Raw genomic sequence first — 141,280 nt, 5'->3', positions numbered from 1 at the left:
TTGGGAAGCTAGAGCATTGCCTTCCTTTTTCCTCAGATCACAATGCTGCTGGGTGGGACCTAGGGGGTAATGGGGCGGGAGCAAGGTAGGTCATAACCGGAATATCTTCTCTCTGACTGAGTTTATTTTTAACTAGGACATCCTGAGACTTCAGTGAAATGTGCTGATGGGAAAGGAAGAGAATGAGTTTCGGTGCAGAAAGGCATCTGAGGTAGGTATTGCCATTTCCTAGCTGTGTATCATTGCACAAGTTACTTAACTTTGCTGAGGCTTTTTTTCCATACCTGCAAAATGGAGATGATAATAATTCCTCCCTCTCCCTCAAAGGGCTGTTGTATTAAAAGGGGTGAGGATGTAAAATACCCAGCATTCACATATAATAAATAGTGCTTTAGTGTTAGCTATTTTGTTATAACTCAATTAAATTTTGTTAAGCATGTACTATCAGCACAAGAAAAGAAAACTGGAAATTGGAAAAATGCTAGTGTAGCTACAAAAGAAAAATGCTAATATAACTGGAGCCAGTTGAGACACATCCGATTTCCCTCCTCTCTTTGTCAAAGAACCTTTCAGCTCATGCTCTGGAGGTAATGAAAAGCTCATTATTATTTTCTCTTCTGGTTTGCAACTCTTCCTTTCAGGGGTTTGGCAAAGGGGGAAAGCACAAGTTGCCTTATCTAAAACAGTGTAATAATCGATTGTCTTAGTGGTATTTCATGTTTTATTTTCCCAAGGGGATGGTTACTGGAGCAGATGGACTGTCTGGGCCCCACAGGAAGCCTCTGGGCCTTCTTACAGGAATGCATTTAACCTACACTCGTAATATACACACATTCACACAGTGTACCTATGCAAAATAAAGCTGCCAAGCTGCAAGTGCCTCTGTGCAATTAAAAAAAGGTGATTAAAAAAATAAAGCAAAACAAACTCTCTATGCAAGGACTTCAATTCGTTATGATTGTAAGCCTCCAGTCTCACTCTCAGCTAAAGGAGATTGCACATTATTGATCTCTGAAAACCACTTCAGCGATCTCTTTCCGAGCTGGCTGTTTTTTTTTTTTTTCTTTTTTCAGTTGCAGAGATGCTTTCTTTCTTTCTAAAAGATGGCCACTTCCTTTCATTCAGTGTTTGTGCTTCTTCACGTATCAATACAAGAGAAAAAAATATTTTAAATGTTATGTGTCTGAAAATGAGTCCGTGGCTGGCTGCTTTTTATTTACTTGCTGGTTCCAAGGTGCTTTTGTGGACTTTGAGCTCCACCCAGTGGCAATGTGTAGCCAAAAATCTCAAAAAAAAAAAAAAAAAAAAAAAAAAAGAGACATGATTTGGAGATGAAAGAAAATATCAGAAGCAATTAATTAGTTTCCTTTTAAATGATCTAGAGAACCTGGTGTTTCAAAAGCAAGGATATGACCAGGTCATTGCAATCCAATCAACATCACTGTAATGCTGACCTTTTCTTCTTTCTTGCTTTTTGTTCCTTTGGTTCTTTTGTGCAGTTTTATTATTATGGTTGCTGCCATGTGTTTTAAAAAAAAAAATGAGTTTTTGCGATGGTTTGTAATGCCTATTCCCTGAGGCTGTTAGAAATAGACACGTTAGTAGTTTAAAATTGGATTGATAGCAATCTAATTCAAGTCCGCATGTTCCCACCACCACTCCATAGGGGTCTCTGAGACGTGTGATGCTACTCTATTGAGGAGAGAGCTGCCTTGTTTGCTTATTGTAACTGGGGCTGGCCACATAATTCTTCTGTTTTTAAATTCAGGGTACTGCTAACCTTGTCAGGCAAACTAAATTCACATGTGTTATAGACACTCACACACTGTTAGCTCACACCAAACTCACAAACAAGAGGGTCCTTTAGATGCTATAATTGCTTGTCCTGTGCCAAGTGCAATGTCAGGGAAATCCAACGCAGGTCCTTCCTTTTACTCACATCAAATTTCATCTGTTGGTTTTGGTCCCAGTGTTGTTGGGGACCACTGAAGTGTTTTAGTCATTTGGTCTAGTGTTATATCATCTAGAAATTTAATAATCATTTAGGCTATGTTTCAAGCGATTGATAAACATTTGAATAAGACAGGGCTAATAAGTGCCATGGCAGCATACCGGCATTCTCTGTCAGCTGTTAATCAACATTTTGGGGGTTGGTTTCAGGAGTTTAGCTGGCTACTGTGAAGTTAATAAAATAATCACAACTATGACAATTTTTTTTTTTTTGAGATGGAGTCAGGCTGGAGTACAGTGGTGTGATCTTGGTTCACTGCAACCTCTGCCTCCCAGGTTCAAGCAATTCTCCCTGCCTCAGCCTCCTGAGTAGCTGGGATTACAGGCGCCTGCCACCACACCTGGCTAATTTTTGTATTTTTTAGTTTCGCCATGTTGGCCAGGCTGGTCTTAAACTCCTGACCTCAGGTGATCTTCCCACCTTGGCCCCCCAAAGTGGTGGGATAACAGGTGTGAGCCACCGCGCCTGGCCAACTATGACCATTTTTGATCATCTTTTATACCCAGGCTTTGAGCTAGGTCCTTGACATGTAGTATTTCAAGGACTCACATTTCTGCAGAGTACGCATTATTATCCTCATTTTGTAAGATGTCAAATAGAAGACTGGAGAGATTAATTGATACACTCAAGGTCACACCTAGCTTGGAAGTGATGGAGCTAAATTTGAACATACACCTTATTGACTTCAAGGTCTACAGACTTTTCATTAGACCAGATTGCCTCATTGTTCCATCTTCTGGAGGCGTGACTCTCTGAAAGGTGACCCATGATCAAAAGAAGGAGAGAAATAGAATTAAAATTCCACACAAGTTTAGCTGGAAACAAGTAGCATTGTTGGAATAATTAATTAATTCATTATTATTATTATTTTTGAGACGGAGTCTTGCTCTGTTGCCAAGGCTGGAGTGCAGTGGCATGATCTCAGCTCACTGCAACCTTGGTCTCCCAGGTTAAAGTGATTCTCCTGCCTCAGCCTCCCGAGTAGTTGGTATTATAGGTGCTTGCCACCCCGCCCGGCTAATTTTTGTATTTTTAGTAGAGATGGGGTTTCACCATGTTGGCCTGCCTTGGCCTTCCAAAGTGCTGGGATTAATTAATTCATTATTAATGCAAGTCAGGACTGCATATGTATAATTGTTTCTGGGAATATCACAAAGCTACATTGTGATGAGAATGTCAGTCTACCTTATGTCAGTGTGATAAATGGAGTAAGTACCAACTACTCATTAGTGAGTTAAATGTATTCAAATTCGTTAGAAATATATGCCTACCATTTAGGATGAAGACTAGTAACAACAGTGCATCCTTGCTCTTCTCCTGACCCTAGTAGGGATGCTTTTCATGTTCTGCTCTTAGGTGTGATGCTTGCTGTAGGTTTCCATTTAGTAGCCGTGGTTTGAATGAAGATTTCTTCTATATCTAGCTTGCTAAAGGTATTTTAAAAAATCAAATACTTTTTATGTGTCTAATTAAACAGTCATATTATACATTTTATTGTAAAAGACATCATATACAGAAAAGGTCTATAAGACACTATGTATGGTCCAAAGAACAATATTAAAATGAACACCTTGTATGAGATATTTCTGCTGAATGTTATCAGTTTCTTAGAAGCCTTCTGTGATTCCCCTTTCTTCTTCCCAGAAGTAACTATAATTCTTATATTTGTGTTAATGGTTTGCTTTTCTTTATGGTTTCACCACCTGTGTACATATCATTAAGGATGTATAATTTAATTTTGCCTGTATTTGAACTTGATCAATGGAACTATACAGTATTCTCCTGTACTTACTTTTTCTGGCCCCAACATTGTTTGTTTTAGATTCATCCACATATATGCACCATACTGTAGTTCATTCATTGCCCAATAGGACTCCATTGTATGCTGATGCCACTATGCATTTATTTATCATCCTGTTGATGGACATCTGAGTTTGTTTCCAGTTTGGGGTTATTATAAACATTGCACTATAAATATTCCTGTACATACCTCTCAGAACACAAATGCCCTTTCTTCTCTGTGGTGGCCATGGAGGTGCTGCACTCAGATGTTCTTCAGGAGAATTAGCTTTGAGAAGCATGGCTGATTGACAGCCTCCCACTGCCATACCTTTGGATCTAAGGTGGGTCTAAAACTGCTTCCCTGTCCCACCCCAACTGGTAGCCAAGATAGTAGGACAAAAACCATATCACACTCCAGGAATTGGTGCCACTATTAAATAAATAATGCAGGAATGGTGGTCTCTATCTTTTCTCCATTTAATTTGTTGGTGGGCTTTTAAGTGGGTGCAAGCTGAAAATAGCAGCTGCATTGGGGATGGCCTTGAAAAGTCTCAGTGGGCTGAAGGCTTATTTATTTTGCATCTTAGGTCTTCCATCTGAGGTTTCCTTCAGAATACAGTATACTCTTTTGAGTTTTTAAAAATAAGGATCTGTCAGTAGTTGTTTCTCTGTTTTTGTTTGTCTAAAATGTCTTATTTTAGCTCTTATTTCTGAAAGTCTTTTCCTCCTTCTGCCCTCCATCTCCCTTATCACTCTATGATATGGTTTGGCTGTGTTCCCACCCAAAGGCTCATCTTGAATTGTAATCCTCATAATCCCCACATGCCAAGGGAGAGACCAGGTTGAGGTAATTGAATCATGGGGACAGTTTCCCCCATGCTGTTATCATGATAGTAAGTGAGTCACAAGATCTGATGGTTTTATAAGTGTTTGATTGTTCCTCCCGCGTTCATTCTCCTTCCTGCCACCTTGTGAAGATGGTGCCTTGCTTCCCCTTTGCCTTCCATCATGATTGTAAGTTTCCTGAGGCCTCCCCAGCCATGCGAAACTGTGAGTCACTTAAACCTCTTTCCTTTATAAATCACCCAGTCTCAGGCAGTTCTTTACAGCAGTGTGAAAATGGACTAATATACTCCCCTCCCTCCCTCCCTCCCTGCCTGCCTGCCTCCCACCCTCCCTTCCTTCCTTCCTTCCTTCCTTCCTTCCTTCCTTCCTTCCTTCCTCCTTCCTTCCTTCCTTCCTTCCTTCCTTCCTTCCTTCCTTCCTTCCTTCCTTCCTTCTGTCCTTCCTTTTGATGGGATATAGAATTAGAGATCAGTAGTCATTTTCCCTCCATACATTTGAAGATATCGTTTCACTGGGTTTTGGCTTCCATTGTCTCAAAGTTGAGGTCAGCTTTCCATCTTGCTGCTTTCCTTAGGCTGCTTTTAAGCTTTGTAGTTTCAGTATGGTATGTCTGGTGTAGGGTTTTTTTTTTTTTTTTTTAATTCTTGGGATTTGTTGGTTTCTTGAGTCTAAAGGTTGTTGCATTCCATCAGTTCTGAAAACTTCTCACGTCAGGTGTAGTGGCTCATGCCTGTAATCCTATCACTTTGAGAGGCTGAGGTGGGAGGATCACTTGAATCCAGGAATTTGAGACCAGCCTGGGTAACATAGTAGATCCTGTCTCTATAAAAAATTTAAAAAAATTAGCCAGTATGGTGATGCATGCCTGTAGTTCCAGCTATGCAGGAAAGCTGCTGTGGGAGGATGGCTTGAGCCTGGGAGATTGAGGCTGCAGTGAGCCAGGATTGCACCACTGCACTCCAGCCTGGGCAACAGATCAACACCCTGTCTCACAAAAAAAAAAAAAAAAGCCTGCAGAAAACCCAAAATAAAAAACTTCTCAGCCATTAGCTCTTAAAATATTTTTCTCCACTATGTGTTTCCTCTTGAAAATATGGAGGCATAAATCAGCATAGATAACAAAAGTGTTCAGATTTGAGAGAATTAACTATCTAAGAAATATTTATTTTGATGGAAATATTTATAAATTATAAAATATATCTTCCTATTTTTTTTTGAGACAGAGTCTTACTCTGTTGCCCCAGGCTGGAGTGCAGTGGCACAATCAATGGCTCACTGCAACCTTGAACTCCTCAGCTCAAGTGATCCTCTTGCCTCAGTCCCAGCTACCCGCTAACTTTTTTGAGAAATGAGGTTGCATCATGTTGCCCAGGCTGATCTCAAACTCCTGGGCTCAAGCAATCCGCCCACCTTGGCCTCCCAAAGTGCTGGGATTACAGGTGTGAGCCACCGTGCTGGGCCTCCCTATTTTTTATACAAGGATATGATCAACTATGTAATCATTTATTGCAGTGGGAAGCAGGAGCTGGCTCCTACAGATTGAGGAGAGCCGTTGTTAAATATTCAGGAATTTTGCCAGCTGGTCATTACTATTAGCAGCTTGAAATTGGCCATTGGTGTTGGTATTCATACCTGAAATCAGCAAATGCTACAAATTAGAAGTTTTGCTTTGTTTTGGGGTTTTCTGGAAAGCCTGTTTACCAGGATCCCAATAGTTCTCATGCTTCAATCTATTCTCCACATGAAGTAATCTTTCTATAGTGCAAATCTGTTGGGTTGTTTTCCTTCCACAACCCCCTTTATCCTTGGGTGTGGTCTAATGTTCTAGCGTGAAGTTGTAGCATCAGGAGTGGCTTTTGGCAGGAATTTAACTCTTCTAGAATGTCATTAGTTTTTCTCCATAATTTGATCCTGAAAATTGATATTTTCTCAATGATATACAAAGCCCCTCTTCTCCCCATGCAACCACATTGCCAGATGGTCTTTCCTGCCTCCAGTCTCTCCCTCCTCCTTCTCACCTTCCACAGATACAATACATTGTAGCTTCCTCTAATTCTGAACTTCCATGTCACACTAGCTAACTTATGCCATCACAAGGCCAGCTACATAATCTGCAGGACTCAGTACAAAATAAAAATGCAGGGCTCCCTTTCCAAATAGCAGGGAAAAAATATAAAGCCTTTTCCTTTCTTAAGTAGTCTCTCTCTCCAGTGGTTTTTATTTGCTACTTAATGTCATTGTAAGTACAGAAAAATTAAAAATTTAAATCCTTTTCATGAATTTTACCATTCATCTTCATATTGTTTTTTAATATAAGAACACTTAGCTCCTATTTTGAATCACTGAAATTACCCAATTTGTATTTTGTAGCTGGTACATGTATGTATATGTCTTTGGTTCTCTTCAATGGAGTGGCAACGCTTCCTGCAACTACCTCAACTGCCTCAACTGGTTTTTTTCTCCAGATATTTATTTTTTTTGAGACAGAGTCTCACTCTGACACCCAGGCTGGAGTGCACAGGTCAGATCTCAGCTCACTGCATTCTCTGCCTCCTGGGTTCAAGCAATTCTCCTGCCTCAGCCTCCCAAGTAGCTGGGACTACAAATGCTTGCCACCATGCCTGGCTAATTTTTATAGTTTTAGTAGAGATGGGGTTTCGTCATGTTGGCCAGGCTGGTCCTGAACTCCTGACCTCAGGTGATCTGCCCACCTTGGCCTCCCAAAGTGCTGGGATTGCAGATGTGAGCCACTGCGCTCAGCCTTTTTCCAGTTTTTAACACATGCATGTCCTACCAACACTCCTACCTTTTATTTAGTGATGAGTTAAGGAAGAATTGAAATGAGAAAGAATTATGAGTTACTCCTGCCCCCCACCCCCACTTTTTCTCTAAGTCATTGTTTTCAGAAAGGATATAATAGATATTCTTCATCAGTGATGTTTCTTAGAGCACCATTGCCTTCTTTCTTCATTGAAAGCAACTTTTGATTGGAATAGAAAATGTAGCCTCTTGCGCTATTGAGCGGTGACAGTGCGCTGGCAGCCCTCGCAGCCCTCGCTGGCTCTCGGTGCCTCCTCGGCCTTGGCTCCCACTCTGGCTGTGCTTGAGGAGCCCTTCAGCCCGCCACTGCACTGTGGGAGCCCCTCTCTGGGCTGGCCAAGGCTGGAGCCGGCTCCCTCTGCTTGCAGGGAGGTGTGGAGGGAGAGGCACGGTGGCAACCAGGGCTGCCCAAGGTGCTTACCGGCCAGTGTGAGTTCCGGGTGGGCATGGGATCCATGCGCCCTGCACTAGGAGCCGCAGGCTGCCATGGCCAGCCCTGGGCAGTGAGGGGCTTAGCACCCGGACCAGCAGCTGTGGAGGGTGTGCCAGGTCCCCTAGCAGTGCCGGCCTGCAGGCACTACGCTGGAATTCTCCCCAGGCCTCAGCTGTCTCCCTGCGGGGCAGGGCTTGGGATCTGCAGCCCACCATGCCCGAGCCTCCTTGGCCTCCCCTGCCTCCCCCACCTCCCCCTCCCCCCACCCGAACATTCTGGTGGGGACCCTTTTGGGACCAATCCCATGGAAAACACAGCCTCCTTACCTTGCTCCTCCTGTTCCTGCGTCTTTTCCTTCCCTTCTCTTTTAAGCAGCAGGGGTTCTTGTGAGTTTTGAATCTAATTTAAGACAATACAACACAAGCCAGGACTATAGGCCCTGTGTCCCATGTCAGTCATTCCTTTCTGTTTTCCACCTTCCATGCTTTCTCTTACCAATTAGCAGCCATGCTTCCCATCCAGTAGCTCAGCCCCTAAACCAGGCTTCTTGTGCTGTACTCAGGCATGATTAGCTACCTGAACAACCATCCTTATTAGTGAAGATTAACCAAGTCTTGACCTTCTGGGTCAAAAAATACATCCTGGGTCTGTGTTAAAAAATACATATTCCCATTGGCTTTTGGAGACATGGTTCTAGTATTTTCCAAATCCTGCCTCTTTGATAGAGAAGTTTAGGGTGTTATTTCTGAACACTTAACTTGGAACCTGATTCTCCAGCCCTCCTATGATTCTTTGAACTACCCCAATCCTTTTATATAAAAATTCCTGGCTGGGCATGGTGGCTCATGCCTGTAGTCCCAGCACTTTGGGAGGCCAAGGCAGGGGGATCACCTGAGGTCAGGAGTTCGAGACCAGACTGGCCAACATGGTGAAACCCTGTCTCTACTAAAAATACAAAAATTAGCTGGGTGTAGTGGCTGGCGCCTGTAATCCCAGCTCCTGGGGAGGATGAGGCAGGAGAATCGCTTGAACCTGGAAAGCGGAGGTTGCAGTCAGCCACTGCACTCCAGCCTGTTCAACAAGAGCAAGACTCTATCTAAAAAAAAAAAAAATTCCTTTCCTTTCTTAATCAGTCAGCAATAGAAGTTTGTAAGTGATAACCTAGACTACAGAGAAAGATCTTCAGCTTCCCGTTTTTTCTCTATTTCTCTTTGCTTTTTTAGGACTTTACCTCAATTCTTCCTTCTCCTTGCACACAGAGCATCATAAGAAACTACATCCATTGAGAGAACTTCTCAATGGGACCTGTTGCCTCTGCTGACTTCATTTCCTGTTTCTGAGCATGCTCATTCCTTCCCTATATCAGCACTTGTCTCAGATCAAATTTCTCAACATGAATTCACCATTAGATTCCCAGTGCATATCCAGGGTGCCGCTCATCTTTCCTTCTTGCTCCACATGCAAGATTCATTCTCGTCTTCTGAATTTTTGGGTCTGAATTCTAGAGTTGTCATAAACAAAGCTAGTTTGTCTACTGGTGTTTTCTTATTCAATAGAGAATATTTAACATATATTTACTGATATATACTCTGTAACAGACACTTTTCTAGGGACTGGGATTTCAGCAGTGAACAAAGCATACAAATTTCCTGCCCTATTATACCTTATATTTTAGTTAACATGTATGTTAGTTATATATTTAGTTTATATATAATACATGTTAATTATATTATATATTTATTATATATAATTTATTGCATATATAATATATAATTTATATAATTTATATATGCATTTTGTGAAAAACAAGTAAATATATAGTGTGGCAGATGGAGATGAGGGCTATGGAGAAAAACAAGCAGGAGAGAGGGTCACAGGAGGGTATAGGAATAGATTTGTGTTTTACACAGGGACTGGCAATATGATGTTTGAGCAAAGACATGAAGAAAATGATCATCTGTATGGAGAAAAATATTTCATGTACAGAGAACAGTAAAAACAAAAACTCTGAGACAGGAATGTGTGCTTGATGAGATGACAACTTTGTCCCATAAATCATTTAGAATGTTTCTCAATCTGCAAATGTTTCTAAAACATTATGTGGCAGAATTTCTAATTAAAAAGTATAATCATCTCTTTCTATGGTTTGAATGTGTCTCCCCAAAAGCAAGTATTGGAAACAATTTCCTATGCAGCAGTGTTGGGAGGTGGAGCCTAATGGGAGGTGATTAGGCCATGAGGGCTCTGGAGGGGATAATGCCATTTTTGTGGAAGTGGGTTTATTATTATAGGAGTGGGATCTTATAAAAAGATGAGTTTGGCCCCCTTTTCTCTTTCTCTCTCTTGTCCTTTTTTGCCCTTCTGCAATGGATGACACAGCAAGAACACCCTTACCAGATGCAGCTCCTTGACCCTGGACTTCCCAGACTCCAGAATCATAAGCCAATACATTTCTGTTTATTATAAATTACCCAGTCTGTGGTATTATGTTGTAGTGGCACAAAACAGACTAAGACATTTCTCTTTTACATTCAGTCTAACTAGAGGCAGAACTAATGTGTTCTGCCTGGGTTTTAGAAGCTGTTGTGCTTGGGCTTAGGGAGTTAAATGCCTCTTTGTTTTCTATGTCACCCTGTCATCATGATACTTGAAGATACATTTCTGGGATTCCAAATTTAGGTAGTCTTAATTTCTTCCCCTAGTGGAGTGGGGTTTGGGCAATTATATATTTAATGAGCCAGGTTTGGAAACCCCTGGGATATTGGGAGGAGGACAGGGTTAGGAGTTGAGTATTGATTCTCTTCTAGATGGCCATGATGACCGAGGAAGGCAGTATGGTACTCTGCCAAAAGTCAGGGTGCCAAACATGGACTGCTGGGTTCTGCCATTTATAGCCACCTAGTTGTGTTCCTGATGCAATCCCAAGGAAGCTGGGCAAAGACAAACATACTGCGTGTAAACCACATAAAAGTTACATTTCGCTGAGATAAACCCAAAAGACACATTTTAAGTAAAGGACACTAGTGAACATCAGTCTGGGGCCTATTCAGTGAGTCTTTTTAGTCAGAGTTGGTAGAAAACATATTTAACATGGCAAGGGCACAGACACCAGCCCATCAGTGGTGTCTCCTAGAGGCCCCTTACTGTGCCACGTGTTAATTCTTCAGTTATTGAATTTTGAGGAGATGAGACAGGGACCAGGGGAAGGGCTAGGGCAGTGTTCATTTACAAAACAAGGTTATTATCTCTTTTTAAAATTACTTCAATAAGAAAATCATCATATTCATCGTACCAAGGATTACATAGGCTGTCTCTGTGAGAGGGCGGGATGCAGCATCTTGAGGACCACACTACTAGACTTGTTTTGAGGATTAAATGTGTAATAATGTATGTAAAGTACTTAGAACTGTCCCTAGAGCAAAGTGAGTATAAAATAAATGTTACCTACTATTGTTATTATTGTTATTAAGTCATTAATTTCTTTGAGCCTTAGTTTTCTCATCCATGAACTGGAGATAAAAATAGTGAAGATATTATAAGAATTAAATGCAGCAATGTAGGTGAATACACTTTTATAGTTGTAAAAGGTAATGCAAATGTTAATTGTATTAATCATTATGCAGGGAGGAGAATGGGCAGAGGGGAAGAGACAAGGTCTTCAAGGACTTCAAGGGGAACCAATGTTTCTGGACAGTATGAGCCTAACTTGCACTGAGTGGGCCGGGGGCAGCAGTAGGGGGTGCAGGGAGGGTTGGAAATGCCCTACCTCGCTTTTGAATCTACTGAGTGCCATGTGCTAAAATTCAAAAGGATGATTCCTGTACCCTGAGTACAAGGGTATGGGAACTAAATTCTATTTGAAAACTACTCAGAGCCAGGTACTGGGTTAATAATAAGTATAATAATTATTATGGTAATAACAGTATTGAAAAATAGGCTGGGTGCAGTGGGTCATGCCTGTAATCCTAGCACTTTGGGATGCCAAGGTGGGAGGATTGCTCAAGACCAGGAGTTCAAGACCAGCATGGGCAACATAGTGAGACTGCCTCTACAAAAAATAAAATAGAAAAAAATTAGCCGGGCGTGTTGGTGAGTGCCTGTAGTCCCAGCTACTTGGGAGGCTAAGCTGGGAGAATCACTTGAATCTAGGGGGTCAAGGCTGCCGTGAGCTACAATTGTGCCACTACCCTTCAGTCTGGGTGACAGAGTGAGACCCTGTCTCGGAAAAAGAAAAAAAAAGTAAAAGAAAAAAAGGAAAACGGAGAAAAACTTACATTGAGTGCTTAGTTTGTGGCAGGTGTTTCATCTATGCCATGCATTATAATTCTCTCAAAATCCCTGTGGAGGAAATAGAAAACCCCATTTTGCTGAAGAGGAAACTAAAACTAAAATAGTTCCTTTTCATTTTGTTTTTGTGTTTAGTGCTTCTTACCCTCAACATACAGTCAGACTGACAAACCCAACCCCAGAAGTTCACAAAACCTTTGTTCTGTCGTTTCTTTTGGTTTAAAAAATTTAGAAGTTGTAAACAAGCTGATGCACCCCAGCTTGCAGTTGGTAGTAACTGCAGTTTTCTCTGCACAATGTTTTCACTTCACCTAAACAGAAGAATTGATGCAAGTTTTTTTAAACTGCTAAAACCTTGATAAATTTATTGGCATTAATAGGAATCATAAATTAAAAAACTCAAAAGATAGTTATATATTGAAACATGTGCAATATTCTGATATCTCAGAGTAAAAATTCCAACTGTCTTCAAAGACCTTCAAAGAGATCAAGGCTAGAAGCATTGGAAACGTGAATTACATTAAGACTGACTGCTAGCTATGAAAATAGCTTGAAATAGCAAGACAATAGAACCAGCATGAACAATCATGTCCAGCAAGGCCAGAATGCTGCCTGCCACTTTTCTTGGGCTTACTGAAAATTTTTGGTAAGATAGATCTGGACATTTCTTTCCAATGGTGGATCTTTGATAAGCAGCCTGGTATCATGAACAGACAGTATTCATTAACCTTCCATTCAGTCCATTTTAGGAAAACTCACTTTGTTCATTTTTATTTATAAAATAGTTCTTTTAGGATAATACATTGTGAATGAAGTAGATGAATTAGATTTCAAACAATATATGAATGCTGTCTTTCCTATCTGAAAATGACCTGAGTGTCTCAGCATCAATTGCTCTGTGTTAGCATCTCGATTGTGATGACAGCTTTCCCGTGATTGAACAGCATTCTCATTTTTTTGCCTATGATCTCCATTCATATGCTTGTGAAAGATGCCTGGCTGGCAGTGGGGCACATGGTGATGAAAAAAAGATCAGAGACATAAAAACGTATAGCTGGAAAACATTCTAGACATTATCCAGTGTTTCTCAGACTGGAGTAAAATATGGACCTCTTTTAAGGGCAAATTTCTAGGGCCCTTTGTATTGACCTACATTATTTATAATATTTAAATATTTACATATAAAACCAAGGTTAAGACTAATTATTTAAGATGACATAATATTTTGCTAAGAATTTATAATATTGAATTTAATTCAAAAATATAAAAAATGTTTGGGCTTTATATGTCATTTGAAGATCTGATTCTTTTGATCTTGAACATAGTGGACCATCATCTGAGTCCTTATTATTATTGATATTATCTTGCCTTTAAAAAATAAATTTCTATTAAACCATTAATCTATTAAATGGACTTATAAAGGTATATTTCAATATTGAAGATTTAAAATGTTTTTCTGTCTCCTAGACTGGGATGCAGTGGCATGATTTTGGCTCCCTGCAACCTCTGCCTCCTGGGCTCAAGCCGTCCTCCCACCTCAGCCTCCCTAGTAGCTGAGACTGCAGGTGCATGCCACCATGCCTGGCTAATGTTTTTGTATTTTTGGTAGAGACGGAGGTCTCACCATGTTGCCTAGGCTGGTCTCAAACTTTTGGGCTCAAGCAGTCCACCCTCCTCAGCCTCCCAAAGTGCTGGGATTACAAGCATGAGCCACCATGCCCAGCTTAAAAAGTTTCTTTCAACCAATAAAACAGGTAGGTACTGGGTGCCACATTTATCCTAATGAACTGTTTCAGTTGGTGTGTATAAGCAGTGTGTTGGCTAGCAGAGTGAATATGATTCTGATTGTCACAATGTTGTTGTTTCTGTCAGCATTTTCAATGTGCTTTATGATACTTGAATTCTACCACCTTTATTCTCTATTCAAACACTCTGAACCCTTCATTTAACAGTGCCTCTGTGATACCATGTAACTTACCTTGTTATAAATTTAATCGTTTATTTATTACATTTATATTTTCCTGTTTCTCATTAGCCTGTGAGATGGAGCACATTATTCTGTTTCACTATATTGGATTGGAGATAATTGAGTAAAACATGTAGAACAATGCCTGGCACCTAGTAAGCATTCAATAAATATTACTCTTATGATCCTTTACAGAGTCTGAAACCTAAATTTATCTAAAAGATGCAAAGAAGCAGCAATTACACCCTTAGTATGAGAGACAGATACAGCATCCCTATTGCCAAGCTTTGTTTTGGAATGAGGTGGATCACACATTTAATGGATACATATGTTTAGGAAATGGAAATTCTTACAGAGATGTTTATTGAAGTAGCCATCATATTTATTTTGATGTAATGATGTCCCCCTCCCCATTTTTCTTAGATTCTTTGGCGACAGTGTGGGGAACTTGGCACTTCTCTGGTAAATAGTAACCCCAATTCTAATTCAATTCTAATTCTGGGATAGGGTTCAGTCAGGTCTGTTTTTGTTTTTATTCTTTTAATGAGCCAGGGTCGAGAACTACTGAGTTACATAATATGTGCATTCAGCCAATTATTAGCAAAAATGACATAATCTTTCTCCACCTCAGTTTTTTCATATATAACGTGAAGATTGGGTGAAGTACTTTTTAATTAATTTTTTTAGTTCAGGTACCACAAGTTTGGCTAGCAACTGTTCTTCTGCGCATAAACATTTCAACAAACTTAACTCTCAAAAATTATACAAGTAATTCAGTTTCATTGTAGAAAAACTGGAATAAAGATAGGCAGAAAGGGAAAAATAAAAGCCATTTATTGACATTTTATAATCTTTCCATACTTTCAGAGTGGGTATATTGTATGTGTGTGTTAAACTTATTACTATTATTATGAGTGTTTGAGTTTTTTTTAACAATATCTGTCTGATATGTTAGCTGAAAAACTGAGCAGAATAACATATATATCAGTAGTTTCTCTTGTTGCTTTTAAAATTTAATTATTATTATACTTTAAGTTTTAGGGTACATGTGCACAACGTGTAGGTTTGTTACATATGTATCCATGTGCCATGTTGGTGTGCTGCACCCATTAACTCGTCATTTAGCATTAGGTGTATCTCCTAATGCTGTCCCTCCCACCTCCCCCCACCCCACAACAGTCCCGGGTGTGTGATGTTCCCCTTCCTGTGTCCATGTGTTCTCATTGTTCAGTTCCCACCTATGAGTGAGAACATGCGGTGTTTGGTTTTTGCCCTGTGATAGTTTGCTGAGAATGATGGTTTCCAGTTTCATCCATGACCCTACAAAGGACATGAACTCATCATTTTTATGGCTGCATAGTATTCCATGGTGTATATGTGCCACATTTTCTTAATCCAGTCTATTGTTGTTGGACATTTAGGTTGGTTCCAAGTGTTTGCTATTGTGAATAGTACCGCTATAAACATACGTGTGCATGTGTCTTTATAGCAGCATGACTTATAATCCTTTGGGCATATACCCAGTAAAGAGATGGCTGGGTCAAATGGTATTTCTAGTTCTAGATCCCTGAGAAATCGCCACATTAACTTCCACAATGGTTGAACTAGTTTATAGTCCCACCAACAGTGGGACTGTAAAAGTGTTCCTATTTCTCCACATCCTCTCCAGCACCTGTTGTTTGCTGACTTTTTAGTGATTGCCATTCTAACTGGTGTGAGATGGTATCTCATTCTGATTTTGATTTGCATTTCTCTGATGGCCAGTGATGATGAGCATTTTTTCATGTGTTTTTTGGCTGCATAAATGTCTTCTTTTGAGAAGTGTCTGTTCATATCCTTCACCCACTTTTTGATGGGGTTGTTTGTTTTTTTCTTGTAAATTTGTTTGAGTTCATTGTAGATTCTGGATATTAGCCCTTTGTCAGATGAGTAGATTGCAAAATTTTTCTCCCATTCTGTAGGTTGCATGTTCACTCTGATGGTAGTTTCTTTTGCTGTGCAGAAGCTCTTTAGTTTAATTAGATCCCATTTGTCAATTTTGGCTTTTGTTGCCATTGCTTTTGGTGTTTTAGACATGAAGTCCTTGCCCATGCCTATGTCCTGAATGGCATTGCCTAGGTTTTCTTCTAGGGTTTTTATGGTTTTAGGTCTAACATGTAAGTCTTTAATCCATCTTGAATTAATTTTTGTATAAGGTGTAAGGAAGGGATCCAGTTTCAGCTTTCTACATATGGCTAGCCAGTTTTCCCAGCACCATTTATTAAATAGGGAATCCTTTCCCCATTTCTTGTTTTTGTCCGGTTTGTCAAAGATCAGATAGTTGTAGATATGTGGCATTATTTCTGAGGGCTCTGTTCTGTTCCATTGATCTATGTCTCTGTTGTGGTACCAGTACCATGCTGTTTTGGTTACTGTAGCCTTGTCGTATAGTTTGAAGTCAGGTAGCATGATGCCTCCAGCTTTGTTCTTTTGGCTTAGGATTGACTTGGTGATGCGGGCTCTTTTTTGGTTCCATATGAACTTTAAAGTAGTTTTTTCCAACTCTGTGAAGAAAGTCATTTGTAGCTTGATGGGGATGGCATTGAATCTATAAATTACCTTGGGCAGTATGGCCATTTTCATGATATTGATTCTTCCTATCCATGAGCATGGAATATTCTTCCATTTGTGTGTATCCTCTTTTATTTCATTGAGCAGTAGTTTGTAGCTCTCCTTGAAGAAGTCCTTCACATCCCTTGTAAGTTGGATTCCTAGGTATTTTATTCTCTTTGAAGTGATTGTGAATGGGAGTTCACTCATGATTTGGCTCTCTGTTTGTCTGTTATTGGTGTTTAAGAATGCTTGTGATTTTTGCACATTGATTTTGTATCCTGAGACTTTGCTGAAGTTGCTTATCAGCTTGAGGAGATTTTGGGCTGAGATGATGGGGTTTTCTAGATATACAATCATGTCATCTGCAAACAGGGACAATTTGACTTCCTCTTTTCCTAATTGAATATCCTTTATTTCCTTCTCCTGCCTGATTGCCCTGGCCAGACCTTCCAACACTATGTTGAATAGGAGTGGTGAGAGAGGGCATACCTGTCTTGTGCCAGTTTTCAAAGAGAATGCTTCCAGTTTTTGCCCATTCAGTATGATATTCGCTGTGGGTTTGTCATAGATAGCTCTTATTATTTTGAGATACATCCCATCAATACCTAATTTATTGAGAGTTTTAGCATGAAGGTTGTTGAATTTTGTCAAAGGCCTTTTCTGCATCTATTGAGATAATTATGTGGTTTTTGTCTTTGGTTCTGTTTATATGCTGGATTACATTTATTGATTTGTGTATGTTGAACCAGCCTTGCATCCCAGGGATGAAGCCCACTTGATCATGGTGGATAAGCTTTTTAATGTGCTACTGGATTCTGTTTGCCAGTATTTTATTGAGGATTTTTGCATCGATGTTCATTGAGGATATTGGTCTAAAATTCTCTTTTTTTGTTGTATCTCTGCCAGGCTTTGATATCAGGATGATGCTGGCTTCATAAAATGAGTTAGGCAGGATTCCCTCTTTTTCTATTGATTGGTGTAGTTTCAGAAGGAATGGTACCAGCTCCTCTTTGTACGTCTGATAGAATTCAGCTGTGAATCCATCTGGTCCTGGACTTTTTTTGGTTGGTGAGCTATTGATTATTGCCTCAATTGCAGATCCTGTTATTGGTCTATTCAGAGATTCAACTTCTTCCTGGTTTAGTCTTGGGAGGGTGTATGTGTCGAGGAATTTATCCACTTCTTCTAGATTTTCTAGTTTATTTGCATAGAGGTGTTTGTAGTATTCTCTGATGGTAGTTTGTATTTCTGTGGGATCAGTGGTGAGATCCCCTTTATCATTTTTTATTGCGTTTATTTGATTCTTCTCTCTTTTCTTCTTTATTAGTCTTGCTAGCAGTCTGTCAATTTTGTTGATCTTTTCGAAAAACCAGCTCCTGGATTCATTACTTTTTTGAAGGGTTTTTTGTGTCTCTATTTCCTTCAGTTCTGCTCTGATTGTACTTAATTCTTGCCTTCTGCTAGCTTTTGAATGTGTTTGCTCTTGTGTTTCTAGTTCTTTTAATTGTGATGTTAGGGTGTCAATTTTAGATCTTTCCTGCTTTCTCTTGTGGGCATTTAGTGCTATAAATTTCCCTCTACACACTGCTTTGAACGTGTCCCAGAGATTCTGGTATGTTGTGTCTTTGTTCTCATTGGTTTCAAAGGACATCTTTATTTCTCCCTTCATTTCATTATTTACCCAGTAGTCATTCAGGAGCAGGTTGTTCAGTTTCCATGTAGTTGAGCAGTTTTGAGTTTCTTAATCCTGAGTTCTAGTTTGATTGCACTGTGGTCTGAGAGACAGTTTGTTATAATTTCTGATCTTTTACATTTGCTGAGGAGTGCTTCCAACTATGTGGTCAATTTTGGAGTAGGTGTGGTGTGGTGCTGGAAAGAATGTATATTCTGTTGATTTGGGGTGGAGAGTTCCAGATGTCTATTAGGTCCGCTTGGTGCAGAGCTGAATTCAATTCCTGGATATCCTTGTTAACTTTCTGTCTCGTTGATCTGTCTAATGTTGACAGTGGGGTGTTAAAATCTCCCATTATTATTGTGTGGGAGTCTAAGTCTCTTTGTAGGTCACTAAGGACTTGCTTTATGAATCTGGGTGCTCCTGTATTGGGTGCACATATATTTAGGGTAGTTAGCTCTTCTTGTTGAATTGATCCCTTTACTATTATGTAATGGCCTTCTTTGTCTCTTTTGATCTTTGTTGGATTAAAGTCTGTTTTATCAGAGACTAGGATTGCAACCCCTGCCTTTTTTTTGTTTTCCATTTGCTTGGTAGATCTTCCTCCATCCCTTTATTTTGAGCCTATGTGTGTCTCTGCATGTGAGATGGGTTTCCTGAATACAGCACACTGATGGGTCTTGACTCTTTATCCAATTTGCCAGTCTGTGTCTTTTAATTGGAGCATTTAGCCCATTTACATTTAAAGTTAATATTGTTATGTGTGAATCTGATCCTGTCATTATGATGTTAGTTGGTTATTTTGCTCATTAGTTGATGCAGCTTCTTCCTAGACTTGATGGTCTTTACAATTTGTCATGTTTTTGCAGTGGTTGGTACCAGTTGTTCCTTTCCATGTTTAGTGCTTCCTTCAGGAGTTCTTGTAGGGCAGGCCTGGTGGTGACAAAATCTCTCAGCATTCGCTTGTCTGTAAAGGATTTTATTTCTCCTTCACTTATGAAACTTAGTTTGGCTGGATATGAAATTCTGGGTTGAAAATTCTTTTCAAGAATGTTGAATATAGGTCCCCACTCTCTTCTGGCTTGTAGAGTTTCTGCTGAGAGATCAGCTGTTAGTCTGATGGGCTTCCCTTTGTGGGTAACCCGATCTTTCTCTCCGGCTGCCCTTAACATTTTATCCTTGTTTCAACTTTGGTGAATCTGACAACTATGTGTCTTGGAGTTGCTCTTCTCAAGGAGTATCTTTGTGGCATTCCCTGTATTTCCTGAATTTGAATGTTGTCATGCCTTGCTAGATCGGGGAAGTTCTCCTGGATAATATCCTAAAGAGTGTTTTCCTACTTGGTTCCATTCTCCCTGTCACTTTCTTGGTCTTTTCACATAGTCCCATATTTCTTGGAGGCTTTGTTCATTTCTTTTTATTCTTTTTTCTTTAAAGTTCTCTTCTTGCTTCATTTCATTCATTTTGTCTTTCATCACTGATACCCTTTCTTCCAGTTGATTGCATTGGCTACTGAGGCTTCTGCATTCGTCATGTAGCTCTTGTACCTTGGTTTTCAGCTCTGTCAGGTCCTTTAAGGACTTCTCTGTGTTGGTTATTCTAGTTATCCATTCGTCTAATTTTTTTTCAAAGCTTTTAACTTCTTTGCCATTGGTTCAAATTTCCTCCTGTAGCTCGGAGTAGTTTGACCTTCTGAAGCCTTCTTCTCTCAACTCGTCAAAGTCTTTCTCCATCCAGCTTTGTTCCATTGCTGGTGAGGAGCTGCGTTCCTTTGGAGGAGGAGAGATGCTCTGATTTGTCGAGTTTCCAGTTTTTCTGCTCTGTTTTTTTCCCATCTTTGTGTTTTTATCTACCTTTGGTCTTTGATGATGGTGACGTACAGATGGGTTTTTGGTGTGGATGTCCTTTCTGTTTGTTAGTTTTCCTTCTAACAGACAGGACCCTCAGCTGCAAGTCTGTTGGAGTTTGCTAGAGGTCCCCTCCAGAACCTGTTTGCCTGGGTACCAGCAGTGGTGGCTGCAGGGCAGCGGATATTGATGAACCGCAAATGCTGCTGCCTGATCCTTCTTCTGGAAGTTTTGTCTCAGAGGAGTACCCAGCCATGTGAGGTGTCAGTCCACCCCTACTGTGGGGTGCCTCCCAGTTAGACTACTTGGGGGTCAGGGAGCCACTTGAGGAGGCAGTCTGCCCATTCTCAGATCTCCACCTGCGTGCTGGAAGAACCACTACTCTCTTCAAAGCTGTCAGACAGGGACATTTAAGTCTGCAGAAGTTACTGCTGTCTTTTTGTTTGTCTGTGCCCTGCCCCCAGAGGTGGAGCCTACAGAGGCAGGCATGCATCCTTGAGCTGTGGTGGGCTCCACCCAGTTCAAGCTTCCTGGCCGCTTTGTTTACCTAATCAAACAACTAACTAGGCAATGGCAGGCGCCCCTCCCCCTGCCTCGCTGCCGCCTTGCAGTTTAATCTCAGACTGCTGTGCTAGCAATCAGCAAGACTCCATGGGCGTAGGACCCTCCGAGCCAGCTGCGGGATATAATCTCCTGGTGTGCCATTTTTTAAGCCAGTTGGAAAAACGCAGTATTAGGGTGGGAGTGACCTGATTTTCCAGGTGCCATCTGTCACCCTTTTCTTTGACTAGGAAAGGGAATTCCCTGACCCCTTGAGCTTCCTGGGGCAGGTGATGCCTCACCCTGCTTTGGCTTGTGCCTGGTGCGCTGCACCTACTGTCCTGCACCTACTTTCTGGCACTCCCCAGTGAGATGAACCCGGTACCTCAGTTGGAAATGCAGAAATCATCTGTCGTCTCCATCGCTCATGCTGGGAGCTGTACACTGGAGCTGTTCCTATTCGGCCATCTTCTCTCTTGTTGTTTTTAATGTCAAATAATCGTTCTCTGAAGATTCAAGGACATTCAATGCCTATATAACAGTAGTGTATGTTTTTAATTATTTGGTTTACAACAAATAATTCACAGCTTTATAAATGATAAACTTCTTTTTACCCTCATTTATCACACTCCGTTTCCTCAAGGATTAAGGTAGCACCTTGATTGGATTCTGCATCTTCGTCATTAGAATTTTCTCTCATCATACTCCATTTACTATGTGAGTTTCTAGCTAATATGTTGCATGTTAGATTTTATTTTCCAATTTTTTATTTTGGAGATAGGGTCTTACTCCGTCACCCAGGCTGCAGTGCAGAGGTACGATCATAGCTCACTAACCTCAAACTCCTGGGCTTAAAAGATCCTTTTGCCTCAGCCTCCTGAGTAGTTAGGACTAAGGCATGTGCCACAATGCCCAGCTAATTTTTTAATTTTTTTTTTTTAGAGATGGGGTCTCACTATGTTGTCCAGGCTGGTCTCAACTCCTGGCCTCAAGCAATCCTGCTTGTCTTGGCCTCCTAAAGTGCTGGGATTACAGGTGTGAGCCACTGCACCTGGCCCTGATGTACTTTTTAAACTATGTGGGTGAGAATGTTTACTCTGAATTTTGGGGTTAAAAAAGGAACTATGCATGAGGCAAAATGGGTGCAACTTTGAGAAATTTAGTTTAATTCCACTTTTCGAAAAAAAGTATTGTATACCTTTCATAATGGCTTGAGGCATGAAACTTTTCAAGGGAATTCTCAATTGTATCTTTATTCACAAAACCCACTGGAGTGAAACTATAAACATTATCTCTTACAATATTTTCTTCCACTTCTTCTTCTTTTGTGTTTGATCTCTATCTAGTATGCAATCTGACATGAAGACACTTTTTACCTGGAATATTTGGATTGCATTATTTCCCTGCTACTGCTCTTTTTTATATGTAGATCAATTTTGAAAACTGGATTTTAAGGGGCTGATAGTTCTTTGATAAAAATATTATATATTAGTGCTATCTGTCATGCATGACGCATTTTTTCTCTCTCATTGCCTAACTAGAAACTTGCAAACATTATTTAAGTTGGAGATAGGGCTCTGGACTAGAATTTGTGTTTTTTTACTTTGCCATTTGGCACAGTTATCATTTGAGAGCTTGGAGGTACCACTGTAAAATATAATAGTTTATTAGTTTAAGGAAGACCATGGGCCTTCCTGGCCCCTGACATTATGTTAGCATGTTAATTCAATGAGGCTGCTAGAAAGTGTTAGAATATGAAATTTGTAACTACTTATACAATAACCACCTAGTGAGAAAAAATGAGTGTTTAATATGAGATGAAGATGTATTTTATTACTTGCTAATTGACCATTTAAAAATGGATACAAAGAACTAAAATTATAGTTAATAATGCAAGTGTAAATGTAGGTCCAACATTAATAAATGTATCACTTCCTTTTTCAGATGCTGCCCAAGTCTGGGCTATTTATATTTTTAAACCTTCTCTTTTACCGTTCACATTACCAAAGCTTCTCTTGTTGAGGTCACCAGTGACCTTTATGTTGCTAATCCCCTGGTCAATTCTAAGTTTTCATCATCTTATCAGCAGTATTTGGCAGAGCTGATCATTCCTTCATCCTGGAAACACTTTCTTCATTTGGCTTCCGGAACCCCACTAGCCACTTTTTCTCCATTTTCTTTTGCTGGCTGCTCTTGTCTTCCCAATCTTTTAAGTTTGGTATTTCCCAGGGTAAAATCTTCATTATTTTTACTCACTTCATTGACAATTTTACACAGTTATATACTTCCAAATATCAATCATATTCTAACAACACCTAAATTTATCTCTCTAGTCTGGACCTCCCTTCTCAATACCAATCAGGTATATAACCAAGCATCATCTCAGCATATCTATTTGTAAGTCTAGTAGAAGTCCAAAATCAAACTGCCCCCTCTCTGATCTTGTTCCTTTCATGATTTTCTCTGTTTCAGTTAATGGAATTCAGTTCTTCTAGTTGCTCAGGCAAAAATCCTTAGGGTTATTCTTGACCTCTTTTTTTCTTCACACACCCCACATCTAATCCCTCACTAAACCTCATTGGCTCTACTGTCTTGAAAAATATGTTCTTTATTGACCACTTTTCACCACTAGTCCCCTGGACCATATGACTATTATCTCTTGTCTAGATTATTGCAATAGCTTCCTAACTCATCTTGTCTCCCTATACTGTACTCTTTAACACAGCCATCAGACTGATCATTCTGTTAAACATTAAGTCAGATCATGGTTCTCTTTCTAAGAACTGTCCAATGGCTTCCTCATTTCCCTTAGAGTGAAGTTGAAGTCCTTATATTATGCAGCAAGGCCCTATTTGATCTGATTCCCATAATCCCTAAAACCTCATCTCTCACTATTCTAACTGTTCTGACACCCCCCGATGCTGCCCTCTATTCCATGTCAGTCACACTTCACACTTCTTCTTGTTTCTGAATAGGTTGGGCATGATCCCACCTCAGTGCCTTCTTACTCGTTATCCCTCTGCCTGGATTGCTCTTCGTTAGCCATCTATATGGCTCTCTCCATTATCTCTTTCAAGTCTTTTCTCTAACACTACATTCTCCTTCAGGCCTTCCAAGATTACGCTATTTAACATTTTAATGCACACTTCAGTCAGTGCTCAAGGCTGTAGCATTCCATCCTATTTCTATGCTTTGGTTTTCTCTATTGCATTTATCACTTTCTAACATAGCATGTAATTTACTCATTTATTTTGTCTAGCATCTGTCTCCCCATACTAGGACATAAACTCTATAAAAGCAGAGATTTTTCCCTCAGTGCCTCAAACTATGCAGAGCATGTGGTAGACTCTCAGTAAATGTTTGGTAAGTGACTAAATGATTATGGTAAGGTAAGTGCTGATAATGCTCTAAAAATTAAAAAATACTTAATATTTTAGAAAAATTCATTTTTTTCAAGATATCACCTAGAATTGGGGATGTCATAGAGGAGGGGGAGAGAAAGGAAAAACCTTTAAAAGTATTTTAAAGGTTTTATTTTATTGGCAGAGGTTAGAGATTAGGGAGTTAAATAAGATGCAAACAAATGGAAATTAACATTTTCTTATTGAATTGAAGGACAATATTATAAAATGTCAATTCTCACAAAACTAATAAATGAATTTAATGCAATTCTGTATTAGTCCACTTTCACATTGTTATAAAGAACTTCCCTGAGACTGAGTAATTCATAAAGGAAAGAGGTTTAATTGACTCACAGTTCTGCGTGGCTAGGGAGGTCTCAGGAAACTTGCAATCATGGCAGAAGGGGAAGCAGGCACCTTCTTCACATGGCAACAGGAGAGAGAAGTGCAAAGGAGAAACTTCCAAACACTTATAAAATCATCAGATCTCATGAAAACTCACTATCATGAGAACAGCACTGGGGAAACTGCCCCCATGGTCCAATTGCCTCCCTCCATGCGCAGATAAAATTTAGGTTTCTTTAGTTAATGAAGTTATAAGCTATGATTATTAAAAGCAATAGCATATTAAAAATTATCCTGGGAAATGTTCTGTAGATAGGATTTTTGTCTTATTAGAATAAGCTTGGTAGAATGCCAAGTCCAGGATTGGCAAAAATTCTGCCTCACTGCAATTTCTTTCAAGTCCCTGTTTTCTTTTTGTGTTTCACATTATGTTAGCTTTAAAACCAGGAGAATTAAGTTATTCTGAGCAGTTACCAGGTGAGTACAGATGGTTTTGTATGGTTGCGGGGTGGAAAGCTCTGTGGCACAAATTTATAGTCATAAGTCGGGTATGCCAAAAGAGGGGAGGATATTCACTTCTTTATGTGAGCTCTGTTTCACCAACCTGTTTTTCTTTTCTCCCACTCACTCATCTGCAGGAAAGCAGCTGAGTGAACTCTTATGTATCATGATCAATAATCTCTCACTTGCTCCTACAAACAACATATTGTTTCTCCTGTTTGTTCCTGGGTACTTTTCATAAGCAAAAACCCCAGATGACATATGGTTCCACTGATTAAGAGTGTCAAAGCTTAGTGACCAAGGGCACATAGGAAAATACCTCTAGGGGTCAGATCTAATATATTGCATGGGTTTATTTGTGGTGCCAGTCAACTGTTACTGGTTTCTCTTTATGGATCAAATAAACTAGCTAAATATGAGTTACAGCTACAAAGTTAAGGGTCTTCTAGTTTGGTCTGTTCATCTTGAGAATGTGAATTCTGTTGTTATTTTATGAAACTTCTAGGTTTCACAAAATCCAAATAAATAGCTGGCTTATAGTCAGAAATCTACCACATCTAAGCGACCTGTCTACCAGACATGTGCATTTTAAAGGTGGCATTTCTTACTTGAGATCATTTTGGCATTACATGAGCAGTTTCTGAAACTCTGGTGGAAATGCATTCTTCAGAGAAGATGTCCAGTATCTCACATAAGACTCCACTGAGACTACCAAGCTCTTTTATCTTTCAATTTCCTCCAAGCATAAAAATGGCAAAAGAGTTAATTCTGAAAATGCTACAAGGATTTTCTGTCGCATATTTGTTTGAGATTAATCTCTACTTAAGTTGTCAGTTTTTGCATCCTGATTGGCTGATGAGAAAAATATTTCAGTATAAGTTTTGATATAAAGGTGGATTTCACCTGTTTGAAATTTTTGGAAAAATATATTTAAATGTCCTTAAAGCTAAGCAAAACTGTGACCAAATATGCAAAATTCAAAAATATTATATTGTTTGATAGGAGACAAAAAATAAATGCCATAATTATTAAACTGTAATAGCATTAAAATATAATTTTCATCAGTGACATAAATGAATGATTTATTTTGCATGTGTTACACTTAGTTTTATGGTTCCTCCTTGGTTCAATTTTGAAATCTATTATGCAAGAACTAGAGATATTTGGGGACTTGAGTTCATGATTAACCCAAATAACTGTCCAACATATTTCTGTTGAGATGGATTGAGATTTGAATACTCTTTTTGTGGCTATAGCATGCTGCATGTTTGGTGTATTTAAAAAACCAAAGAAAACTTCTTGTTCTGCTTGGAAATCTTTCACTGTTTCACTAGATTTCAAGTAACTTTGGAAGTAAGAGATGCTGGACTTTGGTGCCTGTATTGCGGCCATTTGAAATACATTATAGAGCTAGGACAGCAGAAAACTAGTAAAACTGAGCTGGTGAAAACTAATTACATTCCCATGCTTCCATTTTATGAGACAATCTCTTAAGTTTTGGAATATTTCTGGATTGCCATCCCATAATCCTCCTGCACTTAGAAAAAATGTAAGCTCTATAAATGACCAATTTAAACAAGGGATCCTAGGAATTAAAGTCAAGGGACTAGGGGAATGATAGGCTATTATTTGGATTCACACGGCATGTCATTTAGCTTTTATTGAATAAGAAACCACCCCAAAATGTAGTAGTTTTAAACAACAGCCATTTATTTAGCTCACAATTCTTTATATCAGCAGTTTGGACTGAGATGCATGCTGGGTGATTCTTCTGGTTTCAGCTGGCACCTGTAGTAAGCTATTGGTCAGCTCTGCTTCCAGGGGTTGGTTAGCTCTAAGTTTGGGTGGCAGGGCTGACCACATGTCTTTCATATCCCTTAGGCTAGTTGGGCTTCTTCACATAGTAGTGCTGGTGGCAGGGGTCCTAACAATAGCAAGAAGGGATGTCCTAATACACAAGTACTTTTGAAGTCTCTGCCTGCATCATGTTTGCTAGCATCCCATTGGTTAAAATATGACACATGACCAAGCTGAGAGTCAAGTTTGAAGGCATTGAAACTTACATGATGAGGAGGATGATGGATACAGGGAGAGGAAGCATGTGTGACTATTTTTCCAGCTTACTGCATATGGTTTATTAAGACCAACTATTGAATTAAGTGGGGGAATCCTGGTCGTATAATTTTGACACAACCCAAAAGATGTTACTTTTTTTTAAATATTAGAGATGTTTCAAAGATAAGCTTAGTGGCAAATAACAGGTATGTTCAGCTAAAATTAACACTTTACATAAAAACTTTTGGGAATGCTATTTGGATTATCAGGCTTTATGGAGTTCAGAGGGAGTCATGAGCCCTCTGTGCTTAAAGTTTCTATGGTCCGCATTAGAAAGTCCTGACAACCTTTGCTTAGGTTCTAACATGGTTACTTTAGACAAATCAGTGAAATCCACCCAATCCTTATGTGGCTATAGTTTTAGTAAAATTATGTATTTTTAGCTAATATGTATTAATATATATATAATTATATCATGGACGACTTTTACTGGAATGGTAGTTGTAAAGGCAAGTTGGAATAAGCTACTGCATTCTAAAAGGTTGAGAACTGTTGATTCACAGTGCTGAAAGAGGCAATTTTTTATCACTGCCTAATATTAGCGTGAGGACAAAAGTGATAGGATTCACCTGTAAAAAAAATACAATCACCCCACCTCCTGTCCTACTCAGTCTGTTCTACTAAAGCTTAGCTTTGGTATTTCAGAAAATTCAAGACACAATAATATTTAGTTTTAAGAAAATCACCTAATTTTTTTCTTATCTAAATAATTAGCACCACTTTATATAAACTAAAGTCAAATTGTTTTCCTACTTAATATTTCAAGTAAGAACTTTCTGTTTTGTTAAAACTTTTCTAAGGACTCTCTCTTAGACTACTGCTTAGTGATTCTTTCTATCTCTTTTAAGGAAATTGCTAATTTTCAGACTCCTTTTATGTTTCTTTCTTGCGATAGATGCAGGATATTTTCTTGATCCCTTTGTTGGACTCAGGACAGGGATGTTTCGTTTGCTCAGCCTGCCCCTGTCTACCCCTAGGAGGAGGGAGTGTGTGAGCAAATGAGTGCAGGAACTGTAGTGAGCGAGTGCAGGAACCAGCCAACCACTTTTGGGTGGCAGCAGGTGGAAACTCTGTGCAGGCCCCATGGCGGCATCCAGGTGGGGGTGCCTGTGATCCCTGAAGCCCCAGAGGGCATGTTACAGTGCTGTTTCAGCTCTGCCATTCATGGACGGCTTAAGTGTTAACAGCTCAGTGGGCCCTTTGCCTTGTCACATGGGGCAGTTGCCCTCCGCTGGTTAGGGTAAAGGGCCAGTGTAACAACCTCTTTTTTTTTTGGGTACTCACACTCATGGCTCCTGAGTTCTTGTCTGATGTCCAGGAAAAATGAGGTCACACAAATGAATTGAAGGATGGTAAATGTGGAGGATTTTATTGAATGCTGAAAGTGGCTCTCAATGGGAAAGGGAGCTGGAAATGGGATGGGATGGGCAGGTAACCTTCCTCTCAAGTCTGGCTGTCTGCAGCCAGGCTCTTCCCCAAAGTCAAGCCATCAAGCCATTCCTCTGAAGTCAAATCACTTCTTTCCAATGTCCACCTGCTTCACCCCTTCTCTCTGACCGAGTCTGGGGTCTTTATAGGCACAAGATAGGGGGCAGGGTAGGCCATGAGTAGTTTAGGAAAAGGCAACATTTGAGCAGGAAAACAGGCATAGAAGTTCTCACTTTGGGCTGTGGGTTTTAGGCTTTTTGGTTTGAAGGTGGGGTTTTGTCAGGGACCTGCCCGTCTGCCTAAAATTTCTCTGCCTCCTGTTGCTATCACTATCACATACTTGTTGCTCCAGAATTGACTGTGATGTCAAGCTTAAATAATTTTCCAGATGCAGACCAGCTTCAGTAATTAATATTATTTGAGAAGGTTGATTTGAAGGAGAACATTATTTGGGAAGGTTGATTTGATTTGAATTCAAGTCATTTTCATGAGAAAAATATTTATTGAATTATGGTTCCACAAAGTGTTGAGCTCTTTTGATGTTTAAAAGTCAATAGTACCTCCGTTGTAGGAATTTATAATTCATTTTAAGACCTGCTTATGAAAAAGAACTAGAAATAAGAGCTGTACTGCATAGCCAGAGTGGGTAGCATGGATCTTGAAATTAAAGAAGAGTAATTCCACAAAAATGGCTAAGAAATAAGAGTTCTTCAAGGAGGTGGGACTTGAGGTGAAACAAGAAGTGGGAACTCTTGAAATGGAAGTCACTAAGGAATTGAGACTCTAAATCATAGATAGAGTCCTAAGCATGGAAGAGTTTCTAATTTCTAGATTCTGCTTTGTTAAAATTCATTCCAAAGTGCAAGGTCTGAGGTACCAAGAACAAAAGGAGCAATCCAGGAATCAAACTTTCATGGGATGCCCAGAGCTGAAAGAAGAGTGACCAGGGGATCATACTAGGGAGTAATGGGAACCAGTGCCAGGTTCTTAAATAAAGATGGATTAAGGAGGGCCTTGGCTATCCAAATGAAGATCTTGTTTTTTTTTTTTAAAAACATTTATTTATTTATTTTTATTGACATGTAACAATTGTATATATTTATGGGGTACATGGTGACATTTTGATGCAATGTGTAATGATGAAATCAAGATAATTAGCATATCCATTTCAAACATTTATCAGTCTTTGTGTTGGAAGCATTCAATATCCCCTCTTCTAGCTCTTAGAAAATACACAACACATTATTGTTAAGTTATCCTACAGTGCTATAGAAAACTAAAACTTATTGGTCCTATCTAGCTGTAATTTTGTATCCTTTAACAAATCTTTTCTTATCCGTCCCTACCCTCTACCCTTCCCAACCTCTAGTAGCCTCAGTTCTACTCTTTATTTCTATAAAGAAACTTGGATTTGACTTGCGCACATCAGGGACCCAGAAATGTTCAAAAAGAATTTTTGTTTTTTTAAATTTGAGGACTGAACACTATTTGTTCAGTTATTTGGTTAAAGATGAATGGTGCCTGAAGGAAGAGCCTGCCAAGCTGCTCTTATGGTCAGATCAGGATAATTGGAAACCAGCTTATTACTTATATACCATTAGTGGCAGTTGATTTATTTTCTTTCTTTCTTTCTTTCTTTTTTTTTTTTTTTTTTTTGAGATGGAGTCTCGCTCTTGTTGCCCAGGCTGGAGTGCAATGGTGTAATCTCAGCTCACTGCAATCCCCGCCTCCTGGATTCAAGCAATTCTCCTGCCTCAGCCTCCCAAGTAGCTGGGATTACAGGTGTCTGCCACCATGCTCAGCTAATTTTTTTTTGTATTTTTAGTAGAGATGAGGTTTCACTATGTTGGCCAGGCTGGTCTTGAACTCCTGACCTCAGGTAATCCGACCACCTCAGCCTCCCAAAGTGCTGGGATTACAGACATGAGCCACCATACCTGGCCAAAATTTATTTCCTTTTGGTACTTGAATTCCACTGCACTCATGGTAATGCTTGCAATTATTCCTTTTGGGTGTATGGTACAGATGGAAGGTTCAGATTCTCCAGTTGGGATAACACCAATATCGAATTAATGGCATCTGAATAAATGATACATTATTTTGAAGAAAGGTGTCTTAGAACTCAGAGAATTTAGAAGAACTTAGAGCTAGAGAAGAGAATTAAGCTCTGTATTTTTATTCTGGCCATTCTTACACTAATCAGCGTTCTGTTATTCTATAAAAGTTAGTATTATGGACTAAAATATGATCCTTTCAAATCATAGTCAAAACCCTAAGCCCCAATGTGACGGCATTTAGGAGATGGGGATTTTAGGGAGGTAATTAAGGTTAAATGAGGTTATAATCGTGAGGCTCTAATCCAACAGGAGTGATGTCCTTATAAGAAGGGAAGGAGACACCAGAAAGCTCTCCCCCTCCACCCAAGCACAAAGGAAAGGTTGTGTGAGGACTTAGGAGGTGGCCGTCTACAAGCCAGAAAGAGAGACCTCACCAGAAACAGAATTTGCCACTACCTAGATCTTGAACTTCTAGCCTCCAGAACTATGAGAAAATAAATTTCTGTAGTTTAAGCCAGGCTGTCTGTGGTATTTTGCAATGGCAACCTGAGCAGACTCATTCAGATAGTAACCTTCAAAATGAAAGACATTAGGTCATTTGGGCTGTAGCTTAGAGCTGCCTAATTTGCCTTGTTGTCTATAACTAAGTTCTACGCATGGGAAGTATCTAGGGTTTTCTAATAAAATTGCTAAGAAAATTACTTCAGAATTTCTGATAAAATTTTAATAATAACTTTAAAATTTATAATAAAATTACTTTTAAAAGTATGAGGTCTCAGATCTTGACTTTTGTCATTGTGGTGTACATGCCGTTCTCAAATTTTAGGGAAGAGTTTCTTGGCAATACTTTGGCAAGGAGTATTATAAATTGTGGTCATGGATGAGAAATTTGGGAGACAATTTCCTAAAGAAATCTACACTGTTGTGCTGATAAGAGTAGTCGTGTTTCTTAATACAGAGCATCGATTCATGAACTCTAATTGAAGTTTGTGAGTGACCAAACTCTTCACAATAGCAGGGACTGACACATGTATTTGTGTAGTGAGTAGATTGTCATTTGGTTGCTGAGCATTATTTAGCACTATGCCAACAAGCTCTTTCTCCTGAATAATCCTGTGTTGCAATGTGCATTTTTATAATAGTTGGTTTCCAGGCAGAATCAATACAATTTTGACTTAGGTTTTCTAGGACTCTTTTAGGTTTTGCATTCTCTTAAATATCAATTAGTGTGACTCTAAAATTAAAGCTGGTCTGCCAGACACTATTTTTTGCCACAGGATGTGCAATAATAACAATAATATTTCTTTCCTTCCTCCCTCCCTTTCTTACAAAATGCTACCTGTTTCTAACCTTGTTGTCATAGAAAAAAAATCTATCAATTCAAACAGAACCCATTAAGATGTTTTGTTTTCAGGTTAAAAATATCTTTTAGTAGGATAGTTGCTGTAGTTTCAACATCAGTTTTGGTCATGGCTAGCAGAAGCAATTCTGCATTGGCTGGTAAGCTTGTAATCTGGAATTGGTGCTCTCTGTGCTGATGCCTAAATGCTGTTTCTTTCTCTCATGGAGCATTTTATGGACTTTTAAGAAACACCAGCTTCCTTTCCCTTACCAAAGCCTTCAACATTTCCCTGAAGTTGGTGATGCATTCCCTGGCTAATGGCTTCTGATGTCCCTGCTAGTCTACACTATGCAGTCTCTTTCTGCTGGGCTCACTATATCTCTCCAGGTAGTCCTCTAGGGTAAGGGCCCTTAGAGGTCACACAAGCCTGACTACCTGCTGCCATACTCACCACAGGCCTTTGGAAACATTATTCCTCTGATGGGTGCAAGTGCAGCTTTCTCACATCCCAGGTTTATCTCCTGGCTCCTAAAGCCATTCCAGACAGCTTCTCATTTTAAGAATTTCTAGATAAAAGGTAGGCCCCAGTACCTACTCTCCAATTCTGGAGGATGCAGGTTAAACTTTCTCTCATGGCTGTGCCAGGACAGAGTACCATAAGCCTGCAGCTCAGTACATGTTCAGTTGGGGGTTCCCTTCCTCATTGTTCACCTTTTATCCTCCTAGAAAACACCACCTTTCTCTCTGAGCATTCCTCTGAAAGCCCTGTCCTTGAGCTAGTGGTAGGGGAAGGCACTACCACTAAACTCAGAGTGGAGTTTGGGGTTGGAATGCCTGACACTCTGACAATGCTGTTTGAAGGACTCACCAATAACTTTAAGTCATTCTTAGCTTTCTTTCCTATATCCTGGTGATGTGCTAAGGGTTGTAATCTTGATTTTTTGGATGCTTTTTAGCCAGTCCTATATTTGACGCCTCTCTAAAATGTGGAGATACCTGTTATCTGTTAGTTTCTGCTGAAACTAGATTAGATTAGGAAATGTCCCATTTAATATTCAATTGTAAGAAGAATAATTGGAATTGCGAAGAGGAAAGAAATCTCATAGAATTAATAAAAATGAAATGTAAATATGTCATCAATAACTTACAATCAAGGTAGAAAAGCATAACAGGAAAATATGTTTTATAATTGTGAGCATTGCAATGTGAGATACTGCAGACAGTTAAGCACAGATAATAAACACACTGAATGCTATCTTAGACATCTATTTTATTATATGAGCTCTTTATAGGGTATGCATATGAAATGACAAACTACAGGAAACATATTAGAGAGTATAACTTAGCAAAGTGTTCACATCAATAGTACAGCACTTGGGGGGCAGTTCCAAGATGGCCCAATAGGAACAGCTCCAGTCTACAGCTCCCAGCGTGAGCAACGCAGAGGACGAGTGATTTCTGCATTTCCAACTGAGGTACCGGGTTCATCTCCCTGGGGCTCATCGGACAGTGGGGACAGGACAGTGGGTGCAGCCCACTGAGTGTGACCCGAAGCAGAGTGAGGCATTGCCTCACCCAGGAAGCACAAGGGGTCAGGGAATTCCCTTTCCTAGCCAAGGGCAGTGGTGACAGATGGTACCTGGAAAATCGGGTTGCTCCCACCCTAATACTGCCCTTCTCCAACGGTCTCAGCAAACGGCACACCAGGAGATTATATCATGCCTGACTTGGGGGGGGGTCCCATGCCCACAGAGCCTCGCTCATTGCTAGTACAGCAGTCTGAGATCGAATTGCAAGGCTGCAGCGAGGCTGGGGGAGGGGCGCCCGCCATTGCTGAGGCTTGAGTAGGTAAACAAAGCAACCGGGAAGCTTGAACTGAGTGGAGCCCACCACAGCTCAAGGATGCCTGCATGCCTCTGTAGACTCCACCTCTGGGGGCAGGGCATAGCTGAATAAAAGGTAGCAGAAACCTCTGCAGACTTAAATGTCCCTGTCTGACAGCTTTGAAGAGAGTAGTGGTTCTCCCAGCAGGGTGTTTGAGATCTGAGAATGGACAGACTGCCTCCTCAAGTGGGTCCCTGAATCCTGAGTACCCTAACTGGGAGGCACCCCCCAGTAGGGGCAGACTGACACCTCACATGGCTGGGTACCCCTCTGAGATGAAGCTCCCAGAGGAACGATCAGGCAGCAACATTTGCTGTTCTGCATCCTCTGCTGCTGATACCCAGGCAAACAGGGTCTGGAGGGGACCTCCGGCAAACTCCAACAGACCTGCAGCTGAGGGTCCTGACTTTTACAAGGAAAACTAACAAAGAGAAAGTACATCTACACCAAAACCCCATCTGTACGTCACCATCATCAAAGACCAAAAGTAGATAAAACCAAAAGATGGGGAAAGAACAGAGCAGAAGAGCTGAAAATTCTAAAAATCAGAGCACCTCTCCATCTCCAAAGGAATGCAGCTCCTCACCAGCAATGGAACAAAGCTGGACAGAGAATGACTTTGACGTGTTGAGAGAAGAAGGCTTCAGATGATCAAACTAATCTGAGCTAAAGGAGGAAGTTTGAACCCAATGCAAAGAAGCTAAAAACCTTGAAAAAAGATTAGATGAATGGCTAACTAGAATAACCAGTGTAGAGAAGTCCTTAAATGACCTGATGGAGCTGAAAACCATGGCACGAGAACTACGTGACAAATGCACAAGCTTCAGTAGCCAATTCGATCAACTGGAAGAAAGGGTATCAGTGATTGAAGATCAAATGAATGAAATGTAGAAGAGAAGTTTAGAGAAAAAAGAGTATGAAGAAACAAACAAAGCTTCCAAGAAATATGGAGCTATGTGAAAAGACCAAATCTACGTCTGATTGGTGTAACTGAAAGTGATGGGGAGATTGGAACCAAGTTGGAAAATACTCTGCAGGATATTATCCAGGAGAACTTCCCCAACCTAGCAAGGCAGGCCAATATTCAAATTCAGGAAATACAGAATCGCCACAACGATACTCCTCAAGAAGAGTAACTCCAAGACACATATGTATCAGATTCACCAAAGTTGAAATGAAGGAAAAAATGTTAAGGGCAGCCAGAGAGAAAGGTTGGGTTACCCACAAAGGGAAGCCCATCAGACTAACAGTGGATCTCTCAGCAGAAACTCTACAAGACAGAAGAGAGTGGGGGCCAATATTTAACATTCTTAAAGAAAAGAATTTTCAACCCAGTATTTCATATCCAGTGAAACTAAGTTTCATAAGTGAAGGAGAAATAAAATCCTTTACAGACAAGCGAATGCTGAGAGATTTGTCACCACCAGGCCTGCCCTAAAAGAGCTCCTGAAGGAAGCACTAAACATGGAAAGGAACAACTGGTACCAGCCACTGCAAAAATATGACAAATTGTAAAGAGCATCGATGCTAGGAAGAAACTGCATCAACTAACGAGCAAAATAACCAGCTAATATCATAATGACAGGATCAAATTCACACATAATGATATTAACTTTAAATGTAAATGGGCTAAATCCTCCAATTAAAAGACACAGACTGGCAAATTGGATAAAGAGTCAAGACCCATCAGTGTGCGGTATTCTGGAGACCCATCTCACATGCAGAGACGCACATAGGCTCAAAATTAAGGGATGGAGGAAGATCTACCAAGCAAATGGAAAACAAAAAATGGCACAGGTTGCAATCCTAGTCTCTGATAAAACAGACTTTAAAACAACAAAGATCGAAAGAGACAAAGAAAGCCATTGCATAATAGTAAAGGGATCAATTCAGCAAGAAGAGCTAACTATCTTAAATATATATGCACCCAATACAGGAGCACCCAGATTCATAAAGCAAGTCCTTAGAGATCTACAAAGAGACTTAGACGCCCACACAATAATAATGGGAGACTTTAACACCCCACTGTCAACATTAGACAGATCAATGAGACAGAAAGTTAACAAGGATATCCAGGAATGGAACTGAGCTCTGCACCAAGCAGACCTAATAGACATCTACAGAACTCTCCACCCCAAATCAACAGAATATACATTCTTCACAGCACCACATCACACTTATTCCAAAACTGACCACATAGTTGGAAGTAAAGCACTCCTCAGCAAATGTAAAAGATCAGAAATTATAACAAACTCTCTCAGACGACAGTGCATTCAAACTAGAACTCAGGATTAAGAAACTCACTCAAAGCCACTCAGCTATATGGAAACTGAACAACCTGCTCCTGAACGACTACTGGGTACATAATGAAATGAAGGCAGAAATAAAGATGTTCTTTGAAAACAACGAGAACAAAGACAACATACCAGAATCTCTGGGACACATTTAAAGCAGTGTGTAGAGGGAAATTTATAGCACTAAATGCCCACAAGAGAAAGCAGGAAAGATCTAAAATTGACACCCTAACATCACAATTAAAAGAACTAGAGAAGCAAGAGCAAATACATTCAAAAGCTAGCAGAAGGCAAGAAATAACTAAGATCAGAGAAGAACTGAAGGAGATAGAGACACAAGAAACCCTTCAAAAAATCAATTAATCCAGAAGCTGGTTTTTTGAAAAGATCAGCAAAATTGATAGACTGCTAGCAAGACTAATAAAGAAGAAAAGAGAGAAGAATCAAATAGGTGCAATAAAAAATGATAAAGGGGATATCACCATCAATCCCACAGAAATACAAACTACCATCAGAGAATACTATAAACATCACTACACAAATAAACTAGAAAATCTAGAAGAAATGGGTAAATTCCTGAACACATACACCCTCCCAAGACTAAACCAGGAAGAAGTTGAATCCCTGAATAGACCAATAACAGGCTCTGCAATTGTGGCAATAATTAATAGCCTACCAACCAAAAAAAGTCCAGGACCAGACAGATTCACAGCCAAATTCTACCAGAGGTACAAGGAGGAGCTGGCACCATTCCTTCTGAAACTATTCCAATCAATAGAAAAAGAGGGGTTCCTCCCTAACTCATTTTATGAGGCCAGCATCATCCTGATACCAAAGCCTGGCAGAGACACAACAAAAAAAGAGAATTTCGGACCAATATCGCTGATGAACATCGATGCAAAAATCCTCAATAAGAGACTGCCAAACCGAATCCAGCAGCACACCAAAAAGCTTATCCACGTGATCAAGTGGGCTTCATCCCTGGGATGCAAGGCTGGTTCAACATACGCAAATCAATAAACGTAATCTGGCATATAAACAGAACCAACGACAAAAGCCACATGATTATCTCAATAGATGCAGAAAAGGCCTTTGACAAAATTCAACAGCTTTCATGCTAAAAACCCTCAATAAATAATAAGAGCTATTTATGACAAACCCACAGCCAATATCATACTGAATGGGCAAAAACTGGAAGCATTCCCTTTGAGAACTGGCACAAGACAGGGATGCTCTCTCTCACCACTCCTATTCAACATAGTGTTGGAAGTTCTGGCCAGGGCAATCAGGCAGGAGAAAGAAATAAACGGAATTCAATTAGGAAAAGAGGAAGTCAAATTGTCCCTGTTTGCAGATGACATGATTGTATATTGAGAATACTCCATCGTCTCAGCCCAAAATCTCCTTAAGCTGATAAGCAACTTCAGCAAAGTCTCAGGGTACAAAATCAATGTGCAAAAATCACAAGCATTCTTATACACCAATAACAGACAAATGGAGAGCCAAATCATGAGTGAATTCCCATTCACAATTGTTTCAAAGAGAATAAAATACCTAGGAATCCAACTTACAAAGGATATGAAGGACCTCTTCAAGGAGAACTACAAACCACTGCTCAATGAAATAAAAGAGGATACAAACAAATGGAAGAACATTCCATGCTCATGGGTAGGAAGAATCAAAATCGTGAAAATGGCCATACTGCCCAAGGTGGTTTATAGATTCAATGCCATCCCCATCAAACTACCAATGACTTTCTTCACAGAACTGTAAAAAACTACTCTAAAGTTCATATGGAACGAAAAAAGAGCCCGCATTGCCAAGACAATCCTCAGCCAAAAGAACAAAGTTGGAGGCATCGTGCTACCTGACTTCAAACTATACTACAAGGCTACAGTAACCAAAACAGCATGGTACTGGTACCAAAACAATGGAACAGAACAGAGCCCTCAGAAATAATACCACACATCTGCAACCATCTGATCTTTGACAAACCTGACAAAAACAAGAAATGGAGAAAGGATTCCCTATTTAATAAATGGTGCTGGGAAAACTGGCTAACCATATGTAGAAAGCTGAAACTGGATCCCTTCCTTACACCTTACACAAAATTTAATTCAAGATGGATTGAAGACTTACATGTTAGACCTAAAGCCACAAAAACCCTAGAAGAAAACCTAGGCAATACCATTCAGGATATAGGCATGGGCAAGGACTTCATGTCTAAAACACCAAAAGCAATGGCAACAAAAGCCAAAATTTCCTCCCTTTCTGCATTGTACTTTTTGGAAGAAAGTCATTTTTCACAGCCCACACTAAAGAAGCAGGAGCCTTCTTGAAGGGGCAGTATCTACACTATTTGGATAACTTGATGGGAGATTTTTCTATTTACCCCATTTATTTATTTAATCATTTATTTATATAATTATGGACTCATGATAGTTATTTTATACTTTGGGCTATAATCCAATACTATGTTATTTTCTTTATTGCTTAAACTGGTCTAGGTTTGGCCATTGGCAGCTCCAGTATCCCACTGACATACACCTATCATTGTGTTTTTTTGGCACATTTTGTTTTCTGGAACTACAAGATGCTTCAGACTCTTTTTATATATTCCCTGCCCCAGCCCTAGAACCAGCCATTTCTTAAAGGCACCCCCATTCCTTTTATTGGAGGATGGTGTTAGGAACCAAGATCTGAGCACTGAGTGTGCTGTTACTGGTGACTAGTTGTATTTTTAAACTTTGGAATTTCTATACTATCAGGAAAGAAGTAAACAGTAACAATTGTGGGTTGTGTAGTTGCATCTGTCTGTGTGGGCCAGAGATTAATGAAGAAATTTCCAAAAACTAATACCTGTAAAGCACAATCTGAGAGAGGTTTTAAGTTTCAAAGGCTGAGGACTTTCAAGTCAATGAGGATAGATTTTTCTGGATGAAGGGTGGAGACTTTTGCCTTGAGGAAAAGTGGCATGTATTCTAACCTTCAGGCTTTGAATTTCCCGAGACAGAGGGTATAGAGATGATTGTTTTAATGAGTGTTAGAGTCTTGTGTCCTCCTTGTGGGTAGCACCCTAGTAGGGACAGGAGCTTTGGGATACCTGGGTGCGTACTCTATTAAGTGTAGGGGACTAGGTCCCTCAGGAGAATTCTCCACAGCAGAATTTGGCATCAGGGAAATACAGAGACAGCCAATCAAGACATCTTTAAATTATCCGTATAGTCTGAAAAATGAGAATGGTCTGAGGATAAGGGCTCTCTTCCATGTTTTTCTGGAGTGCATTTGCCCTGAGTCCATTTATGCTTTCTGTGTGTTCATTCCAAAAAAAATATTTTATTTATTGCTTTTTAAAAAGTAAAAACAATCAACCTAAATTTTCAGAAATGTGTCTATGTACTTCTGTTTCAGTTTCATGAATTTTTTGTTTTCTATGTGCCTTTGTTGGAAACTGATCTAACAAACATCCAAAGCACAGTTGGATATGATTGTTAGGGTTCCCCGGTGTTTAGGATACTGGGACAAAGTCAGGAGCTTAGGGTAACAAGAAAAATAAATATTTGGTGGGGGAATACTCTGATTACTATTGCTGTGTAAGAAATTACTCCAAAATGTACTGGCTCACAACCACCATTTATTTGCCCACAAAATTGTTAGCAATCAAGAAGAGTTTGGGTAGGCAGTTTTTGCTTAGGATGCCTCACACATTTGCTTTCAGATGTCAGTTAGGTCTGCAGTCCTCTGAAGGCTCACTTTGGCTTAGAGGATGGATTATTCCCATGGAAGTAGATGCTGGCTGTCAGCTGGGAACTCACTTGGGACTGTCAATCAGAGCATTTACACCTGGGCTCTCCAGGATGGTGGTCTCAGGGTAGGTCAACTTACATGGTGGTGGCTTCTTCCAGAGCAAGCATTCAAAGACCAGATAGAAAATTGATTGTCTTTTCTGACCTAGCCTCAGATGTCAAAGTATAATTTTGTTTTATTTTATTGGTCTAGTCAATCATAAACTCATCTAGATTCAAAGAAAAGAGACATAGCTCTCACCTCAAGATGGCAGTAGTATCATATAGTTTAGAGCTATGTTTTAAAACTGCCAAAGCAATAAAATGCTTTCAATCTTAAATATATCTCTTACCCAGTCTATGTAAGTGTGCCTGTCTAGCACTTGAGTTTTGATTTTGAATGTCATAGAACAATTTTTACTTGTCCCGTATCTTTGAAGCATGAGCTAATATTCAAGATTGAGTCCTAAGGAGACAAGGCACCAGATGGCTTGGCTGCTGCAACTCTGGGGATGTGCACAAGGCATGGCAGTGCATGAGGCATGGTGAAGAGAACCAGCTCTGCCATTTACTGGCTACAGGACCATGAGCAAGCTACTTAGTTTCTATGAGTCTATATATCCTCAACTATAAAATAAGCACAATGATAGCATTCATTCATTAATTTCTTCATACAATTATTGATCATCTATTATGCATAGAATTTACAGGATTATAGTGAGGATTATGCATGAGAAGTGCTTGTAAAAGTGTCTGGGACGTGGTTAGAACTCAATAAAGGTTTTATCACTGTTATTATAATTAGTGGTAATATTTTGTCAACATGGTGTAGGTGAGGTAGATGAACCTGTGATTCAGCCTGAGACACATCCAGTAGACCAGAGGAATGGACATATTTAATGGTCAACATTAACTGTGGGGACATTTTCCAGGCTGAAAAGATTCTGCATTTGGGGAAGGAGAAACTTTGAATACAGCCAAGCAACAATCAGAATGTCAGCTTTCAGCCAGGCCTGGTGGCTCATGCCTGTAATTCTGGCACGTTGGGAGCCTAAGACGGGAGGATCATTTGATGCCAGGAATTTGGACCAGTCTGAGCAATATAGCGAGACTCTGTCTCTAGAAAAAGAAAAAATTAGCCAGGCGAGGTGGTGTGTGCCTGTAGTCCCAGCTACACAGGGGGCTGAGGTGGGAAGATAACCTGAGTCTAGGTGTTTGAGACTACAGTAAGCTATGATCATGCCACTGCACTCCAGCATGGGTGACAGAGCGAGACCTTGTCTCTAAAACCAACCAACCAACCAACCAACCAACCAACCAACCAACCAACCTCAGCTTTCATCCCAGATAGGAGGCACTCACTCTATGGGCAGGGCAGTGGGGAAGGGGCTCCACACTTACCACATGGACACGAGGTTCTACACCATGAGGCCTGCTATTAGGTGTCCATTGGTATTATGAGCTACGTTGTGGCCCCCGCATCTCCAAATTCATGTGTTAAAACCATAAGGCCTCACACCTCAGAAAGTGACTGAATTTGGAGAAAAGGCCTTTAAAGAGGTGATTAAATTAAATGAGGCTGGTAGGGTGGGCCCTATCTGATCTGATTGGTGTCCCTACAGGAAGAGGAAATTTGGACACACAGGGAGACCAGAGTTGTGTGTGCACAGAGGAAAGACCATATGAAGATGCAGTGAGACAGAAGCCATCTGTAAGCCACGGAGAAAGGCCTTGGGAGGAACCAAACCTGCTGACATCCTGATCTTGAACTTCTGGTCTCCAGGATTGTGAGGAAATACATTTCCATCATTTAAGCCACCAGACCATGGCATTTTGTTATGGTAGCCCTAGAAATGAATACAGCCATTGGGCTGGGATGTGAGGGACAGGTAGAAAAAGGGTGGAGGGTGCAGAAATCAAAAGAGAACTCTGGGACTAGGATCCGCGGTCCTCAGGGGTAGGAAGAGGTGGATATAGGGAGCATAAGGTCTCAGATCTGACTGGCAGCAAAGATGGCTCAGGAATCAACACAGACGCCCTTTAGGGTGTTCAACATGAGTAGATGGTGGGTCTCAAAAGTGGTTGTTTGGAAAGTAGGGCCTGGTGGGTCTTCATATTGGGAATGTTTTGATAAACTTGTCTATGAGAGGCTGGGAAACACAGGGGCTCCAGAGATGATGTGTTGTTGGTAGTGGGAGTCAGTCATGGAGGGCTATCAGGGATTTAATTGGTTATAGCATTAGGCTAACCATAATTTGGTTTATTGTAGGGGTCGTGATTTTTCTTTGGGTCAAAAGTATGATATTTATGCCATGCAGGGTGTTCAGGGTGTGTGCATGAGTACATATGTGTATAAAATTGTATGGGAACTAGGAATGTATTTTAGTTAAGTTCACTTGGGTCTTAAAGTTATCTGACTGGTTAAGGCATTTACTCATATTTTTGTGTTGCCTGCACTTCTCAATAGACCATTCTTTTTTTTTTTTTTTTTTTAATTTCTTAAGTTTATTTAAAAGTCAGAGAAAAAAAACCTGAGGGGATAAAAACAAGCACAAAGTAAAGAAAGAAACCAATAATTTTGCCATTATACTTTCTCCTGGATAACTGCAGATATTTCTTGTCATTTCCATTCTGTTTCAACACTGCAGAACAATACACTGGTGGCCCAATGGCAAAGCAATGTGCACAGGAGTGACAAAACATGGGAATCGGAAAAGGAATATAAATGTAAATCAAACTTTTAAATCCCAGTAATGCAACAGCTTCTTTCCTTATTTATTGGATTAATGTCCCTTCCACATGAACTCACATTTTGGTTCCAGGAGGCCATGCACCATAAGCCGTAATAACAAAGACCACTATTTGTAGTGCCTGTGGCCAGTATCTACTGGTGGCAAACTTGCAAAAATCTTCTGGAAGACTCATACAATTATGTTCTATTTGTTTTCTGGATTCAGGGGACCATGGAAATAGAGAAAGATAGAAACAAGGCATGCTTTTGAGGTTTCTTGGGCTGGGTAGTAGAAAAATAGGTGTTTTCCTTTGGGGATTTTTGCAGCTGAGAATACTTTGTCATTTTCCTCAGTCTTTAAGGGAGTGGTAGGCTTTGGCCGTCCGGCTGTTGACAAAATCTGTCTTCTTAAACTGAGCCTTCTTGCAGGCATGATGCAGTTCCGTGTGTGCCAACAGAGAATACAGGAGGACGGAAGCAGCTTTACTTGCTTTGTTGGAGACAGAGGCATCGCCTGCACTAATGGCCATAATTTTCTGGATGCCCCCTGTGTTTAGAAGGTCCTGTGCATTCTGGTAACTGTTTTGGATTACGTTGTTCAATGTGTAACAGGCAGAGGCTGTAGTTTCAATGAGAAGGTCAGTACTTGGGACTGTATCAGGAATGATGGAAACCAAATCAGGGAGAGTTTCTTTGGCAATTTCATTCTGCAGAGAAAGATTCCGGGACAGATTCCTCAGCAGCGAGATGGCTGTCTTTTTCACACTTGGGTCACCGACATGCAGCATCTCAGAGGATGCTTCAAGGACCTTTCTTCCACGGACTTCTGGGAGCTGTACTGTGCTGTTCCTCTTCCCCAGCGACCTTCATAAGTGGCAGATGTGCCAGCCTGTAGCATGTCATAGGTTTTAGGAACAGGGGAACGGCCTCCAACAAAATCATTTTCAACCAAGTGTAGGTTGTAGACATACTCAGGAACACTGCTGGTTCGGTGAAGATTTCCGTTGCCCACGGAGCTGCGGCCCTTCCGGGCGAGGGTCTGCTGCACCTGCTTCTGGATCCGCAGGCTCTTGACGGTCTGGCCGCCGCGGCCGCTGCTCCCCGCCAGCTTCAGCTTGGCCTCGGAGGGCAGTGCCAGGCTGGAGCTGTCCAGTTGTCCCAGGATCGGCTGGCCCAGGACGGTCCGGATGTAGCCGTACTCAGCTGGGGCGCCGGGGCCTGCCATGGGGCCGGTGGGGGTGACCGAGCCGCTCGCCTGCCTCTGGACTCGCGGGCGAAACCGCCGCGGAGCTGGGGACGCTGGCGCGAGCCCCGCCCCGCTCGGGTCCGGCCCCGCCCCTGGCCCGCCCCCCGCGCCGGTGGGTGAGAGGCCCGGGCCAGGGGGAGCTCGGCCTCGTGGGCCGGAAGGCCGGCCTTCCCTGAGGAGGGGGCCAGACCTTTCTTATAGAGTCTGATGCAATCGGAAAATTTAAAAATAAGAACAAAATTCACTTAATAATTATTATATTTCGTAAATTAAATATTAAGTGAAACTGGTTTACCTAGTAATGATTTGAAAATTTACCCAGTAATGATTTGTTTTGGGTTTATATTATTGGCTTAATGTTTTTGATGCATTTTAGTATTTTGTGTAGCCCTTTATTTACTCATTTTATTCCCCAAGTCAGCCTTCCTAGTGTTCAGGCATATTATGAAGCAGATTAGAAGGTCATGCAGAAAGAATTCATATTGTACACTGGATGATAATGTTATGGCCAGTAGAGGGCATCAAGGAATTGTCATAAGTACATGCTTTGATTAAAAAATACTTGCATTTTAATTGCCAAAGCATCTGTTCTAAAATAATTCCAAGATGTAAATGTATATTTAAAGCATCATGTTTACATTACTGAGTGATAATTTGGTCCCAATCAGTATAGATACACCTTAATTATACATTTTAAATAAGAGTGGATCTTATTTATATCAAAATGGTAATTGCTGAATTTTGACAGTCAGGAAAAATATAAAGGGTGAAATTTCAAAATAAATAGTATGATTTTGGCTTCTGAAATACTGTTTGTATGTATAGCCCCTTGGTGCCTCTGTTTCCTCATCTAATAAATGTGGGAATTGAATAGGTCTAGTTTCAGTATAATATGACAATAATTTTTTATTTGTTTTTCTGGGAACACCACTGAAAACATTAGGATTTAGATGCATCGTGTATCAAACACTGGAGGGCTCTGAGATCAAATCAGAACTTGGATTAAAAGTGCTGGGCAGTTTCCGGATAGACATCAAATGTCTGACTTCTTAGCATTATTTATCAAATTAGAATCCTTTTAATATCATTGCATTATCTTACGCAATTTTAAAGATTTTCTGACTTTAATTCCCATCCCCTTCAATCTCTTTTTCTGTCTATTTTACTCTTTGGCTTTATAGTTAACGAAAGCACTTTTTGAGTATTATATTATTTAACTCTCACAACAATTGGGAAGTATTTTTACCCGTATTTTATAGATGAAGAAACTTTCCTGATACCATTCAGCTAATAATTTTGGAATTGAAATTTAAACATAGGTTGTCTTACAGCAGATTCAGTATTCTTTTCAGTCTACCAGAGTAAGTCTCAAGTTAATTTCAAATATATTACTTGAGAGAAGTAACCTAGTAAACTATGATTGTTATTGCATATATTTTCAAGAATCATAAGAGTTAGTGGTGGAATTAACTGTTCTGATTTCTCATTAGCAAAAATGCTATGGCTTCCTCTGTATCTCTAACTCTGATTTTATCTTCTGTCTCTGTGTTGGTCTCAGCTTTGGTGCCTTCAAATAGAGAATATGGCCACTGGCAGCTCTGGGCTCCCATTTTAATAATTCTTAGGCACCATCCATAATCCCAGGAAAGGACCCGGATTGACCAGACCTTGGTCCCGTGCCCACTCCTTGCTGGGAGTGGCATTCTGTGATGGAAAGCCTCCTTGGAGCCATATGAAATGGGGATGGGGGGAAATTTCCTAAGCTGTTGTCGGAGCTGTTTCCAAAGGAAGAAAATGTTTTCTGAGCATGGGCTATTGGTCCAGGGTAGGTGCTACAGAGGTCTGTGGGCAGCTGGGAGCAACAGGAGGACCCTGGTGTCTGATGGTTATCAGAAGAGTAAGGAGCACAGAAAACAAATTTCACCTATTTAATTCCTTTACTGGCATCCAGTCCTGGCTGAATGCAAGCAAGAACAAGTGTAGGAAAGGCCCAAAGAGTATAACAGTGTTAAGGGTTGAACTTCAGAAATACCTTGTAAGGTAGTTTTTGATTGTCAATATAACAAGAGCCAAAGAAAGCAAAACTATGATTCCTGGCTTTTCTTGATAGTGTAGGGCCCATCCTCAAAATGAGGAAGTGTGATGTGCCTCCTCACCTGGGATGACTCTCTGTATTGAGGCTTTTATCAGGACACACAGGCCTGAGAATTCTAGCTTCCTGAAGGGTAACAAGGCGTAAAGCTCACAGAATATATTCAGGTGGAACTCTGGAAGCTAGGTGAGCCATTTTTCAGATTCTGACTTAGGTGCACATTTAAATATCTTGTGTTAATGGTATAGACCCACATCCTGAAATTTAAGCACACATTTTAGATTATATTGTATTAAATGCAAAGTAAAGAACATTTTGTTGGGAAAGGGTCTTTTATTGATGTTTCTTTATTGCTTGTTTTATGTTTTTGTGTCTTGCTGTGGCAGCTGTTAGGACTCTGGATTTGCAGTATCCTGTAATTCAGGTGTGACAGAGGATAACTAAATAAACAGAAGCAGATTCCTCTCTTTCCCATTTCCTTTCCGCTTCTCTTGGCCTCTTAATTGCTTTAAAAGACAAGGTAGATTGTCTCAGGATCCCAGTCAGCTAAATTCTCCTAGCTCATGTACTCTGTTTAATCTTGCCTGAAAAGGATGTTTAAGATCCAGAAATTTTATTAGGACAACAAAAGAATTAGTTGAAAACATATGAACCCATAGGATGGACATTTATAAAATATTTAATTTGAAGCATAAATGCACATAGCAAATTATTTAAACAGTATTATTATAACTTAATTTTGGGTCAGGTATTAAATGCTAATCCCTCTGCACTGGGCTATGGGCAAAATGCGTGATGCAATGAGAACTCTGTCCTGGACCTTGTTTTCTACCTTCATGGCTCTGGTTCTACATGTCTGCTTGAGGTCCCAAGTGTGGACACTCATCTCCATTGTCTTTCTGCACCAACTTGCTCAAAGGTCAGTTGGATTTTCTGCTGTAGTTCCATCAGAGTCCTGCAAGTATGCCTGTATTTGCTTGTTCATTCTTTCTCTGTTCTTAATTGCTATTGCTGAAATCATGATATGAAGGAAATGCAGATTTCATTCTCCTGCCAATTTCTCTTCAAATGACTTTGAGCGAGAATGACTAACACTGGGTTATGGGAATCTGTGCCATTCAGCATGTGGTCCCTAGACTAGAAACATCAACATTACCTGGGGATTTTTAGAAATACACTCTCTCAGGTACTACTCTAGACCATAAAGGAAATACTTCCCTTTACTGCACTTTAACACACTGTATTGAAAATGCTACTTAAATTGTTTCTCACTTCCATTACAGTGAAATCTCAGTCGGGGAAGGAATCTCAATTGTCTAGTTCACCACTAGATATCTAGGACCTAGCATAATTCCTGGCACATAGTAGGTGCTCAGTAAGTGCTTGTCAAACGATAAATGAATGGATATCTGCTGGTGTGAGGGATGTTTGCTTAACCATGTTGTTAAGTAACCAATGTGTTTAGAAAGACTCAATGAAAGAGTAGTGCTAACAGTGGAGAAAATGAGGTATGTAATTAACACCTCTGATTATGTTGTTATTTCACAGAAAGATTTTCTGCCCAGTTGACTATGATTAAGCAAGGATGGACAATCTGCAAAGTAGAAAAAGAATTCATCCATTTGGCAATAGTGACTTGCTCTGTTCTACTGTATTATCAAATTGTGAGATTTACGTTCTGCTTCTGAAATTACTACATGGTCCTTTTTGCAATCTGAAACTTTGCTCTCTTTCAATGTAAAGAGTTTATCTTCTAGTTAAATCTACTTGTCTTTCATCCTTCAGTTTTATTTCTGAAATCTCTCTAGCATCTCCCCACCTTCCCCCTCCCCTCACTTTCTTCTTCTTCTTTAATATAGACTCCCCCTTATTTCTCATTGGCTTTTTCCAACACCTGTTTACCTGGTCTTCATTCTTCCATCTTTTGTCTTTCATTCAAGAATGCTTTCAAAACTGCAGGCCTGATCTTGTTCTCCTTTGGTTAAAAAACCTTGGGTGACTTTCTGCTGTCTGAGGCATAAGATCTGTTGTCCTTAGCAAGGCATTTGAGGCCCTTCATGGACACTCCTCCCTGCCAGCCTCTTCTCCTGCCATTCCTCTTTTTACCCCGTACTCGGGCCACCACAGGCCACTTTTCATTCCCTGAACACCATTTATATCTCAGCATCTAGATGCCTTTGTTCATGCTGTTTATCTGAATAAATTGTCAGCCTAGCAAGCTCATATCATGTTCCAGCTTAAAATGTGATTATTCCAGGCTCCTTTTTCCTATGTCTCACAGAAATTTTTATTTAGGCTTCTGTGCTCACATAATGCATTGTACATATCTCTATTATAAAATGTGTCTCACTCTATTGCAATCACTTATTTACTCAGCTTTCTCTTCCAATAGACCATATGTTCCTTAAGGGCTGGGGCTATGCCTATTGACAACACAATGTGTTGCAAAGCTTTACACACAGAGTTCACAAATGTTTGTTGATTGAACTTTATCTTCAAATTATTCTCTAGTAGACTGAATCCTCTCCTCCCTCCACTGGATTTTAGTAATTTTTCTTGGTTATTTCTTTTCAGAAAAGACTTCCCTAACTAGAAATATGTCCGTTTTACTTGCTGGAGTATATTCAGATCTGTAACATATAGATCTATAGCATATAACATCTATTTATAAGATAAGAGGAGGTGATTCTGTCCCCTAGGATGGCTGTGACTGGGCTAAGCCTGGCTGAACACATGGTGGTGGTTAATATCATGACTGTGCTCTCCAAATCCCTTGAAAAACCCAGAGAGGATGCTAATGGGGCTGGTGAAGCCTGGTCCACAAACGTTGTTCAGATCACGTAAGTACTTTCATCTCTCTGCCCACTACCCCTCCCATCCTTCCTTCACTACTCTTTCTCACTCTCAAGGCCAAAACTTAGGAAAAGTCAGTTGTTCCTTACATCACTTCATCCTAGGAACCAAAGCAAAAACAACAAAAAAAGGAAAGAGCAACAACAAATAATAATAAATAGAATTGAAATACAGGTAGTAAAAAGTAAATGGAGGAATTTAATTTCATGGAGGGAACTGAAGTATATCAGGCAGTAACAGAAACTCTGTACATTTCCACAATGGAAAGATCAGTAGAAATGAAAATCATGACTTGAATCTGCCCCAACTGCACTTATTGTTCTGGTTTATTGTAACGGTAACTGTTGCAATAAGAGTAAAAGGAATCTCTGGGCTACTCTTACAGCTAAACCTCAAGGATCTGGGAATAGTTTGGGACCTGGAAGGCTGTTTGGTGTTGGAAGAGGCATCTCTAGGGGATAAGTGAAATTGTTAGTTTCTCAGCAGCAGGAATTAACTGAGTTCATTCTTGTCCTGTGCATTGAATGTGAGTAAGCTGGGGTTTTATTCAGCCTCTGTTTGCTTATCTTTCTCCTTCTGATCCATTGATAGTGGTATGTCCTTTGTATATTTTTAGTTCAAATTCTTGAGAGAGTAAGAATGTCACCATCTCAACGAATCACCTTGTGTTTGGGGGAAGCCTTTTGTATCAGACCAAGTCATAGCACATGGCCATCCTTAGGCCAGGTGCTCAACTCCCCGCAACCAATCATCTGCAGGCAGAGAATAAGGGTGGGGGCAGGAGGTGTCACATAGTGCTACATGGTGCTTTGTGCTTAAGAAACCACCTAAGGTTGCTTTTCTCATGGAAGCTGTACCTGATTATCCATTTAGAAGAAGTTTGTGGGCAGGGCAGGCATTCTATGGCAAGATCTTTTCAATATAGAAAACATTTTGGAGACTCTGATTATGATTTATCTTCAGCATGATTATTGAGGCTGTTATCTCATATTCTCCTATTACAGTTTGTATAGCATCCAACAATCATACATAGAATAATGTGTACATAGTACATCTGATATTATGCTTCGATATTACATTCCTAATTGCACTCTCCTAACCATTTAGCCGATGACACTTGCCTGTATCAAACTGATCTTTGCTTTCCTTACTGAGGTTGAGGATACTGTTTTTGCTTCTGTGTGTGTGTGTGTGTGTGTGTGTGTGTGTGCGTGTGTGTGCGATTCGAATGGGAAGTCAGGTCTTAGTTTTTATTAGTAAAAAAGTAATAAATGAGAAGGAATCAGGTAAAGCTATCAGGTAAAAACCTGCATGCTGCCTCAACATTTTTATAGTATTTGTCAAAACAATTTACATTTTGAGTATTATTGTTGTTCTCTAGAAAACACTTCTCCCACCCTCCAAAGTACAAGAAGAAAGGATGGCTAAATGTTCAGCTTGCAGCCTCAGCTTTTTCATATGACTACTTCACACCTCTGAATGCATATTTCATTAGCATCTTTCTTACTAACTTACCTAAATACTTTTGCTAGATTGGCAAATTGTTGTCCTTTGTTATCCAACTTCCAGCTCAGGCTTGATTTCTTAACTGAGCAACTGATTTATTCATTTGCCAATCTCTTATTGGGTGTTTGCGAACTGGAAACACTTGAGGTTACCGGTCTGCTTATTATTAGACCGCATACAAGTCTAAATTTTTCTCAGTAATCTGTTTCCAACATCTTTCTTTTGGATGTCTTCATCTATTAGCTTTCTTGAGTCTTTACTTGATGTACGATTGTTGGATACTAGACAAATTGGAAACATATGATAGCCCACATGACCTTATTTCTTGTATCCAAAAATACAGGAATATGTATTCCTGCTTATAGATATTCTTTATATATTTTCTTTGAACAACCATCCCTTCTCTATTCTCCAGAGTTTCCAGTATCATTTTCATTTTCCCCAAGATTCGTATGTGCAAAATGTTCTCCTATGCCTCCTTTCCCTCCCACCCCCTTATAATTCTCTCTAAAATACCATTTTATACAGAAAATAAATATAATCAGCATTCTACAAATCTGTTCTTAAGATCTGGGTCTCATGGTTTTCCGCTGGGATCATCTGCTGCCCCACCCCCACTTTTTTTTTCTCTTTACAGAGATCCCAGCGCCTAGTATGATGCTAAAGTCATAGCATAGGCTAAATTAACATTTTTAACAACAAACAACAATTGATATTATTAATATATTCTAACCTCTGCTCTTTCCGTTGCTGTGTTCTCTCTTGCTTCATATTATTGCTTTTATTCCTATTTTTCTTTTTCAATTAAAAAATTTCACAATGTACTTAAACTTATAGCAGGTGCTCAATGTGTTTCGATTACCTAAAATTCTGCTGATGCCATCTGTCAGCCCCTCCCTTTGCTATTTCTTTCGTATCATTATTATTGTCCTGGATACTCCCTTTCCTTTAAAAAATTTTTAAGTATTTGACAATTCCACTTGCATATGAGAAGGTGCCCTCCTTACCCATTACATAGTTCTCCTTCTAAATTTATTTATTTCCTTCCTTCCTTCCTTGCTTCCTCCCTCCCCCTCCCTCCCCCACTTCCTTCCTTCCTTTCTTCTTTCCTTCCTCCTCCCCCTCCCTCCCCACTTCCTTCCTTCCTTCCTTCCTTCCCTTTTTTTTTCTTTGGCAGAGTCTCACTCCTTCACCTAGACTAGAGTGCAGTGGTGCAATCTCGGATCACTGCAACCTCTGCCTCTCAGGTTCAAGTGGTTCTCCTGCCTCAGCCTCCTGCATAGCTGGGATTACAGGTGTGTGCCACCAAAACTGGCTAATTTTTGTATTTTTAGTAGAGATGAGGTTTCCCCGTGTTGGCCAAGCTGGTCTTGAACTCCTGTTTTCAGGTGATCTGCCCGCCTTGGCCTCCCAAAGTGCTGGGATTATAGGTGTGAGCCACTGAGCCTAGCCTCCTTCTAAATTTCTTGAAATCTATAATCAGTGTATCCTTTCCAATTAAGTTCATCCAATATATATATTATATAAATTACATGCCACCATGCTCTGTGCTAGGTGCTTCCAGGCAGCCAAAAGATGACTTTACTGAAGGAATTTCCCCTCAGAGTGATCCCTATTTATTCTGAAGAAAATAATTTAAAACTATTTTTGTGGTAAGGTTGAAACCCACTGTATATTCTCTAGGGTGTGGTCCTAGAGGATCCCTCTACGGGTACATTGGATATTCTTGAAACCCTAAAATTATCCCCTATGTCCGTGGATAATTTTAGGGTTGGATGTCCTTGGATAATTTTAGGGTCCCAAGAATATCCAGTTTCTCCTTCCTACCATTTGAAATGTCTCCTTCTCTTATGGACCAGTGCCTGAGATTCCACCTCAACACCTTTACTTGAGGACACATGAAGTGGATAACATTCGTGCTTTCTCTCCAATTTAAGAGAAGCTCTCCAATATATAAACTAGTTAAGGTCTGAAGGTTGTCCATCAATCCTTTTTAATTCCAAATCTGAGGTGGCTTAGGTGAGACTATGCTTATAGTCTTTGTAAGGTTTTCCATCAAATAAGGATGTGAGTCAATCCTCTGAAGCATTAATACCATGCACACACTCCTCCTTGCTGATAGGCATTTTATTGGGCCCCTTTCTTAGTTACTTCTGCCAGTGTCATGGGAAACTCTTTAATCATTGTGGTGTTTTCATTTGCTGGCTTGACCCTCACTTTAATGTTGAGTAAATTCAAATTGGCTTTGAAACTTTGAAACCTTTCATGGCTCTTAATTAAATTTTGTAAGCAACGTTCACCATGCTTCACCTTTAAGTTCTCAAAAAACTCCTAGTCAACTTCTAAATTAACATTAGACTTCTGAGTATCCCATATTGATGCTGATACTCCTGAATTTCTCAGCAGGTGGTGATATTGGTATTTTGGGTGGGACAATCCTTTACTGAGTTGGACTGATTTATCTACTGCAGGGTTTAGACTTACTGAATGCTACCACAAAAATGCCATTACTATTCTCTATGGAGACAACTGAAATGTCTACACACATTCCCAAACTCCCCTTAAAACTACTATGTGCTGCTCAGACACTTTTATATCTCTAACCACTTTTCCTTCTTTTCTCCTTAATTATAGTCCATACTTTAGGCACAGAGGTCTTCACCTGTTACGTGTGGTAGTCCTTGAAAACTGAGCAAGATGTGATCCCATTCTCATATACGATGGTTGTCATTTTCTTAGCACTTTTACTTAAAAAATTATCTTTATTTGTATTCTTGTCATAGTCATATGCTTCTTTTCACTAATTTTTCGAATGCTATCACTGCTTTTGCAAATGCTGTGCATAATGGAGTTAAAAGTTGTGTGCAGAAGACCTTAAAAACTAAGCAAAGGCAACACACACACATTAGTAGACCAAGACCAGTGTGATGGTTGAAAATAAAATGCGTTGTGCTGGAAGCCAGTGCAATTGCTGGATCTTGTTTGGGAACTTACCTCATACGTAATTATCAGAGTTTGAAAACTGAAGTCCAAAAGTATAGGAGGCTTGTAGCATTACCCAAAGTAGACCATGGTAGCAATGCTGATGGGGGTGCTCACTGCCACCTGTTGTAACTAAAGGACCTGTCAGCTCTACCAGAGAGTGACTTATATTCAAGAATTCTTTCACCAAGAATAGAAAGCTAAGAAGTCCTAATTTCTAATGGAGGCAATCAAAATGCCATCCCTAGGGTTTACTTTTAGCATACTAATGTTTGCATGAGAAACACTGATCTTATTAAAAGGTAGTATTACTTCATTCAAGTTTTAGTTTAAAGGGGACAATAGTAGTCAATGGCAGCTGGCACTATTGGCTCAATAAGCAAAGCAAACAATAGATTATTTTTCAACAGGTTTGGTTTATACCAGGAAATATATGCAACTTCTTTGCTAAGGGCAGAGGCAGCTGTGAGATAAATGTATTTAATTAGGACTTACCTAGTAATTAGGAAATGAGTTAATGAAAATAAGCAAGTAAAAATTATTATGTATCTGCTTTTTGCTTTTTATTTACTTAGACTCTTAAAACTTTAAAACTCTTATAATTGCCAAGAATTTTCCAAGATAATATCTGGAGGATGATGGGAAAGCAGTGTGAGTGGCTCATATACTTTCTAGCTATTGTAGTCATAATAAATACTGAATTTTGAGCATAGGCACAATCTTGGTAAAATCACCTGTAATTTAGATGCCAACATCCTTGTACATAGATCACCCCTAGCTGGGCAGCCATGTGACTTTCCCAGTAATATTTGAGTTGCTCATACAGAAACCAATATCCGCTTGTGACAGAGATTATTCTTTGTCCCCTTGTATCGAATCTCTCCTTTTTCCTTTCTCTCTTTTGAGAACAGCTTATCTGGAATCCTAATTAATAAAGAATATTCACTTATATTCAATGAAAACTTTATTTTCTTTCCATATATAAGTTTTTCCCAGAATTTTTTGAAACAAACCTGGAATGTCAGGGTAAGATTTGGAAAAAAAAAAAAGGTCAGTATTGCACCATGGATTTTGAAAGTTTTGTTTTCTCACTGAGAAAAGATGACATATTTATATTTTCTCCTCCAGGGACTTAATTCCATTCACATTAACAGACATTGAGTGCCGACTGTGTGTAAAACACTGTATGAGTCCCTAGAGATACAGAGAGGAAACAGACACAGTCCCTGCCCTCAAGGAGCTCACAATCTACTAGGGAAGACAGCACAAATACACAAACAAATGCACTAGAATATAGGATGCATATAGTATTAGAGATACAATTGAAGTTATATGGGAGCATAGAGCTGGGAGAGAAGACTTCCATAGGGACAGGGAAGGAAGAAGTTATCTCAGGAAGACTTTTTAGAAGAGATTGCATTTGAGCTGCATATGAAGAATTGGTGGAAGAAAGATGTGAAGCCATGGAGGTCAGGTTTCTAAAGCAATGGGATCAAATGTGCTTTCTAATGGGGAGTTTAGAAAGCACAGGTAATACTCACATTTTTCTGGAGCATGAAGTAGGTGAAAAGAAGTGGTGAGATATAACTCTGCAAAGATAGTTTGGGGCCACAAAGTAAGAGGCCTTGAATGCTATACTATGGACTATTAATTTGTTTTATATTGATAGGGAAAGAGTAAAGGATTTTGAAAAATGCAATTAAAAATCTACTGTATGCTCCAAAATAGTGACTCAAACTTTAGCTTGTATCAGAATCTCCTGGAGGTCTTCTTAAAACAGAGATTAATGGGCTCCACTCTTAATTTTTGATTCAGTAGGTCTTGAATGGGGCCCTTGACTTTGCATTTCTAACAAGTTCTCAGGTGCTGCTAATGCTGCTAGTCTGGAGATGCCTCAGTGAGAAACTCACACTGGGAGATGTGTGGGGGCCAAGTTGCAGGTGGGAGAATCCAGAGGCAGGTGGATCCAATAACATTTGATCTAGGGGAGAGGACCAACTTATTGGAGAGCAAGGTGGCATAAACACATGTTTCTGTAGAGGTAAATAGACAAGACTTCAGGACTATCTGGATGTTGGAGACCTGAGGCAAAGAGAAAGAATTACATTCATCTAACAGGAATGATAAAAAGCATGGTAATTCTGTTATCTGAGACTGAGAAGGTAGAAAGAGGAGAAGGCTTGAGTGTGGAGAAATTATCTTGAGTTCAGTATAGAAAGGCTGTGTTTGAGGTACTAAAGAAATATTCATAGGGAGAGGCTCACCAGATGTAACTCATGGATCTGCAGTCTGAGAAAGAGAAAGATCAGGACTGAAGTCACAAATTTGGAAGCCACAGGCATGAAACTAATTGTTGAAATGGCCAAAGTTGGGATGGAATATGGAGATATAGGAGGTGATTGCTGAGGACAAAACCTCAGGAGGAAGGAAAGGAGACAAAGAATAGATGAGGAGGTAGTTGGAGAACCAGGAGAGCAAAATATCCTGGAAGGTATGGGCTTAAACGTGAAAGGGATGGTTAGCTGTTGTAACTGATGAGAAAATGACAGATAGAGATGCAGAGAAGGGCTACGGGCAAGTCTCCAATGACCTTTGGGAGATAAGTTTGGGTAGAACTAGGGCATACGCAGATGGAAAAGGATAGAAAAGTCAGTGGAAGGTGAGAAGTGGAGGCAGAATGAGTGGATTAATGATTGGAGAAACCCAGGTGAGAGAGTTAAGGGAGAGATGAAGTAGGAGCTTGATGGGGAAGTAGGGCCAGAGGAAGTTGATTTTTGTGTCCAGGGGACTTGAGCAAAGTAATAGGTGAGATTAAAGAGGAGTGAGGAGGAAAAGTGTTGGGATGGGGAGGGAGAAAGGAAGTTGCAGAGGGAGGTTGGGTGTAAGAAGCAAGATTCTAGAAAGGTTGAGAGGGGATGGATTGAAGAACTAAAAACACGGAGGTGGAAAGGAGGCAAATCAATGTCTTCTCCCTACAAAGAAGAGTGAAGAGATGGGGAGAGGCTGTAGATGACAGACTAGGAGCAGATATTGAGAACGGTCACCTACTTAGGAGTATGCAAGAATGTACAAACTTTCAGTCCTCCTGCCATCACTCTTGATTTTGTAATGGTGTACTCCTCCATGTGACTGGAGCAATCACTCCTTCTCAGGCCACACCCAGGGCCTCAGGTCCCACCTGCAGCCTCCTGGCCCCAGGGTACAGTCTGGCATGGAAGCCACAGGGATTCTAGGAGACGCAATTTCATTCTCATATCCTGATGAGTGGCCTTTGGTGTAAACATAGATTTTCAACTTTTACTTTTTTCCCCCAAGAGCACAACTGGTAATTTTTTTTTTTTTTTGAGACAGGGTCTCCCTCTGTTGCCCAGGCTGGAGTGCAGTGGCATGATCTCTTCTCACTGCAACCTCTGCCTCCCAGGTTCAAGTCATTCTCCTGCCTCAGCCTCCTGAGTAGCTGGGATTACAGGCACGTGCCACCATGCCTGGCTAATTTTGCATTTTTAGCAGAGATGGGCTTCATCATGTTGGCCAGGTTGGTCTCGAACTCCTGACCTCAGGTGATGCACCTGCCTTGGCCTCCTGAAGTACTGGGATTACAGGCATGAGCCACCATGCCCGGCTGCAACTGGTAATTTAATGAGTAATATTCTCCAATGAAGTTCTTCAGATAATATATTCTGTCATTTGATCACTGCACCTCATTAAGCTTCTTAAAAAGTTTCCCAAATTTGACATGTACTCCCACCTTTGTCCTGCTACAGTGAAAGTGTATATGGGAGGCTTAGCTGGGATAGATTTTAGAACTGGAGGAGGCCCAATGTGTCTATTGGGTAATATTGCAACACACTGACCAAAGTAGATTTAGATGACTTCTTATTTGCTTTATGTTTTATATTCGTAGTAAAAGACATAGAAAAGTGCCAGTGCATTTATTCCAGCTATTTCCATTTTAGAAAACGAGGAAGTTTATTTAATCATGAACTAAAAAGGACAAGCCAGCTGTACTATTTTTTACCTGAAATGAATAGTCTATGTAGTCACAGTGCTACAGCAAACGACTTTAGCTCAGGTCTGCAAGCAGTAGATGACAGCACATCACTTTCTTTTAATTCTTTACGTAGTCATGCAATTCCCACTGGAATATGTACGCAGATAGAGCCATAATCTCAGATTTAATGCCATGGAGGGCCTATCAGGTATTTAATTTATAAGTAATAAGAAATTCTGCAAATAAAGATATTTTTGACATTCTTTAATTGCAGGGTAACTGAAATGGCTAAAAACAAACAAACAAAAAACCCATGAAAAGTATTTACTATTTCACCTTATTATTACTTCTACAAAATTTCTGTTTTTGTGTGATAATGTTTATTTGAAATTATGTATCACAGATAAGACCAGAGGTAGAAAACAGCACGTCAAATAATAATCCTCAAACAGAACAAAACAAACAAAAAAGAAAACAAGACCACACATACTTACAAACTCTCCTTAACCAAGTATGTTTAAGAATTAATAAGTTGCACCCCTTACCCCCATCCACTCATGAGGCTCTGGAAAAAGTCGTGCCTTTTAGCTTTTTACAGTCTAAGTATGCTCTCGGCATCTAATGAGCTTTTTAAAAGCCAGCTTAAAGTCTTCATTAAAACTCGTATAGAGCAGAGGGTTGATCAGAGAATTAACATAACCGAGCCACGTCAGAAAGTCGGCCACTTCCGAGGACACGGTGTAGATGCTCAGACCCACAATCAACTCTTTGATGAAAAATGGCAGCCAGGACAAAATGAATGCACCCAGAATCAGCCCCAGGATGCGTGCTGCCTTCCGTTCCCTGGTGCTGGAGATCTGCTGACGTTCTCCTGGGTGATCTAGATCATTGTGGAAGGGGGGGATCCTGATGGAGGCATGGAACTTTTCAAACTCTGTGGTAGGGTCTGAGGTGGAGAAGTCAGACACACAGAAAGTCTGTGTAAGTTTACAACTTGCAAAAGAATTCTGGCTATCTGTGCTTCTGTTGCTTAAGTGCCGACTTGATCCCCTTTTTTGGTAAAGGCTCTTGGCCGCGTGGTAAATCCGGTAATAGAGAATCAGTATCAAAGTCAAGGGGATATAAAACGCACCCAGCGTGGAGTAAATGGTGTAGATAACGTGGTCGTGCTGGATGGTGCACTGACTAGGGGGAGGGCTTAGGCGGCGGTGGCTCCTCCAGAACAGAGGGGGCATGGAGATGAAAATGGAGATGGTCCAGACGGTGAGGATCATCAGCGCGGCCCTCTTGGCCGTCCTCTTCCTGGCGTATTCAATAGCATTGGTGATGGCCCAGTACCTGTCCAGGGCAATGACACAGAGGTGGAGGATGGAGCAGGTGCAGCAGGTCATGTCCACACTCAGCCACACCTCACAGAGGAAGTACCCAAGCTTCCAGTGATCCATGACAATGTACATGATGCTCAGGGGCATGACGAGCACTGCCACCAGGAGGTCTGTCACGGCCAGAGAACAGATTAGGTAGTTGGCAGGCTGGTGGAGCTTCTTGGTGGTGCCAATAGCCATGATCACGGCCAAGTTCAGCAACGTGGTGAGGGTGGTGATGACCACCAGAGTCATGCAAATGAGCATCTTCTCAGTGATGGTCTTGGGTCTTACAGCCATGCTGGCTTCTGTGGTACAGTTTGTGATGTTCATGTTTCCCTTGTTTCAGTCTACACTGTGGAGAAGCTATTGGTTATTTTCCTTTGGCTGAAAACTACGTAGCCTCGAAGGTTTCTCACTTGTAAGGAGGCTATAATTTGTTCAGCTATGTGGTCTCTTGTGTTCCATTTTCTGTTGGTAAAGGGAAGGGCCACAGCATTTCTTCTGAGTGAAGGTTCCTGGAAAATATTATGCTATTGGTTAATGAATGAGAAAGCCACACTTTTCCCGGAAAACATGAAAATAGTTTGATAGTTATAAATTCTTTATAAATTTTAATTTTCTCTTTCCTGTGGAACTTGAGCTCATCTTTACATTGTTCCTCAAAGGATACTTTTTTACTTCAGGGAAGTTTTCAAACTGTTTTTTTTTTAAATTTTACTTTAAGTTCTGGGATACATGTGCAGAATGTGCAGGTTTGTTACATAGGTATACACGTGCCATAGTGGTTTGCTGCACCCAACAACCAATCATCTACATTAGGTATTTCTCCTAATGCCATCCCTCCCCTAGCCCTCCACCCCCCAACAGGCCCTGGTGTGTCACGTTCCCCGCTCTGTGTCCATGTGTTCTCATTGTTCAACTCCCACTTGTGAGTGAGAACATGTGGTGTTTGGTTTTCTGTTCCTGTGTTAGTTTGTTGAGAATGATGGTTTCCAGCTTCATCCATGTCCCTGCAAAGGACATGAACTCATCCTTTTTTATGGCTGCATAGTATTCCATGATGTATATGTGCCACATTTTCTTTATCCAGTCTATCATTGATGGGCATTTGGGTTGGTTCCAAGTCTTTGCTATTATGAATAGTGCTGTAATAAACATACGTGTTCATGTGTCTTTATAGTAGAATAATTTAAAATCCTTTGGGTATATACCCAGTAATAGGATTGCTGAGTCAAATGTTATTTCTGGTTCTAGATCCTTGAGGAATCACCACACTGTCTTCCACAATGGTTGATCTAATTTACACTCCCACCAACAGTGTAAAAGCATTCCTATTTCTTCACATCCTCTCCAGCATCTGTTGCTTCCTTTTTATTACTATTATTATTATACTTTAAGTTCTAGGGTACATGTGCACAACGTGCAGGTTTGTTACATATGTATACATGTGCCGTGTTGGTTTGCTGCACCCATTAACTCGTCATTTACATTAGGTATTTCTCCTAATGCTATCCCTCCCCCATCCCCTGACCCCACGACAGGCCTCGGTGTGTGATGTTCCCCGCCCTGTGTCCAAGTGTTCTCATTGTTCAGTTCCCACCTATGAGTGAGAACGTGGTGTTTGGTTTTCTGTCCTTGCGATAGTTTGCTCAGAATGATGACTTTTTAATGATCACCATTCTAACTAGTGTGAAATGGTATCTCATTGTGGTTTTGATTTGCATTTCTCTAATGACAGTGATGATGAGCTTTTTTTCATATGTTTGTTGGCTGCATAAATGTTTTCTTTTGAGAAGTGGCTGTTCATATCCTTTGGCCACTTTTTGATGGGGTTGTTTTTTTTCTTGTAAATTTGTTCAGATTGTTTTTGACAAAAACATCACAAAATTTTATTTTATTTTATTTTATTTTTTTTGAGAAGGAGTCTTGCTCAGTCGCCCAGGCTGGAGTACAGTGGTGTGATCTCGGCTCACTGCAACCTCCGCCTCCTGGGTTCAAGCAATTCTCCTGCCTCAGCCTCCCAAGTAGCTGAGATTACAGGCACACGCCACCACGCCCAGCTAATTTTTGTATTTTTAGTAAAGACAGAGTTTCACCACATCGACCAGGATGGTCTCGATCTCTTGACCTCGTGATCCGCCCACCTCGGCCTCCCAAAGTGCTGGGATTATAGGCGTGAGCCCCCGCGCCCGGCCTACAAAATTTTAAATGTACTTTGCCACCCCAATTAATTTCTTATTTATATTTATTCTTTTATACATGTTTATATATAAAAAGGCTTTTTTTACATTTGAAAATATATATTTATATTATGTAACATTAAACATTCTGGGACCATTAAAGAAAAAATTATATTGCTTATAATAAGCAGCTTTCAAATCAGATTTTAAACTTTCACAGTAAATAGGCTGAAGTGGCGGCTCACACCTGTAATCCCAGCACTTTGGAAAGTTAACTGCAATAATCAGAGCTAAAAATGGATACATCCTATGAGGAGTTGATGGAGGACCTTTTTGGGGATTTGTAACTTTAAATTTCCACTTTATTGTGACATAAAAAATATCATGAAGTCCAGGGCCATATTTAAATGGTTTTTCATCAAAATTACAAATAGGAGAGAATTACTCTAAACCAAACTGGTTAGTGTACGCTACTCCTCATTTCCAGGCATACCCTAGAGCCTCTGCTTTATACCATCCCAGTGAAGGTCAGAGCACCAGGGAGATGAGGTTATAGGGATGATAGATGTTGAGGCCGACTTTGGCATATTATTCTTCGGGGGCTTTGTCCTTTGCAGCAGATGAAGAGGGACAAGAATCTCTTTCTCATCCAGGAAGAGTTTCCAAAGCACCTAAGCATTATCAAGAAGGAGGAGTCAGCTGGCACCTGCTCATCTTAAAAATTATCTTAAAGAGGGTTTTATATTTTGGATCTGGTTCCTCCATTAGAAAACTGACATTTCACTTCATAAGTCCTGATTTACTTTAACCTAAAAAGTGTGCCTGAGTCAGCGGTTTTGGAGAGGAAGCTTGGAGTGGCGACTACCCACATGGACTCTGAATGCTGACTCTGCCACTTGTCAGCTGCGGTGTAATCCTAAGCATGTTCTTTAACCTTAGCCTGCTTCAGTTTCCTCCTCTTTAAATCAGGAATAATGACATTTCTCTAAGGTAAGTTGTGGGGAAAAGAAAGAGTGATCAGATGGTTACTGTGTCTGTGTAGAAAGAAGTAGACATAGGAGACTCCATTTTGTTCTGTACTAAGAGAAATTCTTCTGCCTTGAGATGCTGTTAATCTGTAACCTTACCCCCAACCCTGTGCTCTCTGAAACATGTGCTGTGTCAACTCAGGGTTAAATGGATTAAGGGCTGTGCAAGATGTGCTTTGTTAAACAAATGCTTGAAGGCAGCATACTCCTTAAGGGTCATCACCACTCCCTAATCTCAAGTACCCAGGGACACAAACACTGCGGAAGGCCGCAGGGACCTCTGCCTAGGAAAGCCAGGTATTGTCCAAGGTTTCTCCCCATGTGATAGTCTGAAATATGGCCCTGTGGGAGGGGAAAAACCTGACTGTCCCCCAGCCCGACACCCATAAAGGGTCTGTGCTGAGGAGGATTAGTATAAGAGGAAGGAACCCCTCTTTGCAGTTGAGACAAGAGGAAGGCATCTGTCTCCTGCTCGTCCCTAGGCAATGGAATGTCTCGGTATAAAACCCGATTGTATGTTCCATCTACTGAGATAGGGGAAAACCGCCTTAGGGCTGGAGGTGGGACATGCGGGCAGCAATACTGCTCTGTAAGGCATTGAGATGTTTATGTGTATGCATATCTAAAGCACGGCACTTAATTCTTTACCTTGTTCATGATGCAGAGACCTTTGTTCACGTGTTTATCTGCTGACCTTCTCTCCACTATTATCCTATGACCCTGCCACATCCCCCTCTCCGAGAAACACCCAAGAATGATGAATAAATACTAAGGGAACTCAGAGGCCAGCGGGATCCTCTGTATGCTGAACGCTGGTTCCCTGGGCCCCCTTTTTTTTTCTCTATACTTGTCTCCGTGTCTCTTTCTTTTCCAAGTCTCTCGTTCCACCTAACGAGAAACACCCACAGGTGTGGAGGGGCAACCCACCCCTTCAGTAAGTAATGTGAAGATCAAATGTGTTAATACACGTAGAAGCTGAGAACAACGCCTAATACATAGTAAGTGCTATGTAAGTGTTTGCGGTCATTTGTTACGTGAATTTTCCCAGTGTTTTTTGCATTGGGTAATGGAGACAAATTTCATCCCACAAACTCTGATGTGTAATAAAAGCCTATTAAAAATAAATCACCTTAATTTTGTTCTTTCTTTTCTTTTCAACTTTTATATTAGGTTTTGAGGGTACAAATGCAGATTTGTTTCATGGGTAAACCGTGTCGCAGGGTTTGGTGTACAGCTTATTTCACCACCTACGTAATAAGCATAGTACCCAAAAGGCAGTTTTTCAAATCTCACCCTCCACTCACCCTCTACCCTCATGTAGGCTCTCGTATCTATCGCTCCCTTCTTTGTGTTCATGTGTTATTCAATATTTAGCTCCCGGTTATAAGTGAGAACATGTGTCAACCTAATTGCTGCCTCTAAGCTTCTCACTTCTCATGCTTGAGACTTTCTCTAACCCCAACCACACCCCCAAGTCTCTGGAGGATTATTCAGGGCCAAGGCATTGAGGTTTGGTTGGGGAGAGGGGTTTCAGGTGTTGCATGCACAGAGAAAGTCCCTGGTAAGATATTTACTGTGCCCCACTCCTACAGTTCTTTCAGATCCAGACTGCTCCCATAATATGCTTAGGAAATGTCCTAAGGTTGGGAACCCCATGCCTAGGCCCTAAGTCCCTAGCGACACCATGCATGTATCCCTCTTTAAAATATTACAGACTCTCCAAGGCACTTCCAGAACTTCTGGCCTAAGTCTTAGACCCCCAGGATCTTTTCTGTTCCTCCATGTTGGGGGGATAGGTATGTAGACCATTGGATAAATTCCTTTCTTCCTTCACTTTTTTTTCTAACCCTTTCAGCCACCTATTAAAAGCTCTCTTTTCCTTTTTTACTTATTTATAAATCTTTTATTAATAGATCTCCTATGGGCTTGGCTTTTGAGAACATAAATAGGGATTATTGTCTGATACTTCTGCTTTCTGAAATATCTGTGAGGTAAGGAAGCATAAACCAGGCCACGTGCTTGACTGAGGGAAAGGGAAAAAATAGAAAATAGCCTCCAGCCATACATGTAACATTGCTTGTTGACATAGTCCCCTTTCCTAGCATTCTTAGAGTTATCTGAAATATGGGACAAATATCCTTACCACAAAGTTTTGCTAAGACTTTGAATTATCAGAAAATATTATATAACGTCTCAACCATTAAAAGTTTAACATGCTGGTGGACCTGGAGCATTCCTGATCAACTCATTTACTTTGCATGTAATCACCATCATTTAGAGAATATTTTCCTGAACTGCTTCGAAGGAACCCAGGGTATACTTGCCTTTCTCTATTTACTTCCCAGCATTTTCCCAGTCAACCTGTGTAAGTCCTGACTTCTGTCCGTTCCTAGACACTTCCAGATACCACTTCCCTTTGATAAGTCATTCCCTCCTGCTGCAAGGTTTCTGTTTTGCACATGGCCTCCAAACCGATCCAGGAAAACTGCCCTCAATTCTGTCAGCTTAGCCACCCTCTCTCCTAGCAGCATTTCCTGGCTCCACATGATGTTCTGGGCTGCAATTGCTTTACCTCTTGCCTACCAAAAATTCAGAGGTCACATAGTAGCTGTTGCAAATGGAGTTGAAGCTGTCTAAAGTCAATGTATTAAAAGTTTAAGCATCTTAGACCAATAACTACTTTAAAGAAACCACAGATAATCAAGAAACATGTTAAACTACCTTATGATTATGCAATCATTGGAATCCAAACTGTAAAAAAATTCATGGGTTAAATCACTCAATTTCTTAAATAAATTGCAGACAAGGAGGGCGATAAGAAGTGTGGCGTATAGACAAAAAGGGACTTAAAAGACACATAAAAATAAAAACAAGCAAACCAAAACTATCATTATCAGGGGTATGTATTTGAGTGATGTAACTTTCAAGGAAGCTTAAACATAAGGAGAATGGTTATTTTTAGAGGGGAGAGACACGATTGTGATTGAGACATAGCTTCTGTGTTTTGTCAAGTTATACTTCTTGATCTGGGTAGTGGTTTGCAGGGGTGATCATCTTATAATATTTTAATAAACTACACATTTATTTTAATTTGAGAGGTTTAAAAAGGTGCTCTTAAAAGCAAATAATAATTCAGCCTGGAATTCTGTTTCATGTGTTAATCAGCAAGCTGCATTTTATACTCTAAAATTAGTGCCTGTGAACCTAATTATGAAGGACTCTTCATAATTAGGAAGAGCCAACACTCACCTTTCCCCACAGAGAATGGCTGCTTTTGGACGTTGATGTATATGGCATGCTCAGTTCATTTTTAATTTCACCAATTTAGCTAATCTATTGGTTTTCAATAACTGTTAATTCACCATAAATATTCTTTCATCTCTTCTTTGATTGTTCTCATTTTGCCCAAATTACTTCCAATTATTTAAAGAAGTCTTCAATATGTACCATGTACCAGTTTCTTCTTTTTTTTATTATTTCAGGAATGGCACCTTGCCCTCACATTAGTAATTTTATCTTTCTGTTTGTACAATTTCCTTTCTCAGCCTTTGGAAATAGTTTTCTTTGCCTCTCCAGGGAAAAGGAAGGGTGGATACTCTGTTTCCCTATTAGATCTTCAGTAGAAGCAGTGGGAAGATGTAGAGGAGATACTGCAGTGTGGTATTCTTTATTCTCTTTTTCTTTTTTTATTTATTTAAATTGTGATTGGAATATGACATGTGATTATTACAAGGTTATTATATTCATAATAACAAGAAAACATTACCATTTTATAATCTTAAAACAGTGCATAGAGTTTTAGGAGATGTTTATAAACTCTGGATACAAGTCTTTTGTTGTCACAATGTTTTGTGAACATTTCTTCCATTCTGTGGTTTGCCTTTGTGTTTTTTTAATGTTGCTTTTTGACAAGCAGAATGGTTTAATTTTTTTTTGAGACAGAGTCTCACTTTTTCACACAGGCTGGAGTGTAGTGGCATGATCTTGGCTCACTGCAACCTCTGCCTTCCAGTGTCAAGTGATCCTCCTGCCTCAGCCTCCCGAGGAGCTGGGACCACAGACATGTGCCACCCCTTTGGCTAATTTTTGTATTTATTGTAGAGACAGGGTTTCACCGTGTTGCCCAGGCTGGTTTTGAACTCTTGAGCTCAAGTGATCCACCACCTCGGCCTCCCACAGTGCTGGGATAACAAATGTGAGCCACCACGCCCGGCCAGAAGCGTTTAATTTTGAAAAATTTTTAAATTTTTTGTGGGTACATAGTAGGTTTATATATTTAGGGGGTATATGAGATATTTTGATACAGGCATACAACAAGTAATCATCACATCAAGGTAATTGGAGTATCTAATACCTCAGCATTTATTCTTTCTTTGTGTTACAAAAAGTCCAATTATACTGTTATTTTAAAATTTAGAATAAATTATCGTTGACTATAGTCACCCTGTTGTGATATCAAATGCAAGATCTTATTTTTTCTATCTGACTATACTTTTGTACCCATTAACTATCCCCATTCTCTCCACCCCCTGCAACTACCCTTCCCAGCCTCTGGTAACCCATCATTCTACTCTCTACCTCCATGAATTCATTGTTTTAACTTTTAGCTCCTACAAATAAGTGAAACTGTGTGAAGTTTGTTTTTCTGTGCCTGGCTTATTTCACTTAACATAATGATCTCCAGTTCCATTTATGTTGTTGAAAATGAGAGGATCTCATTCTTTTTTATGGTTAGACGGTACTTGATTGTACATATGTACTACATTTTCTTTTTTTTTAATTTTTATTTTTATTTTAAGTTCCAGGGTACATGTGCAGGATGTGCAGGTTTGTTGCATAGGTAAATGTGCGCCATGGTGATTTGCTGCACCTATCAAGCCATCACCTAGTTATTAAGCCCCGCATGCATTAGCTATTTTTTTCTAATGCTCTTCCTGCCTCCTTCCACTCCCCCCACAGGCCCCAGTGTGTGTTGTTACTCTCCCTGTGTCCATGTGTTCTATTGTTCAGCTACCACGTATAAGTGAGAGCACGTGGTGTTTGGTTTTCTGTTCCTGGGTTCATTTGCTGAGGATAATGGCTTCCAGCTCCATCCACGTTCCTGCGAAGGACATGATCTCATTCCTTTTTTATGGCTGCATAGTATAGTTTCCTTTATACTCCTGTTGATTTTCTGTCATTTTGTTCTGTCGGTTTTTGAGTGGGGTATGGAAGTCTCCAGTTCTAGTTATGGATTTGCCAGTTTCTCTTTCCAGTTCTGTTAAATTTGTTTCACGTATTTTGCAGGTGCTATTTTGTTTATGAACATTTAGAATTGCTATGTCTTCTTGGTAGAGTGAGCTTTTTATCATTATGTAATGTCATTCTCTTTCCGTGGTAATTTTCTTTACTCTGAAGTCCATTTTATCTGATATTAATATAGACACTCCTACTGCCTTTCATTAATCTTTTCATGGCATATCTTTTTCTACTCTTTTACTTTCAACCTACCTAGTTACATTTGGAGTTTTTTGCAGACAGCATATAGTTGGGTCATATTTTCTTTTTTTTTTTTCTTTTCTTTTCTTTTTTTTTTGGGACAGAGTCTCGCTCTGTCACCCAGGCTGGAGTGCAGTGGCATGATCTTGGCTCACTGCAACCTCCGCCTCCCAGGTTCAAGCATCTCTTCTGCCTCAGCCTTCCGAGTAGCTGAGATTACAGGTGCCTGTTATCACGCCTGGCTAATTTTTGTATTTTTAGTAAAGATGGGGTTTCACCATATTGGTCAGGCTGGTCTTGAACTCCTGACCTCAGGTGATCTGCCTACCTTGACCTCCCAAATTGCTGGGATTACAGGCTTGAGCCACTGCGTCTGGCTGGGTCATGTTTTCTTAATCTACTCTTCCAATCTTTGTCTTTCATTCGTATGTAGACCTTTATTTATTTATTTATTTATTATATTATAGAGATGAGGTCTCGCTATGTTGCCCAGACTGGTCTCAAAGTCTTGAGCTCAAGTGATCCTCCCGCCTCGGCCCCCCAAAGTGCTGGGATTATAGGTGTGAGCCACGGCTCCGGGTCGATATGTAGACCTTTTAAAATTCAATGTAATTATTGATATGTTAATCCTTAAGTATGCCATTTTATTTTTTTGGTTTTCATTTGTTTTCACTGTTTATGTTTTTCTGTTTATTTCTCTCAGCTCCTGCAGGTTACTTGGGGACATTTTTAAGGGAATTCATCATAATTTACTTACAGTGTTTTTGGATTTACCTCTTTGTGGAGCTCTTTTAGTAGTTGCTCTAGATATTATATGATATATACACAACTTATCCCATCTGTTGGTGTTACCAGTTTCCAGTTCAAGTGCAGTGTAGAAACCTTACTTCCCTTTATATGATTTTACCCTCTTTCCATTTATAATAAAATTCTTAAATATTTCCTCTACATCCACTGAGAACCACATCAGACTGTTATAATTTTGCTTTAACTATCAAACATAATTTAGAAAACAAGAGGAAAATGAAAGCATATTTCATTGATTCATATTTTCACTCTGTTTTTTTCCTTTTTTCCTGATTGTCTAAGATTTCTCCTTATCATTTCTGTCTAGAGAACTTTCTTTAGCTATTCTTTTAGTGTAGATCTTCAGGCAAATTCCCTTAGTTTCCCTTCATCTAAGACTGTATTGAATCCTTCATTAGTGAAGGATATTTTCTTTGCATGTAGAATTCTGGGTTGACAGTTCTTTTCTGTGAGCACTTGAAAAATGTTGTGCCAGGTTTTTCTGGTCTCCATGGTTTCTGCTGAAAAACCTAGTCATTCAATTTTTTGTTTCTCCTAATAGGTATGGTGTCATTTCTCTTTCACAGCTGCAAGATTTTTTGTTTGTCTTTAATTTTCAGAAATTTAACTGTGATATGTCTGGTGTGATTTTTTTGACTTATTATATATTTGTGGTTTGCTCAACGCTTTGAATCTTTTTCTATATCTTTTGCCAAAATGGGACATTTTTAGCCATTATTTTAAAAAATACTTTTTCAGCCCCGTCTTTTCTCCCTTATGAGACTCCACTGACATGAATGTTAGGTCTTCTGTTACATCTCACAAGTCCCCAATACTCTGTTGATCTTCTTCTGTTTATTTTATTTCTGTCATTAGATTAGGTAATTTCCATTTTTCTATCTTTAAGTTCACTGATCTTTTCCTCTGTTTTCCATGCTGCTCTTGAGTCCATACACTGAGCTCTTTAATTTCAGTTATTGTATTTTTTTCCATTGTAAAATGTCAACTTAGTTCTTCTTTATGTCTTCTATTTCTTTGACAAGACTTTCCATTATTTTATTTGTTTCAAGTGTGCTCATAATTCTTCACTGAGATGTTTTTGCTATGGGCTTCAAAAATCCTTTTCATCTGCAGATTTTTTTTTCTCATTTAAGTTAAATTTTCCTGGTCTTTGACATGGTGACTGACTTTTTATTACAACCTGGACATTTTGAGTATTATATTATGAGACTCTGGATCTTCTTTGAATCTTCTGTTGTAGCAGTCTTCCTCTGACATTGCTCCACGGAGAGAAGAGGAGTGTTGGATGATTGCTGCCAGGCAGTGGTAGAAGGAAAGCAAATTTGGCCTTTTCTGGCAAGGGAGGAGATAGAGTCAACTTTTTTTTCTTTTTTTTGGTAGTGCTTGGTAGAAATATAGTGGCTATAGTTAGTAAAATTTAGAACATATTCTGCTTCTCAGACTCCTACGCAAATAATAGTTCACTTGTTCTGTGAAGAGCAAGCATCGTTTTTCCTTTCATTCTGCAGCCTGTTGTCACCACTCCACACCTGGCTGCTGAAGGCATTTACTTTTCCCAAGGTTTCTTTAACTGTCCTCCTTGGATTTCACAATGCATTGGTTATAAAACCCCACCATTCTCCAGGCAGGAGCTTGCAATGAGATACATTTATACCATCTATTTTTTTTTAAATAAACTTTTTATCTTGGTAAAATTTTATATTTATAGAAAAGTGTAAAGATAGTACAGAGAGTTCTTATATGCTGTCACCCAGTTTTACCCATTGTCTAAAAGTTTTCTTCTTGCTTGGCTGTTCCTTTTCTGGTCCTTCTTTTGGAGAATGAACTTCGAGCAGAAGTGGCATGTGCTACTTCCAGGTCCTGCACAAAAAAACCTTTAATGTGCTCCTAATCTCCATCTAGCTATTGGATGGAGAGGTCTCTGGGGACCTAGGGGAGGGCAGAGCCATGGGATGAAAGTATTTTGGGTCCCTGAGTGGACGAGTGGGATAGAATATTCTTAGCCACACCCACCACTGACTTGCATTGAATGGTGATATGAGTGAGAAACATTTCAATATTTTATTGTGTTAAGCCACTGATATTTTTGAACTAATATTACTTATCTTAAGTGACACATCAATTCTCCTTGGGTAAGTTACTTAATCTTTGGAAGCTTGGTTTTACAATTTGAAAAATGAGGATAATTATACCTACCTTACACATTTATTGAGAGAATTAAATGGGACAGCATTTGCCAAAGTGCTTGCACGTTTCCTGACACCTAAGAGATACTCAATAAACATGTGTTCAGTCTGTTGTTTGCTGAACATGTTCATATGCTGATGGATTTGTTATCTACATATTGAACTCTGAAGTATTTACTCGTGTTTGCGTCTTTGAATGTTTAGTCCATCCCTTTTAAATTTATTCTTCAGCCATCAGTCAGCCAAGGTGATAAAACAAAATGTGAACCTGATATATATTGACCAAAGTATAATGCATTTGTCAGTCCAGTTCACATCGTTCTTTGGTAAACATTCATAGTAGGCTTGAGAACTTGAATTGAAAAACTGTTTTTAATAACCTCCATACCACATGTATTACAAGCTATGCCCAGGCCTTCGTTGGAATTTTTGGAAACACAACTCTATGTTTCTATAGAAAGATGAGGAGAAAAAGGGCAAGTTATATAGGTAATTTTCCCTATCTACATAAAGCTTTTGTAGAAAGCAGATACATTTCTCTTTACCCATTAAATCAGTTGCATTCATTCACAAAATCATTTTGAAGGGATTATTGTTTAGAAGGCAAATCCAGAAAAAGGTGTTAAAGGCAACAGGGTGGTTGAGACTTTTCTAGTGAGACTAAGGTATGTAAGTGGGATGGGCAGAGGGGGACAGTTTGGGTAGGAACTGAAACCTTCAGAATTGAAAGTAGAGGATGGCCTGAGTGGGAAAAGGAAGTAATTTAGAGGGCAGGGTGGCAGAAAGGTGATGCAAGTGATTAGCAAAATGGTTTCACCACTTTTGAGATGATAATATGAAAGTCAGATGTAATATCCTGCACAACTTAAAAGGAAAATTTAGAGAAATTTCTCCAATTTGAAGAGTTTGTATAAAACATATGTTTGCAACTGGAGTCTATTCTACTATTAAACATAATCATTATTGGGCAGCCGCTACACATTTGTGTTTCTGTGAAATCTGGTTTACTTGTTGGTTTGAACTTTTACCTTCCTTAATTTTTTTGTTTAGAACATATTCTGCTTCTGAGACCAGTACACAAATAAGACTTAGTTTGTTCTTCACTGAACAAACATCGCTTTTCCTTTTATTCTACAGCCTGTTGTCACCTCTCCACCCCGGCTGCTGAATGTATTTAGTTTTCTCAAGTCTTCTGTCTTCCTTGGATTTGGCAATGCATTCGCTATAAAACTCTACCATGCTCCAGGGAAGAGCATGCAATAAGATACATTTGCACCATCTATTTTAAGAAATAAACTTTTTATTTTGGTAGAATTTTATATTTATAGAAGAGCTGTAAAGATAGTACAGAGAGTTCCTATATGCCCCTCATTCAGTTTTACCCATTGTTAACATCTTGTATTACCATGGTACATTTATCAAAATTAAGAAAAAGACATTGGCTCGTTACTGTTAACTAAACTTCAGACTTTATTTGGATTTAATAGTTTTTGCATTAATGTCTTCTTTCTGTTCCAATTCAGGACACCACATTGTATTTAATTTTTCTTATCTCCCCAGTCTCTTCTGGTCTGTGACTTTCTAATCTTTGCTTGTTTCTCATGACTGACTGTCTTAAGGAATACTGGCCAGGTATTCTATAGAAAAAAATGTCCCCTTGATCTCAGTTTATCTGATGTTTTCCCTCATGTTTAGACTGGGGTTATAAGTTTTGGTGAAGAGTATCTCAGAAGTCAGGCCCTTCTCATTAGATCATATTAGAGAACATGATATTCACCTGACATTACTGGTGGTGCTAACTGTCATCATTTGGTTAAGGTAGCATTTGCCATGATTCTCTGCTATAAAGTTACTATTTTTCCCTTTCCCTGCTCTATTTTTTAAGAAGTGAATCACTAAGTCTAGTCTACCTCCAAAACTGAGGAATTAAGCTCTGCCTTTTGGAGAGGGAGAATATGGACATACATTATATGGAATTCTGAAAGGAAGATTTATCTCTTCTCCCCTACTTTATTTGTCCAGTCATTTATTTATATTGATATTTACTGTGCATATATTTATGATTCAGTCCCAAGGGGGCAGTAGCCTTTAGTTCTGGGGAAATTATTTTATAAATACACTATTGATGCCTATTTATGTTTATTTATATAAGTATGAACTCATGGCTATTTATTTTATTCTTTGGCTTATAATCCAATACTAGGTTATTTATTTTATTGCTCAAGTTGTTCCAGTTTTGGTCACTGGGAACTCTTTCAGTTAGCTCCTGCTGAACCATTTCTTTTATTAGACTGTTTTCGTTTGTCCTGTATAGACTGGCAACAACACCTCTTTGAAAGGTGATGGAGAAAAATGATCTGTCTTGTGAAATACAGATAAGGTTTTAGTCAGTACGAGTCTCTATTGAAGGCAAATAAATCATTTTTATATGAAGGACACCTGTAGGAGTGTTATTTACTTTTCAGCTGAGAATAATAAAAATGAGCTTTATGAAATGCCTGTCATTTAAGCTAGCTGGTGCTTGAGGTTGTATTAGCATATTTTAAAAAAAATGAAATGACTTTCTTTTGACCCAGCTTAATAACAGCACGGAAGTAGGAAACTCCTCAGAGAAGAACTGGGCTCCCTCCTGTGCTGTGCACACATTTGCTTTTGAATCTTTTGTAGTGCAGCATGCCTTTGTGGCAGCCCCAAGGGAATACACATGGAAGCTGCCTGCAGGGCTGAGGTTTTCTACTAGGCTTCTACTTAGTGCCATCTATCTAAGCTTCCACCTAGTGCACTACTATCTCAGACCGCTTGATAGTGTTCCAGCCACCTCAAAGGGCATGTTCAAGAAGGAGATTTGTATGTATCTTTTCTTTTTTTTTTTGGCTCAACCTACTGTAGGTTGAAAAGCAAGAGATAGTATGTTGTATAAAAATGGAGGAGTGGAGAACAGAACCCTCCTGCAAATGTGTCTTAGATACATTAATGATTGGCTGTGTGACCCTGAGAAAACACTCCTTGCTTCAGGTCTCTGTTTCCCTATCTGTAAAATTAGGACCTCATTATTTCTGACCATCTTTCGGGGTTAACATCCTATGGTTTTTATGCTACAGTCGGTGTTATGGTAATTGTTCTTACAGTTTATAACTTCCAGAAATTAATGGCAAATAGGTTAGGAAGGAACTGGTTAGAAACTACCGCTTTTTCAACAAGGACCAATAATGCATCCTCAGGTGACGGTGTTGTCTATTATTTTCCCCTAGATATTTAATTGAATTTTACAAAGTCACAGGAATCCTCCAATACCAGTTATTTGATTCCTAAGGCACTCTTTTCTTCCAACAACCACCTATGTCTGCAAAGTATAAATAGCTCATGATTTTTTTCTCATGATTTGGTGATAGCTTCTTAAGTTGGTGCAGAAAACACCTTCCAAGACCACTTCTCATCAGGGCATAAGGCACTGCACACTTTCATTCAATATGCTCAAGGTAGAATTTGGTGATTTGGGGACTGGTACTCAGGAAGACAGGCAAAAAGGAGAGCTGCTTGGGGAGAGAAGATCTGGGCTGGGTTCAGGGAGAAGGACATCTGGGAGGCAGTGTGGTGTCAGGGTAGGGGCAGTAACTTGGAGGATCTCTCAGAACAGATGGCTGCCTTGGGTAAGGGGTATGTGCATGTATTTATCATTCAGATCCAAGAAAGAAGTAGCCTTTAGTTTGGGGGAAATTATATTTAAAAACATGTTGTTAATGCCCAATAAAAATGTCAATGATTCATCACACTTTTATGGCACTATTATTTCCCAAATTTACTTTCACTTTAATTTCCTGGCTTAACATTAATTTCTGGTTTTAACTTTGAACACGTAGTCTTTCTATCAGACATACACACTTACACCTCAGCTTGGCTCTTATGTTGATATTTAGTCATCTTTCTCTTTTCTTGGCTTATTTTCTACTCTTTGGTGAAAAAACAGGAGAAAATAGTTTTTTGCCAAACAGGAGAAGAAGTGGTGTGTGGTTTCTCACATTTATGCATGTTTTGGGACTTCCTTCATTTCAGGTTATCATTTCAAGGATGTCTGTACAGACAGCATCCTTGGAGGATATAGAGAAAGGGAGTCATGCTTACTGTTTATTATGATAACGATAATACTCCACTTTGGAATAAGGAGTAGGCATGCTTTCTGCCCACTATAAATGATTTAGGTTTTCTAAGGTAAGTTTGCAAACTGTAATGCAACCCGTTGCATGCACAAGAGTCATCCGGCCCTCTGCATCCATCATTCTGTGGGAATTCGGGCTTGGGAAGCTGCTGTAAGAAAATGTTCATACCCTGTCTACTGCTATTACTGTGAGTAATAAAATCCTTTCACTCTGATCCAGGAGTTTTCTGTGTTCTGCTGGCTTTCCTGAAATTGGCATGCTAATTTGTTAGCTTACAAATAGGGTAAAATCTCAGATTTTCAGAGTTAGTTCTTTGCAGTGTACTTCCCATGGTAAACTCATAGTGGGCTGCATAGAACCACTAGTTTCAGGGCATGGTCTTCTTTTGATCCATACCTACCTTAAGTTTGATGTGGTACCAAAGAAAGGTCTGATAACTTAGATTCTGAAAGAATGAGATTCAAGTATACATTTGGTCACTCTCTAGCTTTGTAATGTTGGCAAGTCAGTATCTCTGTGTCTCTTTACCTTCTCTTTTTAATGGAGATGACCTACTTGACAAAGTTATTGTGAAGACCAAATTAGATAATATGGATACCTGTGCTATTCAATATAGCAGCCATATATAGCGCTATGGTTTGACTATGTCCTCTCCGAAAGTCAGGTGTTGCCAATGTGTTAGTACTAAAAGGTGGAGCCTTTAAGAGGTGATAGGGCCATGAAGGCTCCTCCTTCATGAATGAGATTAAGACCCTTATAAAAGAGGTTTCATACATTTGGTGAGCTTGCCCCTCTGCCTTCTGCCATGTGAGGACGCTGTATTCTTCCCCTGTGGAGGATGTAGCTCTCACCAGATAACCAAACCTGCCAATGTCTTGATTTTGGAATTCTCAGGCTCCAGAACTATGAGAAAATAAATTTCTGTTCTTTATAAATTACCCATCTTGCTATTTGGTTGTAGCAGCACAAAATGACTAAGACACATGGCCAGTTAAACTTAATGACAGTAAAAATCAGTTCCTCAGTTACACTAGTGCTAATTTTCAAATGCTCAATAGGCACATGTGATTAGTGGCTGCCATATTGGATTGAACATATATATATATATGTTTCTATTATTGCTCAAAATTCTGTTGGGTAGTGCTGATAAAGCTCCTTATAAATACGGAGCATTAGAGAAATATAAGATAGTTTTCTTTTTCCTTTGCTATTGAAGGGAGGTTGGATGAGATCAGCTTATCTGCCTCACTGCTAACTTGTGGCAAGTTTTAAGACTCATGTGCCTTGGAGAGCCCTAGCTTTTTATATACAGTATAGTAAAAAACCTAAGAAAGCTTTAGCAACAGATGCAAGACTGGGAATGACAACTAAGCCTTATCTCATGTTTCAGTGATTATACTGACACTGTGTTGAGCTAAGATTACATATGGGCTCAGCATGAGAATTGCTGTGAATTGATAATTGATATTTGCCATGGCTGTGGGAAGGGGTTGGGGAGCATGCATTCTATATATTTGCCACCTTTGTTCTATATGTGTTTATTTACTTTGTATTTGGTTGTCTTGCCTCAACAGTAAATATGTTTTGCTTTCCCTTTGTATAAACATATTTTCTGACTTCCAAGTTTCCAATATTTACTTGGTCAATTTTTGCCTCCTTTTCTTTTTCCTTCCTCAATACTATGGTTATGAAAGAGGCCAAGGGGACTTTGCTATGTTTCTTCTTACCCCCGGTGAACTTTCTTAGTTGCTAAGCTCTCATTAGCTACAATCCCTTCTAGAATATGGTCAATTAAATTTCACTATTTCTTAACAAAGTGTTGAAAGAGTCTATGGGGATTAGTAGCACTAAGCAGAATTTGATAGGGTACTAATATCTCTGTAAATATTATAGGATTATATTTATTTTTCTTAACTGCTACAAGTGAGATACTTCAGATATAATGGGAAATGCGAATAGTCTCACCTCATATAAACTTCAACTCATGGGTGCTTACTAATGGAGTGCTGGACTGAGGATTTGGAGGTGGTGTTCAGATTCAGCAGAAGAAAGTTACGACTGATTAGTGCTCATTCACTAGCAACTAGCCTACATTGATATCTGAATGTCAGAACTAAGATATTTTATTTTCCTAGAATTTAAAAAGACTGCCTTCAAGGGTCTTGAAAACTGTCATCTTTGTGCAATTTAATTTCAATCTTAGCTCCGCCTAGAGAAAAACAAATTCTTCCAAACACCATGAGTATGAATTCAAGCTCTTACAAAAACACTGATAGAATTGTGACCCTATATAATACTTTAAAAATGTTTCTAAGAAGCACAGCAAGGTAGTGATATAAACTTTTCTCCTGTGAAAAAAAGCATATATAGTAAATAACAGTCCTCCAGATATTGGAAATAGTAAACATTACCAGAATTTGTTCTGTAAAATGTGAAGAATGCCATCATAAATTTTGAACTAATAGTTTTGCCAATTCTCCAGATGTTTAGGACTGACAGAATAGATAATAACAGTTTTCTGAGGTGAAGAGTCTGTGGAGAAAAATATCTCATATTTATTACACAAAGTAAGAGGGGATGACAGGAGAAATGTATAGAAATAAATGAATTCCAGTAAATTTAATCTGTGATAAAAGTCAGAAGCATCCACATATGAGACAGATAAGAGCACTGCATGCCTCCCATCTTGACCTGACAACATATGGTTTCCAGAGTCAAGATATGCTTTAAAAATTTCACCTTGTTGCAATGTATCCTGCAGCGTTTAAAAGAAGCAAGTTGATGCACACATTGAATTTTATTCAGTTCTCCAAACCTGGGTAGATACTGGTAGTTGGGGCTAAAGGATGGCCATGGTCCTTGCCCTTGAGGTGCTCACATTCAACAGGGAAGGCAGATCTGAGTGAATCTGGGCTGTTAAGAGGACCCATCACCCAGTTAATTTATCTTTCGCAGCCATAATGGTTGTCCTGATGCTGTCTCTGCTGACTAGCACTATTCTAGTTCCTTTGATTTGGAACACCTTCCCTCATATCTTCTGCTTATCTGAGCCTTGCTTTTTTTCTAAGGCACTCAAATCCCATCCCATTTGTGAGGTCTTTTGGGACATTCCTTACACTTAATTAAATATCTGGACCAAGTTGATACCTTAAAGGGTTAGGATATTATAAAAAAATTTTGATGTTCCCTATACACGTAATTAAAAAATGTTAATCATAAGTATAAAGAAATCCTACAAAGTTGCTACCTTTATTTTGTTGAACATTTTAATGCTATTTAAGGACACATCAGGGATCAAATTGTTTCGAAAACTTTCTTTTTCTTTCTGTCTCTAATTTTGGTGCTCCTACATTGGAATCCTAAAAATGTACTTGATTTGCTTTGAGGTAACCCAGCACTGCTCAGGCCTGTCTCCTATATGGGATTGAGAGCACCATCTTCATTTCCTTAGTTTACAGCCCAGCAAGTGCCAGCCGGTAGATGTTTGGTAAGCATTTGCCGAATGACAGAGTGAATACATTATAGTTCTTTATCGTCACTTGGCCTATGCTGTCTTTGATTATTACCACAGCATCCAGAATAAAATAGGTGTTGATAAATTCTTGCCTGATGGTGTTTGTGGTTGTGATGAATAGTTATACACCAAAACTTGTGCTCCCTGTCCCATAGTTTAGGTTTAAGTATATTTTCTACACACTCCCCCTCCCACCACCTTGCATCTTAGTTTGATTTTATGATTATTTCACATCAACGAAATGTGAGCAAAAGTGATGTGTGTTACCTCTGGGCCACAGTTTTTAAGAAACAAGATGTTTCTGCATGCTTTCTTCTTCCACCGGCAAAATGCAGAAGATTATGAGACCCTGAATAGTGGGACCACAAGAGGCAAGGAGTCTGTGTCTCAAATCACCATGTAGAGAAAAGCTACCTCCCACTGAGGAGTTCCAGAGTTGGGCCATTATCTGAATAAGAAATAACCTTCTGTTCTGTCAACCCTCTGACATTTCAGGGTTTATTTGTTACAGTACTTAGGGTTATTCTAACTGATAAATTCTTGTAATTAAGTTCTTAAAATCAGCATCCCTGTTTTTTCTTGTTGGTGGCTCTCTCTTGCTGTTGGTTAGAGTACAGTATTAAAACCCAAGTCATGGGTAAATTCCTTACGCAGGCCAGAAAGAGTTGCTCTAAGCACTGAAGCTCAAATGGCTGTGCTTTGGTTTTTAAGAGAGGTCAATTGAAAGAATGTGGATTGATCAGTTTAAATCTATGTGTTCATTTTGTGGAAAACATCCACATGAGAGTAGAATTATATGACCTTTCACCCAAGAAGACAGTATTATATTTTACACACAGGTAAAATATAATGAAATATATGAAATATAATGAAACCACTGCTGCTTTTGTTTCTGAAGTCTGAAGATGGTGGCCTTTTGAGTTCTAAATAAATATGCCTAGTTGTAGAATGTATTTGGGAAATGAGGCTTGAACTCAAAAGTGAAAGCCATCAAACCAAAGGCCACAGCAACTAGGATGCAATTTGGAAAACTTTTCTAGAGTACCTCCAAAAATAAATGTAAATATAGGTTAACGTAAATTTGAATTTAATCAGGGGGATTGATCACAAAGAGTATTAGTTAAATGAAAGTCAAATAATTCTGGGAGTATACATATTTTAAAATATTATTTTTGTAATTTAGGATATGATCTTTGACTTTCTTGAGTTTTATATATTGGTTATTTTTGAAAACTAATTGTTTAGTAAAATGAATAGGTTTATTCAATCAGTTATAAATAGAAAAAAGATTTGAAACATTTTAAGACTATTGTCATGCATTTCTTCAATGATTATTAATATTTTACTATGCTCTGGTTACCTTTTCATGGGCAATAAAATTATTCCAAAACTATACAAATCCACTAATGGATACTACCATAAAACAAACTAAACTCATTGGAAAACAAAATTAAGGTGGGCAAGCTGGAAGGATGCTCTGTCTCTAGGAGGCTTAGTGGGGATCATTGATTTTTAAAAGGAAAAAATCACATATTTAAATTTGGTCCTAGAACAAATGATCAAACAAAAAAACCCAGGAAACATTTCAAGGGGTACTCATGAAAGTTTTTCCATAGAAAGTAGAAGACAGATGAGATAAATGTCATGTATCTCAGGTAATTACAGGCTTATTCAAAATTAAAATTTTTTTCCATTATTTTACAAGGTTTTGAAATTATCTAACATTTAAAATTTTTTCCTTAAGAAGCTTTACAGCAGAAACAAAAGTACTCTGGTCCCATAGACAGTAATAATGTCCTGGATTGGCAGGCCCCCAGGATTGTCTTAATTTCCATTCCACCCCACACCTCAAATTCTCTGGTAGTAAGTTGCAGAACTCTTACTGTAGTTGCAATTGGAGAGTTTATTTGTGGAATAATAGTTCAAGAGATCAGAGGCAACATGAGAGGCTAGCTACTGAACTCTAAATTCCCATAGTAGAATTCTTAAAAAGAACTTTAAAATGCAGTGAATCATTCCAGGTCATCATTCAACCTCCCCTTTCCCAAATAAATTAGAGAAAAGACCTCCTCTAATTGCACTAGACTGAGAAGACTCTTTTTTGGTGGGAATGTGGCATCAAATTTACTCCTCCTTGCTATTCCAGCCTGTTAATAGATACTAAGGTAAGTACTACATGAACCAGCACATACTGATCATGCATATGCATTTAGTGGAAAGTAAACTAATGAGCAGTTTCATATTGGCATCTCTGTTGAATGAAGACTGATGAAAATACAAATGAGAGAATAATGTAGCATCTACTTCTGAGGCTGATAGTCACCAAAGCAAAATACTAGCACTTTTGGTACAGTTGGTAACTCTGTGAACCAAAGATGTATTAACCTGTTATTCATTATAATGAGTACCTATTGAGCAACAGAAATATACCAAAGCTAAGCTGAATAAAATTTTAAACATCTTGATATGTGAGATGAAGTATTTATATATATATGATATATATATATGATATATATATATATTTAAAATGTTGCTCACTCCATTAATTAGCTTGGCTCAGAAAAAAATGGCATGAATAGTATAAATGGTATGTTTTCAGCACATGTGACAAGAAATTATGGGAAAAAGGAAATCTGGTTAGGGCATGAAAAAACTTCTAGAAGAGTGTTCAAGAGTTTTCACTTTTAGAACCCTTGCCTTTCAGCTTTCATCAGACTTTTCTGAGTGGAAGCTTTCCACGGAGTGTAAAGTGAACACAATATGGACTCTGCTGTCAGAGCACTGAGGCTCAAGTCCTGTCTTTGCTGCTTGCCAGTTCCCTGACTTTGAGGGAGATACAAGCCTATCTGGTCCTCAGTTTTCCCCATTTGATTGTTGGAGGTGTTGTAGGTAGAATAGACTGGAACACTCATCTTCTCTGCTGATTCCCATGGAGGCATGGGAATATCTGCTTTACTTCCCAAGAGTGACCAGCAGCATTTTCAGAACACTTTTTCACCCACTGCAAAAACTTGTGAGAGATTGGCGGAACTGGAGAAGGCCTGACATTCACTCTGTCCCATCTTCCTGTCAGCTCATACAGCTGCTTCGTCCCAGGTGAGGCTGGAGCTCACACATGTAGGCTCCATTGGTAAGCAGATCACCATCAACAGACCACATGAGTTTGGCCCAGCTAGACCTCAGTTGTCTCTCTTCTAGTTTTACAGCTTGACACTGGGTGGAAAAGTCAGGATAGTTGATATGGTTTGGCTGTGTCCCCACCCGAATCTCATATTGAGTTCTCAGGTATTGTGGGAGGGACCCAGTGGGAGGTAATTGAATCACGGGGGCAGGTCTTTCCCGTGCTGTTCTCGTGATAGTGAATAAGTCTCACGAGATCTGATGGTTTTTCAAGGGGGAGTTTCCCTGCACAAGCTCTTTTTGCCTGCTGCCATCCATGTAACATATGACTTGCTCCTCCTTGCCTTCTGCCATGATTGTGAGGCCTCCCTAGCCACACGGAACTGTATGCCCATTAAACCTCTTTCTTTTGTAAGTTACTCAGGCTTGGGTATGTCTTTATCAGCAGTGTGAAAACAGACTAATACAATGGTCATTCCATGATTATCTTTAATTCAGGAGAGATTGGCAAAACAATGAAACTTTTGCAAATTGAATTTGTCAACCACCACATAAAGCAGATGTCTTGATCCCTATTTAGAAACTTGTGATTTTTGTGAGGAGTAGATGAATTAAGAGATGTAAAAGCATGCAGATAGTAGTTGGCATATAATCAGTGCTGTTCGGTGCAAGTTGTGATTATGATTATTATTATTATCTTCAATTAGATTGTAAAAGGTTGTGATTAATACTTCCAAACATCTAATATGATTCAGTACTATTACTTGATTCACAAGGCTGTTGTGTATTAAACTACATAATTTATATCAATGTGTTTTGTAAACTATAAGGCACGTTATATAATAGTGATGCTAATATAGTATTTAGGGTCTTTATGGGAAGAACAATGACTCCATAGGGTGCTATTCCTTGTCAAATTATCTTGCCTTTCCTGGATTTTCCAGGACCAGTTTAATCTCTTGGTCAAATAATGCAGTTAAGCACTACAGTTGAATTAATATTTTGTTGATATCCCAGCATGACTATTTTGTGGCAAAGAAATTTCTTAAACATGCCATCGCTTAGCTCTCTGTTGAAACAAAGTTGTCCTGGGTCTGGACTTATGCCTGTTGTGTTATTCTAGAGATTGTAGAACATTTACATAAGAATCCAAGACTCTAAATAGAACCTGGACATATGTCAATAGAGTGTTTTAGTGTCAACCCAAACCTAGATTGAACTCCCTTGTTTTACATATCTGCGAGTTCTCTTTCTAAGACAAAGTACATTCACTGAATGGCCAGAGCAATTTCTTATTTGTACTGTTGTCTTATAGGTATAAAGTTACAAAATTATCTAAAGCACATTCCTCACTAATCTTTTCCTAATTTATTAATCAACAGACATTTCTTGTGCACTGAGTTTGTATCAGTTACTGTTCCAGTTGCTGGAGATGTGGTGTAAATAAAACAGATAAAAAACCATGACTTCCACAAGATTATATCCTGTTCACAGCATAATTTATTTGAAATAAAATATTAATTGTGGCTCCTTTAGAGACAGACTTAAATGTGTATTTTGAGCTGGGTGTGGTGGCACATGCCTGCAATCCCAGCTACCGGGAGGCTGAGGCAGGAACCTAGGAGTTTGAGACTAGTCTGGGCAACATAGCAAGGCACCCATCTGAAAAAAAAAGCATTTTGTATAATTTGTAGGACACTGTACATTGTGGGAAATGTTTAAATAAATAAATACCTCTTTGTTTTTTATATGGAAACATTCCCAAAACTTTAGTGTTTATTGATTTATTTATTCAATCAGATTAACCTAATGACATTATTTGTATATTTCTTATGTGATCTATTAGGACCAAAGTAAATAATTGTTTTTGGAATAGATAATACCACTACTGTGTTTGACTCACTACTTTTTTATTTTTAATTTTTGTCAATGCATAATAGTTGTACATATTTATGGGTTACATGTGATGTTTTGATACATGCATATGATGAATAATGATCAAATCTGGGTGATTGGGGTATCCCAGATTTGATCACCTTCAACATTTATAATTTCTTTGTGTTGGAAACATTCCAAATCTTCTCTTCTAGCTATTTCGAAACATACAATAAAAATTATTAACTATAGTCACCCTATTGTGGTATCAAGCTCTAGAAGTTATTTCTGCTAACTGTATTTTTGTACCCATTAACCAACCCCTCGTCATCTCCCCTTTCTCATTACTTGTCTCAGCTTCTGGGAACCAGCATTTTATTCAGTATATTCAATAATTTTAATTAAGAGCTTCACATTTCCTCAACATCTTTCAGTTACTAAAACCTCCTTTTCCTAGAACTTGAGGTACAAATGTTCTTCAAATGAATATCTTTAAATTTTGATCAAAAGATAGTGATACCATGATCAGAAGATAGTGATAGTGATATGTATGTTTCTAACTTAGCAACTCTTAAATAATCACTTTGAAGAAATGATTTCTTAGGGAAGAATTTTCTTTCTGGGATTTGCTAATTTCAGTTGAAACAATAAGAGTTACATGTTACATTAGACCTGAAAAATGGTTCTCTGTGTTACAAATTGTAAATGGCTCAAGTTGAGAAAGACAAAGAGAAGAATATTTGTGTTAATAGCTTAAGATAATCAAACCTGGCTTATTTATAGAAAAAAGAGATAAATTTACATCATTTCTTTTACATGTTAAATATGTTTCCGAATTTACAATGCATTCTGCCATCCTTAAGGAAGCTCCTCTTTTGCATGGCTTGAGGAGCTCTCTTTTTCTCTCACTCCCTTCTCTCCCTTTCCTCTTTCTTTAATCAGATAACATAGACTTCATGCTGGATGGTTTAGGATGTGAAAATTGCATGGTAAGTGGAATGTAATTAAATTATATGGGCTGATAATGAATCAGTAAGATGCTATATTCCACATAGACTTGACTGGCTTTCATTCAAATTACCCAGTCTCATCTTATTATTTTTAGAACTTTCCTATTTTATAATCGTTCTTTGTTTCACTTAGTTACCCTGGAGAGGGAGCTCAGGATCTTTTCATTTTTGCATAGTCAGATTCCAGACTGGTGTTTAGGACCTTAAAGATCTTTTGTCTGGAAGAGGAATAGGTAATTAAGCTGAAGACACAAGTCAGGCCCACCAATCTGAGCAGGTACAGTGCACACCATGGTGCCTGCTCCAGACCCCTCTTCAGGGCTGACCCATTCCTGGATTCTCACTCCTCCTCAGGCATTCTTCTGTCACTTTCTTGCAGGCGTGTCTCCTGAGAGCACATCACAACCAAACTTCTGCACACAATTCTCCATCTTAGAATCTATTTCCAAGAAACCCAACCTAAGACAAAGGGACAGTGGGTTAGGGCAGTGCCTCCCCTTAAAAAATTCTCAAAGCCCAGTAAAGGTATAAAATTATCTAAAGCACATTTAGAAGGTGAATGTTCTCTAGAGACAGTTGAAGTAGGGAGTAGGCTGTTTGGATAATTGGGTAATTATGGTGGAAGGGAAGAGGAGGTAGATACCTAGAGGAAAATATGGTCTATAATTAAGAAGAAAGACAAGAGATAGAACTTCTAGTGCCTAAAGACAGGTCACATTGATGTGTTTCTTGCCCCTGTTATGGAGCTGGAGAATACTGGCAATTGAGGCCAGGCCCAGCCCAACTGGTTCTTATTCTCCAGGGAATAGTGGATATTGCTAGAGGCACATGTGGAGGGCTAAGGGTTCAGATACATCACTCAAGGGAGAAATCAAATTTAAGTGAACAGCTTCATTTTCTGCAAAAAACAAATGGAAGTGTTTGAGAGACAGTGAATATGTCTGGCCAGAGTTGCTGGAGACACTAGGGTAACAAGGATAGAGGCATCAGCTTTAGAATCTTAGGTTGAAATCCCGACTCTTTCCCTTCCTAGGTAGTGTCTTTGGTAAATTTACTTGATTTCTTTGAGACCAGTAAATTGGAGATAATATCAAAGGACATTTATGAGAATTAAACAATATATGTAATACCCAGTGTGCAGTAGGTATTAAATACGTAGCTAATTATTTATTTGTATGATGCAAGAATGTTGTACAAATACCCACGTGACTGCTGGCATGAAATACCTTGGCCTCAGCAGTGGCTCCACAGCTCCTTCCTCCATTCCAGGACATTGAAGATGATATTAAATAGAGTTTCTCCAGCGGAGCTGAATTACAATGTAAAGATCTATTCTAGGGCATGAATTATCTTCTTCCTTTCTCACAGCTTTGTGGAGTCATTACTTGGACATGTAAATATTTACCTGTGAAATGGTAAGCATAATTTACGCAATTCACGGAAATCCTAAGGTTCATGTGAGGCTGTAACTCTTAGACCCACAGAAAGTCACCGAGGATCTGTTGTATTTTATTGTCACCTGTTGCTTTCCTTATCTAACACTTAATTTAAAGTAGAGTAGTTAGCACTCTCTATATAAGTTTAAAACAAAGCTCTTTTCAAACCAGAGCAGTCAGTAAACAGCAAAGTGGATGTTCCCATTAGCCATGGTGATCAGGCACAGGCATGGGAACCACAGAACTTAAAGTCGGTGGATATCTGAGCCTCTATTGCCTCAACCCATTACTCCTTTGAAGAGTAGTTGGAGGGGTGAGGGACTTGCCAAGAGACCTACAGCTTCTTAGTGAAAAGACAGATCATGACCAGTGTCTTCAGAACTCTTTCCACTGCACCAGAAAACCTATGCAATCCATCCCTGAAAAGACACAGACATGATGAGCTAGTGGTGGCCTTCCAGGTGCAGGTACACATGGACTGTCAATTGATCAGTTCAGTACATTATACACACCCACCCACACATACTCCTGGACACAGTTTAGGTTCATAACAACTCAAAAGGGAACTGTGAATCTCATAGGAATTAGTATAACTTGGAGATGGAATCAAAACAATTGTTTCCAGTTTACATAAACACTTTACTCTTTAACAGGAATAAAGTACTGCCAAAGCTATGAAACTAGAATATTTTTGCCCGAGGGGAAAAATTAGCTTTACTATCAGAAAGTTAATGATTGTAAAATAAGTATTTGTTTATATCCATAAAGTTGGATATAAAACTAGCATTAACTAAATGGAAAGGATTCTGAAATATACAGCTTTGCCAAAAATGTGTATCAGAGCTACTGTGGAACTAAATATCTCTATTTCTTATTGAGAGTCCCTCCTGTACTGTTGTTATGTGGGCAGTGTCTGAGTTGGGTGGCGCCTGTTTGCCTTGTCACGTCCCTCTTCATCCATGACCCTGTTTTGATTCTTCTCTTTTTTTCTTTCTTTTTTTTTTTTGAGACGGAGTCTTGCTCTGTTGCCCAGGCTGGAGTGCAGTGGCATGATCTTGGCTCACTGCAAGCTCCGCCTCCCGGGTTCATGCCATTCTCCTGCCTCAGCCTCCCAAGTAGCTGGTACTACAGGCGCCTGCCACCACACCCGGCTATTTTCTTCTATTTTTAGTAGAGACGGGGTTTCACCCTGTTAGCCAGGATGGTCTTGATCTCATGACCTCATGATCCGCCCACTTCGGCCTCCCAAAGTGCTGGGATTACAGGCATGAGCCACCCGCCCGGCCAACCCTGTTTTGATTCTAAAGGACTGATCTTGTCAGATAAGATAATCCAGCTTCAAGCCCCTCAGCTCTTGTTTAGATTTGGTCAGTGAGAGGCTTTGGCAGGAGGTCAGATGATGGCGAGAGAGTGAGAATGGGGTATTTATTTCCAGGGCTCCTTTCCTGTGGTGCTGCAGGTGGACCGTTTCTGTAACCCTCCACCTATGATCATAGCTCCTATCAGGCATCCTTCTACCACCACGACTCTCAATAGGCTAGCTTCGGCATAGAAGCGGTAATGGCTTCTCCTGTTGTCAATCCTAGGCTCTTTCACCATCCCTGTGGCTTCCCTTAATTCCATCTTTTACTCTTTTGTAAATAGTACTTTCATCAAAATCTCTTCAATTACCTGTTCTTTGGATTGTGTCTTAAGTTTCCTACAAGTACTTTGATTGATCCAGGCATGTACCTAATTTGTACCCACACAGCAATATATTGTCATTATATGTCTTAAAGTCTCCAGGGACTTCTTATTTGCTTGTTATGTTTCCCAACTATACTGTAATAGACTCAAATATATATACCACCACTTTGCCATATCCAAGAGGCAGTCACCTTATATCTGTCCTCTCAACCAGGCCAAAACTTAAAAAATACATCTTATTTCATTTCTTCTCTTTTCCTCTTTCATGGTAATTTCTCTGACCATCTATAGTTACTATTTGGCCTTCAGAAATAGTTTTTGAGTCATGGGCTCCTTTGTGAATCAGATGAAAATATAATTCCCCTTTTCAGAAAAGTATATACACATACACAACAAATTTGCATATGATTATGGTTTCTCCTATTGAACTGGAAGTTGATTTTGTTCAGAGAGTATTTTCTTCGTGGAAAAAGCCATGTAAATTTAGTGGTGATTTTCGGGAAATAATCAAGATGAATCTAAACTGTGCAAAAAAATAAAAATAAAATCCTAAGAGTAAACATTAACTCTGTACAAATTAAGCCATCTGATGTTAAACTTGAAAAAGAGACTGACATAGCAATGTGAAAATTATCTTGGACACTCAATTGATTTTGACATTTTTATTTTGATGGCAGCTGGTACTAAAACCTGTGACTCAAAGGTACATTGCTGTCAAAGAACATCAGAATTCTCCAAGACTCTCTTGGGTTTAATTTGTGTAGCATCATTTCCTTTTTCTTCAAATCAATGAGGTAACCTTGCAAAGCTGGCGTTACCAATTCTCTCTATGCCAGGAAAGAAAGGATTATGAGGTCATGTTTAAGCTTTAAAATTGTCTGAGCAGAAGAAACCTGCATGGGAACTATTCAGTGTTTTCAGTTATTTTCAGATTTCTTTCTGCAGGGAAGCTGTGAAGGCCTAACCTGCAGAAACACTGTCACCAGCACCTCAAAGTTGGCATGCATTTGTGCTTGCAATTTCAGTTTTCAGACAGGGGGTTGGACTTGATTTGATCACTTAGGATATTTCTGGCTGCAAGTACAAAAGCCCAAGTCAATGACGAATTATACAGTAAAGAAATTTATTATCTCACATAACAGAGAGTCCAGGAGTAGAGTCAGCTTTGGTCAGGGTGGTGACTCTGTGATCCATAATGTTATCAAGACATAAATTCTTTCCATATTTCTGCTCTGTTAGACAGCCTGGAATTCAGGCTGGTTCTCCTATGGTTACAAGTCACCTACCAGGAGAATCTGATGTAACATATGTTCTTAACATTGTAAAAGACAGTTCTTCCCCTAACTATGCGTGGACCAATGCAGGCCATGTAATTTCTCCTCTACCTACAACAGTAGCCAGAACAATGTCATGTGCTGACTGGTTTCAACTAAGGAGGGACAATTTGGCAATGAGATTTGTTTTCCTCAGTCATTTGGTGAGTGGGGGAAATAACGTACAAACTAAAATCAGGATTTCATTAGGAAGGAATAAAGTGAAATGAATGTTGGGAAAGTAACTAATGTGCCCTACTGATATTTTCAGTAGCACCTATAATAACATCTGTACGAAGCATATAGAATGATTTACTTCAGCAAAAAGATATGCTAATTAAACTAATCGTGGAATAAATCTTCATCAAATTGTTCTGTGAGTATAAGACACTATCAACGGAGTAAACAGCTGACCTACAGAATGGGAAAAAATATTTGTAAATTACGCATCTGACAAAGGACTTTAAGCAAATCAAGAAGCAAAAACAAATAACCCCATTAAAAAATGGGCAAAGGATATTAACAGACACTTCTTAAAGGGAGTGATACAAGCAGCCAACAAACGTAGGAAAAAATGCTCCACATCACTGATCATCAGAGAAACGCAAATCGAAATCATAATCACAATATGATACCATCTCACCATTCTGAGATACCATTTCAGCCATTCATTCAGAATGGCTATTATATTAAAAAGTCTAAAAACAACATACGCTGGTGAGGTTGTGGAGAAAAGGGAACACTTACACACTGTTGGTGGGAATGTAAATTAGTTCAGCCACTGTGGAAAGCAGTTTGGAGATTTCTCAAAGAGCTTAGAGCTACCATTTGACCCAGCAATCCCATTATTAGGTATAAAACCAAAGGAAAATAGATCATTATACCAAAAAGATGCATGCACTCATAATGTTCATTTCCTCACTATTCACAATAACAAAGACATGGAATCATCCTTAGGTGCCCATCAATTGTGGATTGGGTAAAGAAAATGTGTTACATATACAGGGAATACTATGCAACCATAAAAAGAATGAAATAATGTCCTTTGCAGCAACATGGATGGAACTGGGGGCCATAATCCTAAGCAAATTAATGCAGGAACATAAAACCAAGTCCATTATGTTCTCACTTATAAGTGGAAGCTAAACATTGAGTACCCATGGACACAAACGTGGGAACAACAGACACTGTGAACTATCAGAGAAGGGAGAGGCGGAAGGGGGCATGGGCTGAAAAACTACCTATTGGGTACTAAGCTTACTCCCTGAGTGTAACATACCCATGTAACAAACCTGCAGATGTATACCCCACACCTATAATAAAAGTTAAGAGGGAAAAAAAGAAATTGGCACCATACCAAGGTTTTGATACAATATTAAATAGTGTCACCATAAAGGTAGTTAATAGAGCATCTTAAAAAAATTGTTCTAAGAATGGATATTCTTTTTCTGTAAAAGGAGCAAAAATTTTCCCTTAAGTTTTATTGTGTTTCAAAAACTACTTTTTGGAAATCCAGCAAACTTAGGTCTATAATGAAGAATATGAAGAGAATAACTTCATATTAAGGTATGTTTTTGAATTCAAAGTGATAAAAAGGCAATGATTTCATAACCTGGATTTGACAAGATCCTAGCATTAGACAAGACATTTTTCTGGATCATTGGTAGGGGATTGAGCCAGACACATTGCCGTGATGAAATGTGTAGTTTCTTTCTTTATAAAAGCAGCAAAATCAGATGTGATGCTAAGGGTGCAGGCGTTCCATTTATACACATATCAATATTTTTCTTCAACAAAGTTTTGACCAACCAAGAACTTTTTGACCATCTTGGAGATGTTGATGTGTGGTGTCCAAAACTGATGCTCCAAACAGCGATTCTTTAAAGATGTCAGGAAGCAAATATGTAGACAAAAATTCAGAAGTTGGCTTCTCAAAAAGTGTATGAACTAACAGTTTCTCCATTACTTGCTTAGACATGTCAGTGATTTTGGAGTAGGTAACTTTTTTTTATTTTATTTTGACAACAGCACTGCTTTGGGGCTGATAATAAAGTTGACACTCTTTGCCATGGAATTTGGTGGCTAAGTCAGACTCTCCTGAATGCCACTCCCACTACTTTCTTTTCACATTTCTCCCATTTAGCATCCCACCTGTGGTTTTTCTCTCCCAGATCACCTCTTTCCATTTCCCTTCTTGCTACTTTCCTCATTCCCATCTTTTCTTTTTCTTATTTACTCATCCCTCTCCCTCCTGTTTTCCATAACCTCTTCCTTGTATTTCCTTTGTTTCTGTCATCAGTCTTGTGGAAGAATCTTTCCTGCAACAGAATACAATAGGTGGTGTTTTCCATGAAAAATATTAGTACTTTAGTATCCTTTGCCGATTTTGATCCACAGAGGATTGAGCAACAGTGAAATAAGCTTTCATGGTAAAGGAATTGGAGTGTGTGTGTGTGTGTGTGTGTGTGTGTGTCTCAGAGAGAGAGAGAGAGAGAAAGTGAGATTTAATAAAAAACTAATACACTTTCCCCCTTAAACAGTGATTATATTGATTATATTGATGACTGGTCTGGTCTGACAGGCAGAAAAGAAGGAAAGGAATCACTTTTCCATGAGTGTGTTTCACGTATGCTAATGAATTCAGGTTTGGCCAAAGACCTTAAGGTATCAGGATATTCCTAGACTAAAAATCCTACCAGTATCTCTTTTTTCTTTAACTAAAAAATTTTATTATTTGTAATCAGAGTGAGAGGATGTCCATGTACGGGCATCCTAGTAGAGTGAGGAGGGTACACATATAGGATAGTCCAAAGTGGGGTAACAGAGCCCAAGCAGGGTGACAAGGATATCACAGGGGGTAGGTGGCCTGGCATGGAATTCTCAGGCTTAGGAGAATATATAGATGGAGGGGTAGGGGAGAGTGACTTGACATGGGTTTCAGAGACTGAACAGAGAGGAGAGGATATCCATGTGCAATCATGACCTGAGTGGAATAAGGAGGATATTTATGTGGCAAGTTGATAGTTCCAAAGATGGGAGACATATATGGAAGTGTTTAAGTAAGTAATTATGTTAAGGATAATGGGAGCCAGGTTTTTCACTATTGGAAATAGGAATTGCAAATATGGAAAGGGAGAAAGCTGGAATAAACTCAATGGAGTTGGAACCTTTAAGTGTGAACTCATGATTTTCAGTATCTACAGGTAGATAATAACTATTGATGTAAACATGTGGATTTATACATGTGTGCACTTACACACATTCCCATGATTTTAAGCTCTGTCCACTGAGCAGTCTTCAGAGCAATACCACCCCAAATGCAATAAAAACTCCTAGGACTCAGACCTTGGTATCTAAATACCATTCTTAAGGGAACCAGGAGTCCTTGTAGAACTATGGATGAGTCCAGGTTGGGGGAAGAGAAAATGTGAATGGTCTTGGAACATCTTGTAACATAAAGCAAAGAAATGCTCAAAGAATGGTGAGGATGTATCAACGTACACAGGAACCACTTTGAAGGGGTTTCCACTGGCCAAATCTTGTCAATTTCAGGTTCAAAATAAATAATGATAGTAATGGATTAGAGCTCATAGAATAAAATAAACAGTGAGTCCATACTGACAAAAGATAAGTGAATGGATAAGTTAAAAGTTTCAAAATATATCTCTATAAAATATCATTAATTACACAGGGGAAAAGAGTAACTTCAAAGTTGAGAAGACTGGCAGAAATCATCTTAATCAAGCAATCAAAGTGAGCATAACTAATAACAGAACAAATTGCAATCATGCACCATTTAATAAGAACAAATCATCACTTCTGTGATATTTCTACTGAAGGTGCGTAAACTGGATCTAGTGATGAGGAGACACTAGAAAACCCAAATTGATGAGTACTCCGTTAGTCTGTATTTTCTAAATTGTCAAGGTCATGAAATTTAAGACTGAGACCCTATTCCAGATTGAATGAGATTAAAGAGATGATAATTAAATACAACACTTGATTCTGAACAGGATCCTTTTGCTATAAAGAACATTACTAGACTGAGGAATAGATGGCATTAATGTTTCAATATTAATTTTCTGATTTTGAAGGTTGTACTGTAGTTATTTAAAGAATGCCTCATTTCTTTGCAGGAAATACACACAAAAATATTCAACTGTGATGGAGCATTAGGCTGGCAATTTACTCTCAAGTGGTTTAAAAAAGTTCTCTGTATTGCAATTCTGATTGTTTCAAAATAAAAAAAATATATACATGAAAAAGGTAAAAACATAAAAGTCAAAGGAGGGAAAATTACTTCCAGCTGTGGGTAAAAGAAGGGTTTTATGGAGAAGGAGATATTTGAATGGGAACTTGAAGGATAGAAGGATCTGGTCAAGCAGAGGTGAAGGAGATTTATTCTAGGCAGAGAATACACATGGGCTGTGTGGACTTGTGACTGGCCAGTGGTTTCTCTACCCTCAGAAAATAGAAATTGATGGAGAATCTAAGATGGGCTTTAGCAAGGCAGTTTATTGCGGCTTTCACCTGGAGCAGAAAGGGAAACTACAGCAGAAAGAGATCTGCTGTTGGCTCCCTAAAAGTGGGTTAGCTTGAACTTTTATTCTTTCTAAGCTCTCTTCCAGGTGACATTATTGCATGTTTGCAGTGGTCTGTTGGCTGCACCTGTGCAGTCTCTTGTCATGCTTCTTTATATGTCCCATGTCTTATTAGCATCTTAAATCTTCTCCCTGGGCTGTGATTTTTACTATTAAAATGAAGCAAAGGTTAAGTTAGGGTGAGCTAAGACCCTACAGAACATATGTATTTGGTGAGGGTCTTTTGGAAAGCTTCTATGCTGATGGCCAGGGCATTTGTGGTTACAGTGCTCTATCTCTTTTAGGTCTGATTGGTTGATTTTATGAGAGTTGGTGGCTGCAAGGTTATGGAGCTGGGTATAGCTGTAATCAGCACAGCACGTAAAGAAGTGGGGAGAGATCCCCTCTCCTGCTTTCCCTGTCAGTCTCAGACTTACTGAATTACCCACTCGGCTACACACACAGACATACACAGACACAGACACACACACACACACATGCACAGCCACTGCCTTTGTTCTGGCTCATTATTTCTTGCTCAGACTATTGCAACAGCCTCCTAATAGGTCTTCCAGCTTCCAGACAAGGAGCATAGAACCTACAGTGGAGTCAAAAGCCAAGGATTTAAAAGGAGAAGGTGGAAGGTAGAATGAAGATACACTTTTTACCCCCAAGGAAAGTAAATCCTCCTACTAAATAGTAAGGAGGTATCCAACCTTGCTAGAGAATTTCTATATTATAGACCAAGCTGTGAAATACAACTGTAATAAAGAACTAGCTAACTAGAAACAGCAGCGGTAGAACATGCTCCTGTGTTCAAGCCTCTTTTTAGAAACCATCCTGTAAAGAGGGCTGTTTACCTAATCTGCCTGCTCTGGGAACTAGGATCTAGTTACGAAAACAGAATTTATTCTGATGAAAGTTATACAGATTTATTACAGAAACTCATGATGATTTAGCAGGTTGAAAATGATAAGTAAAAATCATCTATATGCCATAACCCCAATAATCACTGGCAGATTTTCTTCCAGAGTTCCCCCAACTCACATACACACTCATATAGATATCTGGGATAATTCCCTGCCCTTTTTAAGACTTAAAAATAATTATATTATAATTAGCTTGTTTGGCCATGAAATAATCTTTGAAATATGATTTTTAAAGTCATGGATATGCCATTATTATTAGAAATTTAGAATTTTTTCCCCTGTAATAAATAGTGCTGCAGTGACATATATCTTTTTGTTTCTTTATTTTTTAATATAACTTCTCAAACTGTAATAGAGTAAAATGCTAAATATTTCAAGGCTTTTCATACAACTTGGAAAACTGCCCTATACAACAATATTTCCATGTGTACAACCACCAGTTGTAATGAGAAGATGAGAAGAGCTTTGTAAAAGTTGGTTACTTCACTTAGTTCAGGTAATCTTTTTTTTTTTCCCCTGAAAATACCCAAACAATACCTTTAAGCATTCTGCATGACCTTTAACCCCTGCATAGCTAAGAATGTAAGGGATGAAAAAATGCATAAAGAATTTTTGCATAATACATTTTACTAACAGAATTTAAGCAGCATTAACTTATGAATAGAATGAATAATGTTTCAGCCATTATTTGTGCTATTTTAAGATGGCAATTGAAACATGAGAATATTCAAGTGATATAAAATTTTACACTTAATGAAAATTCCACCAACTAAAGTAGGTAACATTGCTTTTAATTATTGCAAAATAAAAAATTATAATGCTCTGTTTAAAATCACACTAATGCAATAGAACAAAAATTTTCTTATATTTGGTTGACATTCACCCCTCAATTATCTGCTTGTGGGTTACCTGCTTTGTAGATTACATGAAGTAAATTTTAAGGACATTTAAAAATGGTTTCTAGAAAACCAGATACTGTATGTTCTTACTTATAAGTGGGTGCTAAACATTGGGTATACTTGGATACAAAGATGGAAATAATAGACACTGGGGATTCCAAAAGACTACCTATGTTCGCTACTTGGGCGATGGGATCTCTAGAGTCTAAATCTCAGCATCATGCAATATTCCCATGTAAAAACCTGCACATCCCCTCTGAATCTAAAATAAAATGATTTCTGTTCATGTCCAGCATGATAATTATCTTTTTTATCACCCAGTTAACATATGCTCAGACAATCCAAACTCTTTTTTTTTTTCCCACTGGAGGCAAAATGAAATTAGCAAGGAAAATTTACTGCTGAACTCATCATAAAACAAGGTCTCCAAACACATATCAATGACTTTTGATTATCCACAATTTTACGTTCTGTCATTAGCAGAGGCAATTGAAAGCTAAATGAAACAATTTTATTTGTGGAAATCAGAGTAATTGCTCATATCCATGATGCCTTTTTTGTAGAATTTAGAGAGTTCGTGGTTTTTCTAATCCATAAAGTTTCTGAAGCACAGTGAGGCTACAGGAGAAAAGGTGTGAAATAATCAGTTCTAACAGAGCATAAGTATTTGATATGTGCTGTTATATTATTATCATTTTATTTTTTTCAATTTGAAAACAGTTACTGTTTACTAACGGATTAGATTACAAAAATAATCATGGTAGACATCTTAGTTCATTCCCATAATAGGCCTGTTGATCTGGTCTTCTCTGTTGCCAGCATCTCCACCTTCTACAAAATGAGTGGTTTTTTCTTCATTCCTCCTCATGGAGAGGATAATTTGGAGGGGCACAGGAAGTTATTTGCTTCTTTGAAGTGTTTTCCAACAGTATAGATCTCACGAATCAGATTCTCCAAGCAGATGATGCCATATTTGCCAAGAGATCAAGCAAAGTGTCATCTGTCAAGGCGATTAGTCTATTGACTTTACCATAACCACTGTTGTAGATTAGTTCATTTACTGACTTCAAGTTTGGGTACCCTCATGCAATATGTGGCTCTACAAGCCTCAGTATGTTAATTGAAGGCTTTCTGAGCTTCACAAAGGTTCCATTGAAGGTCCGACAAAGGTGAAGAAGCTGCAATAATACTTTTCAGACCTTTGGGTGCACGCCATTGGTACTTCTGATCCTGATGATAAATGCCCATTTGGATTCTGCAGGTATATAGAGGTTGCCAGCTTTTCTTGCCATTCTGGCCATTCGAATCTCCATTCTGTCCATCTGCCTATATTCCTTGTGACAGTGCTTCAGTTTTTCACAGATAAGCTTTCTCCTTGCCTTTACAAGCATCTTTTGGGCAAACTTCTTTCTCAGGTGCTTGATCTTCAGCTCTGCAAAATTTCTTTGCTTTTTCCTGAGGGTTTTTGGCAAAGCAGGAACCTTCTTTGGCACACTCCTTGGTTCCGGCAATAAAAGAGGGTATCATCACCATTTTAATATCAAACCACAGGTGAGCAAACCAAGGATTTGGGCCCAGGTCAGCCTAGATTTGAATCCAGATTCTGCCATCAGTCAACTCAGTGATCTTTTGTGAGTAGAATATCCATACCTGGAAGCAGTTGTTACTTTAGGATTTAAAAGAACTTTGTCGTATTTTTTATTCCTTTTTCCTCCCTGTGTGTTTATTGAATGCTGCTGTGCTCCAGGAATGGAGCCCTGGGAATACAATAGCATTAAGATAAAGTTTCTTCCCTTAAGAAACAACCTTCAGGAGCTGTTAAGAAGTTGCAGTCATTTTCTAGAAGTGACAGAAAATTCAGCTTAAAACAATGTGAGGAAAACCAAGGAATTTATTACTAATGAGATAATCCAGGGATGAGATTTGTTTCCAGTTTGATCTAGGGCTTCAGATGGTTTTCCCTGTCCCTCCATTTCTTGGTTCTACTTCATTTTTGGTCCACTCTGCAGACCCCTGTTGTTGTAAGATGACTTCTGGTTTGAGTTTTCATTCAGGCTCCCTAGACCAAGTTTCACTGTGTCACATTAGCTCTCCTTGGGCATGTGCCAATCCCTGAACCAATCACTGGGGTGTGGAGAGTGACTCGTATCAAGCAGCTTTGCCTAGTTCATGTGTGGGACCTCAGGGATGGGGTCAAGTCAGTGCCATCAGAAGCACCTGGGCTTAGTGTAAGAGAAGGAGAAGTCATCCAGAGAGAAACTTAGTTACTGAGAGAGATGACTAGAAGCTGGGAGTGAAGAAAAATGTCCACAACAGAGGTGAAAGCTTTAAGAGACTAGACAATACAATGCACAGAATGCTGCAGGGACCAAAAAAGGAACACTTGATTCATTCTTTGCCAAGTCATGGAAGTATATGGCGGAAAATAATGTTCAAGCTGAAACCTGAAAGATAATTAGTGAGAAATCTACACTAGGCTAGAGAGGTAGGTAGAGACAAGACCAGAAAAGTCCTGGAGTTCATGTGATGCAGCTTGAACTTTATCAGGAGGGCAGTTGGAGTAGGTGTCCTCTCATTACATTTTATATCATTAAAGTATTTGTTTTGGAGTTGTCCCTACTTTTTCTCTGACATTTTAATCTTATTTTTCCTCTGGTCCTATTTGCTCTCTTAATTCCAACTAGGCACCCCTCCTGCTTCCTGCATATTGCTTTTTCTGTGTTTCTTGCCCCACACATCTGCTTGGATTCAGTAGGTTATTATCAACCATCGACTCTAGTGAATTAACCCAGGGGAATGTCTACGTTTCTAAACTGAATAATGATGGCATTTACAAAGCACTTTCCCTACAAGGGAATTTAGTATATGACAGAAGTATTTCAAACTCATGGAAGAAAGTTGAATTATTCATGAATAGAGTTGGGACCACTTAACAGTCATCTATTAAAAAAATAAAGTTAGATCCCTACCTCATAATAAAATAAATACCAAAGCTATTAACAATTTACATAAAAAAACATAAGTGAAAACTAGGAAGTTTCTTTTTAAAAAATAATCTTGTATTAATAGAGATGTTTATGAATGTGAAACAAAACTTAGAGACCACAAAAGATTGATTAATACACTAAGTTATTAAAACTAGATAATTCTGTAATATAAAAATACCATTAATGAAAACAAATGCCACACTAGGAAAAATATTTGCAATTCAGATTATGTACTAAGGACTAATTTCATCAATATTAAAGGAGTTGCCAAAAACCAATTCAAAAAAGAACACCCACCCTATAAAAGAACTGAAAATATAAATAGAGTTCACAGAAAAGGAACCACTAATGTTTTTGTTAAACTATGAACTAATGCTTAAGCAATCTTGTACTTAGAAGGAATGCAAATGAAACTACCATGAGATTCTGCTATTCACTCATCAGATTATGAAATATCTCAAATTTTGATAACATATTGTGTTGGTGACAGCGTGGGGAAACAGGCACTCATACATTGCTGCTAGGAATTGCAGCCAGTATACATTTTCCAGAGGGAATTTAGCAGCAACTACCAAATTACCAAGGCACATACACTTTGGCTCAGCAATTCCACTTATAGGAAATTATCTTACATATATACTTGCAGAGGTGTTTCTACAAAGCTACTTATTTAATTATTGTTTGTAATAGCAGAATTTTTCAGAAACAAACAAAAATTGTAACAAAAGTTCTGTAAATATGCTTTAATAACAGACCGGTTAAATAAATTGTGGTACACTTATATATGGAATAGGATGCAATCATTAAAAATAATAATGTAGCATGAAATAACCTCCAAAATATAAGAGAAAATAGGGTGCAGAACAGTGAACATAGTGTGATACCACATGTGTAAACTGTATGTTAGTATACTCATTTATTATCTCTGGATTGATATGCAAAAACGTGATTACAGTGACTGCTTTCAGGGAGGGAAACTGATAGCTGAAAGCCAGGTGAGAGGAACAATTGTTTTTTGCATATACTACCTATCCAAAAAAATCTCTCCCCTCTCCTTCAGTATGACTGCCCTTCCATGCTCCAACAAATCAGCTGATGCTTCTCTTGAAATAAAATTACCTCTCTTATTCTCACATCTTCCGGAGACTATATGCCAAGTTATATAATGAGATAGGTTTATAAAGCACTTCGTAATGTATAAAACACGGAACACAAGAAATAACTATTATTAATACTATTATAATATCTTGAATTTTGTTAATTTGACAAGTGAACCACGGAAATGTTGGAGTAGAAAAATAAATTTCCCTGATCCTAAGCTTTCCTCTCTTCTGCGTATTTGATCTGTCCTTGTCAAAGTAAGAAACACATCCTCCCAAAGTTTGGTACAGTGCTTAGCTCACTGTGGGTGTTTAACAAATGTTAAATAATAATAATAGCTATTTATGGATCATTGCACTACTTGATAATACTTTCTCTCCATTGAATCACACCTTTTAGCAAGGCATTTTAAAAATGTATTCCTAACTAAATAAAGGTGCAATAATTCACAGTGAGAATTGATATTTATATAAACAAGAGAACTGGCACAAAATCAATGATTTAAACTGCAACTTTCCAATCCCTTCTTGGTGGCATTAATAATGGTGCCCTTTTGAAATGTCTTTTCTTCTTTCAAATACCACATTATAATTGTGATAGGTTGGCTAGAGGGGAGAGTCTTCCCAGTTGCTGTTTTTCTCCCTTGCCTTTGCTTTTATGTTTTGTGATATGCCATGGGGGAAGGGCATCAAAAGGAATAATAATCTAATTTTAACCTTTAATTGCACTTGCTCTTTAGCTACGTGTCTGGTTTCACAGTCTTTCTGCTCATTATACTATATCACTCAGCCATGGCACATGGGTACATGGGGGCTGAGATAAAAGATCCCTGAGGTCCCCTCCAATTCAGAAGCTCTATGTTTCTCTAGAAAATGTGCATTTTATGTGCCTTGTATTGTCTCTGGTTATGAAGAATTATATCTATTCAATAAACTTGAATAAGATATTAACCCTTTAAAATAATAAAAATTCTTTAAATCTTTTAAGAATATGTCCATGCAGCTGAGTTTCAGAAGCCTGGTGTAATGAAAATGCACATTTGTATTTTCAAGCCTTCAGATATGTTGGTTATCCTTACTTGAAATATCCTTTCTCTGCCTGGCAAACTCCATCTCAGCATTCCATACTCAGACTGAGCATCACCTCTTTTCTGAATCAGTCCCCAACAACGCAGGTCAGCAAGTTCCTTCTTGACTCCCACACCGTCTTACACACCCCTGTACTTACCTCCTAGACTCAAGGGATGGGAAGCACAGATCCCACCTCACAACAGGAGGAGATTCAATCTCATATTATAAGAAGATAATATGTGAGAAAAGATCTTGCTGTGGGAATCTTGGAAAGTCTCCCACAATTACCCAAGATTCCAGAGCTGGAAAGAGGTAGAGATGAGATTCCATCTGTCCACTTTAGCTCAGGACCTGTATACTTTGCATTATCCACAGGGCCTCAGTCATTGGATGATGCTAATAACTGCATGCAGAGTTTCCTTATTTGTAAGTCTGTTCATTTAAATAACATTAACCTTCCTAAAATATCTCAATTATTTCCTTCTTACTTTTCTCTTTCTTCTTATAACTTTTTACCTTGGACTCAATCGCTTAACCTGACTTTTATTTTCAGCTGTTTTCCTTCTTCCCTCTTCCTGGTAATATTATTTCCCACCCAGATCCTGTATTCAGTTTTTTTCAGAGCCTGAAAAATTTGAAACCACCCATCCTTTCATTTTGTACCACCCTCCAAGAAAGACTGGATCAATTAGAACAACTTAGATAAAGGGGAAGACCGTCTTTTTTTTTTGTGGGTGTTAGAGAATTCCTATTTATTTTTTATTTCCATAGGTTTTTGGGGAACAGGTGGTGTTTAGTTACATGAATAAGTTCTTTAGTAGTGATTTCTGAGATTTTGGTGCATCCATCACCTGAGAAGTATACACTATAACCAATTTGCAGTCTTTTATCCTTCAGCCCCCTCCCACCCTTTCCCCCTAGTCCCCAGAGTCTATTGTATCGTTCTTATGCCTTTGCATCCACATAGCTTAGCTTCCACTTATGAGTGAGGACATACAGTGTTTGGTTTTACATTCCTGAGTTACTTCACTTAGAATAAGGAAGACCATCTATTTGCTATCATTCCTTGAGCTATTTACTTATAGCAAGTTTGGTGTGTGTGTCTGTGTGTGTGTATGTAGACCCCTGGATGGACTGGTTTGGCTCTTGGCATTGACTGGGAAGGTGAGGCCTGCAAGAAGCCCACAAAGATAGTGGTCTTCAGCCCTGACTGCACATTAGAACCACCTGGGGAATTTCTAAAAACTGTTGATGACTCAAACCTATTCCAGAACGATTAAATCAGAATTTATGTGGGTGATGGCTAGGCACCGGTATTAAAAAAAAAAAATACAGAACTTCCCAGATGAATAAAATGTGAAACCAAATTTGAGAACCACTGTACTAAGAAGTTCTAGTGTTCTCAGCTGAGAATCACTGAGAACCTCTGAACTGGAACTCATAGAAAGTGGGGGGAGTGGGATAGATTCCGTGCCAGGAGTGAGAGCCTCATTATCAGGTAGGAACACTCCTGCAGAGATGGTGAGACTCTGAGAACTGCTTCAAGTCAATGGCTTGCTCTGTCAGAGGAGCAGTGAGCATGCCCAGGACGGATGGAGGAGCCCCCTCAGGTGGCTTCAGTGAAGGAGGTGGAAAGCCCTGGATGCTGAGTCCCTCAAGTCAGATTTGGTCTGGAAGCCCACATATGGCATGGAGTGGAGGCAGTGATAGGGAATTTGACCTATAAAGACGAGGGAAACGAGGCATAAGGTGATATTCATTGAGCAGATTTGGTTCTGAAGCAACAGCTCGAACAACAAAATCTGTGGGTGAATGAAGCTCAATAAATTTGAAGAATATGTCTCTAAATATGTTCCTTTTTCTTTTACTAGTACTATGTTGTTTCATTTATTAATTTAAAATTATTGACTATAATTTTATGTGCAAGCTATAATTCCTATGATTGAAATAATTCATTATTGCAAGACATTAAAATATAAGGAACCTTAAGAATTAATAAACATGAGTAACTTGTAATTACTCTTTCACTGAGTTCTTCAGTACTGTGGATCATTGTTTTAAGATGATTTTAAAAATTTTCAAAAACTTTGTTCAAACTGTACCGTATTTCTGTTGTAAGAAGTTTACAACTTTACTGTTATAAAGAGAAGTTTAACTTAGACAAATGTAACTACCTATGCTTGAAAGAAAATATAAAGGCAGAGAAAGAGAGAAAGAATTTAAGTACTGCAGACAGTTCTGCTATATCACTAAATGAGTATATCACCTGCTATCACATTTTCCTTGTGTCTCACATTGAGAGCATCTTGCCACAGAGTGTGATTCTTGCATTTATTGCATGGATGGCATATTGAGGCATATATATTACTTACTAAATATAGCCACAACATAAAACTATGCACATATTCATGCACTTAGTACTTTATCAGCAATATGTAGGATTTTTAAGGATAATTGTAAATATTCCTGATTTGTCTTATGTGTTAGTAGTGCAATCTGCCCCATGCCCCGAGATACGATTCCAATGCATATTTTTTCAGTCATGCAAATGACTATGAGCTTTCTTCATAGTCACATGATGATTTTATTTTTCAAACTAGAGGACTGGATATTGTCAGGAAGCCTTCCCTAGCATACCATTGCTCCAGGGAAGGTGCCTCTCTTCTTCTCCATAGCACCCAGTGAAACTTCTCTTCTAGGGTTTTCTAGAATGATGTCCTGAACTGTAGAGTAATTTTTGCTTGTCTGTTTGTCCTACCCCTAAGACTATGAGGGCTTTGAAAATAGAGTCTGTTTATTGTGTCTCCAGGGCCTAACAGAGAGTTGGGCATATAATAGGTGCTTACTAAGTATAGTCCTGCATTGCTTAACATCAGGGACATATTCTAAGAAATGTGTCATTAGGCAATTTTGTCCCTGTGTGAACATCACAGTGTACTTACAGATCTAGATGGTATAGCCTACTACACACCTAGACCATGTGATATAGCCTATTGCTCCTATGCTACAAACCTGTATAGCATGTTACTGTACCAAATAATGTAGGCAACTGTAACACAATGGTATTTGTGGATTTAAACATAAAAAAGTACAGTAAAAATACAGTATGCAAGATAAAGAAATGGTACATCTGTATAGGGCATTTACCATGAATGGAGCTTGTGGGACTGAAAGTTACTCTGGGTGAGTCAGCGAGTGAGTGGTGGGTGAGTATGAAGGCCTAGAACATTGCGGTACACTACTGTAGACTTTATAAACACTGTACACTAAGGCTACATTAAATTTATAAACAATATTTTCTTCAATTATAAATTAACCTTAGCTTATTGTAACATTTTTACTTTATAAGTATTTAAATTTTTTTAACTTCTTGATAAAAAAACACCAACATGGTGAAATCCTGTCCCTACTAAAAATACAAAAGTTAGCCGGGTGCAGTGGTGCACATTGTACAGCTGTACAAAAATATTTTCTTTTTTTATATCCTTATTTTATAAGCTTTTTCCTATTTAAATTTTTTGTTTATTTTTTAAATTTTTCTGTTAAAAATTAAGACAAAAATATATGCATTAGCCTTGGACTACACAAGGTCAGAATGATCAATATCACTGTCTTCTACCTCCACATCTTGTCCCACAGGAAGGTCTTTGGGGCAGTAACATGGATGGTGCTGTCATCTACTATAATAGTAATGCCTTCTTCTGGAATACCTCTCGAAGGACCTGCCTAAGGCTGTTTGCCAGTTAACATTTTTTTAATGAGTAGAAGGAGCACACTAAAATAACAATAAAAGTATAGTATAGTAAATACATAAACCAGTAACAGAGATCACGTATTATGTACTATACATAATTGTATGTGGTATGCTTTTATTTTTATTTTATTTTTTATCTTATTTTTGGAGACAGTGTCTTGCTCCGTCACCCAGGCTGGAGTGCAGTGGCAGGATCTTGGTTCACTGTAATCTCTGCCTTCCAGGTTCAAGTAATTCTCCTGCCTCAGCCTCCTGAGAAGCTGGGACTGTAGGCATGCACCACTACACCCGGCTAACTTTTATATTTTTAGTAGGGACAGGATTTCACCATGTTGGGCAGGTTGGTCTCAGACTCCTGGCCTCAAGTGATCTGCCCACCTCAGCTTCCCAAAGTGTTGGGACTACAGGTGTGAGCCACAGCACCCAGCCTGTGATATGCTTTCATATGACTGGCAGCCCAGTAGGTTTACACCAAATCACCACAAACGCATGAGTAATGCATTGTGCCATAATGTTAGGATGGCACAAGGTAATAGGAATTTTCCAGCTCCATCTTATGGGACCACCATCATATATGTGGTCTGTTGTTGACCAAAATATTATTATGTGGTGTATGACTGTATTTATAGAACAAATAATTATGTTAATCTCTTCATGTCTACATCTGACCATTCTCAAATAGCTGATAAGATGATTTGCACTGCATCTCTGACATTTCTGACCCAAGCAACTTCAGGAAAATGTTTTTTATTTTCTTCTTTATGTGCTCCAGGATTGGGGATCATACTATCACATTTTATAAATTGTTCCATCGTACCTAACCAAAAAATTCTCCTTAATGTTCAAACAAAAATCTTACTTGCTTTATTTCCCTTCCTTTTTTACCATGTTCCTCAATGCCAGTCATGAGCCTGTACACCCAGTGCTTGATCTTGTGCCACAAGTTCATGCATTTGTTACTTATCTTCCCTGCTGTGGATGTCAGCCTGTGCCTTTGCTATGACAGCAGAGGCATGCACGTAAGTAACTAAATGCTAAGAAAATCTGGAGTAACTGGAAGGCTCAGATTTAAAAGGGATTACTGAGATGAAGTTCTGCAAAGGAGCTGAATTTAGACTAGGTTAAAAATGTGAAATCCGTTCTGATCTTCACTCGCCACTCATTTCTGACGTGAGAATTCATACAGCTAGGCATGCATTTTTGTGTGCACACGTATATTTGCATGTGCATATGTGTGCATTACAAAAACCAAGAGCAACATAAAGGTTATAGTCAGTGCTCAAAGGCATGACCTCATCCCTCTTCTCCCGCTCAGCACACTGCTTCTGTTTCTTCACCGAGTCAGAGCTTCTTAATAGCCATGGAGACACCTCTGGCTAACAATACATGCTGACGCACTTGGCAAAAGAGGGGCATGGAAGTGAATCATTAAATCCGCTGATAAGGAGGAGAAAATTAATTAGAATAACCAGATACTCAGGAAAGGAATAATAAAATTTTATATCAAGCTTGGGCAAATGAAACTCATATAATTGATTTTATACATTTTAGTGTCATTCAAATGGGATGTGTAAGAATGGGAAAGACTTAAAGTCTGGTAAAATAATTAAATAAAAAAATTCTTTTTCTTACGAACCTGACATCATGAACATCTATTTTCTTTTGTTTAATATGTGATCCACATTCAGTAGGTTAACATTATAATTAGGTATGACTTTTAATTGTAAAGGCATGAGGAGACGATTTTAAAACAGATGAAAAAACCCATTTGACTTCCATAGCAACAAGAGATTTTCTGAATCAGTTGAGCAGAAAAAATATCAAAAAAGAAAAACTGACTCCCCAAATATTGGAAGCTGATTTGAAACCAAAATACTAAAGAATATAATGGTATTTGGAAATAGGACCAGGCTCTCTTGATAGTTCCTAGCTTCATTTTTATCACTGGCACAATATTATTTTCTACTTATAATTAGATAAACATACAGTATATGTGTAAAGCAATTCAGAATCTGTATTCAGACACACTATTGTGGGGGAAATAAATTTTTTTTAAATATGGGTTTTCCATTCTTTAAGTGGTAGAAATAAAACGAGCAGTAGTAGTAGATACTTGAAAGCACAAGGGTGCTAACACATATTAGGCATTAGGAGAGGGATCTGAGGCCACAAGGCCAGCAGAGTGTCTGAGATTAGACATCCCATGAAATTATAGGGCTAAAGGAGAATCAGAGAAGAAACTGAGGCTTAGGGTTAAGTGACTTGTCCCAAATGATCAAGAGAGGTGTTAAAATCTAGAATTCAGGTTCTCCGTGCCTAGCTCAGGCTTTCTTTCATTTATCCTCACTTTCCTGAAGTGGTTGCTCCTGATTCACTTCCCCCACCCACTACAGCTCTCACTAGATCTTGATTGAACAACCAGGATAACAGAACATTCACCTGAGTTGTGTCATAAAGGGAGTCTAACTGGTGAAGTTCACCAGCTGGAATAATGTAAATCCCAAATATAAGCTTTTCAAACTTGCCTGGTTTGAATGTGTCCCCAAAATTCATATGTTGGAAATTTAATCCCCAATGCAACAGTGTTGGGTGGTAGGGCCTTTGGAGAGGTGTTTAGGTCAGGAGGGGTCTGCCTTTATGAATGGATTAATGTCAGTATAAAAAGGGTTATGGGGGTGGGTTTGCTGTCTTCTGCATTTCCACCACATGAGGACACAGCATTCATCCCCATTTTGTCCTTCCATTTTTTGCCTTGGGATGGTGCAGCAAGAAGGCCCTCACTAGTCACTACATGCTGGCACCTTGATCTTGGTTACCCAGCTTCTAGAACTGTGGGACGTACATTTCTATTCTTTATAAATCATCCAGTCTTCACTATTCTGTTAAAGCAGCACAAAACAGACCAAGACACCTGCTCAATTGTGTCCTGAATTATCTGGATAACTTTCCCAGTGTGCCCCTTCAGTTTGCTTATTTAGACAGTCTGCATTTCAATGTACTTACTTGTACATTGCGTAGAATTGGCTGGCTTCCTTACTAGTATGAGGAATATAGTGGCACTAAGGAAGAGTGTCCCTACAGACACAGCTGGGGATTCAGAGACGCCTTATCTTTGCCTGCAGCTTGTATCTATATGCGCTTGGTTGATATGGGGCTGTGAGGAAAGGGCTCCTATGGCTGAACATGAAGTGATCTTCTGATACTTGCATAAAAGAGGATTAACAGAGATTCAAAATTTGTCAGGAGGTTACACAAAACTTGCCCCTTCTTTCTCACACAATGTCTGTTTCTAATTTTTTCACCACAGGATACTCTCTGTGTTACCTACACAGCTAAGGCTCCAGCTGAGGTTCCGTCATCCTGCCCATGATGATAAATTTTGTGTTTCAACCTGGCTAGGCAAGGGTACCCAGATTAGTCATAACACTAGTCGCTGGAGTGCGGTGGCAGGATCTCCACTCACTGTAGCCTTGACCATTTGGGTTCAAGCATTTCTCATGCCTCTGCCTCCTGAATAGCTGGGGATTACACACAGGTGCCAGGGCGCCTGGCTAATGTTTGTATTTTTTTTGTAGAGACAGGGTTTCATCATGTTGCCTAGGCTGGTCTCGAACTCTGAGCTCAGGTGATCCACCTGCCTTGGCCTCCCAGAGTGCTGCAATTACAGGTGTGAGCCACAGTGCTTGGTTGAGTGTTTTTTTTTCTTCTTCTTCTTTTTTTTTTAAGATGAGATTAACATTTAAACTCAAAGTAGACTTTGGGTAAAGCAGATTATCCTCCATAATGTGGTAGGCCTCATCCAATCAGTTGAAGGCCTCAAGAGAAAAAAGACTGAGTTTCCCCAAGGAAGAGGGAATTCTGCCTCTAGACTGTCTTCAGACTTGAGTTGCAATATCAGCTCTTCCCTGGGTCTCCAGCCTACTCGCCTACCCTGCAGATTTTGAGCTTGCGAGGCTCCACAACTGTGTGAGCCAATTTCTTAACATCGATCTCTTTCTGTACACACACACACACACACACAAATTGGTTCTGTTTCTCTGGAGAGCCCTGATTAATACATTGTCTTATGCTGTGTGGGAGCTGGGCCAATATCTGGTTGGTAGACACTTCCTGTTCAGAGTCTGGGCTGCTAGGATCTTCCACCAGGCAAATTTTCTCTTGGATCTCTTGAAACAAATGTCTTCTCTAACAAATAAGAAAGAGTACTTTGGAAGCAGATGTAAAACTTGGGTCCACTGCTATTTTTGCTTGCAGCCCCTGCTCCTTCAGAGTTTTACAGCAGACAATAATGGCATAAGGGCATTTGTCTCATTCATTCTTATATTTATTCAAATATTTGTTGAGCATCTACTCAATGCTCGATTCTCCTCTAGATACTGGAGATGAAAACTGAACAAGACTGATGAGACTCCTGCCCTCATAATGCCTGTATTCTAGCTGGGAGAGAAGAGAGGCCAAGAGATACTTATTAATTTTGGATTATGGCAAGTATCATGAGGGAAAAAACAGAAACAGGAACAGACTGGAAGACGAGAGGGCACTTTAGACAGAATGTTTGCGTCATTGTGAGGAGCTGCCATTTGAGTATAGGCACATGAGCTTCTCCCATGGGCTCATAAATTAAAAATGCCTCTATTGAGGCCAAGGTGGGCAGATCACGAGGTCAGGAGATCGAGACCATCCTGGCTAACATGGTGAAACCTCGTCTCTACTAAAAATACAAAAAAAATTAGCCAGGTGTGGTGGCGGGCGCCTGTAGTCCCAGCTACTTGGGAGGCTGAGGCAGGAGAATGGCATCAACCCAGGAGGCGGAGCTGGCAGTGAGCCGAGATCGTGCCACTGCACTCCAGCCTGGGAGACAGAGTGAGACTCTGTCTCAAAAAAAGAAAAATTGCCTCTATTGGTCAAGGAATGCATGCCTCCTGCCCACTCCCAGTTAAAAACAATTTAAAAATTAAATAGTGTGGGTTTAAAAAATTGAGTTTAAAAAATTTTAAGCCTGAGTTTAAAAAATGTTACTATTATGGAAGTTTATATGACTAAAGGTGACAGGCCCCCTCTCCGCTCACACTCCACTCACCTTCCATGGGTTACCAGCATCCACCATTGTGCTCCTGTAGGCTTTTGCCCATGCATTTCCATACAAATGAGATCTCGATATGCAAGCTATTTTTTACTTTACTGTGTCCTTTTTTTCAATATCTTTGAAGTTTTCAATATCTTTGAAAACTTTTCATGCAAATGCATAAAAATCTTTCTTCTCCTCAATGGGAAAATAATTTATTTTGTAAGAAACTGTAAAACAAATGGAAAATATTAAACATTCAGATACATTGATTCAGAAGATAGGTGGGTGGCACTGTGATTTTTCTTCAGGGCCAAGTGACTGAGATGTTGGGGCTCAGGTATTCATGGACAGTCCCTTAAAAGTTAAGAGGTAAGGTGAAATATGACAGTGTAAGGGAAAGCTCATCTGAAATTCTGGGATTTAATTCTAACAATGTTTCATAAAAAAACAGATGGCCTTGGCCAGAATATATGGTAAGAAACTTTCAAATGTCCTAATAAATAGAGGTTATCATACATAGCTATTTGGAGAAAAAAATAGATGTCTTATTTTATTGCCTTTTTAAAAGGTTAAAATAAAAAATTCTTCTTAGATTAGAATTATTTGAAAGATGTTGCTCAAGTAGTCACCTCAGAAGGCAGGAAAAAAATGAGCCTTGAACAATGTTGACTGCTTATTGTTTTTGAAAAGTCTCACAAATGCCAGCAAAAATGCCCCTGGGCTGGAGCCTAGATGCCCCAAACCATCTGCTTCCAAGACTTCTTAAATTTTGTTGGGTAGGTTTTACTAAGCTGTTTGAGTGCCATAGGCTTGTTGGATTTCTGAAGATTTGCTGTTTCAATAATCATGCTAAATCTCACATTGTTTTCTATACTAAACGACAAGGTTAACATGTAATAGAACTCAGCCATTGAACCCAGTGAACACCAAGAAAGGAGCAAACAAACAAATAAACAAAACCTAACCTTATAGTCTTCTAGCATGGCCGAATAGTATGCTAAGCATATTCACATACCTTTTATCATTTTATTCTCATAAGACTCTGAAGTTGGTGGGGTTGTTCTTATTTAAAAAACAGAAAGTGAAACATAAAAGACTCCACAAATAATGTGTGCAAGGTCATATGGCAAGTAAGTAGTATCCCAGCTCTGACCAAGAAAATCATGTTTTTATTTTTTTAAATTTTTTTCTCAATCAATTTAGAAGTTTATTTTGTCAAGAATAAGGGCATGCCAATGACACAGCTTCAGGAGGGTCTGAGAACATGTACCCCAGATGGTTGGGTTACAGCTTGGTCTTATACATTTTAGGGGGTCAGAAGTTACAAGCAGACATCAATTGATACGTATAAGGTGTACATTGGTTTGGTCCAGAAAGGCAGAACAACTCAAAGCAGTGATGGTGGGAGGGTGGCTTCCAGTTATAGGTGGATTTAAAGATTTTCTGATTGGTAATTGGTTGAAAGTGTTAAGTTATTATCTAAAGAACTGGAATCAATATAGAAAGGAATGTCTGAATGAAGATAAGGGGTTGTGGAGACCAGGGTTCTTATTATGCAGATGAATTCTCCAAGCAGCAGGCTTCAGAAAGATTAGATGGTAAATATTTCTTATCAGACTTTTAAAGGTTCCAGACTTTTAGTTAGTCTTTCTTGGATCAGAAAAAAAAACCTGGAAAGGGAAGAGGATTCTCTATAGAATGTAGATTTCTCCCACAAGAGACAGCTTTGCAGGGCCATTTTAAAATACATCAAAGAAATATATCTTAGGGTAAAATACTTTCTATTTCTTTCAGGGCCTGCTATCTATGATTTTGTGATATACCTTATTGCCACAAAGAATCTGTCTGGTCAGTCTTGAGATCTCTGTTGTACTGTCAATGCTTGTCCATTGTGCCCCAATTCCAAAGAGAGAAGGGTATAATGAGGCATGTCTAATCCCCCATTCCCATCATGGCCTGAACTAGTTTTTCAGGTTTACTTTGGAATGTCCTTGACTGAGAGGGGGTTTCAGTCAATTGGTTGGGGGGGTCCTAGATTTTATTTTTGGTTTACAATGTTGAGATGTTGCAGCAACAAGTGTAAATTTATCATCAGTTTCTCAGCTTTTTGAAAACCATATGTTAAAATGTATTTCATTTTAAAATACGTTTCCTTTGGAACACACATACATACACACACACACACACACACACTCTCACTCACTCACTCAAGCCTACACATAGCATTCTGTTATGTAAAATGTTATTTTACATTTGAGATTGAACACTGTATTAGTTGTCTATTGCTGTGTAACAAATTACCACAAATTTAGCAGCTTTAAACAACATACATTTATTATCTCACGGCTTCTGTGGATCAGAAGCCTGAGCATGACTTAGCTGAGTCCTCTGCACAGGGTCTTATGAGCAGGCAGAGGTAAAATTCTACATGTGGTCACCTACATTTCCAAGGTGGGATTTTACATCTGTATGATGACACTGGACATGAAATGACCCGTGCCACTTTATCTCACTATCAAGTATCTGTGAGAGAAGTTCCATTTCTCTACACGCACAGAGCATTCTAACGTTTTTAAGTTGCTACCGCATGCAGACGTCTCATTTGATCTGATAATAAACATACAGGGTAGCAGTGAGAGAAAATACTTGAAGTCTAAATTTTGCAGGAGACAAGCTGACAGGGAGGTGGACCTGCCTGAGTTCACATGATTGGTAAGTGCAAATGGGAAGATAATCTGCATGGGAACCACGTCTGCTTTCGGTGGTTCTGTAGAAAATAAGCCATGGTGCCAGTGAAGAGATTGCCCTGACAAGACCGTCAGGGAGATGGAAGCCTTGCTGAACCTCCGGGAAGCATAGAAAAGTGTGGTAAAGTCATAAGAAGTGGGATCAGGGAAGCTGTTGAAAACCAAGCATATTGTCAGGGAGCAGAGGGTCGATTTGCTCTGGTGTACAATGGGTTCCTTTCCCAGATACATCTTGAGATGGTGCTCTGGAATATTTCTCTCATTAGAGGTTGTTCCCAAGATAAGAGGGAGAAAATCAAATGAAAAAGAAATCTGTTGCAGACCAAATTTGACTTCCATTAAATATTGCTTTCAAGCTTTCTAGAAGAACTAAGAGTATCTACGGGCACTTCAGACTCAGAAAAAAGTAGTAGAAAATGACAAGCTTGTTTTCAATTTTTCTTGCATTTTCCTGGCACTGACTTGGTAACAGAATACTGACTTCATTTGGAGAGTTGAATTTTTCAGGGCATATGGGTTTTGCCATTACATACTGTGATAGAAAGCTTCTCCTGAGTCTCTCATCCTCTGAGAAGGGTCCCACACCACTCTCTTCTGCAGAGGGGCCTCACAGTAACCACATATCTATTCTGTGGCTCCCCATCCAGAAATAGTGGATGAATTGGGATGAATCACTGCCCCAAATCTGGGACAATCAAATCCTCTGTTTTGGGAATTGAAATTGATGCTAACCAACTATTCAGCTGTCTGAGCAGATCACTTGAACTGAAGACAGGCACACTGGGGATTTGTGGGGCAGGCCTCTAGGGTCTTACATACATACCTTGAATAAAGTAAGTTGAATAAAGTAATTGAATAAAGTAAGTTGTGTTAGTGAGAGAAGCAGAGTAAGAGGCCATACGATGAGAGGCAGACAGACAGCTTGAATAAAAATGGAAATATCTCAGGCTCTGCCAGCTTTACAGTTTGCAGTTCTAGCCCCTTGTGGTGTCTGGCTATACAAATTATCTTTGACTTCTTCGAAATATCCCTTGTTGTAGACTGCAAAAATGTCCCCACTACAGCTCCTGCTATCAAGAGGTGAATCTATGATATGGTTTGTATTTGTGTCCCCACCCAAATCTCATATTGAATTGTAATTCCTAATGTTGGAGGAGGGGCTTGGTTGGAGGTAATTGAATCATGGGGGTAGATTTCCCTCTGCTGTTCTCATGGTAGTGAGTGAGTTCTCACGAGATCTGGTTGTTTAAGTGTGCAGCACCTCCCCCTTCACTCTCTTGCTTTATCTCCAGCCATGGAAGATGTGCCTGTTTCCCCTTTGCCTCTGCCATAATTGTAAGTTTCCTGAGGACTCCCCAGCCAAGCTTTCTGTACAGACTATGGAACTGTGAGTCAATCAAGCATCTTTTCTTTATATATTACCCAGTCTCAGGTAGTTCTTTATAGCAATGTGAGAACAGACTAATACAATCTGTTTTCTGTTCCTTGAGTCTGGGCTGACCTTATGAATTATTTTGACTAATAGAATGTGACAGAAATGGAATCATGTGAGTTTTGAGTCTGAGTCTCAAGGACTTTGCTGCTTTCTTCATTGTACTTTTAGGAACCCTGTGAAGATGCCTAGTGTAGCATCCTGGATGTTGAGAGCCACATGGCCTAGTCCCTTCTAACCACTGATTCCTTTGCACTAGCTGACAGCCTGCCTACCCTTAGAAATGTGAGAACACAGTAGATCATCTGGCTTGTAACTGACCTGCAAGCTTTTGCAGAGGCAGGAACAATCTCAGCAGAGACCACCAGAGCTGGACCACACGAGAAAAACTACCCAGACAATCACCAAAATTGACTTAAATAAAGAGTGCAGTTTTATGCCATTAAGTTTTGGGGTCATTTGTTATGAATTAATGTATCCTGGAACCCTTCCAGTAAACTCCTCCCAACATATTTTTTCCTTAAGCTAACTTAAAGTCTGTGGTTTTATATCTGTGTATGTTTTTACTCACAACCAAAAGGATCTTTACTAAGAGAGAAATTGTATCAATAGAGAGAGCTACAGTTAACAAAGCTATGTAAAGAATATGAAACTGGTTGGCTGAGTCAGTCAAGGCAGCATGCAGAGAGGTTAACTTTATTTGCATTATATTGTAGTGAAGTACTTGATTTAGGAAGGAACCCACTCCAACAATAATGGAAGCCCATAAAACCTATTTATCCTACTCTTAACCTTTCTTGCAATGCTTGTCTTGCAGGATGCAATATATTCTCTGGTCTGGTAACCAATGTATGATGTTGCTGTGAAGATTCTTGCTTCTTGTAATCATTTTTTGAGTGGGAATATTTGTGGTTTTACTGATAACTTTCTAATTTTACCATTTAATCATTATGTTGCAGAATAAAAAGAGAAAGCTATTTTTTCTGAACAAAATGAAGCCTAATCTACAGAAAAAAATGGACTATTCTGGGGATCATTCACTTTGAGAAGAGGGCCCCATTGATGACATTTTAGTATTCAGTTGCTAGATATGATTGATTGGATTATCCCCTTTAGGAAGAGGGTGAATGAGAGTGTAGTTCAGTGTAAGATGGTTAAGTCACATATGGCAGGGAGACCTTTTAATAAATGGGAAGAATGGTAGGGGTGTGTGTGTGTGTGTGTGTGTCTGTGTGTGTGTATGTGTAAGCCAAAAGGAAGAAAAGACAACTTTTTTGGGGTGTCTGTACAACCCAGATCCCCCTTTTTCTGCATACTGTTCCCCTCCTGCTAAGACTAGATTCCCAGAACCTATGTTTGCACCATTGTTGATGGGCTAGGGATAGACAGCTAACTATAGCTGGGCCAAACTCCCTTTTTTTCTAGGAATTTGAACTGTGAGTGAGAGATGCTTGTTGGTTTTCTCTGTGAGTTGTTTGAATCTCGAAATCGAAACTAAGGAGCTATGGGACACCCACATTTAGCCACATGTGTGTAGAAATATTCAAAGCCAGTCTTGGAGAGAAAAAAGGGAAGAGAAAAATAAGGTTCTAGATTCCTGATAATTTCCTCGTACCTAACTCTAGCTCTTGAGTTTCACCAAATATCCTGGCATCTTCTAATAAATTCCCTTCATGATTAAGCATAATTTAAAGTAGGCATCGTGTACTTGTAATCAAGAGAGTGTCAACTAAGGAAAGTTCACATCAATGAGGAAGCAGTTATTATGAGTTTCTTAACAACAGTATAAAAAGATATTTGCCAAGGCCTGGCTGCATCTAGTTTCTAGTTTATTTTCTGGTACTGTTGCCAATTGTCAATCTGGGGTCCAAATACACTGTGTGTTACTTAAAATTCAGGTGACATTCTTATTTGCATTATTCTATTTATATTACTAGAACAAAAATATTTTTCTGCTTCTTGGGGGATATTTCAATAGACATATCTATTTTTTTCTTTTAGTGAATTAAGTTTTGAATATATCCTTCATAAATCTGTAATTCAGTTTTCAAAAATGAGTATAAATATCAGTTAATACAAGCATGTTTTGTAAGGGAAACATTATCATCAGTTCAAAATATTATATCTGCTTAACAACAAATGCTCCTTTATCCTGTCTTTTTCCCTAGGGGTAATTGTTCTTGGAGTTTATAAATCAATAGAGTCACAGTTATTTACATAGGAAATAGAAAAGTTGCATCTTTTAAAGAAAAATATCAATTTAGATTTAATGATGATGCATAAAGTCTTTCAGAAGTCTAGTTTGAAAGTTACGCCATTTAAATTGATTTCTTACTTTGGAAGCTAGGCAAAAAATTTCAAAGCTCTTCATGAAAAGAAAACAAATATTTCAAAGGCTGTGTTGGTAAAGTACGTAGTTAAAGGCTAATAAGAAGAGTTTCACCCTAGCTTGATCAGTGTAGACAAGATAATACACTCAACCAAATAATGCATCCCGCCAAAACAATTAGGAAGAAATTATCCGTATTAGTGATCCTCATTAACCAAATTAATTCTTGAACTGGTTACTTTTGTTTGTGTTATCAGCATCATGAGCCCTTTGATCATGACAAAGACTCACTATGGAATCTGAAAGAATGTCAATAATACTATCAAAATCATCAGGACAAGGAAGGTTCTGCAGTGAGCCATTGAATGCTCCTCCCCAAATGGTGCTGAAAAAGCTGAGCACTGGATCGATAAAAAGTTAAAAATAGACAAACCTTGCTTTATTATTAGAGAAGATGATCACCTTTGGAGAGTGGATGCAGCTCGATTTCAGTGTAGAAAGGGGGAGCTTCTGAGCCAGGAGAAGGAAATTCACAGGGTTAATCACTCAGTTAAGGTGGGGCAGGAACAAATCACAATGGTAGAATGTCATCAGTTAAGGTGGGGCAGGGCCTTTTCACTTCTTTTGTGATTGTTCAGTTACTTCAGGCCATCTGGGTGTATACGTGCAAGTCACAGGGGATGCAATGGCTTGGCTTGGGCTCAGAGGCCTGACACTTCCCACGTTTGCCCGTTATAGATTTTTGGTTTATCCCAGTGTGTATGGGCATTGTCGTAGCATTTTAACCCCCAAAGGCACTTTTTATAGAATTTGGTCCAATTTACTCACCTAATGACAAAACTGAGGCCCAGGAAGATTTGATAGCTTTTTTAGGGTTATGAAACCAATTTGACAAAACTTTAGAGCCAGTGATAAAGCAGGTCTTATTATTTTTGAGTGCCTATTATGTGGCAGGTACTATGCTAAGAATATTGCATACATTTTCTCATTTTGATTCTGACAATCCTATGATGTTTGTATTATCATTACATGACATTATTCTTATCACAGATAAGGAAACTGAGGCAGAGGGTAGTTAAGTACCTGTTCAATGCCTTTGCAGCCTAGATGTGGCAGGGCTTTGTCTGAATTCCAACCTAACTGCTCCAAAGCTTAGTCTCCCACCCATTCCCCTAAGGGCATGGACCTTCCCACCACACTGTCATTCCTTCCACGCACTTCATCTCTATCAGAACTTTGTAAGGCCTTACACAAAGGTTCTCTACTCAAAGAATAGTTTGCATTTTAATAACAGGCGATGTAGATATCTGAAAATATTTTTAAATAATAGAAGTTGAAAGGCAGCCTGGATGTGAATAGTATGACATTAAATATAAGATAACATGTACTTTTTCAAGCAGAATAGTGAAATTTTGTATAATTCAAGGGAAATAACCTGACTCTTAATATTTAACAATGATTATGAATTTGAACATAATATTCTTATTTAGAAAATATTTTATTCACTCTGCATTTAGGTATTAGACTAATTTGTGATGGAAAATTTCACTATGCAGCTGTGCCTTCATTTGCCATATGCCACGTTCTCTCCAAGCCAGACATGATGAAATCTGATTTACATTTGGGAGAGACCAGCTACCTCCCCAGTAAATACGTTCACTCAGTGCTTGGTTAGGTAACGGGAGCCTACTAACCAAGAGCCAAATGATTCAAGCATTCTGCAAAGAGCAACTGGTTTAATAGGAAGGTATATTAAAAAAGACAACAACACTGTGAAAGGTGCTAAATAAAACACGGTGAAAGGTACAGTTACTTGTTAAAGTAGAAAATATTATAATAAAATATATTTTAATTTTAATTAAAATTAAATTTAAACTTATTGTAATAAAAATCATAATTTTTAGTTACAAGTTATGATAACCTATAATCCTACAGTAGCATCTGGTTATTGCTAGTAACTTAAATCTATTTTCTGGCCTCCTGGTCTACCTCAAAAACTTTTGATAGAAATGTTCAAATATGTGGATGGAAACTTCTGAAAGCTTAATACTCAAATATATCGTCATCATAAAGATGACGATATGCTTAGCTCTTGAGAAAGAACAACAATCAGAGAAAAGAGAAGACCTAAATTTGAATTTTAGCTTGGCTGCTAAATCTCTGCATGAGTGAAATAGGTCATTTACTCTCCTGTGTTTTCTTTCTGCCTTCAAAATAACAACAGCAGCAGCAGGGACACACTTACTCAGTAATTAAAATATACCAGGTACTGTTCTAAGCACTTTTTCACATATTAACTTACTTAACCCTGCAAAACCTCTCTGAGGTGATAAGTATTTAGCATTATTTTCATTTTATAGGTAGGGAAGCTGACTGGGGAAAGGTCATGTAACCTTCCCTTGTTACACTGTCAGTGATGGAACTAGGATTCAGCTCCAGAATCTGTCTTAACTACAACTCATTTTCATCCATTGAGAGGGTAAAAATCTCCGGATTATTAAAGACCCTCTAAAAGACAAATGACAGAAATCTTCTTAAATTGGCGTAAGTGAGAAGGAGACTTTACTTGCTCATGAAACTTCAGTGTCAAGTGTAGATCAGGCACAAGTGGATCCAGAAACTTAAATAATATAGTCAAGAACCTTTCTCCATCTCTTGGCTCTTCCTTCCTCCATGTAAAGTTTTATCCTCAGGAGGCACTCCCCTTATGTTGGGTCCCTGCAGTTCCTGGCATATATCCTTAAATCTCCAAATCCAATGTAGGTGATGGCAACTAAACACCTCTCAACTGAGCCTCATTGATTCCAATTGGTCCTCTTGGATCATGGCCCATCCCTGAACCAATCACAGTGCCCTGTAGAACAAGACGTTTGGATGGGCCTGGGTCCCATGTCACTCTTGGAGCCAAAGGCGCATTCAGTGTGACCTGAACCATATGGGCCAAAAACGACAGATGGCCACCCCAATTAGATTGTTACTTCAGCATTAAAAGCCTGCAAATTTCTGCCAGTGGGAGGTGAGAGGAAGTGGTAGGGAAGAGGGAAGAGAAGACTGTGGTGTATATATTTATACTTGGATTACCAAACCTCATTTCCCCCTAGTTTTGGATTACCAAACCTCATTTCAAGGACTCCTTTGCTACTTTTACTAAGATAACTAGAATAATGAAAGACAAAGACTTATGTAAAAATGTTCTTTTCATGCTATAATTTTATAGTATAAAAACTGACAACCACCTAAAAGTCCAATAGTAATGACTGGTTAAATAAGATATAGTATATCCATACAACAGAATATTATATACTTGTTAGAAATGATGTTTTCAAATAATAATTATATGTGAAACTTATTAAATAGATAATGTTTGCAGCCATAAAAAAGAATGAGTTCATGTCCTTTGCAGGCACATGGATGAAGCTGGAAGCCATCATTCTCAGCAAACTAACACAGGAACAGAAAACCAAACACCACGTGTTCTCACTCATAAGTGGGAGTTGAACAATGAGAACACATGAACACAAGGAGGGGAACATTACACACTGGGGCCTGTCGCGGGGTGGAGGGTAAGGGGAGGGAGAGCATTAGGACAAATACCTAACGCATGCAGGGCTTAAAACCTAGATGATAGGTTGATAGGTGCAGCAAACCACCGTGGCACATGTACACCTATGTAACAAACCTGCACGTTCTGCACATGTATCACCAAACTTAAAGTAAAATTAAAAAAAAAAAAGGAAAAGAAACTACTTCACAATTGTTGGAATTGATTTAAAAAATCTGAATTCAATTATTAACTATATTTCTTACAGTTCATCCAAATTCCACTTTGGATATAGTCAATATTTACTAATTTATGTTGTTGAATCAATAAATGGAAATATCATTTAAAAAATATGTTAATTAGAAAAAGCAGAATACAAGAAAAATATATTACGTACTCCTGATTTCACTGAAAAAGAAACCACTCTTTTCTCCCTATAGAGAGGGAAAGCACGAAGGCAGAAATTCATCAAAGTATCAATAGTGGCTGCCTCTTGGTGGTGGTAATAAGAGTAACTTTAACTACAGTTTTTATACTTTTCTGCATTTCCAAATTTTCTACAATGAACATGTGATATACTTATAAGCAGGAAAAAAATCTCTTAAAGTGGTTGAATGGAGGAGTTTGAACTTTACTTGTTTTGTACCTGCCAAATTTATGCCAATTTACGGTCAGAGAAGAAATGTAGATAACACAAGAATCAAAAAGAACTCTTTGAGATAACCAAGAGTTGGTTTTATTTGCCTACTTCAAAAGGTTGTTTTGTGAATTCTTAAGTAACTATAAATATTTATACAGGTGTGCCCAATTCAAGGGCACTTGCTATAATGCCAGAAAATTAAAATAATAAGATCAGGATAATTATTTATATTACAAAATATTAATGATATCACAAGATCACATAAGCATTGTACAATTCCACTAGATACATAGAAACCTTCTCTGTGCATTTTTTCGTTTTTGAGACAGAGTTTTGCTCTTGTTGCCCAGGCTGGAGTGCAATGGCACGATCTCGGCTCACCACAACCTCCACCTCCTGGGTTCAAGCGATTCTCCTGCCTCAGCCTCCTGAGTAGCTGGGATTACAGCCATGTGCCACCACGCATGGCTAATTTTGTATTTTTAGTAGAGACAGGGTTTCTTCATGTTGGTCAGGCTGGTCTCAAACTCCTGACCTCAGGTGATCCGCCTGTCTTGGCTTCCCAAAGTACTGGGATTACAGGTGTGAGCCACTGTGTCCGGCCTCTGTGCATTTTAATTATGGTTCAGTTTCTAAAAATTCTGTTTGCAAGTCACTTTTCAGGGGAGCATATCTAATGTGTTCAGCAAGATAAGATTAAACCATATAAAGTTATTGTAAAACTTGGGGTAGCTGGATTTGATACATATACTTAAAACATAACTGATAAAAATCATATCTAGGTACTTCAGTTGTCCTCAAAGGACCATGGAGTAGAAGCTGAAACACATAGTCATCTTCATCATTGTTGTTATGACCATCATCTCATTTTTTTAGATTTCAGCATAATTTTATATATAGCCATGCATCATACATTCTGAGAAATGCATTGTTAGGCCATTTCATCATTGTGTGAACATCAAGATGTGTACTTCCACAAACCTAGATGGTGTAGCCTACTGCACACCTAGGCTATGTGGCATAGCCTATTGCTTCTAGGCTACAAAGCCAGACAGCATGTTACTGTATTGAATACTGTAGGCAAGTGTAACACAATGGTATTTGTGTATCTAAACGTAGAAAGGGTACAGTAAAAATATGGTATAAAGATAAAAAATGGGACACTTGTATAGGGAACTTATCATGAATGGAGTTTGCAGGATTGGAAGTTGCTCTGGGTGAGTCAGTGAGTCAGTGTTGAGCGAATATGAAGGCCTAGTACATTACTGTACACTACTGTAGACTTTAAAAACACTGTAAACTTAAGCTACACCTAATTTGTAAAAACCATTTTTTCTCTCCAATAATAAGTTAACCTTAGCTTACTATAACTTTTTTACTTTATAAACTTTTTAATTAGGCCTGGTGTGGTGGCTCATGCCTGTAATCCCAGCACTTTGGGAGGCCAAGGCAGGTAAACTACTTGAGGTCAGGAGATTGAGACCAGCCTGGCCAACATAGTGAATCCCCATCTCTACTAAAAATACAAAATTTAGCTGCGCATGGTGGCATATGCCTGTAATCCCAGTTACTTGGGAGGCTGAGGCAGGAGAATTGCTTGAAACTGGGGAGGCGGAGGTTGCAGTGAACTGGGATCACCACGCCACTGCACTCCAGTGTGGGAGGCAAGAACGTAACGTCATCTCAAAAAAACAAAAACAAAAACAAAAAAAACCAAAAAACCCCCAAACTTTTAAATTAAAAAAACCTTTTTGACTCTTTTTGTGATAACACTTAGCTTAAAACACATTGTATAGCTATACAAAAATATTCTCATTATTTATAACCTTATTTTATAAACTTTTTTTCTATTTTTAAAACTTTAAATTTTTTCTTTCCTTTTCAAACTTTTTTTTGTTAAAAACTAAGATACTCACGCCTGTAATCCCAGCACTTTGGGAGGCTGAGGCGGGCGAATCATTTGAGGTCAGGGGTTCGAGACCAGCATGGCCAATATGGTGAAATCCCGTCTCTACTAAAAATTCAAAAAATTAGCTAGGCATGGTGGCAAGTGCCTGTAATCCCAGCTACTAGGAAGCTGAGGCAGGAGAATCGCTTGAACCTGGGAGGCGGAGGTTGCAATGAGGCGAGATTGTGCCACTGCACTCCAGCCTGGGCAACTGAGACTCTGTCTCAAACCAACCAACAAACAAACAAACGAACAAACAAAACTAAGATACAGACTCATTAGCCTTAGCCTACACAGGCTCAGGATTACCAGTATCACTGTATCTATTTACACATCCTGTCCCATTGGGAGGTCCTTCAGGGGTAATAACATGCATGGAGCTGTCATCTCCTGTAATAACAATGCCGTTTTCTGGGATACCTTCTGAATGACCTGCCTGAGGCTGTTTTACAGTTAAACTTCTTTTTACTTTTTTTTTTATTAAGTAGGAACACACCCCAAAATAATGATAAAAAGTATAGTACAGTAAATATATAAACCAGTAACATAGTTGTTTATTATCATTAGCAAGTGTTATATACTATATATAATTGTATGTGCTATACTTTTATACAACTGGCAGCACAGGTTTGTTTACACCAGCCTCATCACAAGCACATGAGTGATACATTGTGCTACAACAACATTGCAATAGCAATGATGTCACTAGGCTGTAGGAATTTTTCAGCTCCATTATAATCTGTGGGACCACTGTCATATATGTGGTTTGTGGGTGACCAAAATATTGTCAATGTGCTGTATGGCTGTCTATTATCTTATTTTATCCTGGTAAATCTGTTATTATCATCACTTTTATGAAAGAACTAAGGTATGAAACAAATAAATGGCTTTTCCAAGGTCACACACAGAGCAAGGTGTAAAATTCGCATCTCTTAATCATTGATTTGCTGTTCTTATGTCACCATCTATAAAGTGGAACTGGATTCTCAGCATTAATAAAACTAATAAAATCTTGATATTGTATAGAGCTTTCTTTGACATAGATTATCTAATTTCAGTCTGAGAACATTACTATGAAATAAAACTACGAGGTGATACTGAATTGAGTCTTTATCAAACAGCTTCTGATGTCTTATCATATTGTGGCAGGCAGTATCTCAGGTAGTTCTCAATGATTTGGTTCCTCTAGGTATTCCTCCCACTGTGTAATCCCTTCCCCTTGAATTCAGCTGGATCTAGTGACTTGTCTCTAATGAGGAACACAGCAGAAGCCATGGGCTATCACTTCTGATATCAGGTTACAAAAAGACTCTGGCTTCTATTTTGCCGTCTTTCAATCTTAGCCCTTGCTCCAAGGAGAGCAAGCTGCAACATCTGCATAAAGCACTCTGTTTTGTTAGTAGCCCTATGGAGAGGTCCATGTGGTAGCAAAAGGATGTCTCCAGCCAGCAGCCAGCTGGGACCTGAGGCTTGTCAACAGCCACATGAGTGAGCTTGGAAGCATATCTTTCCCCAGTTGAGCCTTGAGATGTCTGCAGTCTCGGTTGAAACTCTGCAGCCTGTGAGTGAGAGACCTGAGCCAGAGGACCTAGCTAAGCCATACCCAGATTCCCAACCCATAGAACTATGATAATAGAGATAATAAAAATCTGTTGCTTTAAGCCATTAGGTTTTGGGGTAATTTATTATTTAGCAATAACGAATACACATATTTAATTCTCATAATAGCCCTATGACACAGTACTGTTATGCGAGCCCCAACAAATGATGAAACTGAGGTTTAGAGATGTGAAAGCAGTTAATGAATGGCAGAGCTGGGATATGAACCTGGCTTTCTGGACTCCGGAGCTTGGGCTTGAGCCCCACGCTGTGTTACCCCCTAGGACTATAACACAAGGTGCAGTTTGACATCACAGGTGACAATGAATCACAATAGCATACTTTGTTTTGAGAAACTTCCCTGAAAGGAGGCTGAGGTAGACAGGGCATGTATTATTGTCCCCATTGTAATGATGACAGACCATGCAGCTCATACAGCCAAGAGAATGGGGTATTAACCCAGGCCTTCTGACCCCAGGTCCGTAGAGTTGAGCCTGTGCTTCACCGCCACGATGGCACCGTGGCACTCACTGTGCATTCGGCAAGCCCTGAGGAAGCTGGCGGGAGCTTAGTGGACATCCGCAGGGTAGGTCAATGTGTTCTCTGGAGAGCATTCCATGAGATGCAAATATCTTCACACAGGCCTGGGTTAATACCCCATCCTCTTGGCTGTGTGTAGACCCTCTCACCCTTAGATTCAGACTCATTTTACTAAACAGGCAAAACATAGCTACAAATTTCACATTATCTTAATATAACAGGAATATGTGGTAATAGTAACAGCACTATGTAATCATTAATTGTTAATTAAATGCATGCCAATGGTACATAAGTCTGAGAAAGGGCACTCAGTACACTTAATGCAATATGACAACACTTAAAGCCAATGGGACCTGGCTGGACATCTTTTGTGCTGGAGAAATTACTCCATCTGCATCACAAGAGCATTGCGTCTGTCACCAAGCTGAAACTAATCCAGTCTTGTGAGCTTTGAGACTTTTGCTTCCTCTAAAGTCATTTTTCATCCCTTCTTGGTAAGATGCTTCATTTATATGTAAGTCACCAAACCCTGGGGTCAGTACAGTCTGGTTCTCCAATGCCTGGGACATAAAGTAAAACCTTGGGTGGTCTTAGAAACAGGCTTACTGTATTGCAGAGAGGGTGAGGAGATTACATTGTTTTACCAGTTTACAATCTATGAAATAAAATATGCTCGCCAATATGAATGTATCTTGTAAATGATGTATTTCCTAATTATAAATTAAGTTACATATTTAATCCTTGATTTTTTAGAGCATCTGTGTAAGGAACTGAATTAGGCTCAGAAGGAAAGAATGATAAGAAAGTTAAAATGGCTCAAACGAAAGCATAATAAAAGAGGAAATCACGCTTCTTTCTTTGAATGTTAAATTATGATGAACTATATGGTAGGATAGTGTTTATGGATTACTCTATATCAAATTCTTGTGTTAGGTAACAAATACTTCCTTGACTAGGGCAGAGTTCAACATTAAAATTTGCACTATGTAATAAAGTTTAAAATGTAAGGTACTTAAGTAAGTATACAATTCTTGTTTACTTACAGGAAAGAATTAATTACAATGACAAACTACACTGTCAGAAATCATATAAGGATAAATATTATTGAATTCAGAGGGATGAGTTTGGAATGTGGAATCCTTTTCTGTAGGTTCTTCTTCCTCCATCTTCCTCAGATGAGGTGGGCTTTCCTTTCCCATTTTTCTTGGACGCTAACAGCATCTTTGATACCTCTCAGGCATGTTTTCTGCCCAACAGTGTACAAGCGTAATATAAATCCCTATGATTATATTGTTGCTAACCAGGCAAGCTATTGTAGCTAGCCACCTTACTGAGTTCTCTCATTCTTTCTAATGGCATTTTTATTTATCCCCTTGAATTTTCCTAATTATTTAATCTGTAATTAATAATAAAGCTTTTTCCTGACCAATATTTGTAACACTTCCCTCCCTCCCTTCCTTCCTTCCTTCCTCCCTTCCTCCTTTCCTTCATTCCTTCCTCCCTCCGTCCCTCCCTCCCTCCCTCCCTAATGGGGTCATTAGGAGGATCTGAGAGTTTTAGAACTGCTAGGTGCTGCTGCTGGTAGCTATTTCTCAAAATATTTTCTTCTTGCTATAAAATGCTTTCCTTCTCATACCAGATTTCATAAAGACCTTCCATCTGGTCTGCACTGATAACTAGAATCCAGAGATGCTCATTCCTCTTACAACTTGTAGTTTAAAATGATCCAGATGCAGAAGGATTAGGTTTTATAGCTTCTTCTAAAGGATTTTGTCTTCCTAATCCTACAACTGCATGTGTTGAGAATTGATCAGCATGAGAGAGTGCTAACAATAAACCTATTAAAGTGTCCAGTTTTTCATTTGATGTGTTTTAGGGGAATACAACAATGGGATCAAAACACTGACATCTATTCAGGTAAGGACTGCAGTAAACCAGATAATCCACAGTGGATGAGACAAAATAAGAGAACTAAAAATGAAAGACAAAATTATAGTCAATCTGTATTAGAAAGAGGGTTCTCAAGAATTTTATCAATTTGTTGTGATCCAGGAATATACCAACTGATTGAATGATCTCTATAAATTCTGGTTCTCAGTTTCTTAATCCACAAAATGTGGGAACGAATAAAAAGTAGCTGGGATTTTGATGAAAGTCCTTTCATTGCCAGGAAGATGAACTTTGGTAAGTTGACTGACCTAAGCCCCAAATTTTAGGGGCCACAATACTGGTTCTAGAAAATGATTCAGGGAGGAGAAAACAAAAGAGAAGTAAGTCACTCTAAAGTGCTGCTGCCCCATTTCTCTTCCCTGTTCATCTGTCCCCTCATCACTTACGACGGCACACTCATCTTCAATGTTTCACTGGGGTTTATGTTCATATAATTTCACACATAATAAAAATCTAGTAGGTGCAGAAGAAAGGAGCATAAAGCATGAGATGCTAAACTCACCTCTGCCTTGAGATGGCCTTGATAATTTATGGCATAAAAAGTAAGTTCCTATTTGGTAGAAATTCAGCTTTTGATCAGTCTCAAGCTTATTTTTTTGTGTAAATAAGCTTGTAGAAATAGAGGGAATGCTTTCCCACATTGGAGTGTTAGATTTGATCTTTCACTTTTAAAGGGTAGTGAAAGAATTCCAGGGTGGGCAATCAAAACAAACATCAAAAAAATGATCTGTGTGTAAAAGTGAGATGTAGGGAATTAGATACTTGAGTAATGAGAAGATGACCCAAAAGTTCAGGGCCTGAGGCTTTCTGCAAAGAGACCTACTTTCTTTTTCTTTCTTTTCTTTTCTTTTTTTGAGACAAGGCCTTGCTCTGTCACCTAGGCTGGAGTGCAGTGGCACGAACTTGGCTCACTGCAACTTTGGCTTTCTGGGCTCAAGCAATCCTCTCACTTCAGCCTCCCAAGTAGCTGGGACTACAGGTACACACCACTATACTTGGCTCATTTAAAATTTTTCTGTAGAGATGAGGTCTCATTATTTTGCTCAGGATGGTCTCGAACTCATGGGCTCATGTGATCCTCCCGCCTTGGCCTCCCAAAGTGTTGGAATTACAGGTGTAAGCCATCATGCCTGGCTGAGATCTACTTTTCATGTGAAGCTCTTGGTATCTTGGTGGTGGTGGGGGGGTAGCATATTGAGCCCACCTGGGGAATGGGCGGTGCTTGAGCCAGGTGGGGACAATGTGCTGCGAATGATATACCTTACTTCCCTCTTCAATAATAACCCCATCACACAGCAGGAAATTGAAATGTATTGCAGTGTTACCTGAACTAGAGATGTGTCCTGGATTTTATCTCTTCCTAGGCACCACTTCTGAGAAACCCTGACTTTGTTATCTTCCTCAAAAGAATGGAAACTTATTTACATGATTGCTGCAGACCAGGCATCAATAAGAAGAAATGGGGAGCAAATATTTTGTATAGACACCAGAATGGCTAACAAAGGTGACATCACACTGAGTTGCAAGGGAGGCACCATTCCCTTGGGCAAATGTTGAGAGACATGAGCCATCGTCTCCATGCACTTGGTCTGGGACTAGGCCTTGAATGAAGTCATTATGGCAGAAGAGAAAAGAATGAAAACTTGAACTTACTATGTTTGTGATGTTGATTTCTGTGGAATTTAAAATTTGTCAGCTGGTGGATACACATTGTTAATTTGAATACTCTTCATCATAAAAATAATCTGCTAAGTTTTCATCCCTGGAAATTGTTATGAAAGCGAAAACAATCACCTAAAGGAATATTTGAACATGCATATACCTAATGACCAGAGTCATGGCTATACTTCAAAAGGCTCCTTTCTAGCTCTGTTACTAGAAGTCTCAATTGAGATCTATAGCAATCCTTGGAGCTTCTGCAGCCCATGTCAGGTGATGATGACACAATAGTTAAGTTCTATCAACAATGATGAATCAGGATTTGAGTGAGTTTCTCTATATAGCTCTCTTAGTGATGAAATACCTCTGTGCAGCAAAATAGTGGTGAGGGGCTATGGAATTTTAGAAATAAGCAACATACTCTGTTTTAAATACGATACAGAAACTGAGCTGAGTCCCACTTAGGAGGTCGGCTTCATCATCACAACTCCGTGGGCTGGAGGCTAAAGCTCTGAAGGGAGAAAAAACGGAGGCAGGCATATTTTGTGCATTTGTTAAATGGGCCTCAAATGCCTCCATTCATTTATTTGTTGAAGACAGGGTCATCTCCTTTAATTCAGCAGGAAAACAACTGTACCAGAAAGAGAAAAGCTGTCTCAATCTTCTCTGTATTTCAAAGGTATTTCACATGTGCTCCTCATGAAGGAGACTGCACAGGGAATCAGACCCACGTGCCTGCTTTGCCTCTCTTGCGCAGGGTTAAGTAAGGGAAGCCCCTGATTCACAAGTGCATCCTGGCTGTTTAAGGTTATGCATATTGTGTCTGAATGTATAACTACGGTAAATATATATTGTGGAGCAATGTTAAATTCAGCTTAGGACGATGTACTGCTTAGAGCTTTGAGGGAAAACATAAGAATGATGAGATGGGCCTAAATTATTTTGGAAAAAACACTGCTCCCCCAACCCATTTGACGATCTATTATTTCCTCCTGGGCTGCTCCCTCCCCAAGAGATTTGGTGCAGGAGGCAAGGAAGGACAGTAAGAAAGGTTAGGAAGAAGCACCTTGGGATGCTGACACCATCTGCCTTATCCTTCTAACTCAAGGACAAGCAGCGTTGGGTTGAACACAAGGTCCTTTCTTCCAAAACTGGGCATAGGCAGAAATATACATATAGATGCAAAACCACTATGATCCTGTGATAGGAGCTGGAATCACTTCCCTTTAGACTCAATTTCCTTTCTTTTTCATTAGGTAGGGGGTCAGCCTCTCACCTTGCAGTATTGGGTGGAGATGGCTTAAGATCAAACTTCTCATCTTAACTCTTACTTCCAAGATTTATTTTGTATTTAAAAAAAAATGAGCCTGGCTCATTACCTCCTCACCTGGGTATTTTGTTGATCAGGACTGAGCACAGTATTACTTTCTGAGGGCTGGGGCAACCGTGCAGTCCTTTCTTATCAAAGGTTTTTAAATCAGCTGGCTTTGAAATCACACGGTTCTCCCGGGGTCCCTGGAGCACACCACCTGCCTGTGATTTCTACTCAAGTTTTCCTCGGCACCCCCCAGCACCCGTTCCATACCTATTTAATCTTTAAGCTGCCTCTAATCCTTTTGCAAAGAAGCAGGATGAAACGCTCAAACCACAGTTATACACAATGTTGATTCTCAGGTTCACACATTTGAACAAGAAATACTCTCTGTACTATAATTCAGGGTGCAGGCACGGTGCCTGGGCGACCCTCACAGTCTCCCTCCGACACCCCGCATCCCAACTCCCGCCGCCTTTGCGCCTCAAAGCTGGCAAACATCCCCAAGCCAGAGCTGGAGTACCTGGAGTGGGTGGGGGTAAGAAGGGAAGCCAAGGTCGTCCCGGAAGGTGTGCGCCCCTCACCTTGTGGACGGTGCGTGCAGCCGCGCCGCACTGGGCAAACTGGCACGTCCCGCTGGCTCCAGAAGTCTCACTCGGAACCCGCTCCTTTTTCTCCTGAGCTGGATCAAAGCACTGCTTCTCTCAACATTCGATTCTGGAGTACGTTGAGCCCAGGGCGTTCTCCCCGCCAGCGTCCTTGCCCGCGCCAGTGCCCGCCGGGGTGCGGCGAGACAGAACCTGTGAGCACGGCGCGCCGGGCAGCCCGAGGCACCGCTGGTGGCAGGCGCTGCGCTTCGCCGAGTCTGAGCGCCTGGACTGGAAGACGAGGCGAGAGGGAGAGAGCGGGTAAGAGGAGGAGGAGCAGGAGCAGGAGCATGGGCAGGGGCAGTCTGCTAAATCATCTACGCAGGTCGCAGCCTCCCGGGACACCGTGAACGGAGAGGGGGGTGGGGGGGGTGGGATGAGCCCGGGTGTGAGGCAGGTGGTGTTGTGAACTGGAGGTCGCAGCTCCGAGGTTCTCCAGGTCTTGCTTAGGTTATAAAAGAGAAATTCTGGAGCTGATGGCGCCTTAGGGCTCCCGGTTGCAAACACTAGAGGGCAGGGCTGTCCATGTTATAAACCGGGCCTGCGGGGTTGGAGGTGTGGGCAAGGGACTCACCTCCTGAGCCCCTTGCCGGCCACAGCCCTGGCGGAGAAGGGGAAAATAGATGCAAGGGGGCAGGCTCTACTCCCCTCTTCTGTAGCGAGCCTGGGTTGAGGAGGGAGACAGTTGACGGCGGGAACAGTTGACGGGTTTGCACGCTTTCTCTACGCCGCTCCAACAGGCAAACAAACCCTCTGGAGGTGCATTTCTTAGCTTTCCTCCAGGGGAGATTACAGTCAACGTCCACAGGACGCCTCAAGGATAGAGATTACAAGGAAGGGGTGAGGGAGAAGTGGAAGAAAATCGGGGTGGGTCAAAGTGGAAGGGGGGAAGAGAGGTGGGGGGAAGAGAGGTGGGGAAAGCAGTGAAGAAAAGGAGACGGAGGGTGGAGTGGTTGGGGCTGACAGACCTACTGAAGCAGCCTTGCCATTTTTTTTTTTTTTTTTTTGAGGGACGTCTACCTGGGCGCCATCTCAGGTTGGCAGAGGGCTTTGTGCTCTTCTTACGGTGCCAGGGGCTGTTCTTTTTGTTGTTCTGCTGCCGCAAGGTCAGAAAAGTTAAGCTGGGAGGGACATTACAGAATCCTGGCATTGCTAAAAGAAGCTTCCTTATGGCTGGTTGGTTATTCTCTGTGGAGAACTTGGGTGACTCAACATTGAAGCCTAACATGGATTGAGTCCCTGCCATTGTAAAAAAGAAAATCAGATTGTTCAAACTAGCCATAAAATGAACTAGACAATCTTATGGAGACAGTATGATCTGTAGACAGCCTGATACACAAACCTTAGAGTTGAAAGGACCTTGGAAACCATGTAGGCAACTTGGGTAGCTTCCCCAAACACCTGCCTCACACTTTTCTTTCTGGTTTGTAGCCTTATGGCTGATTTGAAAAGCACTTTAAGTTATTTATTTATTTTTTGAAGTTTGGCAATTCTAAACCAAATGAAACCCTTCTTCAGTTCAAAAAGCGAGCCTGTGTGCCCTTCCTCCTGCCTTCTGGAGTGCCTCTCAAGGCCAGCAGGGGCTGACTGATGGATTATCAGGGGAATTTCACTGAACAAGAGAAAGGAAGGTTGGTAAACTATAGTCTTGAATTGTGATTTGCTTCTGTTAATCCCATTAAACTGAGAATAGGCTTAAGTAGACTGAAGTCTAACAGGAGGATGAGGTGGAAATATGTTTTCCTACTAAAGATGACACATCTTGAAGTTTGTTTGATGATAAAGGTACTATGTAAAAATAAACAGAACAAGAATCATTCCTCATTTTAAAAAAGAATCTTATAGGACTGAAAATATTTTAGATATCCCAAGAGAGTAAGGACATTGTTCTACTCTTGCAAATTTGGAGTTCCTCCAAAATATAAAGGAAACATGAGTTTGTTAAATTGCTTTTTTTAAAATTGATTTACCTATTTTTTGGTTATTACAACATAAGGAACTATGGAAACACATATTATACACTTGGAAACTATCCTGAACATACCTCAGAATACCTGCTTTTTGGCAGATGTTCAGCTTTATGAAGTGTCTGATTATTTTCAAGCTATTAATTAACTTCTGGCATATATTTCACCAGTTTTAATAAAATCAATGCTCTCTTAATCAAGAGCTGCTAATTCAATTTGTATTACCCATTTGAGTTTCCAATGGGCTCTATGAGTGCTTTAAGATTGAAGGTATACGTAAATCACATCCCCATTTCATAATAGAGAATTCCTTGTCAGTTTAAAAAACTATAAGGATTGCCTGGAGCCCTGGGCATCTGACATAAAAAAGTCATCAACTTGCAGCAGGAACTCAAAAGTCATTATGAAGAAATTAACTTATCAAATCCACTCGTTCATTAATTCAAAAAATGTTGATAAATATCTACCATGTTTGAGGCATGAGGCAACTTCTAGGACTAAAATAACGAAGAAACAGTTTATTCACTCAGTGGGAAGACTAATTCCCAAACTAGTAAATCCATTCCAGAGTAACAGTTTGGAGAAGGGGGAAGTACGAGATGTTATGGGAATACAAAGGAGGGCAATCTAATCCAGGTTTTAGGACCAGGGAGTAATTTCTGGAAGTGGTACTGGCAGTGGTGGTGTGTATAGACAGTGGGGTGGTTGATAGTGGTTGGGAGAGGGAAAAATAATGAATAATGGATTCCCTCTATCTCTAAGACAATCCTAATTACATTTGTTAATTTTTCACTTGGATGCTGGAACTTCACATTAATAGATGAGGAAGCAAGCATGCACATGGTACATTTTTCTGCTAGAAGTAAGACTACAAGTTTTGTGAGGCAGGAACTGTGTATAACTTGTTCATCACACGATTACAGAGAAGAATCAGGATTCTGGTTGACATTGTCATTTCCTACCTTCACCACAGAAGTGAGAATGAAACGTGAAGGGAAGGCATTATGGTGGCGAGGGAGCTCACATTTCTGAGCTCACACCATCCTAGGTGCTCTCCATACACTATTCCACTAAACAATTTCAACAACCCTGTGACATGGTTCTCTCATTTTACTGTTGATTTCAAAGACTGAGCTTCAAATTGCATTTTATGTCTGTGGTGTGACAGAGGCCAGAGGGAGAGAATGAAATGTTTATATATAGGTTTCAACATTTGTCAGCTTTCAGGAAGTTATGCTATGGTAACCAAGCATAACCCCCAAATCTCAGTGGCTTGCTATGGTAGAAGTTAGTGGCTTGCTAATAAAAGTATTAGCTGTGGATTGTCTGCAGCTCCATTTGGGGATCCAGGCTGATGAAGCCAGGCCATTTTTATGGTAGAGGGAAGAGTAACGGGGGAACATCACAATGGTTCTTAAAGCTTCAGCTGAATTATAAGATAAATCACTTATGCTCACATTCCATTGGCTAACCCAAATCATATGGCTAAGCCTGATGTCAACTGAATAAAAAGCAGGCTTCCTCCACTGGGAAGGATTCCAGGGAGGGCTTCTGTAGAGATGGGCCTGGGAGTCACAATATTTTGTGAATAAATTATTAAATTGACAACAATCTCCAGCAATGCTTTTGAATGAAGGCATTTTCACTAAAAAATGTTTTATTTGTTGATACTATTGGCTAACTGTGTTCACCAACCTCACGATACAGGGAGCAAAGTAATGAATTTAGGTTGATTAGCTTAATCAACTAGAATATAGCTTAATTGATTAGAATACATCATCTAGATCTAAACTGTTCAGGGAACAGTTAGCAAGGTGGCCTTGCACTGAGAAAAAGCTTTACTCTCTGGCCGAAAACTGGCTCTTACTCCCTGTTGGCATGTGCTAATATTTGTTCCCAGGAGGAAATAATTAAGGCAGACTTGGTGGAATAAAACCTCAAGCTCTTGTGGTCTTGACAGTGGTTCATGATCAACACATTTTTTTTTTTTCATCAAAAGTAATCATGAGAAGCAGCTCACTTACTCATGAGTAGAAATAGTTGATACATTTTCAATAACTATTTCTTGAACACCTCCAACCTGGAAGTTTGAAAGAGATATAGGACTTGGTCCCTTCTCTAAATGAACTAAAAACCCAAGGAAGGTGAAGGCATTTACATGAATGACTACATGAAGGAGCTGAAGGAGCAGAGAAGCCTCTACGGAGGAATCGGGGCTTTGGAAAGATATGTAGAGTCTGAGTAGGCCCTCTTGGTGTAGGGCTAATTTTTCTGTCTTCCTGCCCTCCAGTGCATGCTTCTCTTTGCTGCAGGGAGCTATCACTATGTGCCATGCATGTGCATCTGGGGACTCACCAGCCTAACCCTTTTCTCAAATGGACAGGCCAGAAGCTCTGTGTTATGACCATGTGGGCTAAACAATTACGTCCCTTTGCCCCTGTGTTCTTTTTTATTTTTCATTTTTATGAATTTTGCATTTTTGTGGGTATATAGGATGTATATATATTTATGGAGTACATAAGTACTACAAGCATGCAATGTGAAATAAGCAAATCATGGAGAATGGGGTATCTATCCATCACCTCAAGCATTTATCCTTTGAATTACAAACAATTAAATTATACTCTTTATTTTATTTATTATTTTTTTTTTTGAGACGGAGTCTTGCTCTGTCGCCCAGGCTGGAGTGCAGTGGCGCAATCTCGGCTCACTGCAAGCTCCGCCTCCCGGGTTCACGCCATTCTCCTGCCTCAGCCTCTCCGAGTAGCTGGGACTACAGGCGCCCGCCACCATGCTCGGCTAATTTTTTGTGTTTTTAGTAGAGACGGGGTTGCACCGTGGTCTCGATTTCCTGACCTCGTGATCCGCCCGCCTCGGCCTCCCAAAGTGCTGGGATTACAAGCGTGAGCCACTGCGCCCGGCCACTCTTTATTTTAAAATGTGCAATTAAGTATTATTGACTATAGTAACCCTGTTGTTCTATCAAATAGTAGGTCTTATTCACTCTTTCTATTTTTTTGTACCCAAGTCCCTGTATTATTAAATAAATAACTTACAAGTGGAAACCATGAAGACACAAAAAACAAGCAGTGTGCAGATCAAGGTTTGGAAACTGGTGTGAAGGACAGGGTGGCTACTTTTGAAAGTGATACATCTATTCATGCATAGGCATTCTCGTAATGGAGAACTCCTTTGTTTCTGCCACTGCTGAGTCCTAGTCAAAGCTGGCATTCCTTGTTATGTGTTCATAGGTGGCCTTTGGTGACTTGGGAGGTGATTTGTCGATGTTAGGGCAGCTCCCTGCTTTCACCGTTCTGGTTCTGCTTGACAATATGTAGGCTGGTCATCAAGCATTCTGACTCTAGACTGAAACTTCAGGGTTCAGACACCAGCTCCACTACTTACAGCAGAGTGACCTTAGGCCAACTTATTGTACATTTGTCTCAGTTTCCAACATCTCTAGAATGGGGATGATAAGTCTTGTAAGAGGGTTTCTCACATGAGACAGTGCATTAAAGTTCATGGCACAGTGGCTGGCACACAGTAAGTAATGGGTGTTAGCTATTACTATGATCTTTTCCTTTTTATTTACTGTGTAAGAAGGAGATTTGTTTCTCAGATTATTTTTAATGTCTGTGCCTCTGGTTTCTGGCTTTTTTCTTCCAGCCTGCATATAGAGATTTTCTAGCCTAAATATTCCCTGTACCCCTCTCTACTCCTCCCTTTTCCTTGAATCTCTCTCTCATCTATATTATCTTTGCCTCTATTTACCATTATCATTTAATGTCATGAAAAGAAAAAGAATTCATGGTCAGCATTTCTTCTTCCTCACCTCTCACTCGTTCCTCAGTAAACTGAATATAGCTTCTGACTTAGTCATGCTCCCAAATTTTTCTTGGGAAAATCATCAGTGACTTTGTATAATAACTCCCAAATTCAGAGGTTGATTTTCAGTTATTGTCCCCTTCATCATTTTTAGCATTCTTACCACAAGTCTTTCTTAAACTTTCTCTACCTTTGGCTTCTAGAATGTACCTCTGCTGGTATTTCTCTCTCTTGTACCATTATGTTTAAATGGCCTTTCCTGACTTTTCTTTCTTTGAGTGCAATTTAGGTATTGCTACTTATACCTAGAACCTCTAATGTCAAAAATTCAGCAGACCCAGGCAATGCTAATAATGAGTAAAAAGCAAACTTGAGTAAATGGAGGTAAGTATCTGGATAAGAAGACTGAAGCATTCTTCTTCTTTTTTTTAATGGAGAGAATTGGACAGAAGGTTCTAATGTTTATCTGACATTATAAATGTAGTAGAAATGTAAAGAAAACTTTGAAAAAGGAATTAACTGGAGGACAATTATCGTAGGTGAAGTAGTATAATCTATTATAAGAATAAAGTAACTTTTAAAAGGGAATATTGGCTGGACGTGGTGGCTCACGCCTATAATCCCAGCACTTTGGGAGGCTGAGGTAGGCAGGTCACTTGAGGTCAGGAGTTTGAGAGCAGCCTGGCCTACATGGTGAAACCCCATCTCTATTAAAAGAATAAAAAATACAAAACTGAGCCAGGCGTGGTGGTGCGCACCTGTAGTCTCAGCCACTTGGGAGGCTGAGGCATGAGTATCGCTTGAACCCGGAAGGCAGAGGTTGTGGTGAGCCGAGATCGCACCACTGCACCCTAGCCTGGGTGACAGAGCGGGACTCCATTTCAAAAAAAAAAAAAAATACCATAAAAAGACATCTAAAAAGAATAGAAAAGATAGCACAAAGAGGGGTCTTGAATATAGACAAACTTAACCAGGATAGTAAGGTAACACAAAGCAGTGAAAAGAATAATAAATTATGTGGCACTGTTCACAATAGAAAAGACTTGGAACCAACCCAAATGCTCATCAATGATAGACTGGATAAAGAAAATGTGGCACATATATACCATGGAAAACTATGCAGCCATAAAAATGGATGAGTTCATGTCCTTTGCAGGGACATGGATGAAGCTGGAAACCATCATTCTCAGCAAACTAACACAGGAACAGAAGACCAAACACTGCATATTCTCACTCATGAGTGGGAGTTGAACAATGAGAACACATGGACACAGGGAGGGGAACATCACACACCAGGGTTTGTTGGGGGATGGGGGGCTAGAGGAGGGAGAGCGTTAGGAGAAATACCTAACATAGATGATGGGTTGATGGGTGCAGCAAACCACCATGGCACATGTGTAACAAACCTGCACGTTGTACACATGTACCCTAGAACTTTGATAATAAAAAAGAAATTAACAAAAAAGAAAACAATTCAAAATCTTCACATCATTTGTAAATTACAACAAAATTCCAAAGGGTGAAATAGTTAAATGTAAATAATTCAGGACAACAATAGAGAAACATTTAGGTATATATTCTCCGATATTTTGATAAGGAAGAAGTTTTAAGCACTAGGCTTGATATTTAAGGACTTTTGGATCAGTAATTCTTTCTCCTTTAGCATCCAGAATTATAGAATTTTAATCACATTCATCATAATCTCAAGGCAAAACACACAAGAATATTTTGTTATTTTATACAAGTCTCAAGTTCTTCCTCCAAAGCTCCAGTGTAGCTTGTATTTGTTTCCCTTGTCTGTCTTGGATGGCAAAGTAGAAAATGCTGTTTCTCTTATGCTAGCCACATCACTTCCCTTTTCTTGATTCTTATTCTGGAGATTTCTCTTCTCTGATTACTTTTAGCCCTAAAATACCTATTCATTGTCACCTCTAACTTTTCCCTCCATTCATATGCTACAATAGGCTGCACTATATTATACACTTTACTGTTTGGCAGTGTGCTTGGTATACAGGAGGTGCTCAATAAATACTTATTGAATGAGAATTTTCCAACCATATTTTAAAATCATTTTTTAAAAAATTGGCCCTTGAGTAGAGGTAACAATAATATATTATATCGTTTTAAATAGCTAGAAAGAAGATGCTGAGTATTTCCAACCACAAAGAAATGATAAATGTTGGAGATGATGGATATGCTAGTTACCCTGATATGACCACTATGCATTGTTTGTATCAAAACATCATTATGTACCCCATGAATATGTACAAGTATTATTTGTTGATTAAAAAATAAAATTAACCACCTCCCAAAAAATGGGCTTTCAAGTATATTCTTTAGCTATTCTTTTGTTCATTCTTTTATTCATGAAGTAATGGAGAGCTGCATTAAAGTAATGGTAGCAGAGATCATGAAAAAGGTTAAGTATAATTTCTGATTTAGACAACTAGATAGAAGAAGTACTAGAGTTAAATTTTGAACCTGTTAAATTTGAGGATGTTGCAGGCCACCCAGCATAGTATCTGGTCAGCAGCTGGAGCTGGAGATAACTTTTTTTGGGGGGGAGGTCCCTAGGAATTGGCCTTTATGTGCATTTTGTGGTCTAGCTCCTCAAGCTGCATATCAGCATACTTATCCCCAGGATATTCTTTTACTCATCTCTCTGAGTTTTGTTGTTCTCTAACATATTTTTAATTTTTCTTGTTGGACCTTGTTTGCCCTTAAATCTTTTCAATTTATTACTTACCCAGAGCTATTCACAACTCAGAGAAAGAAAAATGTTCCTTTGATCTTTAATCCCTTGTGGCTTTTTCTAACTGACTTATATGAGGGAAAAAGATGCTCCACTCTTTTTCTTGGCCTTGGAAGTTTTTCCTCTTGTATGAAAAAGGAGATTTCGGTATTGGCAAGACACTGCTCCCACTGGCCTCGCTCTTTAGGCCTTGTCATTTAGCAGCTGTAATGACCAGGTGCAGTGCACTTTCTTACCAAAGCCCCAGAAAAGCACCTGCTATCTGTCAGACTTGGCTTCTGCTGGAGAATTATTTAAACCTTTGTTTCTTTTAAACTTCCACAACACATTTGGTACACAATAAATATTGAAGAATTAACAAAATATGGTAGAATTTTTTTTCCTACAGGAGAAAAACTGTGTTGAGCAAATACTAGGTGCTTTACATATGTTATATTTAATCATCACAATCAAAACAAGTTTAGGAGATGGACATTATCATTTCCACTTTACAGACAGAGGAAAGGAGGAGTGCAGGTGTAAATACTTTGCCTGATGTCACACAGGTAGAATGTGGCTTAGCTGAGGCTTGAACCTGTGTCTGTACTAAGGCCTGTTCTTTTTCATCCCATTGCAGTGTGTTGCTGGATGCACTAATAGAGCTCCAGGGAAAGCTGGGTTATGGGAGTGAGTGGACTGAGTGTGGGAGGAAGGAAGAACTCAGAGTCACTAAAGGAGCAGCTTCCTGACCTGGGAGTATTTGGCAGGGTGAGTACATGTGGGGTAGACAAATCACAGCGTTCTTTAAAATGGGTTTATTATTTGTTTTTATTAATAATATTGTTAGTTTGTGTAGAAACTTAGAATTTTCAAAGCACTTTCCATATCTTCATTAAATCTGGCAATTCCAAATCATTTTCTAAGCAAAATACTGTTTATGAAATAACATATTAGGTGATGATAACACTGTTACTTTATAGTTATTTATTTTTTATTTTAATAATTTATTGAGGGATAATTTATATAACATAAAATTCACTCATTGCACATGTACAATTCAATGATTTTAGTACATTTCTAGAATTGTGCAGCCATCACCACAGTCTAGTTGTAGAATGTCTCTATCACTCTAAAAAGTTTCCTCATGACCATTTTTGGTGAATCTCTACTCCCAAAACCATCCTAGGCAACCACTGGTATGTTTTATTTATTTATTTGTTTGTTTGTTTGTTTATTTATTTTGAGACAGTGTTTCGCTCTTGTTGCCCAGGCTGGAGTGTAATGGCGTGATCTTGGCTCACTGCAACCTCTGCCTCCTGGGTTCAAGCAATTCTCCTGTCTGAGCCTCCGGAGTAGCTGGGATTACAGGCATGCACCACCACGCCCCACTAATTTTGTATTTTTAGTAAAGACGGGGTTTCTCTATGTTGGTCAGGCTGGTCTCAAACTCCCGACCTCAGGTGATCCGCCTGTCTTGGCTTCCCATAGTGCTGGGATTATAGGAGTGAGCCACCGTGCCCCACCTGTTTTCTGTCTTTATAAATTTGCCTTTTCTAGGCATTTCATATAAATATTCAGTCTTTGCATCTAGCTTCTTCTACTCAGTGAAATGTCTTTGGATTCATCCATATGAACCATGTACCAGTAATTCCTTTTTTCAATTGCCAAAATGTTTTCCATTTATGGATATGCCATACTTTTTAAAATCATTCATCTGCTTGTGAACATTTGTATAATTCTTTACCTTTAAATAGTACTTTGTAATTTACATATCACTTTGACATTCATTATATTAGTTGATCCTCAGGAACCACGGGAAGAAGTGAAGACAGGTTGTTATTCTCACGTTATGACAATAGGATGATAATAGAGGCTGGTATTTATTGAACTCTTTCTATTTGCAGCACTGCTATAAACATGTTTTATGTATTGGCTCATTTAATCCCTGCATCATCCTTGTGCAGAAAAAGCTATTATTGTCATCATCTTTTATATTGGTAGGCTGTTATGAAGAGGTTAAGTAACTTTCCCAAATCTGCAGCCAGTATGTGGCAAACTGGGGTTTGAAACCAGGCAATCTGGAACCCATCGAGGCCTAGAGAAGTTAGAAGATGACATGTTCAAGGCCTTTTAAGTGGTTTTCTTTTCTTTTTCTCTTCATATATACATAAATGAAATTTATAAATTTATCTACCAGATCCCAGAAAATTTTAGAGAAATTAGACACCATAGACATTAGTGTACAGTGTACTTCTTTATGTACAGATGAAGGATGAGAGCTTTTTTATGGACAGATGAGGGTTAATGTACAGTGTACTTCTTTATGAACAGATATGGACTGAGAAAAGCATGGTGTATATGACCTTCTCCAGAGTCACATGCCTGGTCATTGATAGGGCCTGGATTAGAATCCAGTTCTGCTGACTCCAAAGTTAGTACTTTTGTCATTAGCTTGCTTCTTAAAGATTTATGCAAAACCTTGTACAAAGATTTATACCAAATATAATGGGGATATTTAGGATCCTGGGAGAGAGAAAAGGGATGAGCCTGTATTGAGGGGAGGGCACTGAAATGGGAAGAAGCATGAAAGACATATACTTGCTTTCTTTGAGCTTGGTGTGCAAAATATGCATGTGTGACAGGGCCCAAACTTTCTTCTGTTGCAACAAATCCTTGGATTCACAGGTGACTGGGCCAGTATGAGAATTCCACGTAGATTCTGTGTCTGTACGGAGGGAATTGGCCACAATCTTTCAAGAAAGGCTTGGCATTGAAAAAAAAAAAAAGAGGTTTTTAAATTTAGCTGTTTCAGCTTTTGAAAACTATTATCAACAAGTACTTCCTCAAGTAAGTCTCTGGAAGGAAAATGGATCAAGTGAGTTTCCCATGAGAGCTTCTCTCAAAATTTTAGCTCTAGGAACTTCAGTGATCATAACTGCAGTGCTGTTTGTGGAATCCTGCAGTATTTTACCTTTCTCTTTGAATTAACGACTGCTTCGTCTCTCCTCACCTTGTGAGGAAGTGTCCCTGGTGTTATAGCTGAAATGGTCCCAGCCTTGGGATATGGTTTAAGCCTCAGAGCTGTGCTGTATGTGGAGGGAGGTGTGTACGCCACCCAGCATTGGGAGAGATTGCTGGTAGGGAACAAAGGCTGCAGAGCTGCCTCTCCCCAAGCTCCAGGCTCCATATACACCCCAGCTTCAGCCCATTGCTTGACATCCCAGGCTCCAGAGACATAAATTCAAGGCTTGGGTTTGACCTTCCCATATTCCATTTTAAAAATATTTTTTAAAACTTATACTTTAAGTTCCAGGATACATGTGCGGAATGCACAGGTTTGTTACGTAGGTATACATGTGCCATGGTGGTTTGCTGCACCCATCAACCCATCATCTAGGTTTTAAGTCCTGCATGGATTAGGTATTTGTCCTAATGCTCTCCCCTCCTTGCCCCCCACCCCAGACAGGCCCTGGTGTGTGATGTTCCCCTGCCTGTGTCCATGTGTTCTCATTGTTCAAC

General features: G+C 39.3%; 2 protein-coding genes across 2 annotated transcripts; both read right to left on the bottom strand.

Moving 5' to 3' along the window:
• Window positions 1-42,702: 42,702 nt before the first annotated feature.
• On the bottom strand, window positions 42,703-46,909 carry LOC116476762 (plakophilin-2-like). Its single transcript, XM_032754429.2, has 3 exons — window positions 46,850-46,909; window positions 46,082-46,143; window positions 42,703-44,097 (listed from the first exon to the last, which is right to left on the bottom strand). The coding sequence occupies exons 1-3, from the start codon at window positions 46,907-46,909 to the stop codon at window positions 43,440-43,442; spliced, it is 780 nt and encodes a 259-aa protein (XP_032610320.1). The 3' UTR covers window positions 42,703-43,439.
• A 10,801-nt stretch (window positions 46,910-57,710) lies between these two features.
• Window positions 57,711-129,493, bottom strand: HTR1E (5-hydroxytryptamine receptor 1E). Its single transcript, XM_032154721.2, has 2 exons — window positions 129,176-129,493; window positions 57,711-59,231 (listed from the first exon to the last, which is right to left on the bottom strand). Exon 2 carries the CDS (start codon window positions 59,044-59,046, stop codon window positions 57,949-57,951), a length of 1,098 nt encoding a protein of 365 aa, XP_032010612.1. The 5' UTR covers window positions 59,047-59,231; window positions 129,176-129,493; the 3' UTR covers window positions 57,711-57,948.
• Between the last annotated feature and the right edge of the window lie 11,787 nt (window positions 129,494-141,280).

The sequence above is a fragment of the Hylobates moloch genome, unplaced genomic scaffold (genome assembly GCF_009828535.3).
Source record: "Hylobates moloch isolate HMO894 unplaced genomic scaffold, HMol_V3 SCAFFOLD_2, whole genome shotgun sequence".
NCBI classification, from domain to species: domain Eukaryota; kingdom Metazoa; phylum Chordata; class Mammalia; order Primates; family Hylobatidae; genus Hylobates; species Hylobates moloch.
This window is presented reverse-complemented; position numbering and strand designations above follow the sequence as displayed.

What these genes read in the sequence shown, in the direction of transcription:
- LOC116476762 (XM_032754429.2), bottom strand. Translation starts at nt 46,909, where the DNA reads ATGGAGATGAGTGTCCACACTTGGGACCTCAAGCAGACATGTAGAACC. An exon ending in GTAGAACCAGAGCCATGAAG is followed by an intron (nt 46,144 to 46,849) that starts GTAGAAAACAAG and finishes GTTACCCTTCAG; the next exon opens with GAAGCTAGAATTCTCAGGCC. An exon ending in AATACAGAGAGTCATCCCAG is followed by an intron (nt 44,098 to 46,081) that starts GTGAGGAGGCAC and finishes CCCCCTCCTCAG; the next exon opens with GGAAGGCCGGCCTTCCGGCC.
- HTR1E (XM_032154721.2), bottom strand. Translation starts at nt 59,046, where the DNA reads ATGAACATCACAAACTGTACCACAGAAGCCAGCATGGCTGTAAGACCC.